Raw genomic sequence first — 117259 nt, 5'->3', positions numbered from 1 at the left:
AATTTTAAATTACATATTTAAACAACGTAATTTAAATTTTAAATTATTCTGATTTCAAATCATTTTCTGCCAAAAACAAATGGCACCCTCAATCCTCAACTTGATACATTTTTTCAATACATTTCACATGGGTATAAAAAGATCATCTACTTCATATATCTTGTCACTATAGTTAGTAATTTGCCAAATTATTTGTAAATTGTAATATCAATTACTCTATTAATTCTATTAATACTCTCTTTGGTCCTCATATTAAAATTTTTGAAGACCATTTAGAATAACGTGCTAACAACGTCTTTTCACATTATGTCATTCATCATATCAAAAAATAAGTAAATAAATTATATATATATATATATATATATATATATACACACACACAATGGTGCATTTTGGTTTAAAATGAAGTTTATGTAAATAATTTTTTAATTTTGTGATTTTAAATTAAATGTACGAAAACATCCCTTAATTGTGTGATTCAAAATATATTATGAGAAATGTTAAAATTAAAAATTTTCTAAAAATAAAAAAAGACATTATTTCTCAAAATGACTAAAACAGAAAAATAGAACAAAACAATTTGAAATAAAAAGGACTATTCGTTTTCTAAAAATTTCCTTTTCCTCTTTTCATAACTATTGATTTATAAATTTCTATATGACATATTCAAGAGTTAAACCATATCATTAAATATATTTATATTCAACAGTTAAACCACATTATTAAATATATTTTATGTATCATTAATTTAACATTATAAGTTTAAAATATTTTTTACTTTTTAAAATTTTGTGTCAAGTTAAAACCAAATTTTTAAAATTTTGTGTCAAGTTAAAACCAAATAAATAAATTCAAAAATAGCGTGACATATAAGTAAAGGGTCATTTGGTATAAAGTCAAGCTATATATTTGAAATTACTTAAATTGAAATTTGTTATTATAGGTCTTTATTTCTTATTGACAAATAATTTAGTAGAAGTATATGTATTTTTTAATTTTTTATTCAGAAATAACTAGTCTCCATATTATTATTTTACAATTTGAAGATAAATACAATCCTGACCTGAACGTTTAAATTACACCAGAATTAATAACTAAACAATAATTATGACAAATACTCCTCCAACATACCAAACATTCCCTTAATTAGATGTCAATCCAATTCAAAGGTAGATGGATTATGTAATCAATTGCTTAAACTAAACACAATATTTTTTCAACTTGAGGTTTGTCTTTTTTTTTTTTTAAAAAAAAAAACGTTTTAGATATGTTTTTTTTGTTAAAAAAAGATTATCAACTCATTTTATTTTATTTTTTGTTCTTTGCAGTAATTCTTGTTGGTGTTAAAATTAAAGAAATTATTGTGATTTAGGCATTTACCAACAAGTTGCAATTTTATTTATATATAAACAAATAATGATGCTGTTCATGCAATTTGTGGACAAAAAGTCCATGCTGCAACTTTGTATATGGACATATTTTTCTTGAAGTTAAATAGCAATTGGAAATATTTATTTTATTGGAAATTAATGATCTTATATAAATATAAATATATAACAAGTTGAGTTCACCGTAGATTTTAAGTATCAAGAGATTCCTTCTAGATGATTTAAAATGAATAATTGTTTTGACAAAAGAAAAGTAGTACTAGCAGTACTAATTAATTAATTAATTATAGGTTGAGCTTTTGAGGTAACTTTGATATATATATATATATATATATATATATATATATATATATATATATATATATGAGGAAATAACAAAAAAAAATGATAAAAAGGAATGATTTGGCCAAGAGAATTATTCACGTCTTTTCGGAGTTTTTTTATTTATTATTTTGAAATTAATATTTGATTATAAAATTTTCAAAATCTGAATTTGAATTCCAAATTTTAAAAATTGTTCTAAACTTTAAAAAAAATATCACAACTCCACTTTCATGAATAACAATAAAGTAGCTTCTAGGCTTTAATTTGATTATTTTATTTTCTTTTACAGCAATTTTTTAATTTCAACTTCTAACTTGATAGGTTAATGATCGACATTTTAAAGAATATTTAATATATCTTTAATAAAAAATTATAATTTTTTTTTTAGTTTCTTAAAAACAGGACAAACAAATAACAATAAATTCGAAGAACTAATTCCTTTTTCTCCTTTATATAAACAAACATAATTTAATTTTAAACTCTAACAGTATAAATTTAAATATAACAAAAATCGTTTAAAATTTATTATCAAATGCTAAATAAAAAGAAGAATAGAGCAATTACCTTGTCAATGAGATGATTAAAGAGAGTGCAAGTTGCTTAATTACTTGATTAATTAAGTACAATATATGGATTCGTTTTTCCATCATGTACAACCACTTTGATTTTTCTGATTCATGGAAAACTTCTATAGAAAAAATAAAAAGAATATAGGAACCAAAAAAAATAGTTTAAAGTTAAAATGTCACCTTTATGTCAGCCAATTAATTAATCACTTTATTTTTTTTCATCGATTTAATTATTTAATATTTAAAATCCACTAAGCTGAAATCGCATCATGTAAGAATCAATAAAGAAAAAATACAGACTCATTATCTGAAATTTATATTTGCTACTAGCCGATGAAGGGAATAATTTCACAAATGAACACTCAACTTTTATTTTTATACCAAAATTTACTAACTTATTTTTCTTTAAAAAAAAATTACTCAATTTTACCTAGTAATAGTCACTAAACCCAAAAAATCACTAAATTTTACTTAAGCTTCATAGAAAGTCCTTAAATAAATTGTTGATAATGTAAGCAAACTTTGTCAAAATATTCTAAAAGAATATCTCTTTTTTTTCTTCTTTTCTTTTGTATAATGATGATGGGATATAAAAAAAAATTAAGTAACGTTTTAATTACAAAAGTAATACATATGATAAAACAAATTGCAATTAAGGAAATGAGAGGAAGAAGGCCACTTGGCAACCAAGAGTAATTATGTGATGCAAATGGCCAATATAAAAAAGTAACTTTAAAGGTGAAAATCATATTTATATATTATAGTCAAATTATGCTCCATAACTAATATAAATATATATTTTTCATTATACAAATAAAAAAAAATAGGTGTATAATTCGTTATACATATACAAAAAAAACAGTTGTATAATTTGTTATACATATACAAAAAAAGTTATTGTATAATTCACTATCCATATACAAAAGAAAGCAATTGTATACAAAAGATCAATTGTATAATTTGTGTATATATAAAACGAGAAAGAGAAACAGATAAAAGAAAATTGGGCACGATAATATTTGTATTATATATTACAAGTGTATAAGACGAAGATACATGTATTTGCATGTGTATATATAATTTTTCTCGCTTTATACAAACGAAAACACAATTTATCATTTCATTTTTATTTGTATAAATGAGAGAGGCGAGGGTGACGAGCGAGATCTGGGAGAGTGGCGAACGAGATCTGAGAGAGAGGAACGAAAATATATGTATATATACATTTTCCTCTCGCTTTTATACAAACACAAACACATTTTATACATTTGTGTTTGTATAAAAGTGAGAGAGACGAGTGAGACTGTCATCAAAAACAAGAGTGACGAGCGGATTCCACTAGGGAGAGATGCAAAAATAACGATAGTTTGCTATAGGGTACAATTAAATCAAACTATATTTATAGTATTTAATTTAAGGATTAATTACCTGAATATACAACTTAAGTTTACATATTCTCCATATTTCCCTTATTTTTTTTAAAAAAATACTAAAATCCCTATTTTTTAATAAGTCTAATTTAACAGATACATTATTAAATTAGAATCCTAATAAATCCTAACCAATTAAATCTTATCCCTAATTTTACTCTTTATTTTCCCCAAATAAAGAACCCATTTACACCACTCCCAAAATTAATGCGTCAATTTCTCAACGGTTCATCTTCTCAATTTTGAAAATGAAAATTTGTGCTCTCCATCCGTCAGCCTTCGTCTAAGTCCGCCATTTTTGTCTACTTTGTCAGCCTTTGAAAATCAAAATTGTGCTCTCCGTCCGTCCGTCTTCGTCTAATCTGTCCGCCATTTTTGTCTACTCTGTCCGCCTTAAAAAATCAAATCGCCAATTTCGTCTACTCTGTCCGCCATTTTCGTCCAATATTCTTGAAAGGTATTGTGTTCTTCTTCGATTCTCTCTTTTCATTCTTCTATTTTTCTAATATTTCATGGATCATCTGTCATTTAGTATTGGGATTACTCAAATAATCACTTCAAACTCTAAACAAATCTATATTTTTGAAGATCCGAAATTGGTTGAAAACAAGTCTAAGAGCTTGCATAATTGGTTTGCATTGTGTTGTTAAAATTATGTATCAAGCACAATTTATGTTTCATGTATCATGTTAAAGTTTGTCGTTTATATAAAGTATCAAGTAGACAGACTTATAACTATAGTTACACGTATGTATCAAGTACAACTTTGCATTTTTTGTATCATGTTAGTATCAAGTAGACAGACTTATAACTGTAGTTACACTTATGTATCAAGTACAACTTTGCATTTTTTGTATCATGTTAGGCTATAAAGTGTCTGTTAAGTATCATTTTGACTGACGTATGATATGTTGTTAGAATTATGTATCAAGTTTATTTTTGCATTTTATGTATCTTATTAACAACTTTGCATTTTTTGTATCATGTTAGTATCAAGTAGACAGACTTATAATTGTCGTTACCTTTATGTATCAAGTACAACTTTGCATTTTTTGTATCATGTTAGGCTATAAAGTGTCTGTTAAGTATCATTTTGACTGACTTATGATATATTGTTAGAACAGATTGGACAGCATTGGATGCATATAAAGACAAGAAAACTGGAGAACTTTTGGGTCCACAACATTCGTTTAATGTGGAGTTTGCTCAAGACAACATGCAACAAATAAGTGATAGCCTGTGAGTATTGTTTATTATTTTATTTTATTTTTTGTATCTATTCATCCTTATAATTATTCTTATTGTTTTTGTAGTGATTGCGGACTATTCGTAGTTGTATATGCAGAATTCTGAGTGACAAAATCAACATGTCATGTAATAGTTTTAAGAGTAGCTATCTTCGCAAAAGATATGCGATTCTTTTATTGAAGTATGGTCTCGACAAGATGGATGTTGGATATGTTAGCAACAGTGATGACCCTTCAAGAATGAAGAATGTATTAAACCCATCATCTGAAGATGAAATTGTTAATGTAGGCTAGTTAGTTTTCAATGTTTGATTTTTTTTTTGTTTTTTGGAGTTAAACAAGATGTTTGAAGTATTTATTAACATAACAACACATATTGTTAAATTATGAAAGTGTTTTGATTTTTAAAATTATTTATTCTATTACTTTAATTTTATTTTTATTACCGTTATGAATTCAGGAATTATGTATACTATAATTGGGACATGAATGTCATTATTGTATCAAAACTATAATAATAATTACATTAATGTAATTATTGTCATAAAAAAACACTTATTATATATACGTAAATATATTGCATGATACAAAAAAAGAAAATTATATACGTAATTATATTTTGTATATGATACATGAAATATCAAAATATATAATATCACAAACAGTGATACTAGTTATTACACTAGATACACGCCAGTTTTTTTTTTAAAAAAATTAATATCTTTTGTACAAATAAGATATATTTAGTACTATGATTTATATATATTACGAACAATTATTTGTCCTTCAAAATATGAATTTTTTTTAAGTATCTACACACATGATACTATATTACTAAATTAAATTAGAACTGACAATAATTTGAGTGAAATATCCGCAATTAATATTGATTAAAGTAAGTTTGAACAAAGATTATAAAATAAAGTATTTGATATATAAATATAATATAAAATTTAAATAGTGTTTAACAAAAAAAAAAGAATTAGTCTGCCAAAAAAAAGGGAAGATCACTAATGAAAAATTATAATTTAATTTAGAGTTTTATATTGGATAAAACTGATTTTGAAACACACAAGTTAATGCTTTTTTTTATGGGATTAATAACTGTAGCATATTAAAAGTAGGAATTAATTCAAATTTCAGTTTTTAATCCCCCAAATCACTCAACAAACGGATAAAATAGCATAATATAGAATGTATTCGACTGTTTTATTATGTATTAGAAACTTCTTAAAAATAAGGGATTTTTTGTAAATTGAAAAAAAGTAGGAATAGAAGGTAATTTATGTTTTACACTATGTGATTTACATAATTTTTACTAATTTAAATTAATGATTTGCTATTATATATAATTTTCCCTATAAAAAAAGATCGTATTAAAATATGAAATTATTATGTTGCAGCAGATCAGAAGCGGGTCAAGAATATCGAGTTAGATTTTTGATAATTCAATAACTATTACACAAATATTATATTTATATTAAAATTTTTACTAAATATATGAAAAAATATTTATTAAGAACTCGATAACAAAGCATACTTTTAGTCCAAAAACTTGCTTAAATTTCACTTTCGATTTTTATGAGGGTTTGATTCAGTGACAAATCTAAAATTTTTAAAATATGAACAAAATCAACAGAAGAAGGAAAAAATGTATTTTGTGGGAATCGATCAAAATGCATTTTATCAATTTTAGAAAATATATACATAATATACTTAATTTTACACAAAGGTCACGAGTTCACGAATCACACACCTCAAACTTTTACCTATAAATTCACCCAGGATTTGATACCTCCTCAGACTATTATAATAAAGTTTATTTTAAAAAAATTATTCCTTAAAATTATATATATAAAAAAAAAGCCTATAAATTTTAAATTTATTTTTGTGATCGATATGTGAATTACATTTATTTATTTGTTCTCTCTTTTGTTTTCCTCATAAACATTTGTTTGGATATAATTCCTTTTGTGATTAAGAATAATTACCAAGAATACTATTTATTTATTTTGAAAAAATATTCAATGGATGGTAATATTGGCTTTCAATGATGATAGTGATCAATTTTTTTCTACTTTTTGTCAATTTGTACTTGTAACATTTCATTTAGAACACAATCATATCAATCCTTAGCTAACGTTCGATCATAAATTTTCGAATATTTTTGACTAATATTATTTGAGCGAAAATTTTGTTAATCTTCTTGTAGCTGATGCATGTTAATCATGCATGATCATGGAGCTACAGTGGAGAAGAAGATGAAGAAAAGAAACAGAGAAGAACAGAGAAGAGCAAGGAAGAAGAAGCAGTATAGAGGATGGATTCGTGTGATCCTTGTGTATTCTTTCAAAAGTGTATTTGTAACCTGCACATTCAACTATATATATACAAGAATAACAAACTGAATTTATTCTAACTACTCTAACAATCTTCTAACTACTTTAACAATCTTCTAACTATTTTAACAACTTCTTTGATGGATAGTCCTCTTAATTACAATTATTTACATAATGATCCTAACACTAAAGCTTTAAGTAATCCCTTCTTTAATAAATTTGGATGAAATTTCACCATGTGTTTGACCATAGAATTTGGTAAATATATTTCACCTTTTTAGAAAAATATGATTTATACCAATAAGTTTTAAAAACTATCAAAACTAACTATAAGTTTGTATTACAAGTCAAATGGATCTTCGTTACAACAATAACAAATAGTGTCTATGACACTAGAGCAATGTACTAATTTGGAGTTAATGGAACATGCATTATTCCATACATAAGCACATGACTTTGTTACCTTGAGCTATTTTTTCATTAACAATCATATCATTATTTAATATTCACTAAATATTTCATCACAATTTTAGTGTTCACGTAAAATATTATGTAATACAACACAAACAACTACTATAGAGGGTGTTTTTGTAAAAGATAAAAATTTGGGGTAAAATTTTAATTTTCAAAAGATCTCAAATAATGAGATTTGACTCTAATATTAGAAAAAATTAGTATTTGAGAATTTGGGATATTTGTCAGATAATGTCAAATTGAATGGACAAACATTATTTGCCAAATTTTTTCCCAAATATTAGTAGGAAAATCTATGGCCAAACAGGGCCTTAGTATGTTTAGCTGTCATTTGCCAAAGTCAAAACCATACCCAATAAGCAAGAAGAGAAAGACCGAATTACCTATTGATCTGTGATTAAAGGAAACTATATCTAGAAAATGAAAAATAAAAATGACAAGAAAAATGCTTTTCATCGACCGTGAAGGAGGTAGGGGTAGGGGCCGGGATAATTAAGAACAAGAGTCACTACTTTACTAGATGAACTTTCATTTGTCTTTTCACTAAAAAAAATTATCTCATTGTGCACTTCTACTTTGTACATTTGAATTCGATACATCCATTATACATTCATCAATAAAATAATAATTGACATAATTATTTATCTTACCACTATTTATTAATGTTTAATTTCAAAGCACAAAATGATTTGAAATAAAATAATTGATGTTGAAATAGAACATAACTTCTTTTTCCTTTTCTGATATGTTAAAAATGAAAAATAAAATTGAATTTTCTTTTTGAAATTATGAATAAGTATAAGTAAATGAAGCACACGTTTCATGATTCTTTTCATCAATTCAATTTTCAATTTAAGGCCTTTATCAACATGTTACGAAACTCCAATATTAGAAGCATTAAGCTCTTAAAAAGAGGGCTAAGATTTATGGGTTAGCCCACACTTCACTAACCAAGCAAATAAATAGCTTTACATATTACGAATATCTCACCTTTTAGTTTACTTATAATCATTATCACTTATAAATTCTATAAATTTAATTATTTTTGCACGTCCATTAATATATATAGAAGCATCATATTAGTATATTTCGCGCATGAAATTAATGTAACTAGCATATCAAATTAATATATTATGTATAAAATATACCTCGCATATAATATTAGTATATCTCGCGCATGAAATTAGTACATGTTACGTATCAAATTATTATATCTTGCGCATTAAATTCATATATCAACGTTTATATTTTTATATCTGTGCATTAGATTAATGTATCAACGCTTATATTATTATATCTATGCATTAGATTAATAAATCAATACTTATATTATTATATCTGCTTTGAGCAATTTTTATAACAATAAAACTTCGAAAAGATGGATTGTAATTTAATTTGCCCGTTCTTTTACTTCGGCAATCGCACAAAGCATCGTAAGCTAAGATGATAATACAGTAGTACCGATCGATCAAACACATGCACACTCGGATAAATAAAGTAAAAAAACATATATATATATTAAATATATCAAAAGAGATAAAATTAAAAAAACAAACATATTTAAAACAGAACAAAAGTAACCCTGTGTTGGACAAAATGAAAAAAAAAAAATGATTAAAACATGGAAGGAGAAGATGCATAGATAACCTAATGAAAAGCGGCAATCAGGCTCAAAGAGGAGAAGAAGTAGAGGTGCACTGAGAAGCACACTTCGATTCATTCAGGACATAGATCTTGAATCGAAAAATACATCGATCGCAAATCAAAATATAAGGTTAATATATAACCATAAATATTCATATGTTGTGTTTAACATATATAATTCACTAATGTATTTTAATATCTTAAGAAAACGCTGAAAAAATCAGACAAAAATTAAATTTTTAAAAAAGAATATCTAAGCTAAATGAGCCATACAATGAATATTCCTAATCTTAATATAAAGTTTCTTTGAACCAAAAGTCAATAAAAAGTCATTTCCATACCTTCGTAAGGTAGGGAACAAAACTATACATGTACTTTCTTCTTCCTTAGAAAACTCGACTTACGATATCACACCGAATATATTGTTTATGGTTACCTCCAGCTCCTAAAATACTGGAGGAACCAAGCTTCTTTTTGATTCAATATCCATACAAACCAAGATTCAGACTACAACATACATACCAATTAGTTTCTTCGTTATGCCCTCTTTCCCCAAGCACCATAGTTCCGACACAACAACTAGTAAGACTGACTAGAATTTGGTCACAACTTTACACACTCGTGTAGGATCTGGTTGTAGCTACATCAAGTATTCAACACATACACACAGAGACAGGATCAGAACAGGAAAAGGAAGAACATAGAAAAATACAGAAAGTTGTGAGCATGGAAGATAAAGGACTCACAATACAAAAAACCAAACAGGCATAACTACGAATTTCATTTCAGTAAATGACAAACTACAAGCAAATAAAATGAAATTGTATTGTCAACTTCAGAAAACCAAACCAAAACCTTGCAACTGTTAGCTAACTCATCTCAAGAAATGTACAGAATTATGTTTGTTTTGATTCAACTGTAACAGCTAAGTTCTCTCATCCAAAAAACTTATCAAGAATCAGCTGTAATTAGTACAAAAGCAAAAGGAACCGTGGTTCCTCAAAACCAAAAGAGCAAAATAATCAAAGAACATGTTTTAATGTATCCTATGTATTTTCCTTCTCGTCGAAATCTGAGAAAAGACCTCTTGAACTAACAATTTGAGAAGTTTCTGGAACAGCTTGAACTAACAATTTGAGAAGTTTCTGGTCATTGCATACAGTATGCAATATAGCAAACAAGATCATATACCAAGCCATGTTGCCAATGCACCAAGTCTACCAAATTCACCATGCCAAATTCCCCAATTCCATTAGAAATCCAAGACATCCAACTCATCCAAGCAGAAGTGGAAGTCCTCTTGCCGGCCTGGTCTCAGAAAATCAAAATCATAATCAACCTCGATAGGTGATTGTTGCTCCATTTGCTGCAGACCTTCCAATGTATCAACACCTGCATTATCCAACTGATATAATGGATTTGAGAACTGGTCATCGGCATTGTCCAACTGGTATGCTGGATTTGACAACTGATTGGCATCGTAGGCAGCAGAATGCAATTGATATGAAGGATCATAGGCATACTGCTCTTGCTTAGGAGGAACAAAACCAACATCCTGACTTGGAGCTGAGGCATCTACTGGAGTCGAGTCCATCATGCCTAACAGCTCATTTACATCAAACATCTCATCATCCAAACAAAAGTTACCTAGGTCCTCTTGTCCGATATCCCATGAATCATAACTACAAGCCGCAGGCTCATCTTTAATTTCAAAGGTCTCACTTTTATCTAACACCTGCTTAGCCTCATCTTCCGCTTGCTCTCTCAACGAGCTCAGAGGTGTAAAAGTCTCACTTTTATCTGACACCTCCTTGGTCTCGTCTTCCGCTTCCTCTCTCAATGAGCTCAAAGGCGTTCCAATTTCATTAGAACCAGTCCTAGCACCGTCAATTTCTATTGATCTATCTTCATGTCTTGCCGCAGGAACATTGGCTCTTCCTCTCATCATGTCACCAGCAGGGCACACCTCAGAGAAACTTGATGCTGTATTTGAGTCGGAACGAGATACAGTAGGCAACGAAGAATCATCCTTGGAAGACTCTTTCGACGAGGCGTAATAGTCCGGGAGATTCAGCCTTGCACAAGGACCATACATCGCCCTTGCAGCTTCATCATAAGCAAGAGCAGCCTCAATTGCCGTATCAAACGTACCCAACCAAAGCCTTCTCCCTCTATGTGGCTCCCTTATCTCAGCAACCCATTTACCCCATGTCCTTTGCCTGACACCTCTATACTTGCACCGCCCGTTATCCGGTCCTCCTTTACCCTTCATACATCCCTTCTTTGATCCTTTAGCAGGAACTTTACGCACTGGCTTCCTTCCATCATCATCACACGCGTCTAATTTCTCATTCACCTCTTTCCACTTCGCAAGTGTCTCCGCTACATTCTTTGGTGCATCTTTTCTACTCCTTGATTTCTTCTTCCTTGTATAATCCATAGGTAACATCATATTTGAAGTTCGATCAAGCACAGCCATATATCTGTTTCTGTCAGTCAAGAAGAAGAGAAAAAATGTCAACTATGTTACTACTACTAGTATTTATAAACCAAGCTAGCAGCAAAAAGCCTTCGCAAACAAGTCAAGCCGCAGCCTTCAATTAAAAAAAAATACTTCCTTTCTCTACAAGTAACCTAATAAAATAGAGAAAAAATATTCTTCTTCTTCGCCACCAAGTAACCTGCTGCTTCCATCCAAAAATCCAGTTCATAATCCTCTTCCACACTATCTCTTACCAATTCAGTGTTGATTACTCAAAAGATCCCTCGAGTATGGTCGAAACTATCACATAAATTAAGATCGAGAAGAAAGTAAACCTTCCTAAACAGAAATAACTCCCTTTTCTTCATCACCAAGTATCCTATTGTTTTCCTCCAAAAGACTAATTTCACACTATCACTTACCAATTCAGAATTGGTTTCTCAAAATCAGTCTTAAAAATTCAATTCGCTCTCTTAATTTTAAAAAATTCATATACAGAAGATAGATAACCTTTCTAGATAAAAAAAATAATCCTCATTTCTCCGCCACTAAGAAACCAATTGCTTCCATTCGAAAATCTAATTTCACACTATGAACTAACAAATCGATTCAATTCCTCTTATAACAAATTCGTTCAGATAATTTCAAATGTGAGTTTTTTGAGATCATAACTCATTTTCATTTGATAAATAACAAATCAACCCAATAACTACAACACAAAACATCAATTCAATTAATACAACACAAAACATGAAATCGCAATGCCAATTCCATCATCCAATTAAAACCCTAAGAAGCGATGTCATCTCCGTCAAACCACTCAAAAAACAAACAAACAAACAAAATTCTCACATACACTCAAAAAAAACTCCAACGAGTAATCGAACATATATTCAAACTGCAATAAAAAAAATCAAGGATGAAATGAACTCACCTCACAATTATACAGTTCCAAAACTTGACAATCTCTTTAATCAACAATTATTTGAAGTTTTCCGCTTCACGAATACACTAATTTCTCCTCCTCCTTCCTTATATGTGATTTTGGTATGTTCCAGTACTTTCTTGAGAGTTAAAATTTTTTTCCAGAAAAGAAAACAGAGAAAATAAGGAAAACTGAACAGGTATTTATAGACATCCGCAGATATTTTATTTTATTTATAAAATATCTTGTGTTTCTAAATGTGGTGACGTGGCAAAGATTTGTTTGAATCGTGGCTATTTGACTACCGCGGGACACGACACGTGTCAGCAGAAAATTCGAGAACGTTTTGGTTTCAACTTTTCTTTAGGTAGAAGAAATCATGTTTTGTTTAAACCTTTGACCTTTGAGTTCAATGAATTTACAATTATACCACTTTCAGTTCTAGACTGATCTAATTTGTTTTAGTGAAGAGATTACAGCTGCCCGAATACGTAATAAGCTAATCGAGAAGAGGGTAGATCTGTATATTCTAAATATGTATTGATAACTGATTTTTGAAGTATGTTTATAAATAAGAGTAATTTTTTTTTATTAACTTAGTGCAATAGTAGATATTACTCATATTTGGAGTTTTGAAGATGTACACCAAAAAATATTAATGGACTTTGGTGATAAAAGTTACTTGTGTGACAGTTATCGTTTAGAAATTTCATAGAATAATATATCATGTTGAATTTAGGTTGATAGTTAGACTATCATTGTGAGAATAGGTAATTGAAAAAAGAAAGAAGAAGATGTGTGTATATATATTTATGGATGTAATAATTGAGATGTATTTGTTGGAATTTGAAAGGTATTAAAGCTCTAATTTTTGTGATTGAGTTGTTATTTTTTAGGAGTTTCGATTTTTTTCAAACGATTATGATTTTTCAGAAAAAGGGTTATGATTTTTTTAAAAAAATTGTGATTTTTATGAAGGTTTGAAATTTTTCTGAAGAGTTGTGACTTTTTCTAATGATTGTGACTATCTGAAAAGTTGTGACTTTTTTGAAAGATTGTGACTTTCTGAAGAATTGTGATTTTCTCGAAGGATTGTGAATTTTTTCAAATGTTGTGAATTCTGTGAAGGGTTGTGACTTTTCCGAAGGGTGTGTCTGTTTTGAAAAGTTGTGATTTTTTCTAAAAGCCGTAACTTTTTAAAAATTTGGGCTTTCCGATAAGGCACAAAAATCACATGTTTATACTACTATTTGTTGTCAACATATAAAGAGATTTTCTCTCATTTTTTAACAATAAATTTTCTAAACTTTTTCTTATTCTGCAAAAAACAAATTTTAGTATTTTTAGAGTTGAGTGGTTCGTTAATGCTGTGTTTATAGATATTTTGAACAGTTGAGTAAGATCATTTTATTCTAGAAAGATATATGTCATTAATTTCAAATACTTTAAGAGAATAATTTTTTTAAAAACACAGTATACATTTAGTAGACTCAATTTTCATCATTTGATATCTTTACTCTATTTTATCTATTTCATATTCTTTTTTTTTTTACTGATTTTGAAAATATTTCTTCAAATTTTGTTGTTTCATGCAAGTTCATTAAAGTTGCTATTCTAAATATTTTAATATCAAGTAATACAAAATAGCCAACAATATCTTAAGGATATAGACGTTTAAAAAAAACAATTAACCAAACAATATTTTATTAATAATATATACACCTTGTATTTGTTTAGCCCACAAGATGAAGGATTAAGTGTAAAAGATTATTTTTGGATCATTGTTTAAATGTTTGATTTGATAATAAAGTTGACCACTTGACTACTTATCGTATGTATTAGCTAAAATTAAGTTAAAGATCGTATTTATATAAAATATTTTTAATTGAATAATAAATTGATTCACGATCATATATTTAAGAATAAATTCAATTAATAAGAATTGTGTGATGACATTGATAGATCATTTTTGTTATAATTATCTGAATTATGATGAAATAATAAATATTTTTCATTGTTAAATTACCTTTTAAATATAAAACTATTTATATTTTAAAAGAACATCTCACTATTAAATACCAAATAAAAAAAGAAAAATTTCAATATAAATATCGAACACTTTAGCGATCGTTTTATAAGGATAAAGTGGGACCAATAAGATACGATCTCCACACGTGCATGTGTTACACTTATCAATTTGCCGGAATGCTTTGACGCGTTAGATAAGAGGCCCATGTCATCACTTACCTCTCAATGACCATTTTAATTTTAAACAAATAAATTAATAAAAATACCTAGACAAACAAATTTAAATAGAAAGAAGAATTTTAACAAGTTCATTATAATTTTATAAGTATGAATAGAAAATTATAATGCATTGTCGATGTGTTTAATGTATAACTTTTAAAATTGTTGTAATACATTATTTTAGTAAATTTTAAAAGAGTGTTATTTTTTTAATAAAAATTAGCATTTCTCCTTTAAAACTTTAAGTGAAATTATTTCTAAACATATAAAAGTTTAAAATTGTATCAAGTCAATTATTTTTTAATTTTTTTATTTATGATACTTTAAATAATATCATATAAATAAAAACAGAATAAGGTAACACGTTTCTCAACATTGCGTCGCAATAGATGATAACTTTCCCCTTTTAAAACACTTAGTAGAAATTGGGCCAATGCATATCTTCCTTGCTATTGGGACAAAGTAAACTAGGCCCATTATTGGTACCATTTACTCTATGATATCAATTACACAAATATGTTTTAGGAAAAATAACTTAAATACACAAATATAAGTTTAGTATTTTCTAATTTTCCCCTCCCCTTTTTTTTTAAATATTACATAATTCCTTTTTTTTAATTTTAGTAGAAGTTTAGAGATACATAATTTTCTCTCTCCTATAACACACACTTCCCCGTATCATGCCTATTTTTTCTCCACTAAAACACTCAATCTTCTGAATCACTTTTTGAATTTTGAATTTTGAATTTTAATTAAAAATGTTTCACAACATTTAATATGAAATTTTAAATTTCAAAATTCAAAATATTTGAAATTTCTGAAAATTGGATGCTTGTGCTCATGTGGTGCTTGGAAAAGACGTTTTCTCTCTCTCTCAATAAAGCCTGGGTTTGATTGTGCCTTTGCCATGGGATATGTACTTGGGCTTGATCAAATCCAAGTTGATGATTTTGCTGAAAATCGGGTCGATGCCGACCCAATTATCACAGACGATCCCAATTTTTCTTCTTAATTTTTCTCTATGAAAGAGTTTTAAATTATATATATTTGTTTATAGTTTTGAACTCTTTGAAAAATCAATCTATTCTTTTTTGTCTTTAATGTTAAAAAAAGAATCCTACTAACTGAATCTGAAATTATTCCCAATTTTTACCGTAAATTTTTATTATATATCAGTGATTAATTTCAATAACTGCGCCATCAAGTGTGCTTGTTGATACATTTTGAATCAGTGTATATAGTGTTTTAGACGATGCATTGATACATGAAGTGTTTGCTGATACATTTTGAATCAGTGTGCTTGCTGATACATTTTGAATCCATCAAGTGTGTATAGTGTTTTAGATGATGCATTGATACATTTTGAATCCATCAAGTGTGCTTGCTGATACATTTTGAATCAGTGTGTATAGTGTTTTAGACGATGCATTGATACATGAATTTGTTGTGTATCATAATGTTTTCTATGTATCATGCGGTTTTGAAAATTGTATTCAAAATAGATGATATAATCTTTTATTTTCAAAATTTGAAATTAATATTCAATTACGTGCTAATTTAATGCTGATTAATGATTTGTTACCGTAAATTAAGCTATTTTAGTTAACAAGTTTAAATGTACCGTTTTTTCCCCATTTTTTCTTAACAGTTTAAATTGACCATGTATCATTTACCATGTATCTCTAGAGTCTAAAGTATCACGGCACAAAAATCTTAAGGGATTTTTAGTAAATACTAAATTTGTCGAGACAGAGTGTAATTATTGAATTACACTATGGGATTCCTTAAATTTTTACATATTTTTATCATATTTTTACGATAAATTTCATATATGACAAATAAATTTAAGGATATAACGTTTTTTCATTTTTTAAATGAGTTTAATTTCAGTGCAGCAACTAAAAATAAGTTTAATTACACTAATCTTCCTCTCAAGTTAACTAATTAATTATTGAGTGAATAACACACTTCTATTGATAGATATTTTTGAAAAATTATATATATATATCGATGAATGATGGTTGGTCTACGATGGTTCGTGGTTGCTGACTTGGAGGAGATAGAATAGTGAAAGAGGTGGTGCGACGGTGTAGAAGAGATCTCGGAAAGGTGGTGGCTTAAGTAAAGGTGTTGGTGGTGGAAAATAAAGTTGATTTGGATAAAAGAAATGAGTTATATGATTCAGTCGGTCGGATCAGATTAAAATTGGTTAATTTTTAATTGATTCGGAACTTTCCACCCAATTGAGGGACATAAATAATGAAATCAATAATAGCAGGGATAAGAATAACTTCATTTCAACGTCAAAACATCGTAAACCAATCAAATAAAACTTGAGGTATTTTTGAACCTTTTCGCTATCCACCTTGCTAGTGGGGCAAAGTAAACTACCGTGATTGGTACCACTTAGCCCACAATATCAATCACACAAATATTCCTATCATATTTTTAGGGTAAATATCATATATGACAAACAAATTCAAGCAAAAAACGCCCATAAGTCCATAACTATAGTTTTATTGGAATGCAATATGAAATTATTTATTATTGTGAAATTTTTCAAAATGTCAATATTTTAACATTTAAGAGGGTTCATTAGCAACACTTTCAATATTTAATAGAAATGTCAAATTTTAATTTGTTATGTATCTTATTTATGTTTTTATTATTTGTTTTTATTTAAAGAATATAATTGTTTAATAACAAAAGAGAGAAAATCAAGGAAGAGAATATTTCAAAAAAAAAAAAAGGATCACTTAATTTTCTTATCAGTTACATTTTCAAATATAATTTAAACTTTTTTCTTTTTTTTTTCTCCAGAATTTTTAATTTTTTTAAATTATATTTATTCCACAATATATTCTATTTATATTCACTATAATTTTTATTAGTCTGTATTCATTCTAATAGGTATGTCAAATGTATCTATATAGTCATTCAAGAAATATATTTGTATTCATATATCTTTTTCCCTCTGTAGTTGTTTTTTTTCTTCAAAAATCTTTTATGTATTCATATCAATATGTATTTTATTTGTATTTCTATTTATTCAATTTTTTATTTAGAATTTTGTACAATAATATATAAAATACAAAAAATTAGTATGATGAAAAAGTGAGAATGAAACATAAAATTGAAAAGAAATAATTGAATATTTGATGTAATCATTCTTAAATAAAATACATAACTAGTTGACATACCTTTAGAATAAATACAAATTAGAAGAAAATGTCAAATTTATAAACTATGCAACATAATTTTTGAAGGAATACAAATATTAATTGTATACATACGATTTTAAATATAAATTGAGAAATGATACAAATTTCTGAATTTTTTTTATATATATAAAAAGAAACTAATAGGATTTTGTTCTTCATGTGAATAATATACATATCTAGTTAGTATACATTTGGAATGGATTCAATTAGGAACAGATACAAGATTCCTAACTATACAACATGAGATTTTAAATTAATATAAATATTAATAACATATATACTAATTTGAATATTAATTGAGAAAGCATATATAATTCTAAGAAAAAATTACAAATACAAATACATAAAAATTTCATAGCATACAACACAAATCCAACAAAAGTTCATTACTAAAATCTAAAATGTAATAGTCATGTAAAATGTATTCATAAATTATTGAATATCTACAAATGTGAAAAAATATAAAGGAATGAACAAAATAATACATTATCAAAATTAATAAAAACTGACCCCAAAATACAATAATAAAATAACAACTGAATACAAAATATAAAATACAAACTAATATATATTGCACAATGTACACAACAAGAAATTTACAAATATATTCGGTACACATTGTTGAACTAATTGTTATTTAATTTCAACTCAACATGCAAAAATCTAAACATGTAAAAAATATTTAAATACCTCTTCATCAATGATTTGGTCTTCGCCGTCATTTTCTTGTGCCTTACGAGTTACGTTTTCAATCTGAATTTGATGGAGACTTTATTCTTGTCGTCTCTCTTCTCTAATTTTAGAAGTAGATTTTACAATGTCCGCTATTTCTTGAGTAATACATAGATTAAATGATGGAAAATTACTAGAAAACGTTTTACTAAGATGAATAGTGTCTCTTAGAATCATTATTTAAAGAGTATTTTATAGTCCTAAATGAGAAAAATTCTACTTTCACCAATGATTTAAACAACAATAAAATCAAAAAATAAATCTAAAAAGAAAAGATAACGATGAAAATATCTTAATTAGAAAAATTTGTGTGAATCCAGATTTTGAAGATTTCGGTAGAAGATAATAAAAAAATTGGAGTTGAAGAGAAGAAGGATTTGAAGGTTGAATAGGAATATAAACATGAAAATATGAAGAGAGAGAATTTTTCTTTTTTTACTTATGGGATAAATATGGAAGAGAGATACGGAGAAAATTTGCAGATTTTGATTTTTTTAAAATTAAAATAATTTGAAAAAAGTAAACTATGGATTTACATAGAAATGTAAATAAATTATTTTTTTAGGAAATAAAATTAGAGTTAAATTAAGATACATATTCTTTTTCAAAATTATGAATTTTTGACATTTTAACTAATATTTTTAAAGTAGTGAATTCTTTACTAATTAAGTTATTGATTTTGACTAATTTGCTAATTTTTCCTTTAATATTTTACCTTATATGCAATATGGACTTTCTATGAGATATACCAAGTTTTATTAGGTAAAATAATTAATAATGTCATATATACCTACCAATTTTAATACCAAAATATCCCTATAAATTCCTACCTAATATCATACAAATTCAGCAAACAAAATTTTCGCAAATGACAGCACTAACAGGCTGGTTAGCTGCTCAAAATACATGACTCCATGGATAATCAAGAAGGTTGTCATGTGTTATGAGCAGCTAACCAGATGTTAGTGTTGCTATTTGTGGATATGTTTCGAGCATGCACGATTCTTAATTAACATATTCAAAGTATATATATATAGTAATGTTGAACCCTCTGAAAAAGAAAGGGAAAATTATGCGAGTTTGCAAACATTGCTAGTTTATTATTTAACGAGGGTATAGTTTATTTTAATTATTGTGCGTGACTATTTTGGCGGCCGCAGAGACGACGGGTAATGCAAAGGATGATACATATTTGAAAATTTTTCAAGTAGATCACAGATAAATTTTTTCATGTCTTGACTCTTTTTGCTATTAGATATGGGACTCACACCTACTTTGTATATCGAAAAAAAAATAGCCTTATCGAATTTTGTATACTTATTTATACAAACACTATTTTATCTCCTTTCTCTCTCCATTCTCTAATTTCTCTCTTAAAATCACTCTTACACATTCAATATGAATTTCAAAATTTACTCTCTCCCTCCTAATTGTGATTTCACTATTGCAAGCAGCCGTCCAAATATTGTATATGTTTAATACAATATTTTGCAGATAGCCGTTAAAATTTTCACTGAGTTTAACATAAAATTTTGGAGTCAATGTATGGTCTATTGCAGAATCTAGAGAAATTGAAGAGGAAGCATCTATTCAAAAGTTGAAAAACAAGAGGTGGATCATTAGATCTGGACAGATCTGAGGAAGCACAAATATTCTTATAAACCCTAAATGTATATAAGAATTTGTATATTTATTAGTTATTATTTATTCACATACAAAATTGTGATTTTGTTCTATATATACATAAGTATTTGAAGGTGTATTTATATATTGGTATATTTAAGTCATATATCCATATAAATATTCAATTTATAATTATAAACAAATACAAATAGTTCTATATTTATACAAACAATTCTATATTTTATACAAATATTTGTATACTTATACATATGCATATACTTGTATATAGTAATTAATTTGTATAAAAATTGGTGTCAGTATAATAGTAGAATTCATTTTGGACAAAATATTATATTAAAAATGATTGGCGTGAATCATAAGATTTGTAAATTTTAGGTAACCATATTTAGCGTTCATATATTCATTTATTAAAAAACTTATTTGTATAAACTTAAACTGAAATAGAAATATATATAAATATAAGACTTCATAGCAAACTATACTATATCCTTGAGAATAATTAATTGTATCTATAAAGCGTTATTTGCTTAAATTTATTTGCCATATATAAAATTTACCCAAAAAGAAATATAGTGTAGTGTAGTCGTAAGTGTCTTCAAATTGGCCCTTCAAAGTTAAAACCTCATTGTGAGCATTTTGTTTTTAGCTATATATATTAGATTTAACCCCCCCCCCCCCCCCCACAAAAATCAAACCATGCAAAAAAAAATTAAACTGCTTTAGTGAAATTTCTGAATCAACTACTGATTGGGCATGGTCAAATTTGTAGCAAAAGGAGACATGCGACATGTTAAATTACTATAGAGAATTTACACAAAAATCATAGTATTAAGAGCTAATTATATTATATGCTTACTCTTTTTTAAATTATAAAAATTTCTTTAATTTGGTGGAATCCGGATATATCCCAAAACATCATGATACATCGCGTTCAAGATACATCACTCAACGTCCCGATACATCGCGTGCGTTCCGATTCATTAGTAAAGTGATGTATCCCGACTTCACATACATCCTTCAACGTCCGGATTCATTGCGTCTTGATTTCGGATACATCATTCAACGTCTCAATACATCGCGCACATTCTGATACATTAGTAAAGTGATGTATCCAGCTAATACATCGCGTAAAGTAATGTATCTGATCGATACATCACGTAAAGTAATGTATCTAAGATAGGAGAGTAGAATTTTTTGTTATTTTTTCAAATAGTGGAAATTTTAGAAAATATGATAAAATGAGTTTGTTGTATTAAAGTGATTTTTCCTTTAATTCATATAAGATGAAAGTTTGCAAGTGTCATATTTGATGAAATCTTTTTATGTATTTGTCTTAGTTTGCAAATAGGAGATCGAAATATTGTTAAAACAGAAAAGAACAAATATACCCTGAACTTTTAAAAAAAGATATGTATACATCTTCAGTTATACTTTAAGATTGTATATATCCTCACGATCGTACTTTTACATTGAACAAAATAGATTTCATATATTGCAAAACGCAAAGGTAACACCAATGGGAATAGTATTGATGAAGTTGGACACATTGCAATATTGTTTCCTATATACCCAAAGGCTAAACTAATTATAGCAATGCGAGATTCAAGTTTAGTTAAAAACTCAAATTAATTCTTGTTTGTTGTTGCTTCTTGCAATCGTCAACAGACAGGAAAATCTACGGGAGGAGCCTCCAAAGATTCGAGCTCACTAACTCCATTTTCCACGAGGAACGCCATCGCCAAACCCCATGTAATGTGAACATCCAAATGACAATGCATTATCCACACTCCTGTATTAAGTTAAATTTGTATCATTGAAATGTTACATTGTATAGAAAAGAGTTGGGAATATTAGTAAATTATAAGTATTTGTTCTCTTAATTACCTGGATTGTCCGCGATAAATCTGATGACTGTCCATCCGTTAACTGGTACACTTGCTGTATTTCTGAGAGGTGGATTAATAAGGTTGAATTTAGATGTGTCTGTTTTTGGATTGAAGTTACCGAAACCCTCAGCAATGATGTAGAAATCGTATCCGTGAAGATGAATTGGATGATTTTCAGCTGTGAAGATACCTGTCCCCTGTAACACAACTTGCACTTTTGCCCCATATTTCAGTTTGTACAGCTTAGTTCCTCGAATAGGTTGCCATAAAGATCGGCTTACGTTGCCTGTGTAATTAAATTTTACAGGTGGTACAGATGGGAAGTCCGTTGAGAAGACACCAGGTATGCGTTGGTGATGTGCTTGTAGCAGGGAAAAATTGGATGGCAGCACAAACGATATGTTGTTCATACTGGCAGCGAATCGAGTTCCATTTGGACCTTGACAGTTACTGGAGGGTGCACCTGTTGGGCAGTTCTCGAGTCCCAGCCCAACTGTGATGAATAGATTTTCATCGATTTCAGTAGGGACCTCAACCTTTCTTGGGCTTCTGAATTTGGTTGTGAAGGCTGTAGCAGTGGTTGTGTCGTTATATGCTGGTAACAATGGGAAAATGGGATTAGTTGTGGTACAATTGGAAGAGCAAGACGATTTCTTGTACTCGAGGATGGCTGTGGCTGTGGTATTATCAAATGGTGCGCCTTGAGCGCTTGCATAGGCACGTGCTGCCATGTAGTATCTGCTTGGCGTCTGATCAGCTTTGATCAGGACATCGGTTGTCTGTCCTGGTCCGAGCATAAGGACTGATGTTGTGAAAGGTTTAACATAATTAGCATCTGCTCCAACTACAGTAAGCTTGTGGTTTGCCACAGTAAAGAAAAGCTGTTGGTTCAATCCAGCATTGATAACTCGAAGGAGGTTAGTTTCGCCAGAGTCCATATGGACTATGGTGGTATCTACATAAACATGGTTCATGTTAAAAAAACGTCCTGAGCACGTAACATCGAATTATAGTTCAGTGAACGTTAGCCTAAACTAACCTTGTCTAGAACACTTGTATAGATCACCTGGCTGACCATTGATAGTATAAGCGTCTGATACATTAGGAGCTGCTCCTGTTCTTGTTGCTTGTCTTACAACGTCAATAGGGTTCGTATTCCACCACTCACCTAATCGGTATTTACAAAACTATCATTTCGACATAAGGGAAAACAGAACATAGGCTAATGCATAAGAGAATGTGAAATAGTACCAAGCAGAACTGGTGTTTCTCTTTTGGGGTTAGGAAATGGATAGTTTCCGCCTTCTTTTGGATGGATAATCAAAGCTCCATAAACCGTAGCCCTAAGCCACGAGCTGTGGGCGTGCCACCAAAGTGTCCCTTCTTGTCCTTGAATTGTAAACCGGTAAGTGTAACTCTTTCCTGGTCTAATCGGGCATTGAGTGATAAATTCCGGTCCATCTGCCCATGCTGTTCTCATTTGCCTAACCCCGTGCCTTTTGAAACACAACAAATATAAGATCATCTAATTAATTGAGCAACATATATCAGTTATACAAGCATGAGTTTACCAGTGAATAGTAACATTGTATCGAGCTTTATTAACAACGTTAACCACCAGAGTATCCCCGTTGTTAACTTCTAATGTTGGTCCAGGGTATTGTCCATTCACCGTTATGGCATTGCTAGTTTTGCACAGCCTCTTCACTGGTGTTGCTTGAATCTGTTCCAAGAAAAACAGAGGTGAATATCGTAGAACTAGTAAAATTTATGAGATGTTAGTAAACAACTTACAACAAAATCATGGTAGTGAGTTTTTTCAGATGCTGCATTTGCAAAGAGAAGCAAAATGCATATAACAAAGAAAGAACTCGTCGTGTTTGCAATGCTTTTGAAGACTTCCATTGTTTTCCTTGCCTTAAAAAAACTTGATTCGAGTATTAGTAGAGATGCAAGTCAGAGCTTGTTTTGTGAAAGATAGCAGAGTTGAAGCTTTGCTTTTATAGGGTTAGATTTTGCTTATGATTATATTAGAGGGCAAAATTTAGTTAAATCCTGTAGGAGTTGGTTCACCAAACTAAGCCTACAAATTTTTGATGAATAATGCTTACATTATAAGTTTTGTTTGGAGGAGTTTGTTATATTTTTGAATTTATAAGGAAACACCATTTTATGATTTTTGCTTAATAGTAAATTAGTAATGATGTGTTGTTACACAACAAATTGAAGTTAGTTGTGAATTTTGATGATTATATACCACTAATTGGAGGGAACTTTTCTGTGCAACCCAAACTAGTGAAACAATCACTTTTTTTAAAAAAAATATTGTTACTGTGAACTGGTGTCTCGATCAGCCTGCGTGCATCTTAATTAATTTCACAAGATACCTGCACCTTCCACCAGTACAAATGCCTACACTATCCATAAGGGCGTGAATATTTCAGATGAAATGTAGCGTTAAGACTTCATAGTTCTCAACCTACTTCATTAACCACTGGAATATATCCTTGGTGAAACAATCACATTAACCAAAGAAGAGAATAGTGTGTTTATCGAGAAATTGGCTATACTGGTTGTTTATTGCAAATTAATGAATACATGACATGTGTCTTTCATATGCATTTTTATCGCTCACTCTAGTTAAAGGTTCATTAGAAAAAGAAGAGTAGGTACAGATAAGGTCTGATTAGACTTTATCCTTTCCAGACTCTAATTCTGAGATTTTACTACATATGTTGTTATATATAGTAAATATGAAAAGATAGAGGTAAATTTTGCGTATACTCCACCCATTTTAGACCTCGTTTATGAGACTTTACTTTGTTATAATGTGATAGATATAATAAATGACAATTTGGTAGATTATATTTCAAATCCAAAAAAACAATAGCTACAAAACGCAATTGGCATTGTTCACTTGTCAAACCTTAAAAGTAATGACCAAAAATTAGTTAGAACATTAGATCTTTGGTCATAGAAGTCATAGGTTGGTGTAGCACGACTAGATCTTTACCAACATGATATCAGCAAAAAGAAAAAAAAAAACAAAATTTGAAGGTTGAGTTTAGTAAATCAAGACTACATAGACTTATATTCTGAATTATCAAAATATTAAGGTAATGACGCGATCACACCAAGTCGATCGTTACATTATGAATATAAATGATATGATAAAATAGAGTTTAAGTAACAAGCAAACCAAATATTGTATTTAAACTTACAATACAGTAGAACACGTAACCATCCAAACAAGATGTATAATATGTATAACTATTGATTTATGGAAAAACCTATTAAGATGTGTTTTCTAGGATTCAAAACCTATAAACTCAAAATCTTACCTCCGCTATGAGTGCTGAATACGTTTTTTTGGTATATGAACTAAATTACAATACAATTGATGTAATTTGGGGGTATTCTGGGCTTGAACGCGGATTGATTATCCGCCTCTTGAACACTATCTATCAAAATGCAAAAGGTGAACTTCTTTTGTGCTGCTTTTCGCAGTCGTCAACAGACAGGCAAATCTAGTGGAGGAGGTTCCAATGATTCTGATTCACAAACTCCGTTTTCCACGAGGAACGCCATGGCTAAACCCCATGTAATGTGAACATCCAAATGACAGTGCATTAGCCACACTCCTGTATTAAGTTAAAGTAGTTAAGTTTGTATAGAAGAATAATAGGAGATATAAGTATTTGTTCTCTTAATTACCTGGATTGTTCGCGATAAATCTAATGACTGTCCATCCGTTAACGGGTACACTTGCTGTATTTCTAAGAGGTGGATCAATAAGGTTGAATTTAAATGTGTCTGTTTTTGGATTGAAGTTACCGAAACCTTCTGCAATGATGTAGAAATCATATCCGTGAAGATGCATTGGATGGTTTTCAGCTGAAAAGATACTAGTCCCCTGTAACACAACTTGCACTTTTGCTCCATATTTCAGTTTGTACAGCTTAGTTCCTCGAATAGGTTGCCATAAAGACCCGCTTACGTTTCCAGTATAATCAAATTTTACAGGTGGTACAGCTGGGAAATCAGTTGAGAAAACACCAGATATGCCTTGGTAATGTGCTTGTAGCAGGGAATTATTGGATGGTAGCGTAAAAGATACATTGTTCATACTCGCAGTGAATCGAGTTCCACTTGGACCTTGACAGTAACTGGAGGGTGCACCTCTTGGGCAGTTCTCGAGTCCCAGCCCAACTGTGAAGAACAGATTTTCATCGATTTCCTTGGGAACCTCGACCCTTCTTGGGCTTCTGAATTTGGTTGAGAAAGTTGTGGCAGTGGATGTGTCATTATATGCTGGTAAAGATGGGAAAACCGGTTTGGTCTTGACACAATTCGTAGAACAAGAAGCTGTGTTGTACTCGAGGATGGCTGTGGTTGTGGTATCATCAAAAGGGGCGTCTTGAGCACTAGCATAGGCACGTGCTGCCATGTAATATCGAGCGGGTTGTTGATCAGCTTTGATCAGGACATCAGTTGTCTGGCCTGGTCCGAGCATAAGGACTGATGTTGTGAAGGGTTTAACATAAGTGGCATCTGCTCCAACGACAGTAAGTTTGTGATTGGCCACAGCAAAGAAAAGCTGCTGGTTCAGGGCAGCGTTGATAACTCGAAGGAGGTTGATTTCACCAGAGTCCATATGAACTATGGCGGTATCTGCACAAATAAGATTTCTATTAAAACATGTCCTGAGCATGTAAATATTTTTTGCTTTGAGAAGTGATCTCCACTGTGTGTAAAAAATAGTTGAGATACAAGTTCTTCGTTTAGTTTCCAAGGCAATTTTTTTGGTACCTTGACTAGAACACTTGTAGAGGTCACCTGGTTGAGAATTGATGGTGTATGCATCAGATATATTAGGAGCTGCTCCTGTTCTTGTTGCTTGTCTTACAACGTCAATAGGGTTCGTATTCCACCACTCACCTAATCAGCATTTCCAAAACAATCATTTCAACAAAGTTTCTAAAGGGAGAAAAGAATATAATCGCAAATGCCTAAGTAGTATTTCTTTGGTGTTAAGCGAAGGTAGAAGTAGTACCGAGCAGAATTGGTGTTTCTCTTTTGGGCTTTGGAAATGGATAGATTACTCCTTCTTTTGGATTGATAATTAAAGCTCCATAAACAGTAGCCCTAAGCCACGAGCTGTGGGCGTGCCACCAAAGAGTCCCTTCTTGTCCTTGAATAGTAAACCGGTAAGTGTAACTCTTTCCTGGTCTAATCGGGCACTGAGTGATAAATTCTGGTCCATCTGCCCATCCTGTTCTCATTTGCCTAACACCATGCCTTTCGAAACACAACAAATTAGTATAAAAGTGTAAAAATATAAGTCATATGAAATATAATCATGTCTTAGTCTTTTCGAGTAACATATATCAGTTCATTTGAGCTAAGCATGCTTGAACTTACCAGTGAATAGTAACATTATATCGAGCTCTATTCACAACGTTAACCACCAGAGTATCCCCGTTGTTTACTTCCAATGTCGGTCCAGGGAATTTCCCATTCACCGTTATGATGTTGTGGATTTCACACAGCCTCTTTACTAGTGTTGCTTGAACCTGTTACAAGAAAAACAGAAGTCAGTATCGTAGAATTTGCAATATTTACGAGATGTCAGCAAATAACAAAGGGAAATCTTGGATATCTTACCACAAAATCATGGTAATGAGTTTTCGCAGACTCTGCATTTGCAAAGAGAAGCAAAATGCATACAAAACATAAAGAACTTAAAGGGTTGAAGGGCTTCATTTCTTTTTCTTTTTTTTTTACTAAAACTCGATTCGAGTATTAATAGAAATGGAAGTAAGTGTTTGTTTGTGAAAGATATTAGAGTTGAGGGATCTACTTTTATAGATAAAAGTTGTGTAAGGTTGACAGATTATGTTACCAAAAAAAAACTTGGTAAAACTCTGTAGAACTGATTGATTCATCCACTTAACTTAGCTTATCTAACATCAGCAATTTTCATGAACAATGCCATGCACTATAACTACTTAACTAATTAGATTTTGCTTCACATTAGCAATGTGATGTTATACAGCAAGATGCTGTTCTAAGTTGCTCGGACTCTCCAAAAATGCACTATTGAAAGATCGACACACACTCGATGACATTTTAGAAGAGTTCGAGCAACATAGGTGTTGTTTATTGTGATGATTATGATACCACCTTCCATCTATCTTCATCAATCACAACTTGATAAAGATGAAGTTTTGAGCTTTGTTGTTTCAGAGTGTGCGCTTGATATACAATGTATTTATACTGTTTTTGTAGTTTCTTGATCTTCGATTTCGGGTACTGGTGCTTTTCTTTTTGTGTTTCAGTTATTGCATTATGTTATCATGGTAGTTTGATAGAGTGTATTGGAGAAAATAATGCTTGCATTAGCTTGATGTATTATTAATATCTTGTTTGGTACGCTTTTCTAGCCTATGCATAACTAATGCTTGCATTGATAATACACTAAAAAATTATGTTATGCACAATACTTTTAGTACACTAAACCAAACATTGCATAAAAAAATATCATCATAATGCATGTAAGCATAACTAATACAAGTATTACTAAAGCAAGCATTACCAATACACTATTTTTGCATTATTCTTATACACTCTACCGAACGACTTAGTGTTCTTTTTCATATTTTGTGTTGAAAATATAATTAAATAATGAAAATGTGTTCTCTCTAATAGTTTAAACTTTTAGATGAGATGATCACACACTTTAACATGACATCAGAACAGACAGAAATCGTGTTTGGCCATGAAAAAGAATTAGGCCGCACGTTAGGGACAGATAGTCACACAGTTCAACAGATTGAGGCGTGTTACTCTCAATTTCACATTATTCTTTTGTTGTTATTGTTGTTCTAGATGCTTCTCACATATTTGTATCTAGTAAATTTTGAACTCCTTCGACCATTCAACTAATCTCTAATCTTATGTTTAAGGAATTAAAAAAATATATATATTTTTTTTTAAAAAAAACACCTTATATATAATATAATTTTTTGTCAACGGTTTAGTTGAATCCCCTCGCTATCTCTAAATCCGGCCCTATCTGTATCCCCTTTTCAAACCGTTTGGTAAGCTTTATTTAAGCTAAGGGTCTATCTGAAACAATGTGTCTATCTCTACGAGGTAAGAATAAGATATGCTTACACTTTATTCTTTTCAAATTTTAGAATTACACTGAGTATATTATTGTTGAAGTTATTATTGAGTAGTTTAATAAACTAATTCACCAAAGCTTCTTAAGGTAATTAAGAAATGACTTATTTCATTATATTTTCAACTCCAAGGGACCGACGTAGCTGTAAACAGCAATTTGTTTACCTCTTAAAACTCTTGCAAAGTAGTGGCCAAGAAGTAGTTAAAACGTAAATATCTCATTATGTTTTTTTGTTTTTTTTTGAACCATGGGGTAACTTACGATTTGTAGTTTACGAGTTTAAATTTTTTAGCTCTTTTAAAATTATTGGATTTTAAATTAATATTTTTTACGTATATAATGAATTTCTTAAGATAAATATAGATTTCGAATCAAAGTTACTGAATTTGATAATTGCATAACTATAAAATGTATACAGATTGAAGTTACTGAATTTTCTTAAAGTTTATTACAAATTAAATTATATCACGTAAATTGTGACAACGATGTACAAATTAGAGAGGTTTTTGTGTATTGAATAATCGTTCATAACAAATGACATTTTTGCAACGAATTTATAGAATTAAAAATTCTACTAAACTAGATTGCATCAAATGTAGTGGATGATGAGGTTAAAGATGGTAAAGAGTCTTCTTCAGTTTGTTGTGTCTATTAAATTAGCACTTTCTAAAACATGTTATTGGTTCTCAGTTCCTTTTTCTAATTCTAATTCTAACTATATATAAACAAACACTTGGATCTCATAAATTATGTCTTGAGTAGGTGGTATGTCGAAAAATATATATCGCAGTTTTAATTTATTTGTCTTATTTATTTTTAATTTGTTAAAGTTATGCTTTTTTAATTTTTTTTTTTGAATTTCAACATTTCACATATATTTAAGACTAAAGAATTATACATTTTACGTATTTTCAATTTAAAATCACAATTTTTAAAAAAAATATTCTCTATTTAAAAAAATTAAAATCAAATAAATAAATTGAAATAGATGGAATATTCTCTTTATCCTTGAACTTCTCCATAATCCTTATTTAGGAAATAGATGGAATATTCTCTTTATCCTTGAACTTCTCCATAATCCTTATTTAGGAATGGATTTAATATTTGAGGATTATACAAATTTGTGTAACAATTTGACTTAACATATAACTAATAATTTTGTTCATACTTGCACAAAATTATTGAGTTTACTTTCATGTTGCACACTACACTTATTTTAGCTTTATTATTATTATTATAAATAATATATCTTTTAACTTAATTTCATCGGATATTATGTACTTCAATTTTGAACGTATACAAATAAATATTAAAATTTGTTTTAAATTGAATAACTAGACACACATATATACGACATAATGCATGGGCTACACACAAGGTGCTACATAGGACAAAAAGTTACAATATTAGATATGCATATTTATGCACATTCAAAATTAAAGAGTGAAACAAATTAAATGACATATTTATATATTAGCATGAATTTGCGTGAATTATTTTTTCCTTTTTGTCACGTAGAAGTAGTTTCGAATTTAACGTTTATTTTAATGTTTAAGAAAATTCAATTATTTTTACTAAAAAGGATAAATTTTATGTGTATTAAAAAATATTTTTGAGTATTTAATTATAAACTCAATTAAGTATTACTTTTGCCCAAAAAAAATTGAAAATGCTTGCTAGCAAAATTTAAAATCACAAATGATGCTCATTGGAGTACTTCAGTTGCCGGCGGGAAAAGGTACCACTGCCCTTACCATACTGACCGCCGGAGCCGGGAGGAATTGAAGCTCAGTGGTTGATGAACAACAGAACAAACATTGCAATCATGAAACGTGAAGGTAACGATTGATTAGGTCTGTTTTTCGCTTAATTTCTCGAAAGTGATCGGTCTTTTCCCCCCAATTTATTACGTACTATTTATACAATTCTTACTGTTGCTCTGATATTCGTTGCACTAACCGCGAGTCTTCCGGAAACAGCCTTTTTGCTCTTTTATCTCCTCGAGGTAGTGCAAAGTTTGCGAACACTATATCCTCTTTACGTACTATTACTGGATTTTGTTGTTGTTGTTGTTATAGCAATGTGAGATTCAAGTTTACAAAACTCAAGTAAATTCTTCTGCACTCGAAACAATACAACTGGTTTAATCTGGGAAATATGCTGCCTTAATTCTAAGACATATGGTGTATTACATAGCAATTTTTGGCATTATATGGACTATAAATTCTAGGCATAAGGGGGAAAATGTAGTAAAAGCAAACAAAAAAAAGAAGAACTAGCCCTGAATGGGGAATAATATCAATTAGAATTACTAAAACAATAATTGATTTCTCTAGGGCTTTGAATTTTGTATTATGTTGCTTGTTCCAGTTATCAGCAGACAGGCAGATCTACTGGTGGAGCTTCCAATGATTCCAATTGACTGACTCCGTTTTCAACAAGGAAAGCCATGGCCAAACCCCAGGTAATGTGAACATCCAAGTGACAGTGCATTAGCCACACTCCTGTATTAAGTTAGTATCGTTAAGTTTTTATCATTGAAATGTAACATTGTATAGAATATTAGCATACTAGTATTTATCTTACCTGGATTGTCAGCGACAAATCTAATGACTGCCCATCCATTAACGGGCACACTGGCCGTGTTTCTAAGTGGTGGATCAACAAGGTTGAATTTAGATGTATCTCTTTTTGGATTAAAGTTACCGAAACCCTCTGCAATGATGTAGAAATCATATCCGTGAAGGTGAATTGGGTGGTTCTCAGCTGTGGAGATATTAGTCCCCTGTAACACAACTTGCACTCTTGCCCCATATTTCAGCTTGTACAGCTTAGTTCCTCGAATAAGTTGCCATAAAGATCGGCTTACATTGCCAGTATAATCAAATTTTACAGGTGGTACAGCTGGGAAGTCAGTTGAGAAAACACCAGGAATGCCATTGTGATGTGCCTGTAGCAGGGAAAAATTGGATGGTAGCACAAAAGACACATTGTTCATACTGGCAGTGAATCGAGTTCCATTTGGACCTTGACAGTTTCTAGAGCGTGCACCTCTTGGACAATTGTTGAGTCCTAGCCCAACAGTGAAGAATAGATTTTCATCGATTTCTTTGGGTACCTCGACTCTTCTTGGGCTTCTAAATTTTGTTGTGAAGGCTGTTGCAGTGGCTGTGTCATTATATGCTGGTAGAGATGGGAAAACTGGATTGGTCTTGACACAATTGGAAGAACAAGAAGATGTCTTGTACTCGAGGATGGCTGTTGTTGTGGTATTATCAAAGGGGGCGCCTTGAGCACTTGCGTAGGCACGTGCTGCCATGTAGTATCTGCTTGGTGGCTGGTCAGCTTTGATAAGGACATCAGTTGTCTGGCCTGGTCCGAGCATAAGGACTGATGTAGTGAAGGGTTTAACATATGAGGCATCTGCTCCAACAACAGTAAACTTGTGGTTTGCCACAGTAAAGAAAAGCTCCTGGTTCATTCCAGCATTGATAACTCGAAGGAGGTTGGTTTCGCCAGAATCCATATGAACTATGGTGGTATCTGCATAAATATGATTTCTATTAAAACATGTCCTGAACAGGTAAAATATCTAATCATAGTTTAGTGAATGCTAGCATAACATTGCTAGCTGAAAACTATTCCTTTTACTATGTATAAACTTTCTTCTATTATTTGATCTTTTAAGAGTATTAGATTAATTCATTGTCTTGAGCATGTGAACAAAATGTTTTTGCTTTTAGAAGTAATCTTTACTCTGTCTACAAAAGAGTCGAGATACGATTTCTATAGGTTTTTTCTTTTAATTTCTGAGGCAAATTTCATGGTACCCTGTTTTAAATATTCTGTGAGATTGGAATTTAGAGCTAACCTTGACTGGAGCACTTGTAGAGGTCACCTGGTTGACCATTGATGGTGTAAGCATCTGATACATTAGGGGCTGCTCCAGTTCTTGTAGCCTCTCTTACAACATCGATTGGGTTTGCATCCCACCACTCACCTGATCAGCATTTCCAAATAATCTTTTCAACAATTTTTCTAAAAGGAAACAGAATATGAGCAGATGCATAACTAGTACCCCCTCTGTTGGATTCTAGTGAAGTACTATCCTTTTCAGTCAAACAAGGTCACATGAAATGGGACAGAGGGAGTATTGTTTTTGAAAATTGGTCAAAGCTTCCGATGATAAGAGAAGGTAGAATTATTACCAAGCAGAATAGGTGTTTCTCTTCTGGGCTTAGGAAATGGATAGTTTCCTCCTTCTTTTGGGTGAATAATTAGAGCTCCATAAACAGTAGCCCTGAGCCATGAGCTGTGGGCATGCCACCAAAGTGTCCCTTCTTGTCCTTGAATTGTGAACCGGTAAGTGTAACTCTTTCCTGGTCTAATTGGGCACTGAGTGATAAATTCTGGTCCGTCTGCCCATGCTGACCTCATTTGTCTAACCCCATGCCTTTTGAAACACAACAATATAGTATAAAAAAGTAAGAGAAAAGGTCATATGAAACTTAATCATGTCTTATTCATTGGAGTAACATATATCAGTTCATTTGAGTTCTGCATGCATGAACTTACCAGTGAATGGTGACATTATATCGAGCTCGATTGACAACTTTGACAACTAGAGTATCCCCGTTGTTTACTTCTAATGTTGGTCCAGGGAATTGTCCATTCACTGTTATGGTGTTGTGGGTTTTGCACAGCCTCTTCACTGGTGTTGCTTGAATCTGTTCCACGAAAATAGAGGTGAGTATCCTAGAATTCTCAATATTTTCAAAATGTTAGCAGAAAACAAAGAAGCAAAATCTTGGATAGCTTACCACAAAATCATGGTAATGCGTTTTCGCAGATGCTGCATCTGCAAAGAGAAGAAAAATGCACAGAAACAACAAATAACACAAAGGTTTGGCAATGCTCTTCAAAGCCTCCATTTGTTTTCCTTTTATTTTTCTTTCTACAACTTGTTTCGAGTATTAGTAGAAATGCAAGTCAGTGCTTGTTTGTGAAAGATAGTAGAGTTAAGGGGTCTGCTTTTATAGGGGAAGAAGTAGAGATAAAAGTTGTCTGAGGTTGACAGATTATATTATTAAAACTTAGTTGAACCCTGTAGAGCTATATTGGTTCACCCACTTAACCTATCTAACTGCATAAATTTTCATGAAAAATGCTTAAACTAAAAAGTCTCTTTCTTTGAAAATCACTTTCATTGTTTTCTCTTAACATTTACGATGTACTGTTTATCCAATTGGAGTTGTTCTTATGACAAAAATTCAAGGGAGCCCAATTGAATTTGTTTTGTTGGAGAATACTATACTGGACAAATAGGATAAACATAATTTTTTATTACAACATATAAACCGTTGAATCCCTTTGATACAAGGGAAGATTCTAGTGTTAAGGGTTCAAAAGTTGCTTTAGATATTAAGTTCACATGTTCTGCGGCAACCTACAGATGCACCAGTTTATAGGTGTGAAAATATGGTACATATGTGAAGGAAAATGTCTCGAAAGACCTACCTATACTTGGTATCAATGTATACATATGTAGAACTTATTTTTCACTTTTATGTTGTTCGGTATGATGATATGAAATGAGTTTAAATGAAGAAGTGGGGATTCATATAGTTGATCTCAACTTATTTGGGAGTGAAGCCAAAGTAGGTGTTGTTGTTATCGCAGGTTCAAATCCTGATATGATATTCTAGTATGAATTCCTGACTCCGTCATAGGAAGGAGGTAAAAGTCATTTGTGAAATTATAAAATCCTACAACACCAGAAGTCACTAATAGATGATGATTAAAATCCTCAGAAAAGTGACAGTTTGATTGTTAAAAGATTATAACTAACGTATGGTAAAAACGTAATAGGATAAAGTCCAGTGATGATGAAATTAAAGACTACAAAAGTCTTCTTCTGTTTGGTTTTGTCTATTAAAGTAATCATTTTAAAGATTTGATTGGGTCTTAAATTCTAACTAAAAGTTCTGTTAGAGGAACCTACAAAAACAAACTTTGATTTTTAATAGTTATGTTTTTTAAGTAGGTGGTCTGTCAAACACTTTTTTATTTTAAACAAAACACAATCTGTCACATAGCTTTGGAGTAACTAGTAAAGTTGTTGTCGTGTGATTAAGAGATCACAGGGTCAGGTCTTGGACAGTGACGGACTCAGAATTTTCGTTCAGGAGGTTCAAAAAATAAAAATATAAACGTGTAAATAAGTCTTTCGAAATGGGCCTTTTGAATTTTTTTGAGTTTAAAACCACACTTTTGGCACGATTAAAATAAAAATGCTTGAAAAATAGAACTGATTTTTTTAAACAAAAATAAACTGAAACAAATAAATGTTGTGCAACTTAATATTAAGGGTCTTACCATTGAGCTATCTATTTTTATTTGTTATTGAGGGGGTTCAAAATATATGTATCTACAAAAATACAGAAAATTTATCCATACATATATCGTATATTTTTTTACCGAGGATGTTCGAGTGAACACCTTGAACCCAACGTGGATCCGTCCCTGGTCTTGGAAACAATCTCTCAAAAATATAAACATAAAACTGCATATAATAGGCTCTTATAATCGAATCTTTCCTGAATCCTGAACTGAGTTTTAAGTACACCAAATTATCCAAATTATAATCTCTTCCAACCCCTCTTTGACTTCTTGTCTTTCTTTTTCTCTTTTTGGACCATTTAAAAAGAAAGAAAAAAAAAGGGAGAAGAATGCACGTGTTGCTAAAATATTTGTAATTTATAAACATGTAGCACAAATGTGCACGGCAGGGACTATTTCTATTTTGATACTTTCTCCGTTCGGAATTGTTTGTCATGCTAAGTCAATTTAATTAATTTTTGAAAGTAATTAGATCATATTAATTTGATATTTTAAACAAAAAAAGTAGATATTCTAAATCTACATGAAAAATACTATAAATTACAATTTTTTGCATATTAATATGGTGAAAAAATACATTTTAAAATGTTAGTCAAAGTTTTTATAGTTTGACTTTTAAAATAGAAACCATAACAATCAATTCTGAACGGAGAGAGTACGAGGATAATCCCTCCGTTTCGATTTCACATTAATTGATTGTGTTTTTAAACATAATTATTTCATATTAGTTATTCACCTTACTAAATTAAGAAAGTATTAATAAAAAATTTCTTATATTAAGTTTGCACTTAATTCTTTTTAAAATACTCTCTTTATTTGTAAAATTCACAAAAAGGTTTTTAAGTGGTGAATTAGTAAAATTATCTTCTTATCTACGATTTCTTAATATGCACCTAAAAAAGAAAAATAATCAGATAATATGAGATGGAGGAAGTACGACATATCTTATGCATTTCAATTTATATTTAATACGGAATTTAGTATCCATAAAATATCAAAATACTGAATAATATGCAAAAATACTTTTTTATATATGATATTGTTATGGTAATGATGGTTGATATAATAATTGTAAATGGCTGTTAGTGGTGGCCATTGTAGTTTTTTACTTTGGTGCATTTTTTGCGATCATTTTTCTTGAACTGGACACTTATCAAAAACATTTTTTCTATCTTAAAAAGATAGGAATAACGTTTGTGTACACCATATTTTCTCAAGATTTCACCTGTAGAATTACATAAATATGTTATTTGCGGTCGCTAGTAATTGTGATAATTAGCTATAGTGGTAGTTGTGGTTGAGGTTGTTGGATATAGGTGGTAGATGATGGTGGGAGACGGTAGTGGCAAATGAACTAGTGATGGAATGTTTTCTTTATATAAATTCTTGAATGAATCACTTTTTAACGATATTTAAAATTTGTTTTAAGTTTTTGGAGGGTGTTGGTGTTGACTTAAAAGTTGATCAAATCTACTTTTAAGTCAGTTTTGATTTTTGAATTTTTTTTTGACAAATATAAAAATAACTTAAAATAAGTTAGGAAGTGTTTGACTAGGTTAAAAATATGTTAAAAATCAAAAATATGTCTTCCCCTACTTTTTTTTTTTTTGATTTATAAGACATTTAAGTTGATTTTTTTTTTGAGACAGTAACAACTTCTTTTTATTTTTGTATAAAAATTAATTTTTTTAAGTCAATCCAAACGGGCTCTTAATCCTTCCTTGAGTTGAAGGTCTATTTTATACTTTCCAAATCCCATTTAGTAGGAATTGTATCGAATATGTTATTGTTATTGTTAGATTTTAATCATTCAATTATATTCATAACCCATCAATTGATTGTATAATCTTTAAAACAAACACTTAATAGTTGAGATCTGAATGATTAAAATTAAGCAGTCATTTGGTAGAATATATTAAAATAATGCTAAATAACAGTGTATTAACAATACTTGCATTAGTAATACTTGCATTAGTTGTACATATTTTATTTCTTATGCATTGTTTGAGTTGATGTATTAAAAATAACATGTTTGTACAAAAATATTTATTTACGAAAATATAGTTCACAATTATGATGAAAAAGATGTAAAAGTGTTTTTAGGGGTATTTGTGTCTTTAAAGTGCTAATTCATGCATTAAATTCATTTGCATTATTAATACCTAGAAATCTATGACATTAGTAATGCATTTCCCAATACATAATAAAGTGTATAACTAATGCAAACATTAGTTATACATAACATGAAAAAGGGTACCAAACAAGGCTATTAAAACACAGAGCTAATGCAAGCACCATCTTTGTTAATACGCTCAATCAAATTACCAGGAAGCACAAACAAATAAAGTCAAAAACTGATAATATAAGAATATTTTGGTCTTGTTTCCTATCCAATGTTCGAAGCCCATGTTAAAGCCTGACTAATTTCGGATCATGCATTACAGGGCTCATTTTAGGGGTGGCGCTCCCAAGGATTTTCTCCATATCCAAGGCTTAAACCCGAGGCCTTTAGTTAGGGTGAAATATTCCCACCACTGCATCACAACCCATGTCGGTAAACTTCTGCTTTTGTTTCTTGGAAGAAAGGAAAGTAACTTTGTAACTTATCTCCAACAACAGAAAAAAAAATTCTACTGCCGGCTCAAAAACACTTACATATATATATATATATATATATATATATATATATATATATAATCAATGGTGTTTTTGGCAAATTTAAAGTTTGATAAAACATGTAAAAAAATTCAGGATGCATGTAGAGGGAGACACCTCAATCTCAAGTTGTGTTCTTTGGGCCAAAAGGGATGGAATTTAGGAGTGCTCCATTAAGCTCAAACACTTTTAGCAATGTAGCACACTTTTATTTAAAGACACTTGAAACAGACCTAATACTCTAGCAATGAAATTCAAGAATGAAAGAATCATGTTAATAAAATCAATAACTCAGTATCTAGTAACTTGTTGAGGGACCTGCAGTTGGCGTTTCACGCCTAATGTCTTCCAGTTGCTGGAGAACTTGCTGAAGTTCTGGTCGAGCTAATGGCGAGGGATCAACACAGTGCAAAGCCAATTTAAGTGTAACTAACAATTCATCACCAATTATGGATGCATCCTTCATTAGTTCCAAATCGAATACCTCTTTTGTTCCCTCTTCTTTCACAATTGACGCCACCTTTCTAGGCAAATCTACACCATTCACTGCCTCGCCTGGAGACTTTCCAGTTAGGAGTTCAAGTATGATGACTCCGAGGCTGTAGACATCCGTCTTCACATTGGCTTTCTTGAGCTTATTAAGTTCAGGTGCGCGATAACCAAGTGCACCTGCTGTGGCTACAACATTTGAATTTGCAGCAGCAGTTACAAGGCGTGAAAGACCATAATCTGAAACTATTGCATCAGTGTTTTCATCAAGTAGAACATTGCTCGACGTAAGATTCCCATGAATGATGTTGACATTAGTATGAAGGTACAGCAATCCCCTCGTTGTCCCTTTTGCTATTCTCATCCTTGTTGGCCAATCAATTGGTGTATCCGGTCCACGAGCTGCAACAAAAACAATAAAGCTATATTACCCCCTCCATAACAATTTCCTCCCCATGCGATCTCACAAGTGGGATCTGGGGAATGTAGAGTGTACGTAGACCTTACCTACGTTGTGTGAGTTACAGAAGCTGTTTCCAATATGATACATAGTCCAAGATTCATTACGTAAAATGAGATATAGAGTATTCGATTCCCAATAAAACAGAAGCAAAAGAATGTCAAATGGAAATCTGTTTTCTGCTTACCATGAAGAAAATTTGAGAGACTTCCTTTAGGCATGTAGTCGAAAATAAGAAGCTTCTCCCCTTTCGTCCCTAAGTAATAAGCCCTAATAGCCAGAAGATTCGGATGCCTTATCTTTCCAAGAACGTTGACTTCTTTCTCGAATTCCCTCTGAACTTTCGTGATCTTCTCTCTCATTCTTTTCACTGCAACTTGACTTCCATCTTCTAACGTAGCCCTATACACCGTACCATAAGTACTCTTTCCCAATATATCTGCAGTAGCACATAGAAGATCATCTGCACTGAACATCATACCTCCACCAAAATGGACAAGTTTTCCTCCGTTATCCCCTCCTGCTGCCTCAACTTCTCCGGCAGTTGGAGGAACACCCTTTACATCTTTTGGTTTTTTGGCTTCACCTCTTTTCTTGATCAAACAGCAGAGGAGAATGCAACAGAGTAGAAACAAGACTATTATAAGACACCCTATTACTACGAGAATAATGTCTTTAATACTTCGTTTTCTACTTCGTGTAACTGGAGAAGGCGTTACAGGACATGGATTCGAAGTATTATAGCCACATAGCTGAACATTACCCACAAAAACACTTGAATTGAATTTCTTAGCAAGATAAGTAGGAACAGGACCAGATAGAGAGTTATATGAAACATTAAAGGAACTAAGATTAGGTAACTCACTAACAGACTCTGGGATTTCTCCGGTTAGATTGTTGAGAGACAAATCTATCTCGACTAGACCAGAAATGTCCCCGATAGCAGCTGGAATATCACCCCTAAACCGGTTGTTCCTCAGGTTGAGAAACGACAACTTTTGCAATCTCTTTACATCTAATGGGATTTCACCATCAAGATTGTTACTTTCCAAGTTGAGAACCATGAGGGAGGACAAATTAGTTATACTCTCTGGCAAACTACCATTAATCTCATTATAAGAAAAATCAAGATCCCTAACCACACTAAGCCTTCCAATATCATTAGGGATGACACCAACAATACGATTATGACTAAACGAAATCTCAAGAAGTTCACTCAACTTCCCAAAAGAAACAGGAATTCCACCAGACAAAGAGTTATGATCAAGCGTCAACGACTCTAATTTAAACTGTCTATCTCCATTTCCACCCCAAGAATCCGGAATAGACCCTGTCAAGTTGTTATATTTCAAGTCAATAAAGACTAGAGAGCGCGATTGAGTTATACTAACAGGAATCGAACCAGACAATAAATTGTAACTAAGATTAAGCCTATAAAGCTTAGATGAATTCACAAGACTATCAGGGATTGCACCAGATAAAGAATTGTTGCTAAGTTCAAGTGTTTGTAGAACTGGACATAAACCAAGAGAACCAGGAATAGAACCTGAAAACCTGTTATTGTACAATTGTAAACCTCTTAGATTGGGTAAAAAACCCAAAGATGAAGGGACTGAACCACCAATTTCATTATCATGAAAACTAAGTTTTCTTAGTGCTTGAAATTGACCAATACTTTCAGTAATTCTTCCCCCAAATCCTTTTAATGGAAGCTGAATAACAATAACTTGTCCTTGAGCACATTTTATCCCAATCCAAGTACCAGAACAAGCACCATAACCACTATCATTCCAGCTACTTAAATACCCTTTAGGATCAACTAACTCATGTTTAAGTGCCTCAAGTGCTTGATAATTTGCCTCACTGATAACTACACCATCCCAAACTTGACCTAAAGCTAACTGAGCTCCACAAATCATCAGCTGCAAGAACAACAAAATCTGGACAAAAGGTATCTTTTTAACACACCCCATATCTCTTTCTTGGATTATAAACTTGAAAACCCCAAATGAGTACTGGTAAAAACAGGTAAAATCTTGAACTTGGTCTTGATTTTCCATTTTTTTGTTAGAAAAAATGGGATTTTTCAGTTGACATACCTGTTTTTTTTTTTTTGCTTTGATAAGTTGAAAAATGGGATAGGGACAGTATTTTTTACACACACCACAAGAAGGGTAATTGGTATTTTTTGGAGTACTATGTAGCAATAAGTGCGGTTCTTGAAAGGAAGCACGTGAAGAGGAGGAACACATAGTGCTAAAATGGAGGAATCTAAGTAAAGTTTTTTTCTTTTCTAGGAAACATGATAACTGTGTATGTCAGGTACCACTCTAGATTTTTTTTTGAAGGCTGTTATATTAAGGTTGTGTTTAAGTTGATATACATATATTTTTTTATTTTTTTTTTTAGTTGAGTTCGATTAAGTTTAAATTCGTACATTTCAATTTATTAAGATGATGCTCCTAACAAGATATTCATGCTAAGTGGAGTTTGGATATTTGATAGAACTTATATCTTGTGTGGCCAAAAGCATTTTTAATTTGATGTGTTTGTGTTTGATTAGTAAATTATTTTATTTTTTTGAGTAATAATTAGTATTTGATCAAGATTTTAAAAATTAATTCTAAGTAAATTTTTCAAAGAAGTGTTTTTGAGTAAAAAACTAGTATGTTATAGTTTCTGAAAACTAATTTCTAAGTATATTTTTTTCTCAAAAGTGGCCAAAAACTTTACTTTCTTACAAATTTAGTAAAATTTGAAATCATAGTTAAAATTTGAAATCATAGTTTAAAGTTCAAAGTTTGAAAATGCATAAAAAACATTCACAATATGAAGCGTTTTAGTTTTTTAAGGTGCTTCATGTAGTTCAAATTTAAATTAATCGAGAGTTTAAAGCATATACTAAATATAAATTAAGAAATTAAAAAAAATCTATTTTAATTATCATATTTTATTTTGCATATTTCTTAAATAAAATATGAACTAATGGATAATTTGACTTAATTATCTTTATTTATTTTCAGTATGACAATTATTTTAAATTATTTTTTTTAACAAGCACGACAAGTAAAATAGAATCGAAGAAATATGACCTATGACCTAAGTTTGCCTCGAGTCGAGGCAAGTCCCATTTGACCATCTGAGGTTACCTTAGAATTGTTGTTTTCAATATTCTATTCTTTATTTCGCCTTGAATGATTTGGATGGAGAAATTAATTAATTTAAGAGCGCGAATACACCTAAAATGTTGTTACTGAGTAAATAAAAATTATTATTAATTTTTTTTCTATATATTATTTAGATAAATATTATGAAAGATAAAAATTGGGGTGGTGAGAATGGAGATTATAGAGTTGGTATGAAGATGAATTGAGTTGGAGGATGGAAGACACTGCAAATATAGAATGTCATTTGTGAAACTTATTTTTGACTATTTTTATTAGGGAAATCAGTTTCCTTATTTTTAACTAAGGAATTAACTTATTTTCAGTTGAAAATATATTTTCATAGATACTACTCTATCAGTTTAAAAAAGAATGACATAGTTTGATTTGGAACAAAGTTCAAGAAAAGAAAGAAAACTTTTTAATCTTGTGGTTCTAAATTAAAGTTATGTCAAATATATTAGAATGTCTTTTAATCTTGTGGCCTTAAATATGTCATGTGAAAAGTTAAAGTTAAAAAGTTGCCAAAAAAGAAAAGGGATCATTCTTCTTAAAGCAGACTAAAAAGAAAATAGGGTTATTCTTTTTTAAACGGAGGAAGTAACTAAATCAAAGAGGAAAGAAGCTTTAGAGCATGCCTATTGGGATTTAAGATCTCAAATATTATGATATCTTATTAGTGAGCACGCCTCACAAGTCTGAAAAAGTGGTACTTTGTGCTACTAAACAAGGTCAATTGGTATTGTAATATTAAACAAAAATTACTTTAATTTTATGTTATTTTTATAATTTAATTTTATTTTTTCATAAAAGTATCTTGAATTATCACATAAGAAATCACTATAGTATTTTGCTTTTTGTCAACCAACTAATGTGGCTAGTGAAGTGCGATAATTATTAGAAAATAATTAAAGCTAGGATTAATTATAACTATAAATGCTAAGATGGTCTAATAAAATAAATGGAAGTAATCACAACAGCTTTTATAAGTGTTCTAGTCAAGAAAGAGACTCGGAGATGAACTTTTAACGTATTCTGAAATATTTTTTTAAAAAAAGTTAAACATCTAGTAAATCATTTAGCTCAAAATAAACAGATCAAAATTTCTCCAAACTATCACTATTTTGTGAATTTCATGCTTAAACTATTATATTCTCTTGCAGTTATCTCATAGACTATAACTCCGTTCGGATACAAAATCTTCGGTTAAATATATGATAGAATATTTAATATAACTTAATACAAAGTAGTAAAAAATAAAAACAGTTAATAACGTGATAAGAAAATCTCTAACATGAATTCACCTAACACAATAAGTTTATAATAATTTAACGAATTTTTATAAATATTCAAAATTTAGATATGAAAATCATAAAACGGTATTAATTTTTGTATATATTATGTTACATTTTTTTTTTTGATAGAGACATGAGATGCGGTCCATAGACAAACAAGTTCCCATCGTCTTCAATCAATTTTATACAATATACGAGGACCACTCTGGCTAACCCATTCATGGACCACAATATCAACCAAACAAGTTAGAACATAACGGAAAGTGTGTTTGAATTGATTTATTTACAGGTAAAAATCTTTATAATATATGTATTCATAGGTTAAAAAGATAAAAATAAATCAAAAATCGTAAGTTAAAAAATTTAATTTATAACTTTTGATTTATAAGTTAAACAGACACTTAAGTAGGTTTACTAGAATATATACGCTTACACTAAGTTGGTAAGTGGTACAAACAATAAAGTAAATGAAGAATTTAAGAAGGAAATGAAGAATTTTGAAATTTGTAATCTAAATGAATTTAAATATTTTTTATGGGTATAATTATTTTATATCAAGTAAAAGAGATATTTTAAAATTAAATTATATCCAATTTTAGGAGGATACTTTTTTTGGGAATAAATTAAAAAAAAAGTATCACATAAATTAAGAAAGACCGAGAAAGTCATAAATGTAGTTATATACACTTGGTACCTACTCAATTGAAATTAAAATTTGTAGCATAAATCTTTGTACTAAACTACTAATTATTATTAGATTGATGAAAGTGAGATGGTTTTATATTGTGGTCTGGTTATTTTGGATTCGCGCCTAAGACTTTATTTGGGAACCAAGACTTTGAACTCGAGATTGCCTTCATATTTGTGAAAAAATGTGATAATTTGCCTAATTATAACGAGATTTTGGTTTCAAAATGTGGCGAATATATTGTATATGCACATAATATCTCTACTGAACTAATTAAAATTCCGCAAATACAAAATCAACTTACATTTTTACCAGTACACATTACAATTATCACCCTAAAATGTCACATATAATATACACTTTACATACCTGCAATATACACTTGTATCTCATAAACCACCACAAATAATCACTTATGTGTCACTCCCTATGACACACGTACTTTGTGAGATACACAAGATATACACTATGATATATTATTATCATAAGAAAAATCTTGATGAACCTTAATTTCTATGAAATTTTTATCATCATGACATTTTATTATTGACAAGAATTGTTGCAAGATCTTGACTCATTACCCATTATATTGCAAAGTGAAGTAAACAAAAAAAAATGATAACAAAGGAGCGCTAAGAAATCATTCAGCTTAAACAGATCGTAGACTTTCTTTGTTATTTATTCCTATTTGCTTGAACAAATTATAACACATAGATCTTGTTAGAGAAGATGAGAGATATCGAAACATCGGGGAGAAACATACAATTAATATATTGTATACTTAGGATTATACAATTCATTTATTGTATACAATAATAAGAGAAGTGATATTACGCTATTGTATATTACATATGAAATTATATATTCCGAAAATATACAAATTACATACTATTATACTATTATGTAAGTTGTATATTTTTATTCGATTATATACAACAATATATATTTTTAAGCAAGTTTACACACACACATATATATATATATAAACTCTTTACATTTTGATAAACTTCAAAATCCCATTAAAGTGAATAATTAGTGTCTCATTTTTTTTGTATCCACAAGAGAAAATCTCTTAAAATAGTAACGATGTTCAATACTTGCAAAAACAGGTTAAGCCGTTTGCATATGCAAATGTTGAACTTCAAGATTTTAAATATTTGGTGAAATGTTTAAAAATTTAATCTAAGAGTACTATATTTCCAGTAAGAATCCACATCGACCTTTTAAGGATGGATGATCTCTTTTATATAATTTGACCAAAGGAAGATCTAAGACTAACAATTTCGATCTCAATATTCATATTAGACATAATAAATAAAAAAGGACGGAAACTTGGCCTCGTCTGATAAGTAAATATTCTAACTTTGAGTATGCAGACACCTCAACTTGGTCTCAACTGATAACTAAACACTCTAATTCATTTCCATTGTGTCTCGTGAACACTAGATGTTGATGTGACACATAAATTTTGGAGGTGTCTAGATGATCATCTTCTTGTAAGTTGGAGTTCCAACTGATACAATGAAGATGAGTTAAGGTGTCTAAATATGCATACACAAAGTTGAAGCTCGTCAGCTAAGGTCAATTTAAAATGTTTGTTTAGGTATTATGCCTTCTTATTATATCGAAGTCCTAAGCTTCATACTATTCTCAGCTTTTCACTCACTTATATTATTAGTTACTTTTCCTTACTAATGTCATAATATTCAATTGCTAATAATCAAATCTAGCAAGTTAATTTAAGATGCATTCTTTTGATCTTATATAATTTAACTGTTAATTTTTTAAGTAAATAATAATAATTAAGTGGTACTATTGTTATAAAAATAAAATAGAATTATAAGCAAGTACCAAAACATGAATGATCATCTAAAAAATAACTCGATAAGTAAACAAAAACATGAATGATCATTAAAAAAATAACTAAATAATTAAACAAAAAAAGCAACACAAACCTTCTTATGAATGAAAATATGAAAAAAAAGAAAAGAAAAAAAAGGCCAAAAACAGAAATCACATTCTTATAAGTCAAAATTATCATTTGTCGGAAAAAACTTACCTGCACCAGGTGTTTACACCAAGTCAATGCAAAATACATTACTACGTCATTTAGTGAAGTAAAATGAACTATAAATTTAAACAAATGACATGCATGTATTGGTTTGGTGTAAACACTCGGTGTGAGTAAGTTTTACCTCCATTTGTCCCTTATAAGTTTATAATTACAGAAATCCCTCAAACTAGTACAATTATATGAGTGTTGATACATTAAATTGATGCGCAAGATTCATTAATTGTTAAGTAAGATGCATTACATTTTATACATGATACACTAATATGATGTACATCTTATACATGATATACTAATCTGATGCGCGAAATACATTAATCTGATGCGCGAGATACATTAATCTAATGCACTAACACATTGATCTATTGCAAGAAAATGAAAAATTATAAAACTAATAGAGAATAATAATAACAGGAAAACTTAGAAATGAAATTTTTGTCAGTTTTTTTTTTAAAAATATACTTCTAAAAACAAGAAGTAATAAAAAAAATAACACATGGGCATAATGTAAAAGCACACAATTTTGACACAACGTATGTAACTACGTCTTAGATTGTTTTTTTCAATTGTGAAAAAAAAAAGAATAAAAAAGAAAAATGTAGAAGTCAAAGGGTTGACAGAATATATATATAATTTTTTTTTTTGACAGACCACCTACTTAGGGACATCATATATATTAGCTAATAAAAAACTTGTCGTATTGGGTTTTTCTAACTAAATCTTATACTTAAAATTAATTAAGAATCAATCAAATGTTTAACAAACTGAAAAAGACTTTTTACCATCTTTTACTTAAGCATGTTAGTCAAAAAGTAATTTTATCTTTTTTTTAACGACGAGAATAATATCAATAACATATTCAATATAATTTCATGAGTGAAATTTTAAAAGAAAATAATTAGTGTGAACATAGTCTTACTTCGACTTTATTTAGCTAGATTTTTTTCCCGATTTTTCTTAAGCACTCAAAATAAAGGCATATTATATAACCATACCTTTAAACTTGGCTTCAATCCAACTTTGTAAACAAATTGTATAAAACTGATCAAATAAATACATGCATTGTACATGATATTCGTTGTGGCAATTTACATCATACATTGTGCCTACTTTTACACACACAAAGTTGAAAAATATAAAAACCAATTAAAGCCAAATTAAAGGTCATAACTATAAATTATGCCCAAAATAAAAGAATCAAAATTAAATGTGCAATGTTGATTTAATAAACCTAACATTCAAGTTTTATTTCTTTTAATTTTCTTATTCTGGTGAAGTTTTTGTTGTGCCATACCAACCTATGACTTCTATGACACAACAATTTTTTTTTTGTTTTTACGTTTTAACTAACTTTTGGTCATTACTTTTCAGAGTTTTAAGAAGTAAAACAATGCAAATTGATGTTTATAGCCATTGGTTCTTTGGATTTGAAATATATACTTCCTCCGTCTATTTTTATTTGTCCATATTTGACTCAGTTTACGCCCCTAAAGAGTAATTAATAAAATGATAATTTTACTATACCGTCCTTCAGTTATAAAATACTATGGAAAATGCGAAAATGACAAGACAAAGATAGTTATTGTAAATAATCATAACAACAAACATAAAGCTAAGTTTGTTGAATAACGACACATTGTTAATATGAAGCAAATACCATAAAAGTGATGTTAATTTGATGATTGAAAATATAACAAACTTAGAGAAAATGACTTATAATATACTCAAAAGATTAATATTCATGAAAATTTATGCAATTAGATAGGTTAAGTTGGTGAACAAATCAATTCTACAAGAGTTCAACTAAGTTTTTTGTACACAATTTTTTTTATCTATAAAAGCAAACTCAACTCTAATATCTTTCACAAACAACTTGCATTTCTACTAATACTCGAATCGAGTTTTAGTAAAAAAAAAAAGAAGAAGAAAAGAAATGGAGGCTATGAAAAACATTGTGAAATCTTTGAGTTCTTTATGTTTTGTATGCATTTTGCTTCTCTTTGCAAATGTAGCATCCGCGAAAACTCATCACCATGATTTTGTTGTAAGATTTTATTTAGTTATTTGCTAACATGTCGTAAATCTTTTTTTTTTTTTAAAAAAAACATTATGTTACTGAACTCTGTTTTATCTTTGGAACAGATTCAGGCAACACCAGTGAAGAGGCTATGCAAAACTCACAACAGCATAACGGTGAATGGACAATTCCCTGGACCAACATTGGAAGTTAACAACGGGGATACTCTGGTGGTTAACGTTGTCAATAGAGCTCGATATAATGTTACTATTCACTGGTAAGTTCATGCTTGCAGACTGATATATGTTAGACGCGATTATATGTATTGTCATTTGTTCTACTTTTTTCAAAAGGCACGGCGTTAGGCAAATGAGAACAGGATGGGCAGATGGACCAGAGTTTATTACTCAATGCCCGATTAGACCAGGAAAGAGTTACACTTATCGGTTTACTATTCAAGGACAAGAAGGGACTCTTTGGTGGCACGCCCATAGCTCGTGGCTTAGGGCTACGGTTTATGGAGCTTTGATTATCCATCCAAAAGAAGGCGGAAACTATCCATTTCCTAAGCCCAAAAGAGAAACACCAATTGTGCTTGGTACTATTTCACATTCTCTTATGCATTAGCCTATATTCTGTTTCCCCTAGAAAAAAAAATTTGAAATGATAGTTTTGGAAATGCTGATCAGGTGAGTGGTGGGATACGAACCCTATTGACGTTGTCAGACGAGCAACAAGAACAGGAGCAGCTCCTAATGTATCTGATGCTTACACCATCAATGGTCAACCAGGTGACCTTTACAAGTGTTCTAAACAAGGTTAGTTCTAATATTTGTAACACGATGCTAACGTTCACTAAATTATGATTTGATATCTTACCTGTTTAGGACATGTTTTCATAAAAATCGTATTTATGTAGATACAACCATAGTCCATATAGACTCAGGCGAAACCAACCTCCTTCGAGTTATCAATGCTGGATTGAACCAACAGCTTTTCTTTACTGTGGCAAACCACAAGCTTACTGTAGTTGGAGCAGATGCCAATTATGTTAAACCTTTCACAACATCAGTCCTTATGCTCGGACCAGGACAGACAACCGATGTCCTGATCAAAGCTGATCAGACACCAAACAGATACTACATGGCAGCACGTGCCTATGCAAGCGCTCAAGGCGCCCCTTTTGATAATACCACAACGACAGCCATCCTCGAGTACAAGACATCTTCTTGTTCTTCAAATTGTGCGAAAACTAATCCCATTTCCCCATCGTTACCAGCATATAACGACACAGCCACTGCTACAGCCTTCACAAGAAAATTCAGAAGCCCAAGAAAGGTCGAGGTCCCAACTGAAATCGATGAAAATCTATTCATCACAGTCGGGCTGGGACTCGAGAACTGCCCAACAGGTGCACGCTCTAGAAACTGTCAAGGCCCAAATGGAACTCGATTCGCTGCCAGTATGAACAATGTATCTTTTGTACTACCATCCAATTTTTCCCTGCTACAAGCACATCACCAACGGATACCTGGTGTCTTCTCAACTGATTTCCCAGCCGTACCACCTGTAAAATTCAATTATACAGGCAACGTAAGCCGATCTTTATGGCAACCTATTCGAGGAACTAAGCTGTACAAACTGAAATATGGAGCAAAAGTGCAAGTTGTGTTACAGGGGACAGGTATCTTCACAGCTGAAAATCATCCAATTCATCTTCACGGATACGATTTCTACATCATTGCTGAAGGTTTCGGTAACTTCAATCCGAAAGCAGACACATCTAAATTCAACCTTGTTAATCCACCTCTCAGAAATACAGCAAGTGTGCCCGTTAACGGATGGACAGTCATCAGATTTGTCGCGGACAATCCAGGTAATCAAAAGAACAAATACTTATCATTTATTGATATTCCCAATATTTTCTATACAATTTCACATGATACAAATTTAACTTACAAATATAGGAGTGTGGATAATGCATTGTCATTTGGATGTTCACATTACATGGGGTTTGGCGATGGCGTTCCTCGTGGAAAATGGAGTTAGTGAACTCGAATCGTTGGAGGCTCCTCCCGTAGATTTTCCAGTCTGTTGACGATTACAAAAAAAGAAACAAACAAGAATTAATTTGAGTTTGAATTGCATTCAATATGAAAGTTCCCTGCATATTGTTACTAGCATTTCTTTGTTGCTTGAGATTAAAGCAATTGTATTGTTTTTTTTTACTGTAATTAACAGAGGAATTTTGGGTTGAGTTCCATCTTGACCTGTTTTGTACCTCGTTATCTAATTCATTTTGATCGAAGTAAAATTTAGAATGATTTGAATCTTGACTCGTTTGTTATTTGTCCAAATTTGAACCAACCCACTCAATTGTCACCTCTTAAATGATACTCATTATTTTCATAAGGGGGACATCACTTTTTTTTTGAGTTTATGTATTATGAAACAAGGATTCAAGGCTATCTCGAATTTTTGCGTGTTATTCTTAAAAAAAAAATATTAAATTATAAGATAGACTCGATTTGAACTCAAATTTTATGGATCTCTTGGTGACGACCTATTGAATAACACTTGCAAACTTTTAGACTGTTTCTATTAGCCATAATGAAAATGGAATTTCCACAATACATGCAAATTCTCTTATATATCTCTTTATACACGATTCAAAAGTTATTATTATTTTTTAAACTTCATATCATATTTAAATTAAAACACAAAAAATAAATGATAGAGTGACATCAAACATAATATTCTCAAAGAATAAGCAAAATTTAACATTGTTAAATAATACTCCTTTTTTCAAATATATAACTATAACAACCTTTCAATTTACTTACAAAGCACATTACAAGATTTCACCAATTTTATAACAAATTTTATCCTTCTTAAAAAGTCATTAGGATTAGTAAAGGTAAACCTAACTCCCTTACTTCTTGTACTTTTCTCTTTGAGCTATCGATTTTATTTAATAATAAAAACTAGCCCCCTATGTACACCTTATCTAGCGAAATTTCAATAAAATAAAATAAAATTGAATCTTAATAAAATCCAATTTCATCACAATTGCTCAATCCACTATCTCTAAACAAATCCCCACAAACAAATGCATAATCTTTAATAGGCAACATATGAACATACACCCATTTGAAAGTTTTAGGGTTGTTCTCTTTAGTAACATCCATTCAAAAAACACCTGCTTAAAATGAATGACAACACCAGTATCCTGACGAACCACCTCAAAAAACTTGACAACCTTATTGATAAGCCACTGATTTTGAAAGTCTATGAACGGGATGGAGTAGATGTTTCGTATTTCTACTCATCCCTTAGTAGAAATACATAACATCTACTCGTCTACTCCATAGATTTACATAGTCTGTGGCAGATCAAGAAGGTTGTCAAGTGTTTTGACGGTTCGCCAGGATGTTGGTGTTGCCATTTGGTTTTTGATCAAATTTTTACAATGCTAAGAAAAATTAGATAGATATTTATAGGGAGGATTTAGTATAAAATTTGAATGGCATATATGACCGCAATAAATTATTTACCTAATAAAGCTTGGTTTCACATTTTTATGGTACATAATTAAGATTAGATTATTGTGATTGACCATATTTTAAAATTTTAAAATTTTCAAGTCAACTACAACTTGATTTAATGAATCTGGCACATAAAGCAAGTTATTTAAATGCAATTATTAATTAAATAGAATTAATAATAAATAATAGTTAATTGGTAATAATAAATTAAATTACACAAATGATTTAATTATATTTGACTCATTGCATACTCAGAAAAGTTATTTAAAATGAATATTATATAAATATGACTTATGATTTGGTTTCTTCTGTCAACTATGACTTTTAACTTTCTCAGTACAAAATTAAGGCGAGTTGTACCTAGTATTATCGATCTATTATATCGAAAATATCCAATTCATTAAAATATATGTACATAATATTTAGACAAAGACCCTTAATATTCTCAAATCATATATATGATGGAATTGGTCATTCCTAATAATCTTCTATACAAGCAAAATACTAGTTCTACCTACATTTGATTATCCTAGTCTTATACTACAAAATAGGAGTACAAAATATTTATTTTCTAATTGATATTCATTATATTCTTTTAAGGTTTTTTTTTATTAAATTAAAATTTCCAATTTAAATTTAAATTTTTGGATGGATGAGGATGTTTATTGAAAAAACAAGAAGTTGTTTAAAGTATATTATTTCTCCCTTTTATTTAAACTACTAGAATGCATAATCAATAAAATCATAGAGAAAACAAGTTATTCAATTAAATTTACAATATGGTTATGGTTTCCAATTTTCCTAAAAATAAATATATTTTAATTTTTATTTATATTGTCTTGGACTTGGTTAATTTTTATTCTTGTCAATCATTTATTAATAGTGATTTAGATGCTACTGGATTTTCATTAGCAGTGGCAACTTGGTATGGAGATCCCACTGGAGCTGGAAGTGGTAATTTATCGAAAAAACGATATATTTTTTTACATGTTCAGTATGATTTAACATGTTATAATTCAATAAATTTTTTTTTAAAAAAATTGTATTTAGGTGGAGCTTGTGGACTAGAAGATGATGTAGGAAAAATACCATATAACGCGATGATAACCGCGGGAAATCAAGTTTTGTTCAAACATGGTTTAGGATGTGGTGCATGTTATCAGGTACATACATATATACGACTTTCTTAAAATAACGTATTCAAAAATCAATAACGTTTAAATTCTGAATTTGTCGTTGTTGTTCAGGTATTATGTAATCAAAATGAAGAATGTTCACAAAATCCAATTACAGTTACTCTTACAGATGAGTGTCCAGGAACATGTAATGATGATCCAATTCATTTTGATTTAAGTGGAAATGCCTTTGGAGCTATGGCAAAATTTGGCCAAGCTGATCAATTACGTAGTCTTGGAAGAATTGATATTTATTATAAAAGGTGAGAGAGTTTCTTTATAACAAACTTCAAAAAAAATAAAAAATTGTACATTATTATGTTATAAATTCAACTTAGTATAAATGTGTTAATAATATAAACGAATTTGCATTATCTATGTGATTTAACATGTTATAATTAGTTGTAGGGTTGCTGTTAAAGAAGTCTCGCATCGATAGAGGGAAGAGAATTTGACCTCCTTATATGGACTTGGACAAATCTCCTCTCATGAGCTAGCTTTTGGGTTGAGTCAAGTACCATATCTTTACATGGTATCATAGTCGGATCCATCCCAATTTGCACCTCACCGATGTTGGACCCCCATTTAGAAGTGTTCACACTCCACCTTTGAGGTCTGGGCGTGCTGGGGAATGTTAAGAAGTTCCACACAGTAGAGGGATGGAAATTTGATCTCCTCATATGGATTTGGACAAACCTCCCCTCATGAGCTAGCTTTTAAGGTTGAGTTAGGCCCGGGTACCATATCTTTACATGGTATCAATGATATCAGAATCAAACTCAACCCAATTTGTTGTTCACCAATTGTTGGGCCCCCATTTAGAAGTGTTCACGTTACAGTTGAGGTTTGGTGCGTGCGAGGTAGTGTTAAGAAGTTTCACATCGGTAGAGGGATGGAGATTTGGTCTCCTTATATGGACTTGGACAAACCTCCTCTCATGAGCTAACTTTTGGGGTTGAGTTAGACTCAGATATCATATCTTTACAATCATAAAAATGTACCATCCAAGGACGGACTCGGTTTTTATCATAGAAGGATGCAAAAAATCATCATCATCCATTGGTTTTGGGTGTGTTTTAGTAATGTTACTTCATTGCTAATTTGTTCGTAGCTAATATAAATCTATCGTTTGTTCATATTAGCAATATATTTTGTTATTTAAACTACATTCTTTGGTTAATTCCTCTTTTTGATTTTTTTTTTTTCCAGGGTGTCATGTGACCACAAGCAAAATATTATGTTTAAGGTTGAGAAAGGATCAAACCCTTATTTCCTTGCAATTGCAATTGAAGCTCAAAATGGAGATGGTGATCTTTCTTTAGTTGAAATAAAACATACAAATTCAAATGAATGGCTTCAAATGCAACAAATGTTTGGAGCAACATGGTCAATAAATATTTATCCAGACACACAAATACCTCCTTTTTCTATTAGGTTAACTTCACAAAATAAACATCAAGTTGAAGCTAATAATGTCATTCCTATAAATTGGCAAGCAAGAGAAATTTACTATTCAAATGTCAACTTTTCTCCATAATTATTAATTTTTTTCTTTGTTTTTTTTGGAGGATTTGAGGAAGTTTAGATATTACAAAGTGAAATTTTGGACTTCCTTTGTATAACAATAATATATTCTTTAGTTATCTCAAGTTTAAAAATCTCACTTTATTATAGTTCAGAGTGTGTCGGAACAGGTTAAATTGAGGCGTTTGCTATGAAATTTTTTTTTAAGCTGATAAATTTATAAATGAATCAATGAGTTATCATAATTTTCTCTTTAAACATATACATCCCTTTTAAATTTATATCCTATTCTATTACTATATATCCTAGTTTTATCAAATTTGTATTGTTTATTAATTTATATTTAAGAGTAAAATGTGGTTCTAAAAATACTCAAAATAATCACACATTTTAATTTATCAAAGGTTAAATGTCCAGAGTCATAGTATACCACGATTTCATAACAGAAATCGCCAACATAAATACAAATAAGATCTTAAATTGCGTATTGAAAGAAAACGAACCGTTTCTATTCTCAGAATTGATATAGACCAAACTCGGAATTTACCAATAATTGATGGCCCAAAATTGCTATTATCCCAATTATAAAAATTAGAGCAATTGATATTGAGAGATGTGTGATGTTGTATTGCCATGAAAATTCAAATGTTAATTTACATGGCCTTTAACTTTAATTGTGTGATGAAATCTACACAGAGAAATTTGGCATTTAACATATGTAACTTTTCAAATAATGGATTACTCTTCTCATTTGTTCTTAACAATTTGTTGTTGCACCACCAAGACTGAAACTGGTCTATTGATCTCTGCAGCAGCAAGCATGTCACCAACTGGTCCAAGTTCTGGCAAATCATTCCATTCATTAAGACCTAATAGTTGTTGTAGATCGTCGCGATGACGTCTTCCGACCATGATTAGATCAAAGGCTTCTTCCATAGCATGTATGATCAAAGCTGTTTCAGCTCCATCTTTAACTCTTTCCTCTCTGTATACAATGTTATCCTGGTGCTGACCTAGAAGTCTTACCTCCTTCAACATCTCAGCATCAAGTACAGCATCCCACTGGTTTTCACGTACGTCGATGTCCCATGAGACGAATCTAACCACAGTCAGTTGAAGTTCAGGTGATCTTGACATACGTTTAGCATAAGCTAACGCCTCGCGATCATCATTGCCTCCCATGAAAACCACGGCCACTTGATACATTGATGACTCATTACCGGATTGACTAGCTAGACGTTTTATTTTCTGACGGTCAATTAGGATACCGACAGAACAAGGGGCCAAGTCCAGTACATTGTTGTTGATTGTTCTCAAGTTACTGCTGTCCAAGATAATCTTCCCCTGCTGATTCCATTTCCTGTGAAACGGGAGTATGATCATGGACGCTAACTTGTCGAATGCAAGTGAACATATGTCCTGATGCATGAACCTTGGCAATGACATTGAGGTGAAGAAATGAGTACTAGCAGATCCCAAGAACTGTGTCTCAAATGCTATAAAAACTTCCACCATCTTTTGCGATCGAGCAACACCAGAAGTATTCTTTTGTCCAAGCTGATGATCAATTAGAACTGGGGATGCTCGACCAGCAAGTTCAACCAAGTGGAGCGCGTAAACAGATAAAGGACTTTCTTTACATGGAAAAGAAGCATCTAAGATCTTTCGGACACCTGCTACATCATCAAATCGATGAGCACATGAAAGCAAACGCAACTCAGAATTACTTGAAGCATGTTGGATGTCTCTTTTCTGATAACCAGCATATATCCTTGTATGATCATAGAGCGTTCCAACGCAGAAATGTGAGAGTGCAGCTATCAGTAATACAGATGCAGTTAGCATCGAAAAGGTTTCTCCATCAACTGTCTGTGCTTCAACAAAGGGGAACAGAAAACGGAATTAGAAGTTTGTCTGAAACAGGTTATTAGCACGTATAGGACGTTACAGTACGTACTGCAGGCTGAGCAACACAATCTCACAACTGTATTAATGGAACAGAAATATTAAGACGTTGAAAGGATAATTAAGCAATTACCTGATTAATAACATTGTTCAAGTAAAAAGACATCTGAATAACACCTTGTGAGGTCATAATGAAGGCAAGAGCCGCAGCATCTTTAGGTGGAACCTTGCAGGCCAATGATGAAAGGAAAACTGATGCGTACTTCACGGTGAGACAAAAGAACACCATAACCCATACCCAATTCAGGAAGACGAGATCATACAAATCAACCAGATTTACTTTCATACCACAATAAGTAACCAGAAGCGGTGCAAGCAAACCGGATACTAAGGTTTCTAATTTATCTACCAATGTTGAACCGAGAGGTGGACCGTCTGGTATGACAAGACCTAAGATAAAAGGACCATATTGGTAATTAAGCCCTGCATTATCAACAAGAATCACAGCTAACAGGACACAGACCGATGCCCAAGTAATGTAAATGGAATTTACAGGCCTGCCTTCTGGAGTCCTTTTGATAATCCAAAGTGAAATAGGTCGAACAGTAAACACAATAAGCAAGATTATACCAAGAAGTAGAACGAAAGACTGTACAGAGATAACTGTCGTAATCTCTGCTAACAATCCAATTCTAAGAGTGGAGAAGATAGTCAATCCGAGATTACTAAATAAGTCACTGATCAAACTTGATGCCAGAGCAAGACGACCAAGCTCGGAATTCATGATTTTCAGGTCAACAAGGAGAGATGCAACCACAGGAAATGCAATCAAACTCTGTATCAAGAAAATATTTTGGGCGGCTGGTTGTCGATATCTGTGCAAATTTGCATCGTCTGAAAAGAATCCAAAATAGAAGCTCGCAAAAGAAGCAACTGGTAGAATGACAGCAAGTAATCCTACTGTCCATGCCCTTGAACCACTTCTCAACACCACTTTTGGGTCCATCTTCACTCCACTTAGGAATATAAAGAAGATATAACCAATTTTCGACATTAAATCTATGAAAATTTCTCCTGATTGTGGGAATAAATTCTCCGTAAAGTTAGGGATCTTTCCTAACATTGTTGGTCCCAGTATGATACCTGCCTGTAGGTTGAACAAAAAACCATCAAATCTCGAGTTAAATACAACCATAAATGAAACTACAACGACATAATATTCAGTGTACGCAAACCTTACCCCTACCTTGGTAAGACAAGAATAAACGAAAATCACTATGCATTTTCGTGTAATGTAGCATTTCGTGCCTTTGGTAGTCTAAAGAACCACCACTTTAGCCTTTTTGATGCAACAAGAACAATATGTTGAGAATCAGGAGAGGTGAAATACAAGATTTTTCGTTCTTTTTCCAGTCGAAAATAGAAAGGAAACACTAGGATTGAAGGAAATGAATAACAAGTTATAGTGTAGAATTAACAAAGGCTTAAAGAAACTTGATTTAGCCGCGTCTTTTTGTGTGTTCATATGCATTAAAATACAAGGAAACATTGCCAAGCATATATAACCTAAGTTGCTCACGCTCCTCAAAAATGTCAAAAAATGCGTGTCGAATTTCCCAAAAATAGTGCGTATTTGGAAAGTAAAGAGTCCATGCAACTTACGAAAAAATATGTAATAATTTAAGTTCAGAATGCATGATTTAAGTGTCTTTTTGAAAATTCAAAACAACTTCAGATATTCCTTTTTATGTCTTTTCTCATAAAAAAAAACTACTCCCTATGTCGCCACCTATATGACGTTGTTGGAATTTCGAGACTCAACCAAGTTTTTCTTTCACCGAAAATTCATTCTCTCTTTTAAATATTACAAGCTGCTAATTTTGTGATTTATAACTTAGTTTTACAAATATATAAATTTTATTTCAAAAAACTTAAAAAGTTTGAATCTCGAAATTTCAATTGTGTCCCGTAAAACAGAGCAAAGCAGTTTTTTGTAAGGAAAATGCACAAATATCTCCTAAACTATAACCGAAATTCCAAACACACACATTAATTAAACAAAAGTCCTATTACCACTAAATTATTATTTTTTTAATTTTATGCACCTTTTTAGTTTACGTGGCATCCAAATATCTCCCACGCACCTCAATTGCATGGAGTCAAGACAAAAGGTTTATAAAATTACAAAAAAAAAAAATTCAGGGATAATATCTCTGAAATTTCGATCAAAGTCTGTAGTCTAAAGGCTACTTGTGCATTTTTTTATTTTTTTTGTATCAACTATTTTCATATAGTTATGAAGCTAACCCGAACACCATAATTTTTAAAAAATAACATTATGAATAAATGTGGATAAAGAGAGAGAGAAAAAATACCAAAATCTCAGAGATAAGACGGGGAAGACGGATACGCTTGAGAACCAAATGAAGGGACTGTGTGAGGAAAAAAATGAGGGCTAATTGGAGAAGCAACAGCGGCAAATTGAAATCGAGGAATAAACTTGCATCGGGTAAACCCCATATACCAGGTGAATGAAGAGGTATTTCAGCATAACATTTTTCACTAACGGCACCGGGTAATTCCCCGGTTAATTTCACTGATGATATCGCCGCTGTTGCCATTGATGATAATGATGATGATGACGACGACCTTGGGCTAGGTCGAATCACACCCACAATTGAAGAGAAAAATTTAACAATTTTTGCCTTTAGAGATTTGTAGTATCATTTTTTGTTTCAAGCAAAAATGGAGGGACCAAAATAGTATCACACCCGTAAAATGTTCAATGCCTTGGGTTTTCTTTTGCACAAAGGCAATGTAGCGGGAAATATGAAATAAATATAAGAGAAAGTATTTAAAAAATAAATATTTTTGAGAAAAATAATAATACAATTTCTTAGTTATTTTTCCATGTTTAGATAAAGTGAAAAAATATATTTTAGGAGCTTTTTATATATGTAAGATTAATACTATGGGATATAAGTGAAGAAGAACGTTGATAGTAAAATTATACTTATGTAATTTATCGTGAATTATGATAATGAATATTTTGCAATTTTTTCTTGGAGTAACATCCTTTCTTCGACCACTGTAATTAAAATGTTTTGCGCATCAGCATGTTTTTGTTTTATAAGATTGATGTGTGAATCGAAACTCTAGAAAAAACAATTAAGACTATTTACTTCAAGCGCTAAGCTATTATAAAAGTTATAAGTATATTTTAGTAAACTAATTACAATTCGATGTTAAATTATCTTTTCTTCATTGGTTGATTACATCTACAAAAGTATAATTGTATGTTTTAGTTATATTTGAACATGTATTAGAGATTTGCAAGTGAATATAATGTTATTAACTTGAAATACAATTATTTCACAGGATACGTATCGTCTCCCACTAGTGATACCATCGTGGAACAATGTATTGAATTTTTACCTCTGGGTTTTGTAAACAAACTCAATCAACTAATATTAATATTGTGTGAAACTAATAATATTAGCTGCCAGGCTAAAACCTTGTTGGTAGTCTTAACTCAATATGGAACTCAAACTCAACCAGTACAAAATGAAATTGTTAAAAATTAAGTAGCATGAGATGAGAAAACAATCACCAAGTAGAAAATAATAGGAATCACAAATAATGCAATTTACAAACCAGTTTCATATAAGAATAATTTAAGTAAGATCATCTTCCTCTAGCTCCTTCGCCTTCAACGCTTCCTTCACTCTCAAAAGAAGTGTTGTCCTCCATTCATCCTGTAAAGTGGGGGGAAACGAAAGAGAAGGAATAAGTACTGCGGTGAACAATGGAAAAAAAAACATGAATAGCAGAGTGTGTTTAGGTTGATCGAGCCAACGAAGTATGAAAAACCTATCTCACTTGGATGAGTGAAATATGAAAACAAGTTTTAGAAAGTAAATATTCTGAAATATCCAGAAAACAGAAGGATTCCTTTCTTTAGTTTAGTCGCGTGGGACTGGCACTATCAAGTAGGGTACATTATATGAACTACCAAAGATGTTTCAGTTACAATTCTGCTGTTAAGTTCCAATGGCGATATATTTACACAACGCCTGAAGGTTAACTGCAACATCAATCAGTCCTGGAATGAAACTACTTCTACGTGGTTTCATAAAATCTGCAGCGCAATCTCATAATGGAGCACAAATGGAGTTTATAACCTCATTAAATGCTAGAGAGAAGAAAAAACTCGGAGCAACTTTTCTGCTATATAGAGCAATATACGTAGTTGGTATCTTTTTGTGGGCAAGGAATGTGATGAAAACTAAAAATTTACCAGCTTTGTCATGCTATCATATTCCTTGAGACAACCAGTAAACTTTGCAACATCTTCCTCGTCAATTGCAGCTTCCAAATCCTGTCATTGCAAAAAGTAGTATCGCAAATCATACTCATATTTATGAAGCAAGAGAGCACAGTTATTCTGGCACTCGCCTAGATGGACCTCAAAGCTATGTTGGTTTGCAAGCATTGTGCTTATGTCACAAAGAAATCATTTCTACTGGTCAGTTTTATCTGATTTGATTCCGGTTAAATAAAAATACATCGACATTTCTCCTATTTTTTTACAAAACCACATATACTATATGTTGTTAAGATCTGCACGTTCATCGATCCAACCAGTTTACCCTAACACAGGCTTGACTAATAAATAAATGCGCAAATTTTATGCCTCAAAAAAAGGATAACAAAAAGATCAGACACAAGTCAACCGTGGATGAAACTCCATTCCGCGTCCTGGTAATTCATCCCCATACATACATTTCCCCTGTCTGCATTAAACGCTGCATTTAAGCTCCAGATCAACCACATTAAAGTTGACAATTCAAATTTTGGATAATTCTTAACAATTTTACACACTTGATACCATATGTACTTGCTATATACACAGGTAAGGCAGGCAAACTTGATTCAAAGAGGTGGGGAATGGATAGAGATAAAAGAACTCGCATGCTTAAGTTAAAATACAAGCTATGGCATACCACTAGCAACTTGCACTCGCGTGTCCCTGAAAATGTTGGATCCAGTTCCTGCAAGTTAGGATGTATTATTTACTTAAACATATCATGTCCCGTTGAAATCTTAAGAGACTTAACAAGGACATTCCACCTGATATCGCTCCAATGCATTGTTAATTGCAACAACATCACCTCTACAAAGTTGGCAAATACCAGCATTCAGAAGATGACCTCTAACTCCATACTTCAACAAGTTGTTCTTGATGGAGTGTTGTGCTATCTCCTCAAAGATCTCAATTGCTCTTTGATATCTGGGTGACAAATACTGAATGTTAAGTTGATCCTTTTACAAGGCAAAAAGTTCAGTTATTCTTACATATGGAGCAATTATAACTTAGAAGTTGAACATTAGCTTATTAACATTTATAACTTATTAAATTATCAGCTTTAAAATGGCATTTACTGAACATTTCAACTCTTAGTTTGGAATTGACTTCTTTTCTTAATTATCTGTTCTGACTCCTTTTATATCTTTTCCTTTTCTCAACGGATATATTAGTTATGGCACCAGTACTCCAAGAGATTAGGAAAGAATTCGATAATTCCACAGAGAAATATATAGGATAAAGAGGGAAGCTTAGCATCAAATTCGGACCTCCCAGATTATCCAGAAATTATCCTCAAGGGAAATTTCTTGCAGTTTCTAGGTCTATTTTAAGTTGCCTTTGTCTTCAACTGTGTCAACATTACATGTTCAGCAATGAACTTTGCAATTGCCAAACACAATTATTCTTCTTTAGAAAAACCAAATTACTACTTCAAGACAAAGAATCTTACTTTTCTAATTTAGCAGAGAATTCTGCAATTTTCTGCTTGCACTGATTTGCAGTTGTTGTTACATCCTCACTCTGGAAAAGATCAGCTGCTTTCTCATAGTAAGTGATAGCCTGCTCCAAATTTTGCTCTTGTTCATATAACTCAGCAATTTCCTGGACATGGCAGATTCATTATGTATCTTTCAGTTGTAAACCAAGCTTTCAAGATATATTCCAAATAACTGTACACAATATCTATAATCATTAATAAAATGGGGCAACCATGTACTACGTTAGACAGTCACTTATCACCTTCCTATGGTATAAAAATTTAAATTTCTACATAAGAGACTATGCAAAAAAATTTACTAAAAAACTGGACCTTACACTAGAAAAGAATTTTGACCAAACACGCAGTACGGCTATCGGAAACATCAAAGAGCACATCCGGATTCTCACTGACAATATAGTTGTACCTTGTAATATCTTGCAGACATATTTAGCCTTCCAATGTCCAGAAACATGTGTACTGCCTGCTCTAGACATGATATTGCCTCTGCAAGAGGTACATCATAAAAAGTTATTTTTCAGCTGAAGTAATATCTGATGAATTAAAAAATGAATTCGATATGATGATTACAAACAGTATGACCATGAAATGATAAAGCGATATGGTACTAGAGTTTTGCTTTTATGTTAATAAAATATACCAAGTCATTTACCAGAAGGTCTACACAGGGCAGGCGGGCTCAGCAATTCCCCAGTAGTTGGGACAATGCATTCTTCCTACATCTTTACAGGAAGCATTTAAATACTGCTAGTATCATGTTTTTAGCATTTGCCATAAGCTCACAAATAAAGGAGATTATTCAACTGCTAAGGGACAATAGAGACACTATATATAAATAGGAGAGTAGTAAAATCAACTACAATACGAACGACCAGGCATAGACCACAATTCTGGGACAAGTAAGTTCTTTTCATTACTATATTGTACAAAATATCTTTTAAAGAGTTCCTATTTAAAGAAATCTAAAAGAGCTTCAATCTACTGTGCAGTGGACATATATCCCAAGGATGTCAACAACACATTATTTTGGCGCACATAAGACATTCCGCAACCTAAAAGATGTGGACAGAAGCAAAAGTAGGCAACACACAACCTCTCATATTTGTCTTCTTGTAGCAATGAGCAGCATTAGCGTAAGCACCAGCAGCCTCATGTTTGCTATCCAACTGAAAAGATAAGAAAAAATAGTTCAAGAATTTGAGTTTGTAGGAAAAATGAAAGGGGAAGGCGTGCTCTGTAACTAGTGGTTTTTTATCGCGTCAGCCTTTTTCCAGTGCTGGATGCATTATTGGATTAATTCAAAGTAATAGTAATAAGACTAGGGTCCACATAGACTATTCAGAGGCGGTATGCTAGTCAATGATCTAATGATGTAGCTAGTGTTACTAAAGCTTTTGCTAGACTATTGGCTTAACTGGCTCTAAACCCTCCCACCGGATAAAGGAATGGAATTTCAAGTACAAGTAGTCGTCTACACTTCAAAATTTTCTTGTCTTCACTGATCAACATTTAGTTTGGCCTAAGATTTTCTAAGTCCGAAGCATCACTTACATTTCATCATCGTGGGTTCATAACCATTTTACTGCCTATTTATGTGGTTGATATATAGATAAGTCATTCAAGAGGATGAAAAACTTACTTTCAAATGACAACTCGCTAGTTTGACATATACTGCTCCAGCTCGATCCCCTGAAAGACCAATATTTCAAGATTAATATGCAGTTTTTTGTCATACCATACAGTTGATCTACTTTATGAAAAAGTAACCCTTCTCTATCCTACAAAACAAGAACAACTACTATGCTGGGCTCAACCTCCAAGTTGGGCTGCCTATATGATCCTCTGTATCCATTTTGCCCCATTTAAACCTGTTCAATTCTACTATGGATGATGGAAAAAACACTAACAACAACAACAAACTCAATGTAATCCCACACAAGTGAGGTCTGAGAAGGGTGATGTGCATGCAGCCTTACCCCTATTTTGTGAAGGTAAAGAGGTTGTTTTTGGATATACCCTTGGTTCAAGTTATCTAAGACTAAGGATTCTACAAAAATCTGAGACCTTCTTACATAATATTATTTTGGTTTTTGCACTACCAACCAAATTCATCATATATGAGAAACTAACTTAGGAATATACTTTCTTCCCCTTCTCAGTTTCAATTCACCGACTTTCACAAAGCACACAGATTAGGTGATGGTGCAAACATCAAACAATTTGTGCATTAATTCAAAAGTAATAGTTGACTCGATGAATGGTAGTAGCATGTTGGAAATATGACATTAGATCATTCTCCATACATATACAATATTCCAGTCATCAGAAGATTCAGAAAGTAATACAACTGTAATTATTACCTAAAACTTCACCGAAAGAAAAAATACATCAAAATGCTACCTTTTAGTGGCTATACTCACACTCTATTGCATGTGACAAACTTGATGGAACAATAGTAAGCATTCTGAGTTTTACAATCTTCAAAATACAAACATACATGCTGGATCAAGTTCAATTAAACAACAAACATCCTTTCCAAAACAGTCTATACTATCAATCAACCAACAATATATTTAGTAATGGTTAAATTAACTACAGTTAATGGTCAAAATCACGCCTAAACTCTCACTCTTTCGCAAGTTTCATAACCTCAAATACTCATTATTCTCTTTACCTACCTAAATTATCACTCTGTTTGTATTGAAACACATCTCGATGTTGAGTTGGCCAAATATTTGTTCCCAACAACAGACGCGTGTAGGCCAACTCAACATCGAGTTGCGTTTTAATACAAAGGGAGTGACAATCAAAGTATGAAACTCGCGAGAAAGTGATAGTTTAGGTAGGTAAATAGAACAACGAATTGTTGATGTACGAAACCCGTGAAAAGGTGATAGCTTAGGTGTGTTATTTACCACTAAATCAGAGTGAAAATCCTAGCAAAAGTTTCATTATAAATGTACACAAAGAATCATACAAAAAATTACTCATAATTGAATGAGTATGACAACTAATTACTTTAACAGAACGATTATTGGCATAAGAATAACAATCTCATAAATTCGAATTAAGTATTCTTAATCAGCTCAAAATAGAAAAAAAATCTATTAGTAGTATATAAAACAGAAAATAACACCAGCAATCAATTTTTTTTAAAAATAATCCTAAAAAACGAAATCACAGTTAATCACTACAATACTTAAGTTGATAATTTTATCTCAGAATTGATACGTACTATTAACAATCGAAAAACATCAGAACATCGTAATCTACTCTTAATCAGCTCGAATTAGCAAATTTAAAAATAATAAATAGCACCAGCAATCGATAAAAACACTGAAATCACAGTTAATCAGTACGATTACTGAGGTTTATCAAAACAATTTGAGTTGATAAAACTCACATGATTTAGCGAGTTTGAAGCAATTCGCAGCTTTATCGAACAAATCTGCAGCATCGTCGTATTTGGAGCCGAACAGTCCCCAACCGCTTAGTTTTTTCTCAGCTTTCTTCACGAATTCTTCACCTTTAGCTATCTGATCGCCCATTTTTGTGTGATTTTTTTACTCAGCAGAACTGAGAAGAGGATTTTTTTTGTAATGGAGAAATGAAGAAGAATCAAAATAAAGTGGGTGAGGTGATTTGTGAGTTTGGATTTTTAAACGACGGGCCTTAGACTTTCAGGACCCGTTTGGATGGGCTTATTAAAAGCAGCTTTAAAAAAGTATTTTTGAAAGTGTTGAAATTTCTTTTTAAAATAAAGAGTTATGCGTTTGGATAAAAGTGCTGAAGTTAAAAAAAAAATTGTTGATGTGTTTGGCAAATAAGTGCTGATAAACAGCTTTTTAAATCAAAATGTCTGAAATACCCTTAAAAGCTGTTAACATAATAAAAGTTAATTAATTTATATTTTACAGCCATACAGGCTCTTAGTTGGGCTTGGAAGTCTCGAACCCAAAAGCGTAAAACATAGCTACAGTTTGCATATTTATGAAATATTAAATTTTCAATATATATTGGTGTGATATATTTAAGACTAATTAATAATCGCGTCAAAACATCACTTTACTATTATTTAATGTGAAAAGATATCTATTTTTAATATAATATACTTAGTATAATAAATTCAAATATTAAAATATAGAAGATATATTAAATTAGGAGTTTAAGTTAAGGTATGATAGTAATTTAATATTTAAGTTAAAAGTGTTTTTAGTAAGTTATGGAGAAAGGCCTAAATTGTTCTTCAATTATTTGAATTGGTACAAAATTGTCACGACCCAAATCGGGTCGCGACTGGCACCCACACTTACCCTCCTGTGTGAGCGAACTAACCAAATCTAAACCTTAACATTTCAATGTACTATCAACATAAAGTAATGCGGAAGACTTAAACTCATTAATAAAAACCAATTCAATAACTATTATTTCCCAAAATCTGGAAGTCATCATCACAAGAACATCTACTTCAAATTACTAAATCTAAGAGTTTCTAAGAAGCTAAAAATACATAAAAGCTAGTTCATGCCGGAACTTCAAGGCATCAAGACATGAAGAGGAAGATCAGCTCACCCTGATATCCGGAGTAATGAAGACTGGCTAGAGTTACTGTTGAGTCGAAGATGACGGCACGTTTGCTACACTCCACAATTAAACAAGAAGAAAACATAAAAGTAGGGGTCAGTACAAAACACGGGTACTGAGTAGATATCATCGACCAACTCAAAATAGAAATCAATATATACCAAGTAATATCATAAAATCAACTATGATACTCAACATGTAGCATTTACAATTACCATAACCCTTGGTCATAACACCAAACTCATCAATGAGGACTCACGTCTCCTCATCATACTCATTTGGGAATTAGGTTCATTAGATTGAATATATTAACATCTTTCAAGATTCATTATCTTTATTCCTCTCGTGTCGGTACGTGACACTCCGCTCCTCAATATACTATCCTGGTGTCGGAACGTGACACTCCGATCCTCATTCTATCCTGGTACCGGAACGTGGCACCTGATCCATATTCTATCCTGGTGTCGGAACGTGACACTCCGATCCTCATTCTATCCTGGTACCGGAACGTGGCACCCGATCCATATTCTATCCTGGTGTCGGAACGTGACACTCCGATCCTCATATAATATCCTGGTATCGGAACGTGGCACCCGATCCATATTCTATTCTGGTGTCGGAACGTGACACTCCGATCCTCATATACTATCCTGGTACCGGAACGTGGCACCCGATCCCCTAATCTCACTACTTTCGTTCATCAAGCCTTCTTTTACACTAAGGCATCATCATTAACAAAGAGATTAGGGTTTTTTCAAGATTTGGGATTCAATAACTTCATCATGCTTATATAATCACAATTATATAATTACATTCATGCAAGCATACAATTAAGCACATAGCAGGGTTTACAATATTATCAATACATATCATTCGCTATTAAGAGTTTACTACGAATATCGTAAGAGAAACCATAACCTACCTCCAACCGAAGACTAGTGATCAAGCAAGAATTTCCCAAAGCCTTGTGTTTTTCCTCTTCGTTCGTCTCTCTCTATCGATTCTCCTTCTCTCTCTTTCTGTTCTTTTCTTTTTCTTATTCAAACCCTCTTTCTTTTACCCTAATTAGCATATAATTAAGAATAAAAGATGACAATAATAACCCACTAATTTACTCAAGGTTACCTCTTTTAACCCCCAAGTAATTAGACTTATTAACATAAACCCACTAACTTTATAATTAAAGTAGGAATAGTCCAAAACGTCCCTTAAAACGTGTAAAGAAATCTGACCCAGACTGGGATTACGCAACCTGTGACGGCCCGTCGTGCCTGCGATGGTCCGTCCTGCAGGTCGTCGCAAGGTTCAGAGACTCAATTTCCACCAAAGAGTCTGTGACGGTCCGTCACGCCCGTGACGGTCCATCCTGCCATTCCGTTACGAAGTTCAGAGAGTCGATTTTCAGTACCCAATTTCAGAATTTCTAAGTGTTTTGAAACGAGACCCCTCGACGGTCCGTCGTGGGTTCCGTCGTCTCAGCTTGTTTTTCTAGAAATAAAATCTGCTGCTCAAAACGACTAAACAGGTCGTTACAAAAATTATCTTATGTATATCGTTTGGCTCCCAATTACCCATGATGTTAACTTTTTGGGAAAAATACCCTCGATATTATTCTTTTGTTTTCATACTTGTCCTTATTTTTAACAGTTGCCCTAAAGTAAAATAAAGATTAAATATTTATTTATTATGTTGTCTAATTTGAATGATTCAAATTTAAATACTTCTCAAATATCAATATATAAAACAAACTACATATGATCCATATTTTGGCGCAATACGCTTGAAAGTAATATTAAAAATTATTAATTTCATTACACCCTCCTATTTAGAGGTGGGCAAAGATTTCGAAAAATCGAATCCAATCGAACATAATTTAAATAGTACATGGGTAAAAAATTCTCCATAAAATTTATATCGCAACAATAATTTCAGTCAAATTAAATTATTATTCCAGATTCTTTTCCATAGAAATTATTTTAAAATAACAATTGACATTAAAATAAATGTTATATTTATCCAAATGATAAGAATTTCATATCCGAAGATTAAAAAGTAACTTTACTAAATGTACCTATTTTTTATTTCTTAATATATTTATTTATTTTGTTATAATTAAAGTAAAATTTTATAAGGTAAAAAGTATTGGGTTTTAGAATATTAAATGTTAGTACTTTTATTTAATATAGTTCTAAGTAAGAAAAAATTTAAGATCCAAAATTTAAATAAATTTTGAAGTATTAAATAGAAATAAATTGATTGCTACCTGAGTATAATATAAATTAATATTGATTTATTATGACTTACTTGCCGTAGTTCTTAAATGTATTTTTCCTCTTCTTTATTATAATTTAAAATTATAACGATCTATGTATAATTTGTGACTAATACAACAAGATAGATAAAATGAATTTATCATAAAGTTATATCAGCTGCCAAAAAGTGTATATATTTTGATTTGTTTTTTATTTGTAACTTTGAAATTGAAATCATAAATAGTCAAAGAAAGCTAAAATTCAAAATTGAAAATGTTAGAAAAGAACATCCTAAATAACATATGATAAAACTTTGAAATTGTAAATTGTAAATTGTAATTTGTAGCAATTTGAGTTTAATATTCAAAGGTTCAAATTTGTTTACCTATTCGAGTTTTCTTAAAAAGTTATGATTCTTTTATTAGAGAATATAATAAAGTTATTTTTAGCGTATGCAAGATTCAACATTCATTATAAGAATAAGGCATAAATATATCCTAGATTATAACCAAAATATTAGAAACATATCTTTAATTAAACTAAGGCTTTCATTACCCTCTCCATGTATTCATTCTTTTTGTAATTTTATTTATTTTTTTGGTTTATGCGACATTCAAATATCTCTCACGCTTCTCACATATGTGGGGTCACGAAGTGTATCACGTAAGTCAAAATATGAACAAAATTACAAAAAAAAAAAGAGTTTGGGGATAATAAGACATAGTTTAATTAAAATTTATCTCTGAAATTTCAATCATAGTCTACGAAGACACTTGTGCATCATCCCTTCGCTATATCAAACTCAACTAACTGAAAAAGAATTAGGTGAAGGTCGATCCTCGATCTTTCTTATTAGATATCTTTACTATACCAATTCAGCCACTTTTGCGAATTATATTTGTTTTAAATTTCATTAAAGAGTCATACAAGACATGTAACTCCCACGCTTTTTTCCCAACACATAAAAGATATTGATCGAAATAAAAATAAATAAACTTAATTAAAATAGACAATCGAATATTTTCTAAACGAATATTCAGTGATCCTTTAAATATAATCATGTGATTGTTAGTTTTTTATGTATAAAAATAAATATTTCTTATAAATAAGTTATAAATTTTAAAAATATTAAAAGTAACCTACATAATCAATTATTTCGAAAAATTCACACGTTTTTTTTTTTTGTTGATTATCGTCCTAAAGTGACTATTCATGATGCAAAAACTCTTTTATATCCTTGAGTGGTGTACTCAATATTTTTTTCTAATAATTATTACTCTATTCGTTTTAATTTATTTATTCTGTTACAATTTGACAAAAAATATATTCTTTTTATTTATGTTACTAACACTCAGTTTGGTCCTACTTTTGGTTTATTTTGTTACTAAAAAGGAATATTTTAAAAAAAGATTTTTTTAATTTTATAATTTTAAATTAAAAATATAATACGTGTAGTCAACATTAGCTGTCGTTTATGAGTAAGAAGACCATTTATGCCGTATTTGCGTCCACGTTCATTTAATCGGTCCCTATTGCCGGGTCCATGTGCCCCCTTCAATTATTCAAACTAAAAATATGTCTTATATTTCCAACTTTAACCCTCATTATAACTAATCATTTTATTTAATTTGTTCCCATGAATTATAACTTTTATTGTCCCTTAATTATTAATAAATTCTAATTTTAATCCTTATAATATTTAACTTTCAATTAACTGAAATATCAATCCTTTTAAGTAATAATATAAGTTACAGTACAAGTTAACTCGCCTGAAATTGAACTATGGACAAGTTCTTTTGGAGTTAGCTCACCCTAGCATCAAGCTAGCCTCAACAAATCGAACAATACATGCTTAACATAACAGATGAATAACTACGTAGATGGATAAAAAATTACACGTTTCAACTAATTAAAAAATCAAATATGCTTAGTCAGATATCATAAGGACTTAAAATCAAAATTTATCAATAACCTAAGGACTAAAAATGATACAAATCCTTGTTGCCACAAATGTCTTATCACATCCTTTTAAGTAATAATATAAGTTACAGTACAAGTTAACTCGCCTGAAATTGAACTATAGACAAGTTCTTTTGGAGTTAGCTCACCCTAGCATCAAGCAAGCCTCAACAAATCGAACAATACATGCTTAACATAACAGACGAATAACTACGTAGATGAATCAAAAATGCACGTCTCAACTAATTAAAAAATCAAATATGCTTAATCAGATATCATAAGGACTTAAAATCAAAATTCATCAATAATCTAAGGACTAAAAATGATACAAATCCTTGTTGCCACATATGTCCTATCACATCCTTTTAGTAAATTCACCAAATTAGCCAATTATTGTTACTCTTATACATGCTTTTAAAAACCATAATATGTAAAAACATAAAATTAAAAGAGCAACAAAAAAAAACAAACATGGCTCTAGCCAAAAATGGAGCTGAAATTCCCCTGTTGCCACAAACAGAACAAACTCTGTTTACAAGGGAAAATCAACAGCTGATTTTGAGGGCAGTGTTCAACGTATCGACGAGTATCATCGGTGCTGGAATTATGTCTGTTCCAGCAACTTTGAAGGTTTTAGGTGTAATCCCAGCTTTTGTTTTGATCATTTTGGTTGCTCTTTTGGTTGACATATCAGTAGATTTCATGTTGAGGTTCACATATAGAGGCGAATCGAAAACTTATGCTGCATTGATGAATGAGTCATTTGGGGAAATTGGTTCTGTTGCAGTTCAAATCTGTGTCATGATAACAAATCTTGGTTGCTTGATCATGTACCTTATTATTATTGGTAAGTGTACTGTGATAGTTAGTTATGAACTTTATGGTTAATTTTTTTTGTTAAGTAGCTCGTAGCTAACATGACTCTTTTTGTTTTTTTTACTAAAATCATATTAAACTAACAATGTAAACAATTATTAGTTGGCGTTTGACCATGTTTTCATTATATAATTTGGAAGAAAAAAAAAAGTAGTTTTTGTTTTCGATATTTGAAAATATGTTTTTTTTTTTAAAATGAGTAGGAGATGTTCTTTCTGGACAAGGAGAACATCTTGGTGTTCTACAAGAATGGTTTGGGATTCACTGGTGGAACTCGCGTAATTTCGCGATCCTCTTCATTGTCTTGTTTGTTATGCTCCCTCTCGTCCTCTATCGACGTATTGGTAAGTAAAAAAACTACCTTTTACTTGACAAAAAATTATACAAAATTGGTGAAAGCTATTATTGCTGACATTTTGTTTATGTGGCTTGTGATTGATTGTAGAATCATTGTGGTTGAGTTCAGCATTAGCTGTTCTACTGGCAATTGTATTTGTTGTCATATGTTCAGTTATGGCAATCACAGCAATACTTAAAGGGCAAACAGTAACTCCAAGAATGTTACCTAAGATGGATGATGAAACATCTTTTTTCAACCTTTTTACTGCTGTTCCTGTCATTGTTACAGCATTTACATTTCACTTCAATGGTAATAATCCGATATTGATCTTTTCGATTCTTGTTTAGTATTTCAAGGTATAATACGTAAGCAGACTCACAAACTTGGCTTATGTAAATCTGGACGCCTCAAATCGTCTTCGCCGTGTCAGTTGAACACTCTGACTTACAAAATGATCATCTAGATACTTATAACTAATTAATGTGACATTGTCCACGGAGCACGTGGCACAGTTGGGATGAGTTGGAGTGTTCAGTTGTCAGTTGAGACTAAGTTGAAGTGTCTAGACGTGTACTGTCAAAGCTGTATTGCTTACGTTACTAGTCAGTTGAGGTCAAGTTTGAGTGTTTGTTTATGTTTTATGCCTAAGTTCTTTGATGAACGTGACGTTATAACTTGTTTGCAGTTCATCCGATTGCAACTGAGCTGGGAAAGCCTGCAGCTATGTCTTCTGCTGTCAAGATTTCATTAGTACTATGTGCAGCTATCTATTTTTCAATTGGGATTTTCGGGTACCTTCTATTCGGGGATTCAATCATGCCAGACATACTTGTAAATTTTGACAAATCATCTGGTACTTCAGCGATAAGTTCAATGCTAAACGATATAGTTCGTCTGAGCTATGCATTTCACCTAATGCTGGTGTTTCCCCTCTTGAACTTCTCCCTGAGAGCCAACCTAGACGAACTCGTATTCCCAAAGATGCCCTTTTTGGCAACTGACACCAAACGATTCGTGTGTCTTAGTTTAGTCCTCTTAGCCTTCTCATATTTAGCAGCCATTTTTATCCCGTCAATATGGTACATTTTCCAGTTCACAGGAACAACAACAGGTGTTTGCATTGCCTTCATATTTCCAGGTGCAATCGCCTTGAGGTATCTGTCTTTCTCTCACTCGTATTTACTCCTATCTCACGTTTTTAAACTTATTTTCGTTCTTTTCTATGTTAAAATATTGATTTTTCCTGTTTCGCAGAGATGTCCACGGTATATCTTCAAGAAAAGATAAGATCATTGCAGTGATCATGATTGTTCAAGCAGTTGTGACTAGCTTTGTAACAATTGCTACTAATATCTACAATATGAGTGGAAATAGGCTATAGTTTATACGTGTCAATTCGATTTTTCCTTTCTTCAATTCTTTTTTCGTAGATGATTCATTCATATCCTTGAGATTGAGGCATAGTTGTTATTGTGTTGTTGATATCCAACATATATCAATGAATACAGGATTCAACGAAACACATGCTCATCGATAGCAATATAAAAACTTCACATCAGTATATATTGAAATCTATGTTCTGTTTCTTAGTTCTCTCCTATCAAGACATCGCGTGTTGTACATTGGCTCCTAAAGCTCACCACGTTCGGGGCAACTTGCACACACCTCAACAATTTCAAGTATCGGATAACTCTATCCACCAAGGTTTAGACAGATGAGAAAAAATCACTCAGTGTTTTTTTGTCTTCGGAGGGATTTGAACAAGAGAGATCTCATTGTTCTCAACACACATATCATATGCATAGGTCAAACTTTATGTTTCTTATTTTTATTAGTGACGACAGAAGCTCTTGTAATCTGAACGGCTAAATGAGGATTCTCGACTGCAAATGCATCAAATTTAGGCGTGAAGACAATGCCCTCGACGTTCTTAATGATGAAGATCATGGCTTCCGCCTTCAAATGTGAGTAAGATTTATATGTCTCCGAAATCTCCAAAAACTTGAGAGCATTCGATGTGTTCAACGATCCCAACATGTGGTGCTCACAGTATTTCTGCAAGAGTTTGATTTCATACTTGTCTGCTGCAATTGACAATGTGTAGACATGTTTTTCCAGTTTCTCTTTAGGCAATTCTCCGCGATAAAGAAACTCAAGGAGCGCGTACAGCTCCAGGTAGCTCAGCTCTGCCAGTGTTATCGTGTGACCCGGGGGAGCTTTGCACGTATCCGAATCCAACATGAACTTGAAAATAACAGAATTTGCTGACTGTTGGATCACAATAGCATATGGTCATTAACATCAAATAGAATAAGCGACGTACAAGTTACTTAAAAATCAGGAAACTTCTCTGAAATAAGGAAAATAAGTTCCATAAGTGACATTTTATGCTGATAGTTCCACAAAGTGGCGTCTAGATAGGATAAAGTGTACGCAGACCTAACCTCTACCTCAGAGGTAGAACACTCTCATACCAAACACATACCGCCACCTTTAGCTATAGAAGTTGTCTGTCGCTAATTACTGATATTGCTTTTGGTAGTATATGTGTGATACAAACATTATAACAAAATCGAAAATATAGAGAAAATTAAAGATGGCTACATACCAGAAGAGACTTGTGTGCTGCTATTGAAGGGCCATCATTTCCAGGTTTAACTAGAATATCTTTATGAACTTGACCTTTAAATGCAGTGAGACAACTAGTGAGATAGTTAACCTTCTCCTTCATTTCACTCGCTCGTCGCAAGGCAAGTGTAAATCCCTGTGGAACAATCAATTATAAGCAACATCAAGTTTCTTTACATCTTTGTATGATGTAATATGTTTTCCAGAAAATGACTTTTTTTTTTCTGTGGATTCGTCTCTAGAAATTTCTATCGACTAGTTGGCACTAGTATAGTGAATGACATTGAGTATAGTTTCGAGATTTTCATGGGAAACCTGTTGCCGCTCAAGTTCCAAGTAACTCTGTTCACTAAGACTTGGATAAGGCAGCGTTGGATAGATGGAAAGAAAAAACTTACACGTATGTTGACTAATTCCATGGGGCACCTGTCAACTTTCTACTAGCACAGATACCGAATAACTTTATCCAATAAGGCTGTGGACAAAAGGGAAGAAAACACCTCGTTTTTTGTCTTCATCTGGAAATTAAACCTAAGACCTCATGGTTCTCAGCCTTTTCATTGACCACTAGACTATACACTCTGAGAAATAACCCTAGTTCTTTGACATCCGCTGGAAATAGAACGTAAGATCTCATAGTTTTCAACCTTTTCATTGACCACTAGGTTATACACTCGAGAAATCACCCTAGATTTCTAGCCTCCACTGGAAATTGAACCTAAGACCTCATGATTCTCAACTTTTTCATTAACCAATAGGTTATACACAAGGGAAATCACCCTAGTTCTCTGGCCTCTGTTGGAAATTGAACCTTAGACCTATGGTTCTCGACCTTTTCATTGACCACTAAGTTATAACTCAAGATATCTCTCTAGTTCTCTAGCCTCCACTGGAAATTGAACCTAAGACCTCATGGTTCTCAACCCTTTCATTGACCACTAGGCTATATACACGGGAAATCACCCTAGTTCTCCAGCCTCCACTGGAAATTAGACCTAGGACCTCATGGTTCTAAACCTTTCATTGACCACTAAGTTTTACACTCAGAAAATCACCTTAGTTATCTAGCCAGGAAATTGAACCTAAGACCTCATGATTCTCAACACCTTCATTAACCACTAGTCCATACACTAACGCGCTTCTCAAAATCTAAATTTGTTTCATAATACTAGAAGAAAAGATCAAATTAATTGATCAAAAGAAAGAGATGATATACATATATACATGCCTTACTAACAAATAAGTTGGATGAAGAAGTATTAGCTGAATGATTTGTAGAATTGTTGGCAGGTTCTCTTGTACTTGCACTGTTATTATCAGACTTGGTACTGGTTAACAAAGCATGTATAGCTTTAGCTCCATTTACACATCCTTCACATAATTTATTCCTTGCTGACAAACCACATATTTCACAAGGCATCTTCCCTACATAAAACTCAAAACAATAAGCAAAAACAGAGAAAACAGAGAGCACTTGATACTTATTAGTCCTTTTAGCCTATGTTGTTTGGACTTTCCAAAAGTGTTAGCATTGTTGCCACACTTTCTGTCAGATTCTCCAAAATTCTCCAAATATGCACTACTTTTGAAGAATCTGACATGCACCGGACCCTAACGACATCTTTAAAGAGTCTGAGCAACATAACTTGTTAGCAATATTTGAGTGTGCTTGATGAAGCTTTTCACTCAAGTTGTTTGGAGGGTGGCCGAAGACATTTGAATATAAAAAAGTACACATGCAAAGAAGGGTGAGCATCAAATGAGTTAGAGTTATTACAAAACTATAAGAGGCTCGCTAATCAGGTTCAACATCTACTATTTATACCTAAAAATAATGTTAGCATTGTTTTATTATAATGTATGTATGTTTTGCACTAATAATATATTAGCTAAATGAAGTTAAAATAGCATGCATCATTTGCATTTGACATAGTTCATCTAATTTTCGCATAAAGCATTCGACCAATAAAGAAGTACCATTTCAATAAAAGATCACATTAAATTCAATAATAATAACATATTCTGAAGTACGATTCCGATAAGAGATCACATTAAATTCAACAACAATAACATACTCAAAAATATGATTCTGATAAAAGATCACATTAAATTCAACAATAATAATATACTCAATGAAACATGAGAAAAGTGTGATAATACGCAAATGCAACCTCAGCACTACCTATCACATAAACACTCGACCCAAATAAAGCATACGAGATCACATATGGAAATTAAACTAGAATTATAATTGAGAATTTGATTTTAACAAATCCTAACACAGAATTTAATAGTAGCTAATTCCACTTTTCTGATCCCCAAATCTAATAATAAAATTTAAAATAAAAATACAAAAATTTATAAGGTATTTAAATTCAATTATAAAATCCGAATAAACTAACCAATTTTTGTGTTTATCGAAACAAAGTTCATAACGCTTTGCAATTGCAAGCCTTTATAATTAATTTGCATGGTATAATAGCCCTAATGGGCTTTTTCGTGGGCTGGGCCCGTTTTTTTTAATTTGGGAAAATTATACGGTTAAGTAAATTTATACTACTTAATTACTCATCATAGCTATTGTTTGATATAATTATAACTCAAGACTAAATATTATACATTAATTATGTGGGCCGACTTCGAGTTTGTATAATTAGTCACCTTTGTATATGTATAATTCGCCAAAATATACAAATACATATGTATAATATACAATTATCTAATACTTATACATATACAATTCATCTTTCTCCCACTCTCTGCCCTCTTTTTCTCGCCTCTCTCCTCCCTCTCCCAATCTCAATCGTCTCTCTCCTCTCTCTCTCCCTACCTCACTTGCTTTTTTTTTTTACAAATGCATATGTAAAATATACAATTATCTAACCAATCCCACTCTCTGCCCTCTCTCGATCGCATCTATCAATCTCTCTCATCTCTCTCCTCTCTCTCTCAATCTCGCTTGCCATATATACAAATACATATGTATAATATACAATTATCTAACCAATATACATATACGATTCACCTCTCTCTCACTTTTTGCCCCCCCCCTCTCTCTCTCTCTCGCCTCTCTCCTCTATCCTCTCAGTCTCGCTCGCTTCTCTCTTCCCTATAACATATAGCTACAAATTGTAATTATCAAACTAAAGCTATGGAGAGTAATTAGACTTTTTTTAGTGGTTATATGTGAAAGTTCCCCTTTTAGTTTTAATTTATTTTGTCCTCAAATTTTAAATTGAGAAAATTTGAAAAATAGCAAACTTAATAAAAATAAAAGGTTTTATAGCTATAGTTTTCAGTAATTAACTAATGTCGATAAAATTTTTAATTTTTTTTGTTAATATGTATATTTATTAATGTTGAAAACTATTTTATTTTAGTGTATATATTTTGTTTGGTCAAAAACTTCTGAAATGTTATATTTAGATCAACTTAATGTTTATTGGTGAGCTTGTCGTTAGATGTCTTAATATAAAAGGTGAAGAAAGACCTACCATGAAAGAAGTTGAGATGGCATTGGAAGGATTCACTTCTTGGGCTCATGATCTTGATCAAGAAAATGATATTCAACTACAAATAATATAACATCAAATGTGATCGTTCATTTATTGCTATAAACAACTCAGAACGTCTTTCAGAAATAGTCTTTCTGCTTTCACAATTTTACACGGTAGGATAAATTCTTCGTACGTACTATCCTTCTCAATATGAGATCACATCGCACATGTTATAGTTGTTGTGTTAGTGTTTACTTATTTCTTGTGTTACCTATTCGATAATAATAATTACTTATTGCTTAATTAATATGATGTACTAGTGGTCTCTAAATGAGTATATCAAGTTTTACTTTTTCTTACTACGTTAGAGTCCCACATTAATGGAAGAATGGACGAGTGATTTGCTTATATGGACTTTACAATCATTTCCTTATGAGCTAATTTTATGACAAGTCGTAACTTTTAATTGGTTTTTGCTTTAATTAGAAATTATTATATCACTTAATACGTAACATCATTTTACTGATCGTGAATTAGACAAGAAGTCATGTCACCAAATACATAACCTAAAATCAAGTCAAATTTAATCAATTATTTGACCCAACTAATTTAGATTCTACTCCAAAATTTACATGGACTAAATTCAATGATTTTTATATATCTACACCCCATCATTAAAATCATGGGATAACTTAATTATTTATCAATCTCCAACCAAAATGGCCCCTCAATAATCTATGTTTCCTCTAAAAGATAGTATTTTCAAACTTTACATCCTAGCTAGTCAAAGGAAGCTATAATGAAGTTTGGTGATTAAATCTTCTAGATTTTTCAATAACTAAATCTAATTATTTAAACACCTAAATGAAATATGCTTCATCTAAACTTTTTTTGAGTGATCTTTCAAACTTTCATCATTTTTGTGTCTTGTCTACTTAGTAATTATTAATCTCAATATCCATACACCTTTCAAAGAAATTAAAGTTATATTAAGCCAAAAATTTAACAATTTTCACAATTTATATATCTTGGGATGCGACGGATCCAACATTGCATGCGTAGAGGTTCACGGAAATTCAATAATTTGATGTCAGTAAAAGTAAAAAAATACTCGAGAATAAAATAAAACATATTAACTAACTGAAGGTCAAAAATGTTAAATTGTATAACATAAGAACCAAATCGCAATAAGACAATAACTTGAGGATCAAAATTATTATTTTCCTAATATGCAATGTATAGTTAAAGACTGAAAGGTTCGAATAAACTCAATGACTATGATTATAAACTTTATATTACGTCAACGAATTCACTGAATACGTATAATTACAAATATTAGAGTTCAAAAATCATATTACGTTCCAACAAATAAAGGATAAACAACTTCTCAAAAGTCCTAATTTTAACATAAATTAGAATCAGGTGTGGGGAGTAAAAGGTTTTGGGAAAATGACATAACTTATTACTTTGGTATATATGGAAGGGTGAAGGTATTTTGGAATATCCGACCTATCTCTTTCTGCCGATTCCCCGGGTTGTCGGAATCTCTGGTTCGATCAGGACCAGGAGCCCCATTCATTCGTTTATGGGAGCGACTCTCTGTTCCCATTCTTATTAATATCTGATGAAATTTTGATTCATATCGAAAATTGTGTCAAAAGTAATACACTATCTAAATTTGAGACCTGATTAAGAATAAAGGTATACCTATTAACTCCACCTCAACTCTGATTTTGCCTATTTGTTTACTATAGTACATACTAGAAAGGGTCAAAATATAACGAAACTAATAAATAAAAGATAAAAAGTTTTTATACACTAAATAAAATAGAAACAAAGAAAATCTATACAACTAGGTTATCACCCTATTACAATATCAAATTTTTATTTTTTGTAATAATTGGTCAATTTTACCTATTAGTGTAAAAGAAATTAAAAAATTATACATTTATCCATACACCAAACTAAAATTCAACTACATAATAATTAGACAAACATTTGACTAGCTAGAAAGTAATTAATTAATTAATGCCTAAAAGGCCCATGCAACCAGAATTTTCTACGTTGTTTACCAACCATTAGAAAAATTTGCCTCATTTGAATGAGTCTCTAGTCCTTATCACAATAATTAATTTTCATGTTTAGCTAAAGATCTTGTCTAACTTTTTTTAATCGAAAAGTCACACAATTTTATCTAAATATATTATAAAATACGATAAATGTAATTGTTATTTTCTCATTTAATGTCCATAGAAAGTTTTACATTATTCATATTGAAGTTCGGTTAAATCTGAATTCGCGTGGAAAAGTCTCAAGAGGACCGAACCCTCCTTAACAAAGGTGATTTCGTACACAAAGGACTCGAACTCGAGACCTCTCATTAGAAATGAAAACGTACTTACCACTCAACTATATCCCTTGATGGTTAAATACCGTATTTTTTGTTTCATCTTTAATGATTTATTGTAAATTCTAAGCAACGTTGAAAGACTTTTTGATTACATAAAATAATTTAGTAATTCATATGAAATATAAGTAAAGGAGTCTGGAGTCAAAATGGAAATAAAAATAATCAAAAATTTTAAAAGGATATAAATATATATATATATATATATAATTTCTATGAAACCAAAAAGACTTTTTTTTTAAAAATTTATAATTTACACCTCATTTGAATGATTATACGTATTCTTTATATTTTGAACTATTTTATAAGAAAACTGACACTGGGTGGACTAAGTCAATTATAAAGTGAAACTTCCTTTTGTTAGGCTCTGAAGGAAAGTAAATGCACAACTATATAAGTTGGTAAAGTAAATTAATTTTCTAGATGAAAAATCAAATCTTTCACTTCATTTTGCTCTTTGATTGACTACACAAAACTAATCTCCCTAAATTAATTGTTTTAATGTTTAGGAAATATAATTTTGGCACTTTTTGTTAATTATCTTAATCCCCATTGGCATTCAATAAAAAATAATTCTTTCCCTTTTTAAATATTATTTCTTGACATTGATTAAACAAATAATAAATATGACAAATTTTTATTAGGTAAACGTCACATCATTTCATTAGAATTTTTACTCTATATAAATCAGACTTAGATTAAATATATTTTAATCTAAAATATAGATCTTAGAATTGAAATTTGTTAATTTGAATGTATGATTATATGATATATTCTATTTATGATAAGCTAAATATTCAAAAGCTAAAAATTATTGAAATTTTATCTTACATTCGAAAATAGAATAACTGGCTAATTAAATTTCTAGAAAAATTTAATTGAATTTCATAAACATCAAATTTCGATCTACTTGCTACTGTATTGTATGTATCATTTCAGAACCTAGAAGTTGGATGTATTTGTAATATATATATATATAGAGAGAGAGAGAGGGGGGGGGGGGTCATTTTTCAGCAATAAAAAGTGATCGCAATAAAAAAGTGATCGAAGAAAGAGTAAGTAATAAATAGTAAGTTATTATAAATAATAAGTTACTCTTATAATGCAATTATATTCTCTGAGATTAAGTTCAATCTTTTCTTGTCTTTGCTAATCTTCTAGTTCAAAGATTCTTAAGACACTTTTAACTAAAGGTAGTTTCTTTATCCACACAAAACACAAGTCAATTTGTACCTTTAATTATTCCCCCACTAATTGTCTTTGGTCTTCACCAAATCATGAGATTATTGTATTTATTTGGGTCCCAACCTTTGACAAATGAATAAATTAATCATTTAACTTCTTAATTTCTTCTACTTTTCCTCATACATTTATAAGTTAATATTATACGTATTATTCAATTTTATTGACTATTTAATTATCGAGTAATAGTGTATGGTATCTATGTTAGTGTCTGATTAAATTTACGTTTGCGTCAGGAAGTTTCACATTGAGTGTAAAACGCCTCCTAACAAAGGGGACTCAAACCCGAGATTTTTTTATTAAGAACGAAGGAGTATTTACCATTTCATCACAACTGATATTGTTGGTAAATTGACTTACAACACTTTTAGTTCAATATCCATATCAAGTATGATATAGACATTTTAGCTAATTAAAATAGTTGATATTCTTGATGTGAAAATTCTTTTTGATATAAACAGCGATGAGATTCAATCTTAAAACCTTTGTTTGCTTTGATATCATATTGAAATATGTAATCATTTCATTTAAAATCTCAAGTTTTTAGAGAGATTACACTTTTATTATTTAATTATATTGTCAATATCATTAAACTAATTTTCTTGAGATACTTTTATTTATTACAATGAAATAATGAATTTTTTTTCGTAATACATATATAACGACACATCACTATAACAATTACGAAATTTTCAACCGAATGTTACCACTACAAGGAGATTTTAACTGTACTATTATATAAGTGACATGATCATAATTAACAAGACTTTAATTGTACTATTATGAGTTACATGATAATTATAAAAAAATATTTTGTATATTAATTATTAATGCATTGAACTTGAACTCATATATTACTAAATCATAACTAACTAATTATTGGTTTGTTTTCTTTAATTAAATAATAAATTAATTAATACTTTTTCAAACTTGGAATGCCATGCAAATCAATTCATGTTAGGTAACCTACCCAAATCAATTACCTTGAGCCAACTTAATTAATTTATTTCTCTATCCAATAATCTACAAAAAAAAAAAAAAAAATTCCCTATAAATACTTAGACATTTCTCAATAACTTGTGCACACCACACTTTATTCTTCTTTATTTTTATTATTTTCCACTCTCTAAATATTAGTCAACTTTTTTGTAATGGCTTCTTCAAAAAATAACACTATGGTTTTTTTATTTTTGCTTGTGACCTTATTAATTGGAAGTTCATCAGCACAGCTTTCTACTAATTTTTACTCAAAATCATGTCCTAAACTTTATCAAACAATAAAATCAACAGTTCAATCAGCTATCAACAAGGAAACTCGAATGGGCGCTTCGCTTCTTAGGCTTTTCTTTCATGATTGCTTTGTTAACGTAAAAAAATCCTTATCGTTTTTCATTAAATTTCCTATTTTTTTTATTATTTTATAAAATTTTATTCGTTTTGACTCTAACCTTTTATGCATTAGTATAGTAAGGTGGTTATTACATTGTAATAAAAAGAAAATGTTATGTTAGAATAACACTTCTATCGAAAAAATTATATTATATATATAAATCGAATCTTAGTTAACATCCTTAACGAAACTTTGGCATATATGTACTTACCAAAATGCTCCGTTCATTTATTATACTAAAAATAAATGTTCAGTTTTGGTTGTCAAATTCACGAAGTCGAGAGATGATTTATTATTACTTAATTTTTAATTCATTATTATTATTAACTATATAGTTAATTTTCCAAAGTTTCAAAGAGTGTTGTAACTAGTAAAATTGTCATTCTGTTTATTCCTCCTTAAAAATATGTTAGGTCAATACTGGATATTGAACGAGTAAAAATTGACGGAGTGAATAGTTTTGATTAGTTAGCCCCTACTCCTTTGTTTTTTTGTTATCTAAATTATTGCTCAAATTATTTCTCTTTTAGGGATGTGATGGATCACTACTCCTTGATGACACATCAAGCTTTACTGGAGAAAAAAGGGCTGCTCCAAATGTGAATTCTGTAAGAGGATTTGAAGTCATTGACAACATCAAATCTGCTGTAGAAAAAGCATGCCCCGGCATTGTTTCTTGTGCTGATATTTTGGCTGTCACTGCTCGGGACTCGGTTGTTATTGTAAGTCCTAGTTTCTCCCCAGTTTTAATTTACGATACTCGCGGACAATGTATACTTTAAACTAAATATATACATATATATTTATATATATATATATATATATATATATATTGACTTATACTATACATAGAATATACATATCTATACACAATATATACACTGAAAGTGTGTATGTTGTGTATATATATACTTCAGCCATCTTGGTTAATAAATTAGCCTAAGAGTATATATCCTCAACTTCTCCTTTGAAAATTTTACGACTTAGTTTGACTCAACACAAAATATAACTAACTTTTTTTTTTGAATTTGTAATTCTAAACATATCATAATGTTTGAGTGGTTAAAGATTTTTAAATATAAAAATTTGGTATATATATTTTTTGTGACCGACTAATGAGAATATAGCATTTTCTGTCGACTGTCAGCCTGTTCAACTAATCTAAGAGGATTCCTGTCACACGGCACAACATGTTTATTGACTTTTTAAGTCGAACAAGTTTATTTAATTTATTTTTATGTATATATGCAGCTTGGAGGGCCTAATTGGAATGTAAAATTGGGCAGAAGAGATGCCAGAACAGCAAGCCAAGGTGCTGCCAATAGTAGCATTCCAGCTCCTACTTTTAACCTAAATAGACTCATCTCAAGTTTTAGTGCTGTTGGCCTTTCTACAAAGGATATGGTGGCCTTATCTGGTTTGTTCTTTTCCCCATAATTCCTATGCTTTTTTTTTTTCTTATTTAGTTATTTATAATGACGGTAATGTCTGAATCAACTTTCTCTAATAATACTTCTACAAGTACATATATTATATTACGTAACTCTCCACATCAAGACTTACTAGTCAAAGGTCAAAGGGGTTAATTTCAAACTTAAAAGACTTTCGCTTAAAGGGGGTGGAGGGTAATTTTGTTTACGATCTATCTCAACGTAGCCATATATAACTCAGGTTGGCTAGTGAAACACCCTTTGTCAATATATATATATATATATAGAAAAAATTATATGAAATATTCAGGTCAAAATTTATTTTTTACTTATATATATATATTAAATTTTGAACACCTTAAGCGAAATTTTTGACTTTTGTCATGGATAACATTTGTGTTGATTTGGATATCTTGATTGACCTATATTCATAATATTAGAACTTGAGAATGAAGATTTAACCTCTATACCTGATTTGTCTAAAAACTTAATACGTCAAATGTTGGACAAATTATGAATATATGTGTAACTACTAAACCGAAGTTTGATTTACCGTGCTAAAACTTTCGAAGTTCGATATCTAATTAGTATCTATCTTCGATTACCAATTATCAAAATTAAAATTTGAAAATACTGAACGTCCACCCTCCCGAAAACAGAGGAAATTTCATACATAAAATTTGATTGTTTCTATGTTTGTATTTTATAGGTGCTCACACAATTGGACAAGCAAGATGCACAACATTTAGGGCACGTATATACAATGAGACCAACAACATAGATTCAACATTTGCAAGAACAAGGCAAAATAGTTGTCCAAGAAACTCAGGCTCAGGTGACAACAACTTAGCACCACTTGATCTCCAAACACCTTCGAAATTCGATAATAATTATTTCAAAAATCTCGTCAATAAAAAGGGTCTACTACATTCTGATCAACAATTATTCAACGGAGGATCTGCTGATTCGATTGTTAGGTCTTACATCAATAATCCTAGTAGTTTCAACTCTGATTTTGTGACTGCTATGATCAAGATGGGCGATATTCGTCCACTTACTGGATCGAATGGTGAAATTAGGAAGAACTGTCGTAGAAGAAATTAAGGGTTGAATGTTGGTGGTATTAAGTGTGTGTGTGTGTTTTAAGTGTGGAAAATGCCTATTTTGAGTTTAAAATGTGTGATTTTATTTTACTCTATAGTTTAATTAGTCAAATATTTCTTTCTTAATATGAAAGTTCAATGTCTGTTAAAGGCTTAAAGCATTTTGTAATTGTATCACTATTGGAATATTATGAATAACTTAGACACACTTTTTGTTAGTCAAAGGATTACTTGCAAATGTTTTATTAATATTATCGGGTATAGATATTTTAACTTGGCCTCAACTGATAAGAAAAAAATGTATTGAAGGTGAATTGATCCGCGAATCTTCGAGGTGCGTGACTCAACAACATTTAATCAAGTGCATTATTTTGCATTTTTATAGCATTGATGTTAGAATTTTAGAAAATATATACATAAAATATCTAGTTTTATGGATCTGAGAGATTATTATAAGTATATTTGCCTCATATTTTACATATAAATTCGATCTAGAGTTGAACGCTCCTACGTAAAAAAATGATCACGTAGATACCTTCAAAAATTATGTATCATATTAACATGAGGTCTTTCATTCGACACAAAGTGAAAATAAGTTAGAATTGTTTAGATATTGTTACAACATTGGAATATTATTAGTCGTCAATTAATTAAATTAAGTTAAAATACGTATTTATGTACTCTAATAGTAAATAAGCAACTTTTTATAATAAATTACATTAAAATGTAAATTAATTTTATCGGTATATAAAACTTGAATCTTATATCTTATACTGACCTATAAAAACCACAATATATTAATTTTTCCATTTTTATTTAATTGATGGGTATTCAACAGCCCCACTCTTTTTCTGTTAGTTTTCTAACTACAAATTCATACAATTTTAATTCTTAACTCAGCTGATACTTCTCATCCATGGAATTTTTTTAAAGAAAATAAAAAAAAAAAGTCAATGTTCAAGTAGAGAAAATAATTGAAAAAATAAAATAAAAGATGGTAAAGACTGAGAGCCAAAAAATATACATTATCAAATTCATCTTGGGCAGTATTCATTACAATTACAACAATTAAAAAAAAAAGAGAATTTATCAACATAAACTTAAAGCTGGGAAATTAGAATTAAAAAAAACATTTCACACACTTCACACACCATTGATTCAAATTTGATGAACAACGTAGAAATTGAAATGATAAATTCACTGCTTCTAGCTCGAACTATATAGTATACATTAGAAAAAAATTGGGTACATTGACAAATTCATCACACCGATATTATTCAGTTTGCTTCAATCTTAGCGAAAGATTTCACAAATGGTCACTCAATTTTTAATTTATTAAAATAAAAGTCACTAAACTATTTTTTTGTGACAAAACAATTATGCAACTTTGTCTAAATATCACCAAAAGTCAATAAACTAATTTTGTGACAAACAAATTAAATCACTTAGTTTTGTCTTGGGCAAAATTGAGTGATATTTGATTAGTGACTTTCATGAGTCTTCTACAAGTTGTTTACTAAAAATAATTAGTGACTTTAGTGCAATAAAGTAAAAATTGAGTGATCATTTGTGAAATAAATCTGTTAGTCATTTTATATTTCTAGAAGCACGAATTCCAAGAAAGGACAACAATAGTTTCTTCACTTTCCTCATAGAGTAGTAGCTAACTCGAAATCGCTTGGATTTATTCTCATGTCTCGATCCAAAGCACTTATGTGTAGACACTGGCGAATTATCAATTGCCACGTGGGGTTTATTACTCTCAAAGTTCGTTAAGTTTGAACTATATGCGAATAGTGGCATGGAAGACATAGAAAAGGATGACGAACGAGATGAGGAGGGAGATAGGGAAGCAATTGATGGGGAAGAAGTGATTCTCTTAGAGAAAATTGAACGATAAAACTTAGGTTTATTTGATCGTAGTTTTTGCAAAGAATTTAAATGCATATTAATGGACTGATTATTATTATTATTATAAGAAGGTGGAGGAGTAAGTGGAGGAGTTAATAAAGTTGAATTTGAAAATTTATGTTTAGGGGTACCTGGTTCAGATTCCCAATGAAATGGAATTGAACTAGATGAAGAAGATCCTCCATAATAATAAAACCTAAAAGAAGACTCACCTTTATTGGAATTTTCTTTAGACAAAAGTCTTGAAAAGAATTTGTCATCATCTTTTATTAAAAGAAAATCTTGTAAATATTGTGGACGACGATCACTATCAGCACCATCACTAGTCATCACCATTTGAAATATCAAAAAACGATCGACGATTTTACGAAGATTTACGATTGATAATTCCAACCCTCTATGTTTGGAATTAGAGAAGGAGGACAATTAAGAAGATTTTTTGTATCATACCATATTTTGGTCAACTTGATGCAAATATATTTAAGAAGATTTAGAGGGGTGTTAATTGAATTGAATGAGTCAAAGAAATTGTGATGTTTATAGAAGAAATTGATTGAAAACAAAGTTTCAACATACTAATATTTAAATTCATTTAAGTAAGACATGGTGCATTTTGTTGTGTGTTAATTAGTTAATATGTCATGTACTTTTTAATTAAATGAGATTTAATATTGTTGGCCAGTAGCTATAACTAGTAAAGCATATTATTAAATGAATTAATTATATATAATGGTGATTTGACGGTAGAAAAAGAAAAGTTTATATATGTTTATAGTTGACTGACTCAATAGTAAGGTAGTTAGGAAAAGTGGGATTTGGTCGGAGAGTCACGGGGCGGCTCAAGTATATTAGTGGTCTAAAGTAAAAAATTAAACGAAGCCTTAAACTTAAATTGTTAATAAATTTTATATAATTTATTTCTTCTAGTTTTCAATTGATAATATAACCATTCTTATTTTAAATTATTTTTCATAAAATATAGTACTCTAAATATAATAAATTTCTTCTATTATTTCCTTCATTTTTCATAAAAAGTTAACTTTTTCTACAAATATTGAATCAAAAAAATAATAACTTATAACCTATTATTATTAAAATGAGACTGTTTAAATTTAAGGCCCTAAGACACGTGTCTTTTTTTTATTTTAAAAAAAACACTATCAAGCCACCCCGCAGTGAGTAAAGGTATGCATTATAAAAAGATTGAAATTAATTATGAATTTTGTCGTTATTCTATCGTAAAATAGTTCGTAGCTAAATTCATATGTACAGTTGGCGGCAGAGTCATAATAAAGATTATGATTAGAGTTCGGCAGAATTTAATATTCTTATCTCAAAATTTTAAATTTGTATTAAAACATCAGTTAATATATATAATCATGTACGATGAACCAAGCAAGAGTGAAAATTATGATTCGAAACTTATAAACTAAAATTTTTGGACGTAAAAGCTTTAAAAATAATGCAGCTATGAGGAGCATAGAAATGCACTTGGGTTTGTTGGTACAGGCCAAAGCACCCACCTGCTAACCAGGGTTCTATCTTGGCTAAAATCCTATTTTATTGTTTTTATTACGAGTATTAGCTTAAAGCTCATATTTAATTTCTATATTGTATTTAATATTTTCAGTATAGTTGAAAATATTAGTAATCAATTGAATACTATAATATTCAATAATTATACTTGAAATTATTAATAATACCTAACTTAAGATAATATTAATACATTCAAAATTTTCAAATTTTAAATTCTCCAATTATGGCCTTAGTATTCAAGGGAAACACATGACTTTTATCATAAACAATTTATAAGCATACGTATATGTACACTATAGTCTATAAATGACATAGTTATTTGTATCTAAACATTATGAATTTATGTTTGATGGGGACTTTTTCTCGACAAAATGATCCAAAAAATACCCCTAATTTCTGTTAGAAATTAATTAGAATCCTAATTTCTGCATATATTTTTTTCATATAGACAAAGAGTATGAAGATAACGTTGTGAATTAGCTAGGGTAGAAGGGTAATAGGCAGTTAAACGGTATTATTTCATTTTTCAGTGGGATTAAGATTGTCGGAGTTTGGAGCATTGTGTCTATCGTAATATTATGCTTATTTATGTAGTTTCTTGCATTTGATACTTGTTATGGTATATGATGCAATATTGTATTTTGGTTACTGCATTATTTTGTCGTTGTTGCTTATTTTTCTTTTTTCAATGATATGTACAATTTTCTATATTAGTTATTTTACTTTTTGTATTTTCTTTTTATAACTATTTTGATTTGCTCCAGTTGAGTTGAAGGTTTTTCAAATACAGTCTATCTACCTCCACGGGATAAAATAAAATTTATTTACACTCAACTTTCTCCGTACTATTCACTTATGAAATTATACTAAATATGTTATTGCTCGAGTCACTCATTCATGAATTTAATTATTTGTATCTCTAAATTACCAATCTCTATCAATTAATCTATGTTTGTCTCCTTTTTATTTTTTTATTTTATGAAATTGACTGAATAATTTATCATGACTTGCTAGAAACATGATTTAAAAGTTTAATGTACCATGTGTTTACTTAATTTCAATACTAAAACTTTACATTTCCGTTAAAATAATCCCATGATATTTCTCCAAAGCATTGTACGTATAACTATTCTTGAAATAATAATTTTTTTAATTTATTTATCATATACTATCTAATAAAATTTCTTTTTTTATTAAAAAATATTTTCTTTCAAATCAAACACACTCATCATGAAAAACTTGAGTATTCACTTTATCGTGACCGACTAAATAATTATTAAACTTTAAAGTCGAAAAAGACATTTAGACTTTTCAAATGAATTAGTTAGACATAACACATCAATTTAAAGAATCTAAAACCAAATACATTAATCTATATATGCAAAATATAAATACTTTATAATAAAAATGTTACTTGCTCAACATGTTATGGTTTTTAAATTACTATAAGAAACATCTCTTTCATTTAATGAGGACGTATTAACATACCACTTGAAAGTAGGGATGGGCATTTGTGTTATATTCAAATTTGATGTGAAAATTTTAGTTTGAATTTTCGATTTTCTAAATAATAATTCAAATAAATTTGGATGGACATTGATTTATTAAGTTTGATTTTGTATTAGTCGGTTTGGGTATTTCAATTTTTTTGTTTTTATTATCCACTTTCTCTTTAGATTTGACTCCTCTTCATTTCCGTTCATCTCTCTCAAGTTCTTAGTTAGATGTGTGACAATCGACACCTATGTTATTTAAATATCAAAGGTGTTGATTAATTAGTTTAATTTCTTAATGAAAATAAGTATATTAACTAATCATGTTTAAAAGAAGAGATGTTCGAATTTAAGTTTCCCAACTTTCGTAAAAAAAATATCAATTTTTCAAAATTTAATTTTGAAAATAAATGGAATTACTTTGAGAGAAGTACTCTATTTGTCTCTATTTATTTGTTCACTTTTGAATTGACACACCTGTTAAGAAAATAATGATTGACATAATAAGTTTACCATTTTACCCCTATTAATTATGAAGTGGATGAATTATAACTTTAAAATTTTCAAGAAGTTTTACCTTTTTCAAAGTAATTAATTGAGGATATAATAGGTAAAAAAAATGTATATTCTCTTGATTTGTCGAAATGGACAAATAAAAAAGGACAAGTAAAAAAAGAAAAATGGACAAGTAATTAGTACCAAAGTGAATATTGAAAAGAACGTATGAATGATTAGTTTTGTCCTCAATCTATTAATAGTCTTAAAATACTATTCGACTTAACTAACTAAATCTAAATACAAACTCCGTATTATGTGTTTCATGCCCGAACCATCGGTGGACTGAATATTGTCTATCCGGTCTAGTACGGGCTCGGCCCAATATTTTATGGGGTTGGAACTAGGTCAACCCGGCCCAATCGATACATTTTACTAAAATAAATATTCAATACGATAAAAACATACATTAGTTTAATTGATAAAGAGTAACCTTTTTAAATTAGTATTGTCATCAAACTCAAAAGATATTTTACAGTTTATTTTTAATTGTCATATCGTGTTTGTTGAAAGTTAATGTGATTGATTTTTAAAATTAAATTAGATTATATTAATTTAATATCTTAAATAAAAAATTTAGATACTCAAGAATTATACAAAAAATACTATAATTTATAATTTTTCATATATCAATATGATAAAAAATAATATCAAAAAATATTAATCAAAATCCTTATAATCCTTATAGTTTGAATCTTAAAAAAGGAAAGCACCAAATTAAAAGTAAACGGATCAAATATGATTAAAGCATTTAATTACTTAAAAATATGCACCACGATATTAATTTACCCTTTGGAAACTTTGTTGGAACTTTACAACTTTGTTTACATTTTCAACAACAATTAATTGTAAGGATACAATGAGAAAAATTAATTAACTTTATCTTGATTTTATATATTGATAAGTATTTAGGATGACTATTTTTTATAATGTGTAAAGTTAATATGGAAAAAAACATTATAACTTTTTACAATAAACAAAGATTGAGGCCTCTAACTTTTCACCATACCGTATAGTTTTATGTTTAACTTAATACTATAATAAATATGATCGTAGGGTACTAATCAGTTAGATCTTCGAAAATTAGATTTATCAGAATTGGGCACATAGATAATGTTAGGAGCAAATATAAGACATAAAAATTTAAATTTTCAGATTTAAAAATTCATAATCTTGAATTCGATATCCAATCAATAATTCATAAATTTTAAAACTAACATTCAAATTCAACAAATAATCTAGAAAGTCAAATCAAATAGGCAAACAATTTGAATTGCTAGTTGCGCTAGACTATGTCCACCCCTAGTTGAAAGAATGACTAGATATAAGGAAGTCTATAAATAAAATCTCTTAATCCATCCGTTCAAAATAGTTTCATGTTCCGATTTCACTATTAAACAATATACATGAATTTTAAAATAAATATTTTATTATTAATATGAAAAGAATAATAACTTAAATACCTTTTTGCCTAATTTTTAAATATGTAAGACATAATTTTAAAAATGTCAAATCAATAAAATTCAATTTAGTTGGAAAAAAAAGAACAATCAAATTGAATACACTCAAAATACGAAATCTAACAACTAATATGGTGTGGAGACTATTTGGAAGATGTCCAACCAATTCTAGGGTCATTTAAGGATTCAGTAATGGGATTCTTTTCAATTTGGGGATTTTTATGCTTTATAATTGTTCATCAAAATAAAAAACGATAATTATATACATATTATTTTCTCTTAAGATTATTTAAAATCAAATGTTATCGATAATTCAATCGCAAAATTAACTTATTTAAATTGTGTAATCTAACTAGCAATTATTGAACAAATTAAAATTATATAACTAGTGGTTTATTGATGCGGGACTGTCACGACCCAAATTTGCAAGTCGTGATGGCACCTATGTTTCCAACCAATAGGTAAGCCAATCCAACATATTAACCCAACTAAACCAATAAATGAGTAAAAGACTAACACTTAGCAAGAATCTCCAAACATTGAGTTCCTTATAAGTACGAAATGCAGAAGATAAAAATATATCACCCCAAGAATTGGTGTCTTGAGTACAAGAGCTTCTAAAATTCGATGCAAGTCTGGAACTAAATCACTAATCTAACATAAGGGCTATCCTGTCTGAATACTAATAACAGAATAAATAAAAGATAGAGGGAGGTGTGGGCCACGGAACAGCCAAGCAGCTCACCACAACTCCAAGAACTTCAAGCCGGACTCAATTTGCTCCACGAGATGTGCTCCTACTCGGAATCGAATCTGCACCACAAAGAGTGCAACAAGCGTAGTATGAGTACGAAACCACGTGTACCCAGTATGTCTCATTGACCGACAACGAAGAAGTAATGACGGGAGTTTATACAACAAAATAAATTCTTAAATTATATAAGTATATAGATATTTATATATTACACTCACTATTTAAGTTTCATCAATAAAGGTAATCAAACATCAAGTATTTTCCAAACACCCAAACAAACACATAATCATCAAAATAAATGATGTGATGAAATGCAATGCAATATAACACCATGTAATGAATTGTCTCAGAATACCCAGTACACACTCAACCGTATATACATGATACTCCTCGGAAATACATCGAGAGATCATGACCCATGGGGGACTCGCGAGGTCCATATACCGACACGGACGATCTCCACGTGTCTGTGCGGACGATCTCAACGCACTATCATAATATCAAACAATTTTCGCACGGACGGTCTCCACGTGCCCAAATTACAATCTTAACATCTCACCATCCCCAGCACGAACGATCTCCACGTGCCCAACTTATACTCAATCTCATGTCTATGCACCTGCACAATATTATTTCAATATAGGGGATGATGATGCATTTCAATCAATCAATATGAACATAATACATAACCACCTCAATAATCACAACTATACGGGTGAAATAAATAAAACACAATCACACAAGGAATTTAAGTCAATAATATGTCAGCTAATGCCCATATGCTTTGGCATTCTCAAATTTCAGTCCACATTCTATAATAGTACTTTTCCTTTTTATAACACCGGTACTCGTACCAATGCCCGTCACACCATTGATACGAGACCACCATCTTTCCCCCTTACCCCTTTGTCTATTTTCCTTTTTTAATCTTTAATTAGGAAAACGTCCTTCAACAAGTCTAAAAAGTCTTAACATACCTTAGATGCCGAACTTGTGCAACGAATCTTTAAGATAGTTCTTCCCTATTCGCAAAGCTTCAGGACATTCTCAATCTACCAATTGTACCTTACTCGTAATCAAACAAGTTCGTATAACACTTCCTTATACAATCCGAATCTTCCACTATTTTTCGTAACCAAACAACAACCAATCAAGGAATAATAAGAGTAAATAAAGAAACCTAAAAGTGTAGCCAGGCTACTATTAATTTAACAAAGGTACGCTTGGCATATATAAGAACCTTGGAATGGAACAAGAGTCCTCGCATTATTACTTCGTCTCCGCCCTCAATATGACCCTCAAATCTCTCCCTAAAACTACACTAACTACAACAATTATAATTTCAATATTAACAAAGTAACAGCAAGCTCCAACTACAAAGAAAAGGCAGAACAAAATTATATCTGGCTACTATATTTCAATTAACTATCATATATAACCCTTTCAGTGATTAGCTACTTACTACTACTAATTAATTAAATAGCCTCCTAATCCTTGCCTCAATTAATAATAATCATTAGTTATCAATTGATTCAACAAATTGTGCCTCCAAAAATCCCCAAAAAACCCCACACTTACGCTACATTCACTGCCAAGTTTAGATAACTTCCAATTCCTTAACAACTTAACTAATATAATACTAATTTATCTTTTGAGACTAGCAATTTAATCATACAAGGCCAAAAACAAAAATTTTCATCAACTCACCTGCAATCTGATGAGTTGTCCACGTCTTCGTCGGTAGTTTCTGTGCCCTTTTTTCCTTTCTAATCTATTTATACTTAAGTATTAAAAGTGGCTAATTCCACTAACTTAATTTAATTACATGGTTCAAGTATAAAATTGATTAAATGAATTATGGATTTGTCCCACTAACTATTAACTAGATTAATTCTTCACTAAAATTTTTATCAACTAAATATTCTTAGTTTCGAATAGTTTAAAAATACCTCTTTAAATTTTCAAAAGGAGTCAAACTAGTCCTAGTTCTCAAAATGACCTAGCGGATCGTTACATCACCTACCACTTAAACAAAAGTTCGTTCTCGAACGGGAAAAGAAAAGGGCTAACCTGAACGCTAAAAAGATGAGGATATTTACTCCTCATGTCTGACTATGTCTCCCATGTAGCCTCCTCCACTGGACGATGCTTCCACTGAACCTTTACTGAAGCAATCTCTTTGGACCTTAGTTTCCGAATTTTTCTATCCAAAATGGTGATTGGCTCTTCCTCAAAAGTCAAATTCTGATCAAGTAACACTGAATCTCATTGAATCACATGATCACCACCCTGATGATACTTCTTAAGCATTGAAATATGAAATACAGGATGGACACCTGACAACCCAGATGGCAAAGCCAACTGATATGCCACCTCACCAATACGCTCCACAACCTCGAAAGGACCAATGTACCTTGGACTCAACTTGCCCTTCTTTCCAAATCTCATCACACCCTTCATGGGTGAAACCTTAAGTAAAACCCTTTCTCCAACCATAAATTCCAAATCACGAACCTTCCTATCTGCGTAACTCTTTTGCATGCTTTGAGCCATGAGAAGTCTATCTTGGATCAACTTGACCTTGTCCAAGGACTCCCTCAACAAATCGTACCCCAAAGTCTAACCTCAAATGCGTCAAACCAACCAATTGGAGATCGACATCTCCTACCATACAAAGCCTCAAAAATATTTTTCTATATTTTTAGTAGTGTTTTATTTGTAAAGTTTTTATCAATGAATATTATAAAAAACAAAAAATCAAGTGTTTTAAACTAACTAATTTTTTGTGGGAGGAATGGTGGAATGATCAATATTTTTTCTCTAAATCTTACGTTGACTATTACGTATTTTTATATGTAAATACTGAAGTGTGTGTTTTATAAATGTATATTTGTAAATATTCACCGAAGTGTGTGATTCATAACTTAAAATTTGTATGTATTGATGTCGTCTTCATAAACGTCAACGTTTGATACTCTTTGATACTCTTTCTAAGAGAGTATTTTTTGGTTGAATGGTCAACCTGTCTCAAACCTTGACCCGCTTAGGATTGAGTTAGATTGCTATTTTATAGACCCTTTAATTAAAAAGGTCAACCCGTATCAACCCATTTAACTCTCTAGTCCGTTAGAATTGAGTTGAGTTGGGTTGAGCCAGCCCATTTTGACATTTTTATTAAGAACTATCATAAATACATTCTTACCCTTTTAAGGTATATAGAGTACTATATAATGTAAACCTCAAAAACTTGAGCCTCATTCAGTGTGAATTTCATTTCTTTAACTTAGAAAATAACGAGTCAATTTTAAACCCTAAAACATATCCGCCGCTCTCTACAAAATCTTCTGGCCTTTCCGAACTCCTACACAGGGGGGTCAGATCTGGGAGTAAGCTCTCTTTCATGGGCAATTTACTAAAGAGTTTAGATCTCTAATTATGTCTATGTCTGAGTTGCTGCCATACTCAAAGGCGAGGGGCTCCATAAGTGGATGTGATTGGCTCCAGAGGAGAGGGGAGGCAAATCGATCGGAACAAATCAACAATTCTCTTAATCAAGTAAGTAATTCGCTTAATTTTTTTTATTTATTTCCATCTTTATATATTTCAAAAGGTTGTTAGCTTGATTTTTTGCGAGTCATTTTTTTATATACGTTTATTTTTTCTAATTGCTATTTGCATTATATGTTAATGTTTTTATTTAGATGTTGTATATTCTTTTTTTGGTAGTTTTTTAAATTGCTAGAGATGATTTGGTGGGAGATTTGTTAAAGTTATAAGTTTTTTATGTTGGAAATCAATAGATCATAACTTTAATTTAAGTATCCATTTCTTGATTATTATTATTATTTTATCATAATTGTACAAAAGAATTGAAAGTTTGTTATTTTCTATAGTCAATCAAGTGTTTTTTTTAAAAAAAGTTATTGTGATTGATTGTACTTTATTTATATATATATAGAGAGAGAGAGAGAGACAGTGAGAGAGAGAGAGTAAGCTATTTAATTATTTTTTAGATTAGCATATATTAGATTTACTTATGGTGTATTTTGTCTTTAATAAAATATTTTTTAAAGTTTATATTAGTTATCTTAATGTGTTCGATACATAATTAAAAAATATTGTGAGTTCAACAAATAGTATGAAGATAAGTACTATATATTTGTTTTTGTTATAATGTTCTCATACTTTAATTAACATTACAAAAAAAAGTATTGTCAAACTTAGATATCTATATGAAACTAAAGTAAAGATATTTCTACTAATAAAATTAGTCCTAGATCCTTATAAAAGTAGTTGTGGTGGTGATTTGAAACTTGAACATATTAATTAATGTTGAAAGTTATATCATCAAGTAAAGTCATTATCTCGTCATCATTTAAGTTCAACAACTCAGAAAATGAATGACTCTTTGGAATGCCAAATGAGCCATCAACATTGTTCTCCTGCACTCACTGAGGAATAATCGTTGAAGGGTCTATTTGTGGTGTCGTTGGAGGAAATTAACACTAAATTTAGTCTTTATCTAATTTAGTGTTTCCTCCCACGGCATCACAAATCGACTCTTCGACGAATATCCCTCAGTGAGTGCATCAATGCCAATGGAGGTTAATGGTTCGTTTGACATTTCACGGAGTCCTTCATTTTCTGAGTTGGTGATCTTGAATTATGATTAGGTGATAACATTACATAATAATATATCTTTCGACATTAAAATGTTCAAGATCCAAATCACCACCACACCTACTTATATGGATCTAAAATTTATTATAAGTAGAAATGTTTGTGCTTTGGTTTCACATAGATTTCTAAGCATGACAGTAGTATTTTTTTGTGTAATATTAATTAAAATATGAAAACATTATAATAAACACAAAATATACCGTACTTGTTTTCATTGTTTTTCCTGTCAATTCTTTCTCTCTTTCTTAAATTCCTTCTTTCTTTTCTCGATAATTTCATAAATAAAACTTATTAAACAAATTTTTATCGAAATTTTTCTCAACTAGTTAATTTTCGATAAGACGTAAATTATTTTTAATTCATTTTGAACTTTGGCCATTTTCAAAAAGTCACTCATTATTTGCATTATTGAACTCCACGTGTCTACTTACAAGCAAGTTAATTAAATAGAATGAATATATTATTATATAATAACAAATAAATTAATTAATTGTACCTTATATTCTTACGCTTAAATTAAGAGCTAATTAAGCTAGGCTAATAGTATCCCCTATTTATTATTCTTGAATAAAATGCATGTGTTTTTATTATATGCTTTATTTCTTGGTATTGATATTAGTTTTTATATTGTAGGGAGTACTACTTTGTGAAGGACACATGACATGGATGTAATAAACTTGAAGGTATTTATAAAATATTGGAATTTCATGTTATTTTGATTTTCTTATTTTTATATTTATATTGAAATACTGAATAATTTGAATTCTCATTATTATACAAGATTAAGATTAAGTTAAGAGAGAATCATTTTTTTAAATTTTTTTATATATATTTAAATCGAATTATCTGATTAAAGAAATAAAAGAATAATCCTCATCGGTGTAATTCATTAGTGGTGGAAGGGAATTTATCTAAATCTATAAACTTATTTTCTATTTTTTTTTATGTTTATATAATAAATATTGAATCTTTAGTGAAAAGCTTTGGGTGGTATCGATGGGGTGGTTGGTAAAATTTATATAAAAAAACACACTTGATCATGAAATCTATAAAGAATTTTTTTTACAGTTTTAGTGTATGAATAAAAATATTTTATTCGATATAAATTAGTTTTAGAATTTAATAATCTCTTCCGCTGTAAATTCGACACACTAATTATTTTAGTTGAAATCCTATCGAAGGAGAGTATTATACGTAAAAACTCAAATATTAAGACTAAAAAATATTTGTTGATGTGATAATCAAAGCAGTAAAATAAGATAATAAAGGACAATACAAAATTTGTTTCAATACCAAATAACTAGTCATTAAGAATATTCAACATTAATTAAATCATTTATTTGGACTAAAAATATTCAAAGATGATTGATATTTATTAATCATAGCTAATAAAGGATAAATAATATGTTATGATATTTTTTAACCATGGCTAATAAAGGATAAAAATAATACAAAAAAAGAAAATGTTAAAAATATGTTTAGTCCGTGTGAAATAAATAAAAATGTCCTCCTTTTAATTTTTATAGTTTGGCAAAAAATAGTCTTGCTGTCAATTTTGAGTTCAAAAATGACACATATACTAATTACTAAATGCCACAAAAATGCTCTTCCAACTAAATATATGTTTTTTTAAAACATATTTTTCCCTAATTAAAATATTATCAAAGAACCATATTACTGTTTTTTTAATAAAAGAAATTATTTCAAAAAATGAAAATGTAGATATTATTTTTTCCTTCCGAATCTCATTTTGTCAATGAGTATAAAATAATTCCATGTACCCTTTCAACAGACTTTATATTTTATATATAAGATTATAGTATATCAATATTAATTTTTATTTATATAACGATAAAAAATGATTATAATAAAAAAAGAAACATTTATTTTATTTTATTTTAAATTGAAGTTGGATAAACATTTACCAATTTTTTAAAAAAATATTAGAAAAAGAATGTGTTAAGAAAATGAGTATTTTTGACTTTTTAAATAACCATAAGGGCATTTTGAATCAAACTGACGACAAAGACAATTTGAACCAAACCATAATGGAGGACATTTTTATTCATTTTATATAGTTTAAACATATTTTTAACTTTTTCTATTTATATTTATTCTCGATCCTTTACTAATCATGATTAATAAACATTACAACATATTCTTTATCTTTTACTAACTATGATTAATAAAATCAATCACCATTGAATATTTCAAGAGTCTCAATAAAAATGTCTTTGTTATGGATATTTGATATTGTTGTTGAATATTTCAAGAGTCTCAATAAAAATGTCTTAGTTAGTTTATGTGCTTTGAATTTATAGTACAAAAATATATTATATTTTAAAAATACATTTATATCACATGAAATATATATATACTTCACACTTTAAAACAATTTTCTATAGATTTCGTGATCAAATATTTCTCCTTAAGATTTACCCTAAGGGTGTGTTTGTGCCGGGGAGGGGGGGGAGGGTTGAAAAAAATAAAAAATTGAAATTAAAAATGTTTTTTCGAAAACAAACTTATTTTTTTCTCCCGGAGGGGGGGGGGGGATGTTAGGGGGTGGAGGGGTATCGAAGGTAAGAGTGAAAAAATAAAATTTTGAGATTGAAAATATCTTTTAAAAACAAACTCAATTTTTTTTTTTTGGGGGGGGGGGGGGGGGGTTGAGTGGGGGGTCATGTGTAGGAGTGAAAAGATGAAAATTTTAAATTAAAAACATTTTTTAAAAAAACAAAATTAAAAAAAATTGTGTGGGAGTAGGGGGTGGGTGGGTCAAGGGTATGAGTAAAAATGAAATTTTGAAGTTGAAAATATTTTTTTAAAATAAACCCAATTTTTTTTAGGGATTGGGGGGAGGAGGGGGGGAGGGGCAGAGTCGCAGGTAAGGAGGGTGAAAAAAATTGTAAATTAAAAATATTTTTTTAAAAACAAATACAATTTTTTGGGGAGGGGGATGGGGGCAAGTGGTGGGTGGGTCCCGGATAGGGGGCGTGCGGTGAAAAATTAAAAATTTGAAATATTTTTTAGAAACAAGTTAGTTTTTTCGGAGGTGGGGTTGGGTGTTGGGGGGTCCTGTTAGAGACGAGTAGGGGGGGGGGGGAATAAATTTTAAAAATAGAAAATATTTTCTACGATAATTTTTAAATATATTTTTTCAACAAAAATGTAATTTGAAGTTGGAGGAAAGTTTTGAAAAATGTTTTTTTTTATAATTTTTAAAGGAAAGTCAGTTTTCTTAATTTTGAGGAAAATGAGTTCATTTGGAAAACATCTTACCAATCTTTTAGCCCAACCAAACATGAAAAAATTGAAAAATATTTTTCAAATAATATTTTCCTTATACCAATCTCACTCTTAGACTTTTCAAATGAATTATTTTATTAAATTACCCTTTGGAAACATTGTTGGAACTTTCCAACTTGTTTACATTTTTAAAAACTATTAACTGTAAGGATACAATGAGAAATATTTAATTAATTTTGTCTTGATTTTATATATTCATAAGTAATTTGGGATAACCATTTTTTATAATGTGAAAAATTAATATGGAAAAAAACATTATATATTTCTACGATAACAAGGATTGAGGCCTCTAACTTTTCACCATAACTCATAGTTTCATGTTGAACTTAATACTATAATAAATAGGATCGTAGGGTAATAATCTATTGAATCTTCGAAAATTAGGTTTACCAGATTGGGCACATTGATATTGGTAGTAGCAAATATAAGACATAAAAAAATGAATTTTCATATATCCAAAATTCATGACCCTGAATAGGATATCCAATTCAAAATTCATAAATTTTAAAACTAACATTCGAATTTAATTCATAATCCAAAAATTAAAATCAAATAAGCAAACAATTTAAATTTCGAGTTGCGCTAGAATTTGTCCACCCCTAGTTGAAGGAATGACTATATATAAGGAAGTCTATAAATAAAATCTCTTACTCCATCCGTTCAAAATACTTATCATGTTTCAGTTTTACTATTAAACTATTTACATGAAGTATGATTAGTATTTTAAAACAAATATTTTATTATTGTATTTATATAAAAGAACAATAACTTGAATTATTTTTTGTATAATTTTTAAATTCTTAAATCATAATTTAAAAAATGTCAACTCAATAAAATTCAATTAGTTGGAAAAAAAAATAATCAAATTGAATACTCTCAAAATACGAAATCTAACAACTAATATGATGTGGAGACTATTTGAAGGGTCATTAAAGGGTTCACTAATAGGATTCCCTTTTCTTTGGGAATTTTTACTCTTTATAGTTGTTCATCTAAATAAAAGTCGATAAGTATATACATATTATTTTCTCCTAAGATTATTTAAAATCGAACATTATTGATTATCCAACCGCAAAACTAACTTATTTAAATTAGGTAATTTGACTAATAATTATTGAACAAATTAAAGTTTTATAATTAGTGGTTTATTGATGCTGGGAGCATTACTAACTTCCTTGTTGGGTAAACTATTTAACCCTATAAAACTAGAGCTGTCAAAATAAGTTTGGCCTGTTAGACTGATTCAATCCAACCCTTGAATTAAGTGGGATTGTACCTAATTTTTTTTACCTATTTAGGAACGAGACTTTTTAGCTCAGCGTCATTTGACTCGCTAGCCTCGTAGGTCTAATCCGCAAGTCCTAGAGGCTAGCCCGTGGGCGTTGAATATTTAAAAACATTTTTTTTCTATATATTTCTAGTAGTGTTTTATTAGTAAAGTTTTTATCAATAAATATCTTTTTTTTTAAAAATCATGTGTTTTAAACTAGCTAGTTTTTTTGTGGGAGGAATGTTGGAATGATCAATATTTCTCCACTAAATCTTACGTTGACTATTATATATTTTTTTATGTAAATACTAAAGTATGTGATTCATAAATGTATTTGTAAGTATTCACCGAAGTGTTGTATGTATTAATGTTGTGTTCATTAACGTCAATGTTCAATACTCTTAGATGCTCTTTCTAAGAGAGCAATATTGTCCTTTTTTTGGTTGAAGGCCAACCCGTCCCAACCTGTGGCCCGCTAAGGGCTGGGTTAGGCTGATATTTTATAGGCTCTTTGATTAAAAGGGACAACCCGTCCCTGCCTATTTAACTATCTAGCCCGTTAGGGTTAAGTTGGGCCAACCCATTTTGATAATTTTATAAAGAGCTATCATAAATACATTCTTACTCTTTTAGGTATATAAAGTACTATATAATGTAAACCTCAAAAATTTGAGCCTCACTCAGTGTGAAGTTCATTTCTTTAACTTAGAAAATAACGAGTCAATTTTAAACCCTAAAACATATCCGCCGCTCTCTACAAAATCTTCTGGCCTTTCCGAACTCCTACACAGGGGGTCAGATCTGGGAGTAAGCTCTCTTTCATGGGCAATTTACTCAAGAGTTTAGGTCTCTAATTATGTCTATGTCTGAGTTGCTGCCGTACTCAAAGGCGAGGATGTGATCGGCCCCAGAGGAGAGGGAGGCAAATCGATCGGAACAAATCAACAATTTCTCTTAATCAGGTAAGTAATTCGCTCAATTTTTTTTTATTTCCATCTTTATATATTTCAAAAGGTTGTTAGCTTGATTTCTTTGTGAGTCATTTTTTATATGTTTATTTTTTCTAATTGCTATTTGCATTATATGTTAATGTTTTTATTTAGATGTTGTATATTTTTTTTTGGTAGTTTCTTAAATTGCTAGAGATGATTTGGTGAGAGATTTGTTAAAGTTATAAGTTTTTTATATTGGAAATCAATAGATCATAACTTTAATTTAAGTATCCATTTCTTGATTATTATTATTATTATTTTATCATAATTGCACAAAAGAATTGAAAGTTATTATTTTCTCTAGTCAATCAAGTTTTTTTTAAAAAAAAAAGTTATTATGATTATATATATATGAGCTTTCATATACGGATTATCGTCCAAGTTTAGAAGTTTAAATTTCAAAATTTCAATTGTGCCACTAGGAGGTATCAAACGAGAGTGTTGGGATGGATTTGAACATGTCAAAATGAGTCTTTTTTTTATAACAGTCAAAATGAATTGAGTTCATAAATAGTTGTTTCGTTGGACCACTTAAATATAATTTGAGTTGAAATAAGCTAACCATTTTTACTAAGTTTTAAATTTAAAGTTTGTTTTCATATTATTTGTTTGAGTACCTAATATTTTTTTTCCTTTTACCTTATGACTCCACAAATCATATCATATAAACATTGACTTTGTTAAAATTATTTAGATAAAATTTCTCATTAGTTCATCTGAGTTATATATTAGTTAATTTTAAAATCGATTAAACTAAACAAGTCAAAATGAGCATAATTAATGAAACATGTGGTTGTTACTTGTTAATATGTCAATATCTAATTGAATCACGCGAATTTTAAATTTATGATTTAGTTTTATCATCTCTGCGAGGCACATGAATTGAGACTAGAAGAATATACATCATATAATATACATATTGTATACATAATAAATGTGTAATTTTATATAGGAGCCCAAGTTACATATTTAACCGATAAATCATAATATAAACTTATGTCATTTTAAATCTCCTCAATTATATAGGTCCCATAAGACTTCTTTGTACTATCATATTATTAGACCTAAATCTTGCTTAAAGAGAAACCAAATCTTTCACAAACCTTCACTCTCATGTCAATATAATTTAGTATATAGAGTAAGCTATTTAATTTATTTTTAGATTAGCATATATTTGACTTACTTAGGGTGTATTTGTCTTTTAAAAAATATTTTTCAAAACTTATAAGTAAATTCTTACTTATCTTAATGTGTTCGGTACATGAACAAAAAAATAATTGTGATTTTCAACAAATAATATGAAGACAAGTACTATATATTTTGTGTTTATTATAATGTTCTTATACTTTAATTAACATTACACAAAAAAGTATTGCCAAGCTTAGAAATGTATATGAAATCAAAGTAAAGACATATAATTAATCCTAGATCCTTATATAAGTAGTTGTGGTGATAATTTGAATCTTGAACATATTAATTAATGTCGAAAGTTATTTCATCAAGTAAAGTCATTATCTCATCATCAGTTAAGCTCAACAACTCAGAAAATGAAGAATTATGTGAATGCTATTTGAACCATACATTGTTCTCCTGCACTCATTGAGGGGATAATCGTCGAAGAGTATGTTTGTGGTGTTGTTGGAGGAAATTAACACTAAATTTAGTCCTTGTCTAATTTAGTGTTTCCTCCAACGGCACCACAAGTCGACCCTTTGACGAATATCCCCTCAATGAGTGCATCAGTGACAATGGAGGTTAATGACTCATTTAACATTTCACATAGTCCTTCATTTTTTGAGTTGATGAGCTTGACTTATGGTGAGATGATAACTTTACTTGATAATATGTTTTTCGACATTAAAATGTTCAAAATTCAAATCACCACCACACATGCTTACAAGGATCTAGGATTAATTATTAGTAATAATATTTGTTTGTACTTTGATTTCAAATAGATTTCTGAGCATGAGAGTAATATTTTTTTAATGCAATATCAATTAAAATATAAAACATTATAATAAACCACTTCTTTCCTTTCTCAAAGCCACCCCACCCTATATACATGTAGCTTTTGACATCATTGAGAGTTTTCACTCTTTTGAAAATATTATTTCAAAAAATTCTTTGGACATTAGTAAAATTGCAAAAAGAAAATATTTTCTCAATTAAATCACTCACAAAGTTAAAAAATAACATCTATTTTGTTCAAACACTATTTTCAAAATTAAAAAAAGAGCTACTACGTTTTCTTCTTTTTAAATTCTATCGTTCTTGAACTCAAAAGCTAGCCCACTTATCATAAAATATAATACACTAACTAAAAAAAAATTAGAAATTAGTTATAGATTTTGTGTACGAACAAAAATTAACTAATTTATCACGATGTTCGTAACAAAAATTTTATCGTGCGCTATGGGATGACCGGAGAAGTATTTCGAGAACTGAAAAGGAATTTGTGTTATGTGGAGGCAAATCACATAGACTTGGCTATTTTTTTTGTCTTGAAATTTTTGTCGTTGTTATTCGTTGTATTGTATTATATCATTAGTTAAATATTATATTTGTTTTAATGGTTAATTAAATTTTGCTATACCGTATGGTTAGGTAACGACGATAAATTTTATTTTAGGTAAAAATTGACTTGGGGTGATCGCGTCACTGAATACCTTAATATTTTATTATCATTTTGTCTTTACTTATTATTCAATAATTCTATTTTAATTCTTTACCCTAACTTTTTATAATAGATCTATCAATTAACTACTATACCTTTTTTTTTTAATGATTATTGTTCAAATTGTTTTATGTGAAAACGGAGGGTAAATGTACAACATATCCAAACGTTATAACAATACGATACAATATAACAATAGTACAATACGATATTGTTATATAAATTTTATCATCTCATATTATTTAAATCCTTTTTTAGGTAACAATAACAAAACTCATTATATGTAATGATTGGTTTGGTATTTTCAAGTTGTTACTTTAATATTTTCTTCTTATTTTGTGTTTATTTATTACTTAATAATTTTATTTTATCTTTTAGCCACTTTTTCACTGTTGTTCTACCTCGTGCCTTGGTTTTTCTTGTAAGTTTATCATTAAATTATGGACGCATGACATTATATAAAGACGGAGAATAATACTATTTATATATACACAAAATTTTGACATCCTTTTTTAGTTCACATCTTGACAACTTCCTATTTAACCACAGAAAAAGGAATTTAAAAAAAAAAACTTTTTCCTAATTGTCCAATCTTTCAAGGTTTGATTAATCTCTAATTACATCAATAATTTTACTACTTGTAATTTTTTTGTCAAATTTTATTTCAAACTCAACAAATTAAATTTAGCTGTATGTGCTCATAATTACCATAATTGATGTCTTCTTCTTCAGCACCATACAAAATTGAATTGCGCAAAAATAAAAAGAAAACCAAATTAAAATAATTAGTGGTCCATGTTTCGAACAAATAATAAATAGACAACTATATTTAGGCCAACTATGTCTGCCTTGGAAACTTAAAAAGACAATTTGTTTTTATCCACATATTGAAATAAGAAAAATTGTAATTTATAAATAATACTCTCTCCGTTCAGTATTGTTTGTCATGATTTCTATTTTTAGAGTTAAACTATAAAAATTTTGACTAACATTTTAAGGTGCATATTTTCATATTATTAATATGCAAAAAATTGTAATTTATAGTACTTTTCATATAATTTTAGAATATCTAATTTTTTTGTTTAAAATATTGAATTAATGTGATCTAATTTACCTTTGAAAATTAGTCAAATTGACATTTGATAAGTGTAACATGACAAATATTTTCGAATAGAGGGAGTATTTTTTATTTTTGTATAATTTTCTATTGTGTTAATTGCGGCCTTTCAATTTGACATTTCAGTTTGTTCGTTTTTTTTTTTTAAAATTAAGGACATAATTTAAGAGTCGACTTCATGTTTTATAGCTCTAAAATTTCTTTATGTTAAGATATACCTCAGCATGCAAGGTTTATGTTAAAGACGCGATTTAGATAAGTCTTCAATATTGCAATCTCATCAATATCATTATAATATTCCGAACATTTACGATGATTCTATTCAATTTATCTCTTTGTTACGAATTATATATGATCAAAAGCACACATTTTTTAGTTACACTAAAGAATGATCTTATTGAACTTTTCAAACAACGCCCTTGAGAATTGCATTACTTGTCTAGATAGAAATATACAGAGATCGAAGAATAAAATAGAATGTTAAACTTAGTAAATAGTTGAGGTAGTTTTCTTATCACTATTGTTGTTAAAACTCTTTGATTTTAATGTTAATTGTTGTTTCTTTCGTTAGAAAAAATAATATGAAGTATAAATTGAAGAAAAAATCGCTTTGAGTTGTGCAATCATTTTTTTAAAAGGAATGTCGCTCATACACATATAGGATAAATACAATCAATTTTACTATTCAAGGATACAACAAAGTCCTTTGTGTATGCATGTACGTTCTTTTTTAGACTACTTCTTCTTGAGAGTCTTTATATTTATAGAACTTAAAAAATGACTCTTCATAAGAGTCACGTTTTTTTGTGAATGTATGACTTTTCATAAGATTTATGTTTTTTTATGAACAAGTGACTATTAATAAAGGCCACTTCCATAAACAAATGTATGTTCAATACAAAGACTTCTATATATTACAAAACATCCAACAATTGCTTAAGTAGTTATCGTATTATTTATTCTTGCTACTATTATATTCTCATGATTCTCCGATATGCTGTTTAGTTTACACACTTAATCTTTTTGATATTGAATACCGATTAAAAACAACATTTCTATCTTCCTACGATAAGAATAAATCATAATACTACACTAACTACATTATAGTTTCTTGATTTGCCACTTGCTTTTCAATATCCACGTTGAAGCCTGACTAATTAAATTTAGATTTGCGTCGAAAAATTTCTCATTAGAGGTAAAACGTTTCCTACAAAAACAACTTTGTACCAAGAAAATCTACATTTGGGGAGGGGGGAGGAGACAACGGTGGAGCCAAAATTTTGATCAAGTGGTATCAAAATATAAAGAAGCAAAATTACTATAGAAGCCGAAGAGTGTCAACATGTGTATATTAAAAAAAAAATTATGTTTAAATAGATACACTATAATTTTCGACGAAAGGGTGTCAGTCGACACCTTTCAAGTGTATGTAGCTCCGCCACTAAAGGTAAACCACTCCCTACCAAAGGCAATTTGTTATGCAAAAAACTTGAATTCAAAACCTTTTCAATAAAAATGTAAGAATATTTACTATTCCATCACGATTAGACTAATTCTATTACTCCCTTAGTTCGGTATTGTTTGTCATGCTTTTTATTTTTAGAGTCAAACTATAAAAAAAAATGACTAACATTTTAAGATGTATTTTTTCATCATATTAATATACAAAAAAAATTATAATTTATAGTATTTTTCATATAGTTTAAGAATATCTAATTTTTTGTTTAAAATATTGAATCAATGTGATATAATTTACCTTTAAAAGTTAATTAAATTGACTTTTGATAAATATAACATGACAAATAATTTCAAACCGAGAGTAAGTATTATTTTTTGCTTTTGTTATGTCTTGGTAGTCCAAAAGGAATAAACCACTCCTAGATGCTCTTTTGATTCCTTTTTTTTTTTTGTTTTATGAAAACAAATCAGCTCATTTCCCGAGACACCTACCACGTGTCACACACAATTAGGTCTGTGTTTGGTCGATTGTTAGAAGCTTTACCAAATTTATACAAAATTTTCTCTCTCACCAAACAAATAATTTTTCCTCTTTTTAAATCTGTCCTTTTTTTTCTGCAAAAAAAAAAAAATCAGATTATTAATCTCAACCTTTTTCTCTCTGTTTCTCTGCTTCGGATCCATCCGGAAGAGTCCCTTTATTTGGCCAACAGGTATTTTTTCTTGCTTCGGTTAACGAATTCTTAGAGATGGATTCAAAATTTAAAGTTATCATTGAAAAAAAAAAGTTGAAAATGATATTTATATGTTGGAGTTGTGTTTGGATACAAAATGTACTCTGTTATTTTTCGGATTTTGAAATTAAAATAAGTTTATCTTTAATTGTAAATCTATTTTTTTTTTAATTTTATATAGTTTACGAATATATAAATTTCATTTAAAAAAGTTTGAATGAAAATGAAAAATGTCACGTAACATGAAACAGATACAGATGTAGTATTATATATTATCAAGTAATTTTTATTTTGTAATTATTGAGTTCGGTCGAATCAGTAACTTTATTGATTAGATATGCCCATGGTAATTGCATGTTAATTTTGGTCCATTTTGCATATATTCCTAGTGAATTTTGGTGTTGGCTATTGACATGAATGTTTAGGATTGTCAAGGTGCTTGTAGATTTATTGAATATTGCACGGATGCATCAATATTGGCTGTTGGATGCAGGACATTTTTTCTTTTTAATCATGTATTATTGAGTTTTCTAGTAATATTTTTCTCTAGGGTGAAGGGGAGGTTTGGCGTAGCCGATTAAATTATTCTCATGTGATCGGGAGGTTACGGTTTGAGCGGTGGAAATATAGCCTCTTGTAGAATTATAGGGTAAAACTGCGTACAACGTACCTTTGTAGTTTGACCCTTTCTTGGACTCGGTGCATAGTGAGAGCTTAGCGCACTGGGGTTCCGTTTGCCTTTCTCTGGGTTGATTATGTGGGTGGATGGGGTGACAAGGGTCTATCGTTGAGGTCGGTAGAGACAAATCCAGAATTTGAAGTTTATGAATTCTGAACATACCATCGAGCCCATAGATCCTAATACGAATATTGGGTTTTAAGCAAATGATAATGGATTTGTCTGAACTCTACCTATAGCTCCGCGCCTCCGCCCTTGGAGGTAGAGTGTTTCCAAGAAACATTTCTTTGTCTGAATGTTCCTGTGACAATTCACAATATGATCTGAAAGTATCTTTTTTATGTTTCATTAGCTCGTATTGTATATATCGAGTTTCTGCATCTTTTGTTTTGTTTGGTGAGAGTTAAAAAGGGTGATGAAATTTCATTTTCTTTTCCTTGCTTGACGTATACATGTAATAATTGGTATGCAAGTCTAGGGTAATTCGATCTTTGTTGTAGATCCGAATATGAAACGACTATACTAGCTACATTTCTGACCTTGATGAATTAAGTTTGTCCAATGTGATGGAACATGATGCCCCTTTAGTTTGATTTCATAGTTTTTGAGGGGAAAAAAATCATAAATCTGGAACCGTTATCGTTGCTGTTATATTCTTGAGGTAGAGTGTGTCATAAGTTAAAATGTGATATTCATGTTGATATACTTTGCTTTTGCTTTACCACTCCTTTATATCTTTTACTTTCGATTTGCAAATCATTTTTCATAGTCATCGTCTTTTCGTATTGTTAAGCTTATATTGATATTTCTCGACTCTCTCTTTCTTTTTCCTGTTGACGTCAGTGCTTGTGACATTTATGAAAGCAATATAATTGGGATGCAGAAGGATGGGATTGTACGGCAACGATTACCTATTGGAGGTTTCTGAATTTTCATGTGCTTTGGAATTAGTCTGCTTCATCCGTAGTGATCTCAATGATGCAGCTGAGAATAAACTTAACTTCTCGTGCCAGACGAACAGTGAAGCCACAACCCTTAAACATCCCGACATGCTGAAGCACAGTTTTGTTGGAGCCGGGTGAGGTCTGCAACAAGGCCTCTCCTGCCTGTTAAAAAATCGAGTATCATATCAGCAGGAGAAAGTAAGTTTAGTGGTTACAAGAATTGTTGGTTCAAATGGAGAAAAAAGGAAATGTACTGATGGAAAAGTACGATTTGGGGAGATTATTAGGTCAAGGCAACTTTGCTAAGGTTTATTACGGAAGGAATCTTGAAACGGGACAGAGTGTAGCTGTTAAGGTAATTGACAAAGAGAAGGTTATTAAGGCCGGACTGATTGAACAGACGAAGAGAGAGATATCTGTTATGGCACTAGTTGAACATCCAAATGTTCTACAGCTATACGAGGTCATGGCAACTAAATCTAAGATTTATTTAGTCATTGAACATGCCAAAGGCGGTGAGCTTTTCAAAAAGTTGACAAAGGGGAGGCTCAAGGAAAAATTAGCTAGGAAGTACTTTCAGCAATTGATTAGCGCTGTTGAATGTTGCCACAGTCGAGATGTTTATCACCGTGATCTGAAACCAGAAAATGTGCTTCTAGATGAGGATGGAAATCTTAAGGTATCAGACTTTGGATTAAGCGCCTTGGCTGAGTCTAAGAGGCAGGACGGCTTACTCCACACAACATGTGGAACCCCAGCTTACGTTGCACCTGAGGTGATTAGTCGAAAAGGATATGATGGCGCCAAAGCTGATATCTGGTCTTGTGGGGTGATCTTATTTGTTTTGCTAGCCGGTTATCTTCCATTCCAAGACTCAAATCTTATGGAGATTTATAGGAAGATAAAGCAGGCTGAGTTCAAATGTCCTAATTGGTTCCCTCCAGAGGTGCGGAGATTACTTTCTAAAATCCTTGATCCAAACCCTCGTACAAGGATTTCCATCGCAAAGATAAAGGAAAGCTCATGGTTCAAGAAAGGTTTCGAGTCTAGAAACACGGTAACCAAAGTAGAAGAAAAGGAAAAGTTTAGCCTAGACGCCAACGCTACACATAACAGTATCTCTCCCTCAGTTTCAAAGCTAGAGTTGCTAAAACCGACAAATCTAAATGCATTTGATATAATCTCTCTTTCAAGTGGATTTGACTTGTCCGGTTTATTCATAACAAAGGATCAGAAGGAAGACTTGCAGTTCATTTCCGCAAAGCCTACCTCTTCTATCATGTCCAAACTCGAGGAAGTTGGGAGGAATCTTAAGCTGGAAGTAATGAAGAAAGAAGCTGGTTTTATGAGATTAGAGGGATCGAGTGAAGGTAGATACGAGACTTTGTCCATCGATGCTGAAATATCTGAAATTACTCCGTCCTTCCACTTAGTTGAGCTGAAAAAGTCGTATGGTGATAAGGTAGAGTACCAAAAATTGCTGAAACAAGTTATAAGACCTGCTCTTGAGGAAATTGTTTGGGCTTGGCAAGGCGAGCAGCCAGCTAATCGTTAGTAGATGACACTAAGAAGAGCTTCTGATCTCGTAACGTTTACTCTGTAAGTTGATCTCACTTTAGTATCAGCATTTAACGTTCAACTTGTCCGTTTGGTTCTTGTTGTAATTGTCGATTTACTATGTATCAGCCTGTTTAAGGCCATCCGTCTAAGCTTAATAGAGACAACTTGTTTTACTAAATTTTCGAGTTCCTTTGATCTGCTTTCATTGTTGTTATTCATGAGTAATCCTACATTTTACTGGCTTTCTATTGCAAAGGAGACTTGCAGTAAAACGGTGATTTATAATATTTTATTCGTGTTCGTGGCTTCTTGTGTTTCGAAGGAGCAGGTGACTTGTAACATATTTCCAGATGTGTGTTGATTATTATCCTTTTGTTAGGAAATAACATTTGCATAATTTTTTTTTCTTTACAATAACAAAAACTACATACACATCACAATTTCAAAGCAATTTCAGATTTTTACCCCTATTTTTATAGGATAGAGAAGTTGTTTTTGATAGATTTTCGACTCAATACAAATGTATGAACGTAAAGGAAGGTTTAGTTATTTTATTTTTAAAAAACATAAAAACATTCTGAAAAAACTCTGAAGAATCTTATAGAATTGATAATATTTCATTAAAATATTCTTCTTTTGAAAAAAAAGGTAGTTTTGAGAAGCTAAAAGATGACTTTAAAAAGATACATCTCTAATCTGACACATAATATTGAAGAAATAGATTTCTCAATAAATTACATTAAAAAGATCTTGATACAATGAGTCGAATCATAAAATAATGATTTCTGCAAGAATACATATAATTTAGAACTGAAGTAGAAAATTAAATAAAAAAGCTCCGAACAAGATGATTGCAAAGAAGTTAAAAGCCAAGGGAATAATGAAAATTATCGAGGCATGGTGACTTTAAAATCAATAGTAGGTTGGTGGGGGTGGAGGTGAACTACAGGTGGGAGTTTTTTGGTACTTTGCTGGTGGAGGAGGTGAGGCATACGTGGGTGTTTGCTTGTAGTAGTTTGTAACTGGTGGTGGTGGTGAGCTGTAGTACGGTGGAGGGGGTGGCTTATAGTAGACTGGTGACTTCTCGATATACTTTGGAGGAGGTGACTTGTAGTAGACTGGTGACTTCTCAATGTACTTTGGTGGTGGTGGAGAGGATTTGTAATAAGATGGAGATGGTTTGTAGTACGGTGGAGGGGGTGACTTGTAGTAGGTTGGTGACTTCTCAATGTACTTTGGTGGAGGTGGAGGGGATTTATAGTAAGACGGAGACGACTTGTAGTATGGTGGAGGGGGTGACTTGTAGTAGGTTGGTGATTTCTCGACGTACTTTGGTGGAGGTGGAGGGGATTTATAGTAAGACGGAGACGACTTGTAGTATGGTGGAGGGGGTGACTTGTAGTAGGTTGGTGATTTCTCGATGTACTTTGGTGGAGGTGGAGGGGATTTATAGTAAGATGGAGATGGAGGGGATTTATAGTAAGATGGAGATGGCTTGTAGTATGGTGGAGGGGGTGACTTGTAATAGGCTGGTGACTTCTCAATGTATTTTGGAGGAGGTGGAGGGGATTTATAGTAAGACGGAGATGGCTTGTAGTATGGTGGAGGGGGTGACTTGTAGTAGGCTGGTGATTTCTCGACATACTTTGGTGGAGGTGGAGGGGATTTGTAGTAAGATGGAGAAGGTTTGTAGTATGGTGGAGGGGGCGACTTGTAGTAAGCTGGTGATTTCTCGACATACTTTGGTGGAGGTGGAGAGGATTTGTAGTAAGATGGAGATGGCTTGTAGTATGGCGGAGGGGGTGACTTGTAGTAAACTGAAGATTTCTCGACATACTTTGGTGGAGGTGGTGGAGATTTGTAGTAAGATGGAGAAGGCTTGTAGTATGGTGGAGGGGGCGACTTGTAGTAAGCTGGTGATTTCTCGACATACTTTAGTGGAGGTGGTGGAGATTTGTAGTAAGATGGAGAAGGCTTGTAGTATGGTGGAGGGGGCGACTTGTAGTAAGCTGGTGATTTCTCGGCGTACTTTGGTGGAGGTGGAGTGGATTTGTAGTAAGATGGAGATGGTTTGTAGTATGGTGGTGGGGGAGGTGATTTATAGTATGTTGGTGACTTTTTGATGTACTTTGGTGGAGGTGGAGGGGATTTGTAAGATGGAGAAGGTTTGTAGTATGGTGGTGGAGGAGGTGATTTATAGTATGTTGGTGATTTCTCAACGTACTTTGGTGGAGGTGGAGGAGATTTATAAGATGGAGATGGTTTGTAGTACGGTGGAGGAGATGACTTATAGTAAGTTGGTGATTTCTCAATGTATTTTGGTGGTGGAGGTGGAGAAGATTTGTGGTAAGATGGAGATGGTTTGTAGTATGGTACTGAAGGAACATGAGACTTGTAATACTTAATTGGCGATGGGGACTTGTAGTTGTGCTTTGAAGGAGCAGGTGATTTGTAATAGTATGATGAAGAATGTTTATAAGTGACCGTTTCATGACTATTGTACTTTGAAGGAGCAGGCGACTTGTAATAGTGAGATGGAGAATGTTTATATGAATGACTATGGTACTTTGACGGAACAGGCGACTTGTAGTAATGTGATGGATAATGTTCAACATGTTTTATTGGTTTCTCGTAGTAAGAAGAGGGCACTTGATGTTTAGACGGAGAAGGCGACTTGTAGTACTTTGAAGGAGAGGGAGAAGTGTAACCATAAGAGTAATCAGCAACAACAGTGCTGGCTACTAAGCAAATTGCTAAACTAAATGCAAGTAGAGGCCAATGCCCCAATTCACCAAAGCTTCCCATTTTTTTGTATTTTGCAACCAATTCTACTCTTGAAAAGGAAGAACTAAGACTTGTTTTGTGTAGTTAATGACATTTGCTTTTATATAGCAAAATGTAAAACTTTTTTATATGTATGTATTTTTTGTGGAATGGCTTCATGGTAGCCCACTAAGATAATATTAAAGTCAAAATGAGGACTTGTTCTTTGATTACTTTGTGGAAGACATTTTCTTAATGACAAAAAAAAGTAATGGTTAAAAAGATAATCCCCTTGATAAGCATCTCTTTAAGCTAATTAACAAGTTTGCAGATTTGTGTAATTGTGGTGATATATCATATAGTTATGGTTAACCACTAAAACATTAGAAGAAGCTATAGGAGAAAGGATATTTAGACAATTAATTAACATTTTAAGTTTCATTTAGGTGTGTGTTAGGGTATGAAAGACCACTTTTTTCATTTTCGGTTGATGTTTTAGAAAATATTTTTTTTTCTCTAGAAAATCGAGGATCTTAAATGTTTAAGAACAAAACAATCGAATGATAAATGTTTACGGTTGCAATAATCAAATAAAACAAAACAAAAACATTAAAGTATAGTACGTGTTCTCGTGATAAAATGTATTTTTCAAAGCAGGTATCTGATAGAATTA

General features: G+C 30.9%; 15 protein-coding genes and 2 long non-coding RNA genes across 20 annotated transcripts; 7 read left to right on the top strand and 10 right to left on the bottom strand.

Moving 5' to 3' along the window:
* Positions 1-4375: 4375 nt before the first annotated feature.
* Positions 4376-5371, top strand: LOC138348446 (uncharacterized). The gene is made up of 2 exons (XR_011221049.1): positions 4376-4950; positions 5025-5371. It is a non-coding gene; the product is annotated as an uncharacterized lncRNA (long non-coding RNA).
* Positions 5372-10304: 4933 nt separating this feature from the next.
* On the bottom strand, positions 10305-13019 carry ERF-H14 (ethylene response factor H.14). 2 transcript variants are annotated; one of them, XM_010323150.4, is made up of 2 exons: positions 12832-13019; positions 10305-11898 (listed from the first exon to the last, which is right to left on the bottom strand). In XM_010323150.4, the coding sequence occupies exon 2, from the start codon at positions 11892-11894 to the stop codon at positions 10668-10670; it is 1227 nt and encodes a 408-aa protein (XP_010321452.1). In that variant the 5' UTR covers positions 11895-11898; positions 12832-13019; the 3' UTR covers positions 10305-10667. The 2 variants fall into 2 exon arrangements, with proteins under 2 accessions (XP_010321452.1, NP_001316142.2); NM_001329213.2 differs by having other exon boundaries at positions 10610-11904; positions 12832-12956.
* Positions 13020-22061: 9042 nt separating this feature from the next.
* On the bottom strand, positions 22062-24526 carry LOC101262012 (laccase-12-like). The gene is made up of 6 exons (XM_004239909.4): positions 24347-24526; positions 24124-24275; positions 23804-24048; positions 23592-23720; positions 22551-23507; positions 22062-22455 (listed from the first exon to the last, which is right to left on the bottom strand). The coding sequence occupies exons 1-6, from the start codon at positions 24455-24457 to the stop codon at positions 22325-22327; spliced, it is 1725 nt and encodes a 574-aa protein (XP_004239957.1). The 5' UTR covers positions 24458-24526; the 3' UTR covers positions 22062-22324.
* Positions 24527-25739: 1213 nt separating this feature from the next.
* LOC101262313 (laccase-12-like) lies at positions 25740-28772 on the bottom strand. The gene is made up of 6 exons (XM_004239910.5): positions 28217-28772; positions 27974-28125; positions 27606-27850; positions 27362-27490; positions 26267-27223; positions 25740-26193 (listed from the first exon to the last, which is right to left on the bottom strand). Exons 1-6 carry the CDS (start codon positions 28313-28315, stop codon positions 26063-26065), a joined length of 1713 nt encoding a protein of 570 aa, XP_004239958.1. The 5' UTR covers positions 28316-28772; the 3' UTR covers positions 25740-26062.
* A 2544-nt stretch (positions 28773-31316) lies between these two features.
* On the top strand, positions 31317-42252 carry LOC104647576 (uncharacterized). 2 transcript variants are annotated; one of them, XR_741657.4, is made up of 6 exons: positions 31344-31576; positions 32109-32202; positions 32634-33321; positions 34399-34484; positions 34588-34641; positions 38582-42252. It is a non-coding gene; the product is annotated as an uncharacterized lncRNA (long non-coding RNA). The 2 variants fall into 2 exon arrangements; XR_011221436.1 differs by having other exon boundaries at positions 31317-31576; positions 32634-34484.
* LOC101262618 (laccase-12) lies at positions 31833-37144 on the bottom strand. The gene is made up of 6 exons (XM_004239911.5): positions 34559-37144; positions 34314-34465; positions 33947-34191; positions 33610-33738; positions 32325-33281; positions 31833-32242 (listed from the first exon to the last, which is right to left on the bottom strand). The coding sequence occupies exons 1-6, from the start codon at positions 34667-34669 to the stop codon at positions 32112-32114; spliced, it is 1725 nt and encodes a 574-aa protein (XP_004239959.1). The 5' UTR covers positions 34670-37144; the 3' UTR covers positions 31833-32111.
* LOC101262918 (probable leucine-rich repeat receptor-like protein kinase IMK3) lies at positions 38980-41993 on the bottom strand. Its single transcript, XM_004239912.5, has 2 exons — positions 39929-41993; positions 38980-39683 (listed from the first exon to the last, which is right to left on the bottom strand). Exons 1-2 carry the CDS (start codon positions 41991-41993, stop codon positions 39091-39093), a joined length of 2658 nt encoding a protein of 885 aa, XP_004239960.2. The 3' UTR covers positions 38980-39090.
* Positions 42253-48822: 6570 nt separating the features above from the next.
* LOC101263212 (laccase-12-like) lies at positions 48823-51312 on the top strand. The gene is made up of 6 exons (XM_069298346.1): positions 48823-49003; positions 49102-49253; positions 49330-49574; positions 49666-49794; positions 49896-50852; positions 50944-51312. The coding sequence occupies exons 1-6, from the start codon at positions 48893-48895 to the stop codon at positions 51072-51074; spliced, it is 1725 nt and encodes a 574-aa protein (XP_069154447.1). The 5' UTR covers positions 48823-48892; the 3' UTR covers positions 51075-51312.
* A 1854-nt stretch (positions 51313-53166) lies between these two features.
* On the top strand, positions 53167-55369 carry LOC101252398 (expansin-B6-like). The gene is made up of 4 exons (XM_019214010.3): positions 53167-53475; positions 53572-53684; positions 53769-53959; positions 54906-55369. Exons 1-4 carry the CDS (start codon positions 53301-53303, stop codon positions 55231-55233), a joined length of 807 nt encoding a protein of 268 aa, XP_019069555.3. The 5' UTR covers positions 53167-53300; the 3' UTR covers positions 55234-55369.
* Positions 55370-55826: 457 nt separating this feature from the next.
* Positions 55827-59889, bottom strand: LOC101263516 (cation/H(+) antiporter 3-like). The gene is made up of 3 exons (XM_004239914.5): positions 59501-59889; positions 57259-58272; positions 55827-57089 (listed from the first exon to the last, which is right to left on the bottom strand). The coding sequence occupies exons 1-3, from the start codon at positions 59744-59746 to the stop codon at positions 55968-55970; spliced, it is 2382 nt and encodes a 793-aa protein (XP_004239962.3). The 5' UTR covers positions 59747-59889; the 3' UTR covers positions 55827-55967.
* A 678-nt stretch (positions 59890-60567) lies between these two features.
* On the bottom strand, positions 60568-66658 carry LOC101263814 (alpha-soluble NSF attachment protein-like). Its single transcript, XM_026031247.2, has 9 exons — positions 66393-66658; positions 64629-64678; positions 64083-64155; positions 63396-63475; positions 62942-63093; positions 62256-62415; positions 62129-62176; positions 61423-61503; positions 60568-60880 (listed from the first exon to the last, which is right to left on the bottom strand). Exons 1-9 carry the CDS (start codon positions 66535-66537, stop codon positions 60800-60802), a joined length of 870 nt encoding a protein of 289 aa, XP_025887032.1. The 5' UTR covers positions 66538-66658; the 3' UTR covers positions 60568-60799.
* Positions 66659-72197: 5539 nt separating this feature from the next.
* Positions 72198-74589, top strand: LOC101264123 (amino acid transporter AVT6C). Its single transcript, XM_004239915.5, has 5 exons — positions 72198-72631; positions 72864-73004; positions 73106-73309; positions 73686-74154; positions 74255-74589. Exons 1-5 carry the CDS (start codon positions 72256-72258, stop codon positions 74379-74381), a joined length of 1317 nt encoding a protein of 438 aa, XP_004239963.1. The 5' UTR covers positions 72198-72255; the 3' UTR covers positions 74382-74589.
* Positions 74002-77998, bottom strand: LOC101252691 (BTB/POZ domain-containing protein At3g56230-like). The gene is made up of 4 exons (XM_019213836.3): positions 77811-77998; positions 76857-77053; positions 75609-75764; positions 74002-75268 (listed from the first exon to the last, which is right to left on the bottom strand). The coding sequence occupies exons 2-4, from the start codon at positions 77046-77048 to the stop codon at positions 74807-74809; spliced, it is 810 nt and encodes a 269-aa protein (XP_019069381.2). The 5' UTR covers positions 77049-77053; positions 77811-77998; the 3' UTR covers positions 74002-74806.
* A 5848-nt stretch (positions 77999-83846) lies between these two features.
* Positions 83847-86921, top strand: LOC101264425 (peroxidase P7). Its single transcript, XM_004239916.4, has 4 exons — positions 83847-84141; positions 84695-84886; positions 85416-85581; positions 86304-86921. The coding sequence occupies exons 1-4, from the start codon at positions 83926-83928 to the stop codon at positions 86696-86698; spliced, it is 969 nt and encodes a 322-aa protein (XP_004239964.1). The 5' UTR covers positions 83847-83925; the 3' UTR covers positions 86699-86921.
* A 9597-nt stretch (positions 86922-96518) lies between these two features.
* On the bottom strand, positions 96519-96959 carry LOC138348984 (uncharacterized). The gene is made up of 2 exons (XM_069298611.1): positions 96732-96959; positions 96519-96650 (listed from the first exon to the last, which is right to left on the bottom strand). The coding sequence occupies exons 1-2, from the start codon at positions 96957-96959 to the stop codon at positions 96519-96521; spliced, it is 360 nt and encodes a 119-aa protein (XP_069154712.1).
* A 13362-nt stretch (positions 96960-110321) lies between these two features.
* On the top strand, positions 110322-114001 carry CIPK2 (CBL-interacting protein kinase). 2 transcript variants are annotated; one of them, XM_010322987.4, is made up of 2 exons: positions 110322-110619; positions 112163-114001. In XM_010322987.4, the coding sequence occupies exon 2, from the start codon at positions 112496-112498 to the stop codon at positions 113816-113818; it is 1323 nt and encodes a 440-aa protein (XP_010321289.1). In that variant the 5' UTR covers positions 110322-110619; positions 112163-112495; the 3' UTR covers positions 113819-114001. The 2 variants fall into 2 exon arrangements, with proteins under 2 accessions (XP_010321289.1, NP_001265903.1); NM_001278974.1 differs by lacking the exon at positions 110322-110619 and having other exon boundaries at positions 112496-113887.
* Positions 114002-114532: 531 nt separating this feature from the next.
* Positions 114533-116848, bottom strand: LOC101252990 (extensin-1-like). The gene has a single exon (XM_069297584.1). The coding sequence runs from the start codon at positions 116626-116628 to the stop codon at positions 114736-114738; it is 1893 nt and encodes a 630-aa protein (XP_069153685.1). The 5' UTR covers positions 116629-116848; the 3' UTR covers positions 114533-114735.
* Between the last annotated feature and the right edge of the window lie 411 nt (positions 116849-117259).

Source organism: Solanum lycopersicum, chromosome 5, assembly GCF_036512215.1.
Source record: "Solanum lycopersicum chromosome 5, SLM_r2.1".
Classification (NCBI taxonomy): domain Eukaryota; kingdom Viridiplantae; phylum Streptophyta; class Magnoliopsida; order Solanales; family Solanaceae; genus Solanum; species Solanum lycopersicum.
This window is presented reverse-complemented; position numbering and strand designations above follow the sequence as displayed.

Excerpts from the sequence above, each read along its gene's own strand:
- ERF-H14 (XM_010323150.4), bottom strand. The coding sequence starts at position 11,894 with ATGGCTGTGCTTGATCGAACTTCAAATATGATGTTACCTATGGATTAT.
- LOC101262012 (XM_004239909.4), bottom strand. The coding sequence starts at position 24,457 with ATGGAAGTCTTCAAAAGCATTGCAAACACGACGAGTTCTTTCTTTGTT. Across the intron at positions 23,508-23,591 it reads ATACAAGTGTTCTAGACAAG|ATACCACCATAGTCCATATG; the intron begins GTTAGTTTAGGC and ends ATGTTTATGTAG. Across the intron at positions 22,456-22,550 it reads ATTTATCGCGGACAATCCAG|GAGTGTGGATAATGCATTGT; the intron begins GTAATTAAGAGA and ends AACTTAATACAG.
- LOC101262313 (XM_004239910.5), bottom strand. The coding sequence starts at position 28,315 with ATGAAGCCCTTCAACCCTTTAAGTTCTTTATGTTTTGTATGCATTTTG. Across the intron at positions 27,491-27,605 it reads AGAAACACCAATTCTGCTCG|GTGAGTGGTGGAATACGAAC; the intron begins GTACTACTTCTA and ends AATGCTGATTAG. Across the intron at positions 26,194-26,266 it reads ATTTATCGCGAACAATCCAG|GAGTGTGGCTAATGCACTGT; the intron begins GTAATTAAGAGA and ends AACTTAATACAG.
- LOC101262618 (XM_004239911.5), bottom strand. The coding sequence starts at position 34,669 with ATGGAGGCTTTGAAGAGCATTGCCAAACCTTTGTGTTATTTGTTGTTT. Across the intron at positions 34,466-34,558 it reads CGCATTACCATGATTTTGTG|ATTCAAGCAACACCAGTGAA; the intron begins GTAAGCTATCCA and ends TTCGTGGAACAG. Across the intron at positions 34,192-34,313 it reads TATAATGTCACCATTCACTG|GCATGGGGTTAGACAAATGA; the intron begins GTAAGTTCATGC and ends GTGTTTCAAAAG.
- LOC101262918 (XM_004239912.5), bottom strand. The coding sequence starts at position 41,993 with ATGTGTTCCTCCTCTTCACGTGCTTCCTTTCAAGAACCGCACTTATTG. Across the intron at positions 39,684-39,928 it reads TCTCTCAAATTTTCTTCATG|CTCGTGGACCGGATACACCA; the intron begins GTAAGCAGAAAA and ends TTTTTGTTGCAG.
- LOC101263212 (XM_069298346.1), top strand. The coding sequence starts at position 48,893 with ATGGAGGCTATGAAAAACATTGTGAAATCTTTGAGTTCTTTATGTTTT. Across the intron at positions 49,004-49,101 it reads CTCATCACCATGATTTTGTT|ATTCAGGCAACACCAGTGAA; the intron begins GTAAGATTTTAT and ends TCTTTGGAACAG. Across the intron at positions 49,575-49,665 it reads AGAAACACCAATTGTGCTTG|GTGAGTGGTGGGATACGAAC; the intron begins GTACTATTTCAC and ends AATGCTGATCAG.
- LOC101252398 (XM_019214010.3), top strand. The coding sequence starts at position 53,301 with ATGGTTATGGTTTCCAATTTTCCTAAAAATAAATATATTTTAATTTTT. Across the intron at positions 53,476-53,571 it reads TCCCACTGGAGCTGGAAGTG|GTGGAGCTTGTGGACTAGAA; the intron begins GTAATTTATCGA and ends AATTGTATTTAG. Across the intron at positions 53,685-53,768 it reads GATGTGGTGCATGTTATCAG|GTATTATGTAATCAAAATGA; the intron begins GTACATACATAT and ends GTTGTTGTTCAG.
- LOC101263516 (XM_004239914.5), bottom strand. The coding sequence starts at position 59,746 with ATGGCAACAGCGGCGATATCATCAGTGAAATTAACCGGGGAATTACCC. Across the intron at positions 58,273-59,500 it reads GTCTTATCTCTGAGATTTTG|GCAGGTATCATACTGGGACC; the intron begins GTATTTTTTCTC and ends TTCAACCTACAG. Across the intron at positions 57,090-57,258 it reads TGAACAATGTTATTAATCAG|ACAGTTGATGGAGAAACCTT; the intron begins GTAATTGCTTAA and ends GTTGAAGCACAG.
- LOC101263814 (XM_026031247.2), bottom strand. The coding sequence starts at position 66,537 with ATGGGCGATCAGATAGCTAAAGGTGAAGAATTCGTGAAGAAAGCTGAG. Across the intron at positions 64,679-66,392 it reads CTTCAAACTCGCTAAATCAT|GGGATCGAGCTGGAGCAGTA; the intron begins GTGAGTTTTATC and ends TTGGTCTTTCAG. Across the intron at positions 63,094-63,395 it reads TGTCTGCAAGATATTACAAG|GAAATTGCTGAGTTATATGA; the intron begins GTACAACTATAT and ends TGCCATGTCCAG.
- LOC101264123 (XM_004239915.5), top strand. The coding sequence starts at position 72,256 with ATGGCTCTAGCCAAAAATGGAGCTGAAATTCCCCTGTTGCCACAAACA. Across the intron at positions 72,632-72,863 it reads CATGTACCTTATTATTATTG|GAGATGTTCTTTCTGGACAA; the intron begins GTAAGTGTACTG and ends TAAAATGAGTAG. Across the intron at positions 73,310-73,685 it reads ATTTACATTTCACTTCAATG|TTCATCCGATTGCAACTGAG; the intron begins GTAATAATCCGA and ends ACTTGTTTGCAG.
- LOC101252691 (XM_019213836.3), bottom strand. The coding sequence starts at position 77,048 with ATGCCTTGTGAAATATGTGGTTTGTCAGCAAGGAATAAATTATGTGAA. Across the intron at positions 75,765-76,856 it reads CCAACTTATTTGTTAGTAAG|GGATTTACACTTGCCTTGCG; the intron begins GCATGTATATAT and ends ATTGTTCCACAG. Across the intron at positions 75,269-75,608 it reads CAGCACACAAGTCTCTTCTG|TCAGCAAATTCTGTTATTTT; the intron begins GTATGTAGCCAT and ends GTGATCCAACAG.
- LOC101264425 (XM_004239916.4), top strand. The coding sequence starts at position 83,926 with ATGGCTTCTTCAAAAAATAACACTATGGTTTTTTTATTTTTGCTTGTG. Across the intron at positions 84,142-84,694 it reads TTCATGATTGCTTTGTTAAC|GGATGTGATGGATCACTACT; the intron begins GTAAAAAAATCC and ends TTTCTCTTTTAG. Across the intron at positions 84,887-85,415 it reads CTCGGGACTCGGTTGTTATT|CTTGGAGGGCCTAATTGGAA; the intron begins GTAAGTCCTAGT and ends GTATATATGCAG.
- LOC138348984 (XM_069298611.1), bottom strand. The coding sequence starts at position 96,959 with ATGGCTCAAAGCATGCAAAAGAGTTACGCAGATAGGAAGGTTCGTGAT. Across the intron at positions 96,651-96,731 it reads GGTTGTCAGGTGTCCATCCT|AATTTGACTTTTGAGGAAGA; the intron begins GTATTTCATATT and ends TTACTTGATCAG.
- CIPK2 (XM_010322987.4), top strand. The coding sequence starts at position 112,496 with ATGGAGAAAAAAGGAAATGTACTGATGGAAAAGTACGATTTGGGGAGA.
- LOC101252990 (XM_069297584.1), bottom strand. The coding sequence starts at position 116,628 with ATGGGAAGCTTTGGTGAATTGGGGCATTGGCCTCTACTTGCATTTAGT.